Source organism: Podarcis filfolensis (assembly GCF_964270895.1).
Source record: "Podarcis filfolensis genome assembly, chromosome: 7".
NCBI lineage: Eukaryota > Metazoa > Chordata > Lepidosauria > Squamata > Lacertidae > Podarcis > Podarcis filfolensis.
Genome location: NC_139603.1, coordinates 89,557,652 through 89,698,801, shown reverse-complemented (window position 1 = coordinate 89,698,801; position 141,150 = coordinate 89,557,652). Strand labels below are relative to the sequence as shown.

The 141,150-nt window shown below is 48.9% G+C and overlaps 4 protein-coding genes across 9 annotated transcripts in view; 2 read left to right on the top strand and 2 right to left on the bottom strand.

Moving 5' to 3' along the window:
• Window positions 1–52,030, top strand: part of SLC39A4 (solute carrier family 39 member 4) — a 67,749-nt gene extending 15,719 nt beyond the window's left edge. Inside the window, exons 1-12 of one of the 2 annotated variants that reach the window (XM_083622009.1) lie at window positions 11,994–12,970; window positions 24,183–24,467; window positions 27,401–27,605; window positions 31,221–31,546; window positions 33,998–34,169; window positions 34,765–34,937; window positions 36,360–36,527; window positions 37,914–38,018; window positions 42,403–42,460; window positions 47,055–47,207; window positions 48,629–48,816; window positions 50,337–52,030. In XM_083622009.1, coding sequence (XP_083478135.1) covers window positions 12,566–12,970; window positions 24,183–24,467; window positions 27,401–27,605; window positions 31,221–31,546; window positions 33,998–34,169; window positions 34,765–34,937; window positions 36,360–36,527; window positions 37,914–38,018; window positions 42,403–42,460; window positions 47,055–47,207; window positions 48,629–48,816; window positions 50,337–50,465 — 2,367 coding nt within the window. In that variant the 5' untranslated portion in view covers window positions 11,994–12,565 and the 3' untranslated portion in view covers window positions 50,466–52,030. Of the gene's footprint in view, window positions 1–11,993; window positions 12,971–24,182; window positions 24,468–27,400; window positions 27,606–31,220; window positions 31,547–33,997; window positions 34,170–34,764; window positions 34,938–36,359; window positions 36,528–37,913; window positions 38,019–42,402; window positions 42,461–47,054; window positions 47,208–48,628; window positions 48,817–50,336 lie in introns of those variants that run through there. The other variant, XM_083622010.1, reaches the window with a different exon arrangement.
• Window positions 52,031–62,392: 10,362 nt separating this feature from the next.
• Window positions 62,393–102,202, top strand: CPSF1 (cleavage and polyadenylation specific factor 1). 3 transcript variants are annotated; one of them, XM_083621830.1, is made up of 38 exons: window positions 62,393–62,491; window positions 65,623–65,779; window positions 67,315–67,342; window positions 68,919–69,052; window positions 69,905–69,985; window positions 71,345–71,496; window positions 72,148–72,294; window positions 73,160–73,299; window positions 74,128–74,238; window positions 75,820–75,913; window positions 76,995–77,082; window positions 77,331–77,456; window positions 78,521–78,572; window positions 79,196–79,290; window positions 80,169–80,243; window positions 80,500–80,580; window positions 82,793–82,888; window positions 83,027–83,137; window positions 84,278–84,419; window positions 84,670–84,848; window positions 86,594–86,730; window positions 88,325–88,499; window positions 88,597–88,803; window positions 90,832–90,921; window positions 91,056–91,199; window positions 91,396–91,548; window positions 91,718–91,834; window positions 91,969–92,059; window positions 93,161–93,245; window positions 94,362–94,503; window positions 96,023–96,175; window positions 97,011–97,187; window positions 97,300–97,366; window positions 97,726–97,773; window positions 98,128–98,283; window positions 99,071–99,200; window positions 100,168–100,306; window positions 101,984–102,202. In XM_083621830.1, the coding sequence occupies exons 2-38, from the start codon at window positions 65,636–65,638 to the stop codon at window positions 102,029–102,031; spliced, it is 4,335 nt and encodes a 1,444-aa protein (XP_083477956.1). In that variant the 5' UTR covers window positions 62,393–62,491; window positions 65,623–65,635; the 3' UTR covers window positions 102,032–102,202. The 3 variants fall into 3 exon arrangements, with proteins under 3 accessions (XP_083477956.1, XP_083477957.1, XP_083477958.1); XM_083621831.1 differs by having other exon boundaries at window positions 62,414–62,507; XM_083621832.1 differs by having other exon boundaries at window positions 62,442–62,491; window positions 65,484–65,779.
• Window positions 102,203–103,057: 855 nt separating this feature from the next.
• On the bottom strand, window positions 103,058–126,315 carry ADCK5 (aarF domain containing kinase 5). The gene is made up of 15 exons (XM_083622084.1): window positions 126,006–126,315; window positions 118,376–118,479; window positions 117,861–118,010; window positions 116,778–116,853; window positions 115,713–115,913; window positions 115,365–115,505; window positions 114,295–114,408; window positions 112,996–113,127; window positions 111,288–111,371; window positions 109,850–109,931; window positions 108,160–108,238; window positions 107,357–107,448; window positions 105,308–105,566; window positions 104,278–104,394; window positions 103,058–103,510 (listed from the first exon to the last, which is right to left on the bottom strand). The coding sequence occupies exons 1-15, from the start codon at window positions 126,021–126,023 to the stop codon at window positions 103,396–103,398; spliced, it is 1,764 nt and encodes a 587-aa protein (XP_083478210.1). The 5' UTR covers window positions 126,024–126,315; the 3' UTR covers window positions 103,058–103,395.
• A 3,011-nt stretch (window positions 126,316–129,326) lies between these two features.
• On the bottom strand, window positions 129,327–140,562 carry MFSD3 (major facilitator superfamily domain containing 3). 3 transcript variants are annotated; one of them, XR_014549948.1, is made up of 7 exons: window positions 140,416–140,562; window positions 134,768–135,467; window positions 133,310–133,457; window positions 132,627–132,733; window positions 131,304–131,413; window positions 130,711–130,815; window positions 129,735–129,875 (listed from the first exon to the last, which is right to left on the bottom strand). XR_014549948.1 is itself a non-coding variant. In XM_083622181.1 (6 exons), exons 2-6 carry the CDS (start codon window positions 135,444–135,446, stop codon window positions 129,711–129,713), a joined length of 1,209 nt encoding a protein of 402 aa, XP_083478307.1. In that variant the 5' UTR covers window positions 135,447–135,467; window positions 140,416–140,562; the 3' UTR covers window positions 129,327–129,710. The 3 variants fall into 3 exon arrangements, 2 of the variants coding, with proteins under 2 accessions (XP_083478307.1, XP_083478308.1); XM_083622181.1 differs by lacking the exon at window positions 130,711–130,815 and having other exon boundaries at window positions 129,327–129,875; XM_083622182.1 differs by lacking the exons at window positions 129,735–129,875; window positions 130,711–130,815 and adding an exon at window positions 130,817–130,929.
• Between the last annotated feature and the right edge of the window lie 588 nt (window positions 140,563–141,150).

Below are 141,150 nucleotides of genomic sequence, written 5' to 3'. Positions count from 1 at the left end.
GGAAATTTTGGAGCAAGAAGGAGATAGACTGAAATTGCAGAGTTTTGAGAAATTAAAAAACAAAGTCCGAGACTGGTTACATTATTTTCAGATAAGGGAGGCATACAATTTGGACAGGAAAATTGGCTTCCAGGTGGAAAAATCTAAATTAGAAACAGAAGTGCTAGAACCTAAAACTAAAATCATGTCAAAAATGTATAACTTGCTGCTGAAATGGAATACACAGGATGAAACGGTTAAGTCAGCTATGATTAAATGGGCACAAGATCTTGGACATAACATTATGTTTGCTGATTGGGAACAGTTATGGACCACAGGTATGAAATTCACGGCATGTAATGCCTTAAGAGAGAATATTATGAAAATGATATACAGGTGGTACATAACCCCAGTCAAGCTCGCAAAAATATATCACTTGCCCGATAATAAATGCTGGAAATGTAAGGAAGTGGAAGGTACATTTTTTCACCTATGGTGGACGTGCCCAAAGATCAAGGCCTTTTGGGAAATGATTTATAATGAAATGAAGAAGATATTTAAGTATACTTTCCTGAAAAAAACAGAGGCTTTTCTCGTGGGTATAGTCGGCCATTTGGTGCCAAAGAAGGACAGAATCTTTTTTATGTATGCTACAACGGCAGCAAGAATACTTATAGCAAAGCACTGGAAGACTCAAGATTTACCCACTCTGGAAGAATGGCAGATGAAGTTGATTGACTGTATGGGACTAGCAGAAATGACCGGCAGAATCCGCGACCAGGGAGAAAAGTCAGCAGAAGAAGATTGGAAGAAATTTAAGGAATATCTACAGAAATATTATAAAATTAATGAACTTTGAAAAGATGTTGGTTCGAACTTTGGTGGTTTCCAGCTGTTATGATAAAGATAAGGGGGATTATAATGGTTTTTGTTACTAAATCTAAAAAAGTTGAGTGGAAAAGAAGGCGATATTTTAAAAGGAATGTTAAGAGATTAGGATTTGCTGAATTAACAAATTGAACTAGAGAACAAGAAGGGGAGGTATGAGGAAGTCAAAGAAACATGTGACTGAAAACTGTTATTGAAACTGAATTGTTTTTAATTTTTTTTTCTTTTTCTTTTTCTTTTTGTCTTTATATAAAATTGGAAAATTCAATAAATATTCATTAAAAAAAAAAACAGAATCCTGTTCTCACAGTGGCCAACCAGAATCTGTGAGACACCAACAAACAGGATTTGAATACAAGAGCCCTCTCCCTTTCTGTGGCTTCCAGGACCTGGGATTCAGAAGCCTTGCTGCCTCCAGCCATGAAGGCAAAGCATTGTCATCCTGGCTAGTAGCCATCAATAGCCTCATAGAATCTTAGAGCTGGAAGGGACCCAAACAGGCATCCCCAAACTCGGCCTTCAGATGTTTTGGGACTACGATTCCCATCATCCCTAGCTAACAGGACCAGTGGTCAAGGATGATGGGAATTGTAGTCCCAAAACACCTGGAGGGCTAAGTTTGCAGGTGCCTGATATAGTCCAACCCCCTGCGATGCAGGAATCTCAGTGAAAGCATTCCTGACAGATGGCCATCCAACCTCTGCTTAAAAACCTCTGAGGAACGAGAGGGAGACTGTTCCACTGTTAACAGCTCTTACTGTTTGTGAAATTGTCCAACCCTCTTTTAAAGCCATTCAAATTGGTGGCCATCGCTGCTTCCTGTGGGAGGGAGTTCCACAGGTTAACGAGGCGCCGTGTAGTTTAACTGTCCCCAATCTTCCCAGCATTCAAATTCATTGGATGCCCATGAGTTCTTGTGTTATGAGAGAGGAAGGAAAATTTTTCTCTATCCACTTTTCTCTATTAAAGTCATCCCAAGTTGACGGCTATCACTGCTTCCTTTGGCAGTGAGTTCCACAGTTTAACTATGCATTGCGCAAAAAATTACATTTCCCCGCCTCCCGTCCCGAATCTTCCAGCATTCAGTTTCGTTGCGTGTCCATAGTGTTATGAAAGAGGCAGAAAGACTTTAGGCAGGCTCTCTCTGCCCTCGAGAACCCAGCGGTGCCCAGATTTTGCCGTCTGTTCACTCACCATACAGACACACAGGTACACATCCTGTTCTTCCTCCTCTGGGTCCGTATGGCCTGAGGCATCCCAGCTATGAGGAAGCTGGCGGGAGTGAAGTCGCTGGGGAACCCCCCACCCAGGATGACGCAATCCCAGGGGCCCTTCCTATGTTGAAAGAGCTCAGGTTCCTTTCCATGAATGGGAGCAGAGAAGCAAGTGAAAAGAAAGTGGGCAAATATTGAAGTTAACTTAAAAGGTGCGTGACGAAGGTAGGGGGGAAAGGAGGAGGAGAGGCATGGCAGCAGCAGCAGAACACTTTGCTCTGGGTGGGGAAATTAGTCCCCCACCCCACCCAGAGCAGAAGTGAGAGAAAGAGGTTTTAACATGCAGCTTAAAAATAACAATAATACTGGTTTTATTTAGATTTTAAATTGGGCGGGGGTCAATGAGTTTTTGGTTTCGGAACTCTCGCAATAATTCTAATATATCCTTTTGAGGAAATGGGTTAGTATCTCTCATGACTTACATCCTCCCTTCCTCTAAGGAAGTTGGTGTCCACACTTCTCCTTTCCAATCCTCACAACAACCCTGTGAGGTCAGTTGGGCTGAGAGGCAGTGATTCGATCACAAGAGAGGTTATTTCAAGAAAATTAACTACGAACCCCAAAATCTGAGATCCTCTCTAAACCCAGTCCAAAGTTTTGCAGGTGGGGTTTTTGTTTTGTTTTGTTTTGTTTGCAGCATTTTGCTGCGAAAACCCTGTGTTTTGCAGCACCCCACAAAACTGATCAATTGATACATCAAATGTGGGGTTCGTACTTAACGTTAACTATGAAATTTGGGGTCCCCTCCAAACCAGTGCCAAACAGTTGCAGTTGTTTTGTACTGTTTTTCTGTTAAAACTCCACATTCCGCAGCGTCCTGCAAACTGAGCAATTGTTGCTCAAACCTACGGTCATAGCTATTGCCCCAAAACCCAGCGCTGTCCACTCCAAACTGGTGCCAAAGTCTGGCAACCGTTTCCAGCGACTGGCATTCAGAAACATATACAACCTCTGACTCTGGTGGCAGAGCATAGGGGGCTAATGGCCATCAATAGACCTCTCCTCTGTGTTGTTACGGAAAAATCTAAGTGTGAGGCTGCTCAGTCACCCAGCTGGTCGGGCAGAGCCCACGGGTCCCGGCGGAATAAAGGAAGGAGTCCAGCTACCAACCGGAGCAAATAGCTGTAGACCCAAGTTTGTTGCGCAACAGGTTCAAAGAGGAATTTTGAACCCTGAGGATGGGGTGACAAAGACTTTTAAAACTTTCCCACTGTATCCCATGTTATGTACTGAGTTGAATAGGATCCAAACTGCAGCAGTCTGATTGGTCCTAGAACAATAGGATCCAGAATGCAGCAGTCTGATTGGTCCTAGAACAATGCAACAGTATGATTGGTTGGCAGGAACCACCCAATCATTCTCCAGATAGAAGCGAATCCACAACCTGATTGGCTTACAGTAGAATTCCGGAATTAGCCAATCATGTGCAGCCCATTGTGTAAATAATGTATATAAAGCAGATACTTTGAGGGGACTTTCATTCATTCCTCCCCACCACTATGAGCTGAATAAAGAACATGAAATCACTTTGCGACTCTGAGTATATTTCATCCCAGAATACAGTTCGTACAGCATCATTGCTACATCACTGACATGTCACAAAAGAGGAGGGGTAGATAGGGGTTACACTAGTTTCACCTTGGCAAAGATGTTCAGACAAGTCCTTGGTACAAGATTAGCATAAGCAGACATGGCAGGGCAAGACTCAGGTATAAGATGAGCATAGGCAAACACTTCTGAAGTCCCACCACCCAAAGTACAATAGAACTTCCTTTGCATGTCTGGACCCCTTGGCAAGTTTGGTGGTGGGATTAGGCTTTCCTTGGCCAACAATCAGCTCAGCAATTGTCACCTCTGGGAACTTCCTGGAGTCCCTTTCAAGGGGAAAATAGCTTTGGAATGGAGAATGGCAAAGGAGTTCATTTTATACTATAAAATATAAAAAGTTGTTCGGCGGTTGCCGAACAACTCCAGGCACGCCTGGAAGAAGCGGACCATTTGGATCCCTTCCAGTTGGGATTCAGGCCTCATCATGGGACTGAAACTGCCTTGGTCGCACTGGTTGATGATCTCCGGCAGGCTAGGGACAAAGGTGAGAGCTGTTTGCTAGTTCTGCTGGATCTCTCAGCGGCGTTTGATACCATCGACCATAACATCCTTCTGGACCGTCTGGAGGGGCTGGGAGCTGGGGGCACTGTCACACAGTGGTTCCGCTCCTTCCTCCTGGGCCGTGTTCAGAAAGTGGTGGTGGGGGATGAGTGTTCAGACCCCTGGGCTCTCACTTGTGGGGTGCCTCAGGGTTCTGTCCTCTCCCCCATGCTTTTCAACATTTACATGCAGCCGCTGGGAGAGATCATCAGGAGGTTTGGGCTGGGTGTTCATCAGTATGCGGATGATACCCAGCTCTACCTCTCTTTTAAATCAGAACCAGTGAGGGCGGTGAAGGTCCTGTGTGAGTGTCTGGAGGCGGTTGGAGGATGGATGGCGGCTAACAGATTGAGGTTGAATCCTGACAAGACAGAAGTACTGTTTTGGGGGGACAGAAGGCGGGCAGGTGTGGAGGATTCCCTGGTCCTGAATGGGGTAACTGTGCCCCTGAAGGACCAGGTGCGCAGCCTGGGAGTCATTTTGGACTCACAGCTGTCCATGGAGGCACAGGTCAAATCTGTGTCCAGGGCAGCTGTTTACCAGCTCCATCTGGTACGTAGGCTGAGACCCTATCTGCCTGCGGACTGTCTCACCAGAGTGGTGCATGCTCTGGTTATCTCCCGCTTGGACTACTGCAATGCACTCTACGTGGGGCTACCTTTGAAGGTGACTCGGAAACTACAACTAATCCAGAATGCGGCAGCTAGACTGGTGACTGGGGGCGGCCGCCGAGACCATATAACACCGGTCTTGAAAGACCTACATTGGCTCCCAATACGTTTCCGAGCACAATTCAAAGTGTTGGTGCTGACCTTTAAAGCCCTAAACGGCCTCGGTCCAGTATACCTGAAGGAGCGTCTCCACCCCCATCATTCTGCCCGGACGCTGAGGTCCAGCGCCGAGGGCCTTCTGGCGGTTCCCTCATTGCGAGAAGCAAAGCTACAGGGAACCAGGCAGAGGGCCTTCTCGGTAGTGGCGCCCGCCCTGTGGAACGCCCTTCCAGCAGATGTCAAAGCGATAAACAACTACCTGACATTCAGAAGACATCTTAAGGCAGCCCTGTTCAGGGAAGTTTTTAATGTGTGATATTTTACTGTATTTTTGGTTTCTATGGAAGCCGCCCAGAGTGGCTGGGGAGGCCCAGCCAGATGGGCGGGGTATAAATAATAAATTATTATTATTATTATTATTATTATTATTAAAGCTAGGTAACTTCCCTGAGCTGTCAATTTGAAAGGATGTTGTTGTTGTTGTTTAGTCATTTAGTTGTGTCCAACTCTTCGTGACCCCATGGACCAGAGCACGCCTGGCACTCCTGTCTTCCACTGCCTCCCGCAGTTTGGTCAAGCTCATGCTGGTAGCTTCAAGCACACTATCCCACCATCTCGTCCTCTGCTGTCCCCTTCTCCTTGTGCCCTCCATCTTTCCCAACATCAGGGTCTTTTCCAGGGAGTCTTCTCTTCTCATGAGGTGGCCAAAGTCTTGCAGCCTCAGCTTCAGGATCTGTCCTTCCAGTGAGCACTCAGGGCTGATTTCCTTCAGAATGGACAGGTTGGATCTTCTTGCAGTCCATGGGACTCTCAAGAGTCTCCTCCAGCACATAATTCAAAAGCATCAATTCTTCAGCCTACTTTATGGTCCAGCTCTCACTTCCATACATCACTACTGGGAAAACCATAGCTTTAACTAAGGTGATGTCTCTGCTTCTTAAGATGCTGTCTAGGTTTGTCATTGCTTTTCTCCCAAGAAGCAGGCGTCTTTTAATTTTGTGACAGCTGTCACCGTCTGCAGTGATCATGGAGCCCAAGAAAGTAAAATCTCTTCCTCTTCTATTTGCCAGGAGGTGATGGCCCAGTGGCCATGGCATAATATTTGTAACATTTAACTTTAAAGATGTGTCGCCACCCCCGTAATTTCTGTAACAGTGTCCAATCCCCTTTTAAAGCCATCAAGGCTGGTCTGAAAGCCATCTCTTCTGCCCATGCTCAGAGGGTCTGAAGATTTGTCCCATGACTAACTCCCCTTGCTGTAGTCAGAGCAGGGAGGCTGGGACGACAATTCTCCTTCCACCTGGGGCTTAAGGCCTTGCTTGGTTAGCCCTTAGCACAGCTGAGCCCCTAGGAGTGGGCTAATCCTGGAGCAAGCGGGACTTGTTGCTCCAAGTGAGCCTCCGGTTATTAACTTTAAGGGTGTGGAGCCAGGATTGCAGTCACCAAACCAGAATGGATTGTCTATCTCTGTTTGCTGTTTGTCTTGGCCACATCGCTCTGCTCATTAAGCATCACAAACCTAAACCGCAGAGGAAAAGAAGACATTCTTTGTACACAGCAAGATTGTCAGGGAGGATTTCTGTGAGATCAGTGCATAGCGGCAAAGTTCCAGGGTTATAATTTGCTTCAAAACAATAATTAAAAACCAACAACCTTGCAGGTTCTTCTGTAAGTTTGAAGGTGTGCAGGGGAGCAGCAAAAACTACAGAGATCCTATGGCTCCTTAAATACTCGCAGATTTATAATGGTGTAATCTGCTTTCATGGTGGTTTCTTGTTTTGCACCTGATGAAAGAGCTTCTACAGTAATCCCCCAAAGCTTTTGCCGGATCTGCACGTATTTAATGTTCCATTACCCTGTTTTGTTGTGCTGGTAAGTTAGGAGCTATTTATAACCTGAGCAGTTACACAGCACTTTCAGAACATTCTCATGCTGGAGAGATAATGTGATGTAGTGGTTAGAGCATCAGACTAGGTCCTGGGAGACCAGGGTTCGAATCTCCAGTAAGCGATGAAGCTTTCCTGGGTGACCTTGGGCCAGTCATCACCTCTTAGTTCTAGCCTACTTTGCAGGGTTGTTGTGAGGATAAAATGGAGGACAAGAGAAATGGGCTGCAGGGGGTTGGAATGGATGACCCTTTGGGTCCCTTCTATCTCTCTGATTTAATGAATGCTGCCATGAGTCCCTTGGCTGAAAGGTGGAATATAAATGAAGTCAGTGTACTTGCCAAATCCTCACGTTTTAGAATCATAGAACTGTAAGTTGGAAGGGACCATGACGAGTGAAATATATTCGGAGTCGAGAGTGGATTTCATGCTCTTTATTCAGCTCATAGTGGTGAGGAGGAATGGAAGTTCCTCCAAAATGTCTGCTTTATATACATTATTTACACAATGGGCCCCACGTGCTTGGCTAATTCTGGGATTCTCCTGTAGGCCAAACAGGTTGCAGATTCACTTCCAACTGGAGCTGGTTTGGGTGGCTCCTGTGGACCAATCAGACTGCTGCATTCTGGGTTCTATTGTTCTAGGACCAATCAGACTGCTGCATTCTGGACCCTATTGTTTGAGGACCAATCACACTGCTGCAGTCTGGACCCTATTGTTCTAGGACCAATCAGGCTGCTGCATTCTGGACCCTACTGTTCTAGGACCAATCACACTGCTGCCTTTTGGATCCTATTCAACTCAGTACATAACAACGAGGGTCATTTATTCCAACCCCCTGCAAAGCAGGAATCTTTTGCTCGACGTGGGGCTCAAACCCACAACCCTGAGATGAGATCAAGGATCTCATGCTCTACCAACTGAGCTATCCGGTAAACACAGAAAGCTGGGATGTGTGCAGAGGAGGGCAACCAGGATGATAAAAGGTCTGCAATTGGAAACCAAGCCTTATGACAGGCATCCCCAACCTTTGGCCCTCCAGGTTTTTGGACTACAATTCCCATCATCCCTGACCACTGGTCCTGTTAGCTAAGGATCATGGGAGTTGTAGGCCATAAGGCAGGAGGTTGGGTGTGCCTGCCTTATGAGGAATGGTTGAAGGAGCTGGGTATGTTTAGCCTGGAAAAGAAGAGATTGAGAGGAGATAGGAGAGCCAAATATCTCAAAGGCTGCTGCATGGAGCAAGCTTGTTTTCCCTTGCTCTGGAGGTTAGGACTCGAACCAGTGGCTTCAAGTTACAGGAAAGGAGATAACTTTCTGACTGTAGGAGCTGTTTGACGGTGGAATGGACACCCTGCAAAGGTGATGGACTCTCCTTCCTTGGAGGTTTTTAAGCAGAGGTTGGGCGGCCATCTGTCATGGCCGCTTTAGCTGAGATCCCTGCATTGCAGGGGGTTCGACTAGATGACCCTTGGGGTCCCTTCCAACTCTACGATTCTGTGATTCTAAATGAATGAATAAACAAGCTCAGTCACATTTACAAGAAAGCTGAGACAATAATAGAACTGTAGGGTTGGGAGGGACTGAGAAATCTCAGAAGCATGACTTAGGCCATCCAGCAAGTTCCTGGAAGAAGTGAAACCTGAACTCGTGTCTTCCTAGTCTGCTCAACCGCTACACCATGCTGACTCATTCAGTTCTTGGCTTTGAAAAGATTTTAGCTTCAAGCCTTTCTCAAACAAGAAAATAGACGTTGAAACATAAACAGAAAGCGCAGGTGCATGGGAAACATTTTCTCTCTCTCAAGGGACACCGAGTCGCAGGGGGTGGAGTGGAACCAGTAACACAATTGCTACAGGTGATTCACTATACAGTGGTACCTCAGGTTAAGTACTTAATTCGTTCCAGAGGTCTGTACTTAACCTGAAACTGTTCTTAACCTGAAGCAGCACTTTAGCTAATGGGGCCTCCTGCTGCCGCCGTGCCGCCAGAGCCCGATTTCTGTTCTCATCCTGAAGCAAAGTTCTTAGCCTGAAGCACTATTTCTGGGTTAGCAGAGTCTGTAACCTGAAGCGTATGTAACCCGAGGTGCCACTGTGTGTGTGTGTGTGTGTGTGTGTGTGTGTGTGTGTGTACACACACACACACACACACACACACACACATACAGTAATGCCCAGGAAGATTTTGCAGAATTGTTGAATTTCCCTGAAGTTCTGCATACTCAAGTTCTGATCCATTGACTCACAATACTCCATAGAGTTGGAAGGGACCAGCAAGGGGTATCTTGTCCAACCACCCCCCCGCCCGCTGCAATGAAGGAAGCGCCGCTAAAGAACCCCGGACAGATGGCCGCCCAGCCTCTGTTTAAAAATCTCCAAGGAAGGAGAGTCCACCATCTTCTAACAGAGCCAGCTGCAATGTCTGACAGCCCTTGCCGTTGGAAAGTTCTTCCTGATATACGTAGTCGGAATCTCCTTCCTTGTCATTTGAATCCATTGGAACAACTTTCTGCCATCCTCCATGTGTCAGTCCCGGGCCCTAAGGAAGTCAGATTATCCTCCCCCAGGGCCAGGGCCTTCTCAGTGATGGCTCCAACCTGGTGGAATGCTCTGTCCCATGAGACCAGGGCCCTGCAGGATTTAACTCCCTTCCACAGGGCCTGTAAGACAGAGCTATTCCGCCTGGCTTTCAATTTGAACTTAGTCTGATCTTTTATTCCCCTTCCTTCCCTCCCTCTCCCCTTTTTATGAAGATTACCCGCTCTGGGATCCGACAGCTAATTCTCCCCTGGCCTCCACACTGGCCCAAGTAGCACTAATTTAGCCAGCTAGCTCTGGTGATCATCTAATGTTTATTGGATGGATTTTCCTCCTAAATTGATTTTTTAATTCTGAATTTATTGTTATTCACGTTTTATACTGTATTTTATGCTGTTTTTGTTGCATCAATTAAGTGTTTTAAATTTGTTGTTAGCCGCCCTGAGTCCGGTTTTCTGAACCAGGAAGGGCAGGATATAAATAAAATTTTATTTTTATTATTATTATTATAGCCCTTCAAATATTTGAACATGTCTATCATACCACCTTCTTGAAGACTTCTGCTGCACTCAGAAGCTTGCCACGTTTTGTTGACTTTCTGGCGCGCCCTAATGAAGCTTTTACTTTTTGAGATTCCCCTCCCCAGCCCTGCAAACCAGCTCAGCCACTCTTGCTTTTTAAGAAAAAAATGCTATAATTATCCCTATTCAGTGCTACCACTTGCGCAATGGATCAGAACAATAGGGTCTTTTTTATGTATAAAAGAAATCACACTACCTGTGCTAACTGGCTTTCCAATGCCAGGATGTCTGCGTAACCAACAACTAATGTTTTGTGTATTGCCCCTGTTGCTTACGCAACTAACTCTATCTCTGCTCTTATCTGCTTTTCATTCCCTCTCACCTGCCTGCTGGCAATGCCCTCTTCCCAAAGTGAGTATATCTGAAAATCAGGATAACACTTCACGCATCAGTCCAGGAAAGCTGACGCGTGAGTCTTTAAGGTGACACAAAAGTCTGTGTTGATATCCCTGGAGAGGGAGGCAGGTGAAGACACACACCTGTGATTTCTACCAGGTAAATCCCTGGGCCAGTCGCTGCCTCTCAGGCTAGCCTCCCTCACAGGGTTGTTGTGAGAAGCAGGAGAACAACGTAAAGTCCACGACAATCCTGTAAAGCGACTGGCCTGAGGTCACCCAGTGAACTTCATGTTCAAGTGGGAATTCGAACCCCGGTCTCTCCGGGGTCCTAGTCCAGCACTCTAACCACTAGGCAGCACTGATTCTCTCACACCCTATGCATTGCTTCTGTGCTGCCTGTCTGGATACTTCAGCCAGAGGGGCATGCCCCTGGGTGGCCAAGGAATGTGCTGTTTATGCTCCTGAAAGTCAAGGAAATTGGCCCTCGACATTCCTGGGTCCTCTTTAGGACCGTAAAACGGGTGTGGCGAAAGAGCAAGGAGATGCGTCAGCATGGCTGAGTTTCATTCCCAGCATCTGGAAAGAGGGTTGTGGCCTCTAGGGGTTAGAGCAAGCTAGGCGGAGCAGGAATGCCGGGCGCTCAGTCCCCGAGGGCTTGGAGGAAGAACAAAGCTGGAATGATGGGAGAGGCAGAGGCAGATTGGCAGGTGCATAACTGTTCCTCGTAATGTCATAACCAGACATAATTTCTTATTTCTAAAGCACCAGCTGTTTGGCTGCTTTTAATAGTGTGTTCCCAACGCAGGAGAGGGAGCCCAAGGGCACCTGTGGAATCCTGCTGGGTGCCCACTTCTTCAGAGACATCCTTTGCTCCTAGTTTAGGCACTGTCTCCTGTTCAGTGCCTTGAGGCAGGGAACCAGGCAGAGGGCCTTCTCGGTGGTGGCACCCGCCCTGTGGAACGCCCTCCCATCAGATGTCAAAGAGAAAAATAACTACCAAACTTTTAGAAGACATCTGAAAGCAGCCCTGTTTAGGGAAGCTTTTAATGTTTAATAGGTTATTGTATTTTAGTGTTTTGTTGGAAGCCGCCCAGAGTGGCTGGGGAAACCCAGACAGATGGGCAGGGTATAAATAATAAATTATTATTATTATTATTATTGTTGTTGTTGTTGTTGTTATTTCCTGAACAATGTCTCAATCTCTCCCTTTTTGGCAGCCCCTGCAGATGAGAAACCTACACCGCCTAAAATGTTGTGTTTGAGGTTTAAACAATTACCCTTTTAAAATTTCCCGTGTGACATTGCCCCCTTTCGTATTGGAAAAAAATCTGGCACTTTAAGCCAGTACACTCTGAGCACGTGCAAAGCGCTCCCCACCCCGATTGTGTGTGTGTGTTTTTAAAGGAAATAAAGGCAAACTAACTCAGTTCATGTGCTGAGTGTCCTCTTCTGGCAAGGATCTTTCCCCTCTCTCTTAACCCAACAAACAACAGTTTTGTGATGCCTTAAAGGCTCTCTGGTTGTGGCATAAGCCTTTGTGGGCTCACGAAAGCTGATACTGTAATGAATCTGTCAGTCCTTAAGGTGCCACAAAACTCTGTTTTCAATATGTGCTGTGGAATACTAATCCTCCGGAAAGCTTTTAATGCAGTTTACAGAAAGCCCAACAAAAACACACATCCACACACAAACCAAACGCTCACACCCCCAAAAAAGAAAAGAAAAAAATCACACACTTTAGATGTCCCTCTGTGCTGGAACCCAGCCAGGAGCCTTTCAAACTGTTTGACACACACACAAAATGACTCATTCTGGGCTGAAAGGGGATCTTCTGAGCGCCAGTTGTGAAAAGACCCACCGAACGCCTTCGCTCCCTCCTTCCTCATCCTCACGCTTGTGGCCTGGATGAGGTAACAGCGGAGGATCCCTTCCACCCCAAAGGGGGACGTTGGATGGGTGAGCTCATGAGGACGGTTGGGCAAGAAGCTGGAGCCTGAAGCTGGCTCATTTCCTCCCTGGCTGGAGCCTTGGCTGCTTGCCTCTTTTCCTGGTGACCCAGAAGCTCGGATTAGCCAGGGTCTGCCGCCTCTGCCTCTCTGCTTGCCAAGACCTGCCCCTCTATCAAGGTGAGGGATCTGCGTAGCTGGACAGGTTCTGTGGAATGGTTAACCTGAGGCAATCTCACCCTGAGCCAATCATCGCAAGCGGCAGAGCGGGGCAGCCGAGAGTCTACAGCACCTGGGCACCTGCCCCAAAGCCTGTCTTGGAGAAGCAGCCAGCCAGCAGCAGGCACACCTGCCAGTCTCCAGAAGATAGCCTTGCCAACCCAGCCATGCCACCTCTCCCCTGGACAGCCTCCGTCGTCGCCGTCGTCCTCCTGCTCTGTCTCCCAGGGATGGCGATGCCAGGGCCCGGCCCGGAGGATGCCAGCCTGGACCCAGCCCTGCTGGAGCTGCGGACACTCCTGGCGTCGGGCGAGGAAGGCGTTCTGCCCCAGGGCACCCTGGAGTCCCTGTTAAATATTGCGGTGGGTCGTGTGCAGTGCCCGGCAGTGCCGTGTGAAAAGGTAAAGAGGATGGTGGCAGGTGTGCAGTCTTCTCCCGCTTGCCTGGGTCAAACTCCAGCCGGGGTTCAAAGGTCCGAAGGATGAGGCAGGCGCCCTGGATGGGATGCTGCTGGCTTCGCTCGCTTTGGGTGCAGAATGGGAGGAGGGGTGTGTTGGGAAAAGGAGGCAACCAGGGAGAAATCCCGTTCCTATTAGCCATCTGGAAAATCCCTTTCTCTCTCCTGCTATCTGTCTCTGGGAAAACCACAGGAGCTTTGACTGGTCTTTGCGGGGTGCTGGGTTCAGTCTTACGGTTGTGATTGATTGATTGATTGATTGATTGACATCTAAAGGCAGCCCTGTTTAGGGAAGCTTTTAATGTTTAATAGGTTATTGTATTTTAGTGTTTTGTTGGAAGCCGCCCAGAGTTGCTGGGGGGACCCAGCCAGATGGGCGGGGTATAAATTATTATTATTATTAATATTATTATTATTATTGATATCCCACCTTTTATCCCAGAAGCTCAAAACATTGCATAGGGCTCCCTTCCCCTTCTCAACAGCCCTGCGAGGTAGCCAGGGCCAGATTTAGGTTTGATGAGGCCCTCAGCTCCTGAAGGTAATGGGGCCCTTTCTATGTCCAGCTGTCCTTTGTCAATAACAAACTCTTGCTGTTTTTTGTGTTGAATATATGTTATATGGTAATTTATGGACCTGATAGGTATCTAAAGCCATTTGCACATCACAAATAGCAGCCTACACAACACAAAACACTGTTGCTGTATGTAGGTTTTATTTTTATTTTATTTTTATCTTACATTTTGGAAATGTACGTCCAGTTTTGTTCCTTCTTTAAATTTTTGGGGGCCCCAAGAGAGTGGGGCCCTAAGCTATAGCTTGTTTAGCTTATACGTAAATCCGGCACTGGAGGTAGTTTAGGCTGAGAGAGGCAGCGACTGGCCTCCAAGGCCACCATAATGAGCTCCCTTGCTCAGTGGGGATTCGAACCCTGGTCTCTCCCACATTTTAACCCCCTGCACCACACTGGGACACTTCCCAGTTGCAAGTTTTTCCAGTTGTCTTTCCCTTCTGCCTCTGAACTGTGTTGTGGGGGGCATGCATTTTGCCAGGAATGGCGAGACATGTAAAATGCCCGTGCGTGGACTTTTAAGGCGCCGCAGCAACACCTAGCATGTTATTTCACCTGCTGGCGAGACTCACTTTGAACCACTTAATAACATGTTGCAGGACAATGGAGGTTTTTTCCCCCAGCTGTATCATGGATCTAGAGAGCCAAAGAAAACTTTCAGCTTTAAAACCGGTGGAAAACAGGCTGATATGAACAGACATGGCTGCCAGCAGATCCACACCGTATATTAAAGCGCACATGACTTGCCCTCCCCCTCCAAGAATCCTGGAAACTATAGTTTTCTGCTACAGTTCCCAACACCCCAGTTCTCAGGGTACTTGGGGGGAAGCCATTCCCTTGAAATGTGTGCCCTTTTAGGGGAAAAAATGATGTGAATCTGCCCACAGCATGTAGGGGATGAGGGCTGGCGACAGGAAGGGCATAGAATCCTAGAACTGGATGGGGTCCACCAGAGGCCATCTAGTCCAACCCCCTGCAATGAGGTCGTTTGACGCGGGGCCCATTCTTGCCTGTAAACTGTTGGCAGGTATGGAGTTGCCCTCCTACATCCCTGAGGAAGGAGAAGGAATCCCTTCAACTCTTCTCTGTGGGCTCCATGCAATGCAAAGCCATAGAACATGTCTTAAAAAGAGGGTAAAGGTGTAGTTATTTTCAACGTCTGCTTTCGTAAAGTTATGTGTAAAGTGAGGGTGGGAGCATGAATCCATGGGGCTCTCTAATAAAAGCATAATCACAGGGTAGTACTCAGTCCAGATGAATTGGGGCCAGAATCTGATTTTGGAGAAAGCTGGTCTAACAGAACAGCTGACAGCCCAAGCACAGGAATGCTCTTAAATGAATGAAAGGGTTTTTTCCAAAAAAGAAGAAGTAAGAAATTGCAAACGGTATCAGCTGAAGGAGCAAGAACTCGGAGCAAGAGGTTGTAGAATTTTAGACTTAGAAGGGACCACGAGGGTCATCTATTCCAACCCCCTGCAATGCAGGAAAACGATGGGGCAGATGAGGAAATTTCAGCAAAGGATGCAAAGCCCAGCTGCCCGTGCCCAGACGCCTCCCCTCGGCAGCTGGTCAACTGAAGGACGTGCCTCACATTCCTGAAACAGTTTGCTAGGCAATATTTGTAAGAATTCTCAATGGTCCTCCAGCCTCACCTGGAATCCAGTCAGTTATTAACAGACTTCCAGACCATAGGCTGGCCCCATTCCTCCCAGTAGATTAGGAAATTGGTTGTCTGCTAGAGTTTCAGGCAGTGACTCTTCCAGCCCTGTTGGAAGATGCCATCGGGGTTGAACCCTCAGGCCTCCTGCCCCTTAGTCATAACCCTTCCTGGATGAATCCCAGTTCTCCTGCCCTGGCACCGGATCATAGGTTTAGACAAAAAACAAGGTATTTTTAAAAAACAGATGTTTTGTTATCCGTGCTCACCCATTTTGCACAGTGTCTCTGGGGAAAGCACCAAGCAAAGAACGAAATGTGAAAAAGTTAAGAGCTCGCCGGGGCAACAGGAACTGTCTCCTGGCTGGACCAAAGAATCTAGCCCAAAGTATCCTCATCATCATGGAATTGCAGAGTTGCAGAGCTGGAAGGGACTTCCTGCGATCATCTAGTCCAACCCCGCTGCGATGCAGGAATTGCAGTTAAAGAATCCATGACAGATGGCCATCCAGCTTCTGCTGGAAAACCTCCAAGGAAGGATACAGCTCACTGCCTTAATCAAACACCTTCTTTTAATACTAAAATGCATTGGGTAACGATTGCAGTCGTAATCTCTTGGTTAACAGGATCTCGGCTGCAGCTACGGTTGCCAAAGTTTTCACTTCCACTGCTTCTGTGGGCTTTAAGAGTTTCACGTCAGGCTGAAGTGCTGCAGAGCATTTTCTGCACTGCATTTCCCCGCAGAGTTCAAACATCATCTGCTACATTTCTGCCTGTACTGCAGCTATTAGCTCAAGAGACAAGGGCCCTGTCAGAATAACGGTTGGCAACCTCCGCTGGGGCAAGGTTCGGCCGCAAAGCTAATGGCCATGAGTTGGAAGAAGGGGAAGAGGCTACATCACAGAGTGAAGCAAAGTGGGGGGCCCTTCCCCAAGGGCTGTGGGCAGCAAAGAGTTAATAGCCAATATGCAGATGGCCTACAGAAGTTGGAGATTTCACAGGATCAAAGGACTGTGCAGGTCCTTTTATCAGGACAGATAAAGGCCTTCTTGATGTGGCACGGAGTTAAACTGTGGAACTCCCTGCCACAGTGATGGCCACCAACTTGAATGGCTTTAAAAGAAGACTGGAGGAGGAGAGGGCTATTGAGGACTACTAGCCAGAATGGCTGTGCTCTACTTGCACAGCTGGTGTCAGCAATGCTTACAAATGCCTGTTGCTGGAAACTGCAGGAACAGAGAGGGCTCTTGTGTTCGAATCCTGAATCTGGGTTTCCCACAGACATCTGGTTGGCCACTGTGAGTGTGATGGCTTGGGACTCGGGCTCAGACTCGAAGCCAGAGGAGTCTCAGTCCGCACTGGACCCTTTGCCTCAGGCGGCAGCTGAACCTAGTCTGGGGCCTGATCCTGAAGAGTCCCAATCTGCACAGGTTCCCCTGCAACAACACCAGCTGGGCCGAGTCAGGGGCCTGAGCCTGCCCTGGCTCCAGATGCAGGGATGACCTCGTTGCCTCCAGCTGGGCCATCACTTACAGCTGCTCCACTACCGGTTGGGTCAGGGGAGGCTGACGCGGCCCCTGGGTCTAGTAACCCACTGACGTCTCCCGAGCTGCAGAGACTGAGGTCTGAGAGAAGGAGAGACCTGAGTATTCACGGGAGGCGTGCTCGCCTTCGGCCGAAACAGGGAGGTGAGTCGCCGAGGGATCAGGACTGGCCCCGACAAAGATAAAAGGCTGTCGGACTCTGCCCCAGGTTGCGGGAGCAACATTGCTGTTTGCTAGAACCTGCCTGTGATCCTGTGCCTGACCTTGCCTGCTTTCCTGCCTTGGCTCTGTCGGACTGACTCCTCGCAGAACCCTTGGATTCGGGACCAGACCTGGACCGCGTTACTCTGGCTACCCGCAGGCCCAGCACAATGGATGAGTTTTCATCTGATCCAGCAGTCAGGCTCTCCCGAGCTCCTTCCGTCTTTGAAGCTTTCACCCTGTGATGTGGTCAGTGCAAAGCACTTCTGTTTCTTTTTCTGCTGGAGCCACTTTGCTGCATCATGTTCAACCTGCAAAAAAGGCTTGGTGGTTGTGTTTCACCTCAGACACCACCGCAGCCAGCAGAGTGGAGAAGTTGAGCTTCACCTTTTTTTGGCATGAACCAGCCTGCCCCTTGCCCAACCTGGCACCTTCCAGATGTTTAGCGCTACAACTCTCATTACCGACAGCCAGAACATGATGGAAGCAATAGTCCGAAACATCTGAGAGGCTGTTTAGCTTCTTAGAGATTCTTGCAGAGGAGCTGACCCTGGGAAGGTTAAAAAGGTAAAGAAGAAGAGTTTGGATTTGATATCCCGCTTTATCACTACCCTACGGAGTCTCAAAGTGGCTAACAATCTCCTTTCCCTTCCTCCCCCCCAACAAACACTCTGTGAGGTGAGTGGGGCTGAGAGACTTCAGAGAAGTGTGACTAGCCCAAGGTCACCCAGCAGCTCCATGCGGAGGAGCGGAGACGCAAACCCGGATCCCCAGATTACGACTCTACTGCTCTTAACCACTACATCACACTAAAGGTAAAAGGACCCCTGACCATTAGGTCCAGTTGTGGCCAACTCTGGGGTTGCAGCGCTCATCTTGCTTTATTGGCCGAGGGAGCCGGCGTCCAGCTTCCGGGTCATGTGGCCAGCATGACTAAGCCGCTTCTGGCGAAACAGAGCAGCGCACGGAAACGCCATTTACCTTCCTGCCAGAGCGGTACCTATTTATCTACTTGCACTGGCGTGCTCTTGAACTGCTAGGTTGGCAGGAGCAGGGACCGAGTAACGGGAGCTCACCCCGTCGTGGGGATTCGAACCGCTGACCTTCTGATCAGCAAACCCTAGGCTCTGTGGTTTAACCCACAGCATCACTCGCGTCCCTCTGGGAAGGTTAAGCCTAGAGAAAAGTAGGGACTAGGAAAGCATGGATTTCCTTCAGGTTCTCTTCCCAGATATCTCTGGAACTTACGGTAAATTAGACTTTGGGCCCAGCTACTATCCTCGTCAAGCATGTCTCTGATCATGCACAAAGTCCATTTCCTTGAATGGCCACAGATTGTTCCTATCCATGAGTTGAAGTAAACGGCATTAGCCCATCGAAAGTGACAGCTTCGAAGCAGAAAGGAGACCTGAGACCGTTTCTTCTTAAGAAACCAACCATGATTGCATTGCTTGACCTCAGAATGGCCAAGTCCGAACCCCCAGGACCCAGATTTCCACAGAGCCAGCCTTTGAAAACAGCGAAGCGGAGATAATATCATAGAATTGTAGAGTTGGGACCCTCCGGGGTCATCTAGCCCAACCCGCTGCAATGCAGGGATCTCAACTAAAGCATCCATGATAGATGACTGTCCAACCTTCAATGGAGGTGAGTCCACCACCTTCTGGTGGACTCCATAGCATTCTACTATTGAACAACTCTTACCATCAGAAAGCTCTTCCTAATGCTTAGTTGTAATCTCATTTTTTGCCTTTTGAATCTGTTGGTTCGGATCCTGCCCTCAAAGAGAACAAGCTTGCTCCATCTCTCATGTGGCAGACCTTCAGATATTTGGTGATGGCTATTGTATCCCCTCAGGATTCTTTGGGGGGACAGGACTTTTGTTGGGTTGGGTAGTTAGTTGAGTATTCCTATTGTTTTACTTGATCTGGGGGGGCTGCCTCTCCCTGCCCCCCCCTTGGCTACACTTACGGCTTGCACATAACTTCTGTTTGCATCCTGCCCTCAATGACCAGCTCTGTCTTCTTCCCACTTCTGTTCCCACCCTAAGCCTCCATTCACCAGAAATTCTTCACCTGTTAGAAGGAAATGCAAAAACCCGTGTGGCCCCCTCAGGTAAACCCCAGAGGCTGTGTGAAAATGCCTTTATGATGATGATTAGTTTAGGAACAGGATCACGGAGGAGGCAGCTGTTTAGGGTGGTGCCCATTTTTTAAATGCATTTATTTTGCATCTCCTGCGCATCAAAAGGATTCAAATGCCCTGGCCCTTCCTTTCCCTTTTGATCTGTTCCTTTGCAAAAGAAGGATGAAAGGGCCTCAGCTGTTTGGGTTGTATTAGTTACCCTCCAGGAGGCTCAGCTGGAGCCAGAGCCCAGCAGCCTTCTTTTGCAAAGAAGGCACCCTCCACAAATCCAGAGGGGAGTCCCTAAGGCGCTTGGATGGTGCCTTGAATGCCTCCTTCTGCCAACTCTTGCACCCAAGCTGGTCTCAAATGTCTTGTTCTGCTTTCCTTTGGATCAGCAAGGCTGGGGGGTGGGTTGTCTTGTCAACTAGGCAGCCCAGGGCTTCCAGACACACTGCCCAGGCTTAGATGCCAGGGAGGTCACTTCAGTGCTGTTAATGCAGTGGTTTGACTTCACCCTCGGAGGCACACTCCATTGTCTCTCAAGACAGACAGGTGCCAGCAACAACCCCACCTTTGGGCACAAGACAGAAGTACTGTTTTTGGGGGACAGGGGGCGGGCAGGTGTGGAGGACTCCCTGGTCCTGAATTGGGCAACTGTGCCCCTGAAGGACCAGGTGCACAGCCTGGGAGTCATTTTGGACTCACAGCTGTCCGTGTAGGAGCAGGTCAATTCTGTGTCCAGGGCAACTGTCTACCAGCTCCATCTGGTATGCAGGATGAGACTCTACCTGCCCGTGGACTGTTTCGCCAGAGTGGTGCATGCTCTAGTTCTCTCCTGCTTGGACTACTGCAATGTGCTCTATGTGGGGCTACCTTTGAAGGTGACTCGGAAACTACAACTAATCCAGAGTGCGGCAGCTAGACTGGTGACTGGGAGCGGCCGTCTTGAAAGACCTACATTGGCTCCCAGGACGTTTCCAAGCACAATTCAAAGTGTTGGTGCTGACCTTTAAAGCCCTAAATGGCCTCTAAGGCCCAGTATACCTGAAGGAGCGTCTCCACCCCCATCGTTCTGCCCGGACACTGAGGTCCAGCTCTGAGGGCCTTCTGGCGGTTCCCTCCCTGCGAGAAGCAAAGCTACAGGGAACCACGCAGAGGGCCTTCTCAGTGGTGGCACCCGCCCTGTGGAACGCCCTCCCACCAGATGTCAAAGAGAAAAACTACCAGACATTTAGAAGACATCTGAAGGCAGGGAAGTTTTTAATGTGTGACATTTGAATATATTTTTGATCTTTGTTGGAAGCCACCGAGAGCAGCTGGGGAAACCCAGCCAGATGGGCGGGGTACAAATAATAAATTGTTGTTACAATATCCTCCCCCTTCCCATTTCACCCTGACAACAACCCTGTGAAACACATTAAGTCCTACGCTCTAATCACTCTGCCACGCTGTCTCTATCCTGTCCCTCCTCATCAAATGGACTAAATGGGCAGCTGGCCTGATCCTGCAGGCTCTTCTCCTCTGTCACCAGTGGCTCAGCTAGCCGCTCCTACATCCGGAGCGGCACGGCGGTGCAATCCGCCCAGGGGGGTTGTCACCCCCCTCTGGGATGGCACCTGGGGCGGACCGTCTCCACTGCACCCCCCCCCCTTCCTACGCCCCTGTCTGTCACCTCCGCATCTTATTTCCAGATGCAGACATACTGCTAGGATGGACCATGCTAACCTCTAGACATCCCTCCCAGCAGATCCATATTTTTTTTGCAGATTCTCTTTTAATTCATATTCTGCTGGGCGCAGGCTGTGGGGAGACTCACTGAAGAACTATGTGTCCCTGTTTGCTTGACTAACATCAGCAGAACCTGCAGGATGAGGCCACTGGGCCATCTAGTACAACATCCTGTTCTCCCAGGGGCCAAGCAGATGCTTGTGGGACACCAGTAAGCAGGATCCGAGCACAAGAGCAACTCTCCTTTCCCATGGCTTCTAGCAACTGGCATTCGGAAGCACGGCTGCCTCCAGCTAGTAGCCATAGATAGCTCTTCTCTCCTGTGAATTTGTCTACCCCTCTTTTTAAGCCCTCCCAAGTTGTCAACCATCGCTGCCTCCTGTGGCAGAGAGTTCCACAGTTCAACCCCGCACTGTGCAAAGAGGTATTTTTTCCTGCTGCCTCGTATTTCACAGTGCAGAGGAGACATGCCGGCACCCAGACGTAAGCTGAACGTGTGCCAGGTTGCGAGAGACACAGAGAGAATGACTCTTTGTACTCTCTGCCAGCGTCACGCTCGGGAGTACACAGGCGAGAATGTCAGGCTCCAGGTGTGATCATGCACACCTTCCCCTGGGGTGCCACCCACTTTGGCACAAATCGAGGCACGCTTGCCTTAGGGAGGAAGGCATTCCATTCCTGGAACAATAGAGCTATAGCAGTTTCGGCCGGCGCAGCGATACTGCAGCGAGGCGGGTAGCAGAAAACCTGCACAGGTCGAATTTATTTGGAACATAGCTACATTCCACCTCTTTCAAGAATAAATCCTCAATGGGTAATAATCAAAAGCAACAAGATCCCCCTAGGGCAGGCATCCCCAACCTTCGGCCCTCCAGATGTTTTGGACTACAATTCCCATCATCCCTGCCCACTGGTCCTGTTAGCTAGGGATCATGGGAGTTGTAGGCCAAAACATCTGGAGGGCCGAAGGTTGGGGATGCCTGCCTTAGGATTGCCATCTGACCAGGTTTGGCCTGCTCCTATGCCATTCACGGCCAGCTGACCTGTAGAAATTAGCAAGCAACCTCTTTGCCGTGTCAAGAGTGACAGAATTCCTGCATTCCTGCACTCACCTGACTTATTCAATCAGGAAAAAAATGGATCCCGTTCGCAACCAGAGGTACCACTGTACTCTGATTCCTGGACCGTTCGCAGGCCAGATTTAGAAGGCGATTGGGCCGGATCCGGCCCCCGGGCCTTAGTTTGCCTACCCATGGTCTGGACTAAGGATTCTGAGCTGCTGTGTTCTGATTCGATATGTCCAATCGCAGAACATTTCAGGATTTGGGCCTCTGCCATTGGCCCTTGAATTCTGAGTCGTGATTCGCAGCTTGAAAGTTTAGATAGCCAATCACATTGGGAGTGGGAGTGGCTCAGGCTTTCAGAAATGTATATAAGGAGTTGCTTTTCCCCTGTTTCCCAGTTATGTAGTTCAATAAAGGTTCTTGCTGTTATCGCTGTGCCTTGCCTCGTGGGAACCTACCTACACTTCACTGGCATTTGGGATCAGAGTTTTCTGGGTCTGGATTTTTCTTGTCCTGAATTAAAAAGAGGCAAGGGGGTGCCTCTGCCTCTAATAATAATAATCATAATAATATGATTAGACCTACATTGACCTACACTGGCTCCCAGTACGTTTCCGAGCACAATTCAAAGTGTTGGTGCTGACCTTTAAAGCCCTAAACGGCCTCGGTCCTGTATACCTGAAGGAGCGTCTCCATCCCCATCATTCAGCCCGGACACTGAGGTCCAGCGCCGAGGGCCTTCTGGCAGTTCCCTCATTGCGAGAAGTGAGGCTACAGGGAACCAGGCAGAGGGCCTTCCCGGTGGTGGCACCCGTCTCCTGCCAGATGTCAAGGAGCTTTGCAATCTTCCAATATACCTGAAGGAGCGTCTCCACCCCCATCGTTCTGCCCGGACACTGAGGTCCAGCGCCGAGGGTCTTCTGGCAGTTCCCTCATTGCGAGAAGCAAAGCTACAGGGAACCAGGCAGATGGCCTTCTCGGTGGTGGCGCCCGCCCTGTGGAACACCCTCCCATCAGATGTCAAAGAGATAAACAACTACCTGACATTCAGAAGACATCTTAAGGCAGCCCTGTTCAGGGAAGTTTTTAATGTATGACATATTAGTGTATTTTTGGTCTTTGTGGAAGCCACCCCGAGTGGCTGGGGAAACCCAGCCAGATGGGCGGGGTACAAATAAATTATTATTATTATTATTATTATTATTATTATTATTATTATTATTTATACCCCACCCATCTGGCTGGGTTTCATGTCATCTTGCCCCAACCAGACCTGATAGAATAGCTTCAAATAACTGGCAACTTCCTAAATTACCTGTCAGGCTTTGCAAACAGCTCAGCAATCCTTTATCAGCACCAGGGCAAAAGCCAAGGACTCCATGGTTTGTCTCAGCCCTTGCTATCCAGACCCATCTAGTTGCAGGCTGAGCGGCCTGGTCAGAGCTGGGTTCAAATCCCACGTGAGTCATTCACCTCTTATCTGGTGCTGATAACACCCGAGAAGTTCACTTTTATTAATCTTCTGTCCCCTGCATCTCAGAGGCCCTGATCCAGCTGATAGCTGCAGGAAACAGAACGCTAGGTGCAATGGATCTTTGGCCTGATCCAGCCTTCCCCAACCAGGTGCCCTCCAGAAGTTTCAGAGGAGCCACAAAGCTTCGAGGCCGCTTTACTTTCAAAAAGTTCTTTTATTTTCATGTCAGCGTGTGCAAGCTTCGGAGCTACACAGCACTCTGCGTCAGATGTCGTTTATTTATTATTGTGTCCACCCATCAACAGAATCATTTAGGCAGCTTGCAAAGGAAAAACAAACAAACACCCTAGGGTTTATTTTTAAAAAACACAATAATGAAAACCAAATCTCCAAATGAATCCGAACTTCAATGTCTAAAATTCCTGGTAGAGGATAAGGATCCTGAGGTCACGTTAAGGGTAGCCAAATTCTGTGCGATTGCCATAAAACGTAGGGAACAAGCTATGCTATCATCATGATTAAGGTTTTAAATGATAATTTTAGGTTATATGTTAGTGACTAAGTTTTAATTTATATATTTTTAACTGTTGCTATACCTGTATTGTCCCTGTTATACCTAATTGCAAATTCAAATGTATCCCTATCGTGTTTTATGATTTCCTTGATATTGTATGTGGGCTGGAACTGGTCTGTGACCAAAATAATAATAATTCAAATAATGAAAACCATAAAAATCTGTGCAAAAATAACAAACTGTCCCCCTCCTCTCTCTCTCTGTTTCCCCCTTCCAGTGTCTCTCTGCTTCGGATATTTTTACACTCACAAAGGGAAAAACTCCCAGGGATGCCAACCTCACATCCTCGGAGCTGTTGCCGTTCTCCGCTGGCCTGGTCTACTACCTCACTGACCCCACGACAGCTTGCCGGTCCGTGGCGGACGGAGACTGGGTGGCCAAGGTCCGCACTTTGCAGAGCGAATTCTTAGAGGGGAATCCTCCCGTTGGGCCTGATCGAGAGAAGGTGGCCGAGCTGATGGGGGCCGTTCAGAGAAACATCCAGGAGAATGAAAGAAATGAGGTAATAATAATAATAATAATAATAATAATTTTTTATTTCTACCCCGCCCTTCCCGGTTAAAAAACCGGGATCAGGGTGGCTAACAACAAATTTAAAACACTTAATTGCATAAGCAGCATAAAATACAGTATAAAAACATGAATAACAATAAAATTCAAAAATCAATTTAGGGGAAATAAGCATTAGATAATCCCCAGGGCTAGCTGCCTGAATTGGTCCTACTTGGGCCAGTGAGGAGACCAGGGGAGAATTAGCTGTGGGGTCTCAGAGAGGGAAATCTTCATAAAAGGGGAGGCAAGGGACATAAAAGATCAGGCTGAATTCAAATTAAAGGCCAAGCGGAATAGCTCTGTCTTACAGGCCCGACGGAAGGAGGTTAAATCCTTCAGGGCCCTGGTCTCATGGGAGAAGAGCATTCCACCAGGTCGGAGCCATCGCTGAGAAGGCCATGGCCCTGGGGGAGGATAGTCTGGCTTCCTTAGGCCCCGGGACGTCTAAACTATGGTTATTCATGGACCTTAAGGTCCTCTGCGGGGCAGACCAGTAGAGGCGGTCCCGTAAATACGAGGGCCCTAAGAGAGGTAACACCTGGGAAAGGATCTTCTGGCAGAATCTACTCCCATCCCAATTCTGGATTAAGAACATAAGGAGGAGCCTACTGGATTATTACGAAATTAAAAGACGCCTGCTCCTTGGGAGAAAGGCGATGGCAAACCTATACAGCATCTTAAAAAGCAGAGACATCACCTTGCCAACAAAGGTCCGTATAGTTAAAGCTGTGGTTTTCCCAGTAGTGATGTATAGAAGTGAGAGCTGGACCATAAAGAAGGCTGATCGCCGAAGAATGGATGCTTTTGAATTCTGGTGCTGGAGGAGACTCTTGAGAGTCCCATGGACTGCAAGAAGATCCAACCTCTCCATTCGGAAGGAAATCAGGCCTGAGTGCTCACTGGAAGGACAGATCCTGAAGCTGAGGCTCCAAGACCTTGGCCACCTCATGAGAAGAGAAGACTCCCTGGAAAAGACCCTGATGTTGGGAAAGATGGAGGGTGCAAGGAGAAGGGGACGATGGAGGACGAGATGGTGGGACAGTGTTCTTGAAGCTCCCAGCATGAGTTTGACCAAACTGCGGGAGGCAGTGGAAGACAGGAGGGCCTGGCGTGCTCTGGTCCAGGGGGTCACGAAGAGGCGGACACGACTAAACAACAACAACAACAAAAACATAATAGGGGGGAAATAGAGGGGGGAGGAAAGGGGGGGAATTTAAAATACAGGTCAAAATGCAATTTAAAATGCAGCCTCTTTTTAAAGTAGCTGAAAAATCCAACATCAGCGTGTCCAGCCCAGCCTCCTGTTCTCACAGTGGCCAACCAGATCACCCGATGGGAAACCAGCAAGCAGAATTCGAACACTAGGGCAACTCTCCCCTCCTGGGGTTTCCAGAAACTGGGATTCAGGAGCATTGCTGCCTCTCAACTGTGGAGCCATTGATAGCCCTCCTCCTCCATGAATTTGTCTGACCCTCTTTTAAAACCATCTAGATTGGTGGACATCCCTGCCTACTGTGGCAGGGAGTTCCACAGGTTAACGGTGCAGTGGGACAAAGGCCTTCCTTTCGTCTGCCCTGAATCGGACAATATTCCATTTCATGGGGTGTCCGTGAGTTCTAGGGTTGTGATACAGAGCAAAACATTTCTCTGTACACTGTAAAATTTTAATAAGTTTATCATTAATGTGTAGCTTAATGTACAGACCAGTCTTCCCCACGTTGTTGAGTTTCAGGTGTTTTGGATTACAACTCTCACCTGGCCAGGTCAAATGTTTTTGAGAGATGCTGCCAAGACGAATTTCCTGATAAATGGTGATGCCCGTTAAAGTAAAACCGTAATTAAAATGATAGCATTCCCTTTGCCCTGCCATTACCTCCTTGCCTCCTGTGCTTGTGAGAGCTGCACGGTGGCATGGAAATTAGACAGCGAAAGCTTTTCCTGTCTTTTCCTGATGGGGTAAAGTTTTACCTGTTGGATATCTGTCTGTCACACTATAATTAAGGAGGAGAGAGCTGGCAACTCTAATCTTCTCCACTGTTAATCATCTGGTCTTTGATAGCAAGGAAGAGGAGGAAGACTGAACTTGATAAAGTTCTGGTAAAGGCAAAGGTAAAGGGACCCCTGACCATTAGGTCCAGTCGTGGCCGACTCTGGGGTTGCGGCGCTCATCTCGCTTTATTGGCCGAGGGAGCCAGCGTACAGCTTCCGGGTCATGTGGCCAGCATGACTAAGCCGCTTCTGGCGAACCAGAGCAGCACACGGAAATGCCGTTTACCTTCCCGCCGGAGCGGTACCTATTTATCTACTTGCACTTTGACGTGCTTTCGAACTGCTAGGTTGGCAGGAGCAGGGACCGAGCAACAGGAGCTCACCCCGTCACGGGGATTCGAATCGCCGACATTCTGATCGGCAAGTCCTAGGCTCTGTGGTTTAACCCACAGCGCCACCCGCGTCCCTTAAAGTTCTAGGTGGGAGCAGTTAAAAACTATTTAAATATGACAAGGCCAACTTTCTAGTCCTCATTGCTAAGACAGAAAAGCCTCAAGACACACAGGCTTTTCTTATTGCTCCCGTTGCTAAATTCCCACACTTCCGTTCCCTTTTCACGTCCTCTGCTTCTCCACTGCCACCCGCTGTTATTCCTCTGTCTCGCCATTAAATTAAGTACATCTCTAGACATTCTGCAGCCATGGCTGTCAGGGTGGCTTACAAAATAAAGCACAAATAAGTAGCTGCGATTCCTGCGTTGCAGCGGGTTGGACTAGATGCCCCCTGGGGGTCCCTTGCAGCTCTAAAATTCTAGGATCCTGTGAAATAAATTGCTTGGCTGAGCAGCCTCAGAGGCTCAGCCTGTCGCCTGACCTGCTCTCCTCTCCTTCCCAGCCCTGCGCAGGAGTGGACCAGATCCTGGAGAGCAGTGCACGGATCTCCAATCGAGTAGCCTCGGAGCCAGCTGGGCGGGTGCTGGCAGCCGTTGCCTACCATGCCCTGGCGGGGGGCTGCTTCCATGCCCTCCCCCCCGAGCACTACTTTGTGGAGTACATCTTTGGGCTCTACGGCAACAAGACCCACAACCTCACCTTGGCAGGTAATTTCATCCCACTGGTTTTTTTGTTTGTTTTTGAATTTGATAGTGTTTATTATACAAACCATTAGAAGTAAATTTAGGTAAAGGTAAAGGGACCCCTGACCATTAGGTCCAGTCGTGGATGACTCTGGGGTTGCGGCGCTCATCTCGCTTTACTGGCCGAGGGAGCCGGTGTACAGCTTCCGGGTCATGTGGCCAGCAGGACTAAGCCGCTTCTGGCGAACCAGAGCAGCGCACGGAAACGCCGTTTACCTTCCCGACAGAGCGGTACCTATTTATCTACTTGCACTTTGACGTGCTTTCGAACTGCTAGGTTGGCAGGAGCAGGGACCGAGCACCGGGAGCTCACCCCGTCGCGGGGATTCGAACCGCCGACCTTCTGATCGGCAAGCCCTAGGCTCTGTGGTTTAACCCACAGCACCACCCGCGTCCCTTTTAGTAAATTTACACAGTAAATTTACACAGCTATTGTTATGTACTGAGTTGAATAGGATCCAAACTGCAGCAGTCTGATTGGTCCTAGAACAATAGGATTCAGAATGCAGCAGTCTGATTGGTCCTAGAACAATGCAGCAGTATGATTGGTTGGCAGGAACCACCCAATCATGCTCCAGATAGAAGTGAATCCACAACCTGATTGGCTTACAGTAGAATTCCGGAATTAGCCAATCATGTGCAGCCCATTGTGTAAATAATGTATATAAAGCAGATGCTTTGAGGGGACTTTCATTCATTCCTCCTCACCACTATGAGCTGAATAAAGAGCATGAAATCACTTTGCGACTCTGAGTATATTTCAGCTATTAAGTATAGAAGGTGGCATCAAGTCTTGGCACTGCCAAACTGTGTAACACAGTTTAAGTTAGTAGAGTAAGGCATGATTCCATTTCAAGGCATGCAGGAAAGGGGTTTATTGCATTCCATATTTTTTCCTTCAGCTCTTCCGCTTTTCTAATATATGCTTTCATTGCATCTTCTCTGCACATTCCTTTCAAGGAATTCCAGGCGTCCCACTTGCCCTTGCCTTTGAAATCAAGCATCCCAGGATGGTCTGCATTTACATCTCCAGCTGTGGCCTGCTTGTAGCAGCTGTAGATATCCAGCATTTCTTGATCTGTTGGTTGAGTCTTCAGCTTCTTGACTTCTTCTGCAGCTTTTTCAAACTCTGTGCCATGGTTGCAGAAGCGCGCAGCGACCTCATTTCATCCCACTGTTGGGGAATGGGGTGCTGGGTGAGGAAGGCAGCGGGCAAGGGTTTGGGCAGGGAGGGGAGTCTATTCAGTCCTGAGACAGGCAGAAGGTTTGCTCCGACACTTTCCTGCTCCTGTGTCTGTTGAGGATGAGCCATCTGCCTTAACACAGAGTCACAGAATTTGTGAGTCAGAAGGGACCCTGAGGCCATCTAGTCCAACCCCCCTGTGTTGGGACATTTCACCAGCACTGGGTTGGGGTTGAGAAGGACGTGTGTGTCTGTGTCTCTCTGTGTGTTGATGGAGATGAGTTTTCTCCCCCCCCCCTTTTTGGAATATTTTTATTAAGAATTTCAACATAACAATTTATCAAAAACACATAATCCTCACCCCCCCCCATTTTCCCCTCCCCCCAAAAGAAAAAAAAAACCCTCCTACCCACCCCACCCCCAGACTTCCCTCAACTCCTCTCTCTGGTTTTTCAGCACATGTTATTCTGCATATTATAAAATTGTAAAGATCCTTAATTTGATGGAGGTGAGTTCTAAGGTGTGGCCTCGCCTCTGCCCTGGACTCCAGGTATGGCCCTGGGCAAATCCAGCTCAACCTCCCTCCTCACTTGCTGGGTGGCAGGTCCTGTTTCTGGGTGGGGGGCTTTGTTCCCAGGTGCAGATTAATCCTTGAAGTGCAGATGGCTCTAGTCTAAAGCATGGGTAGGCAAACTAAGGCCCGGGGAGCCGGATCCGGCCCAATTGCCTTCTCAATATGGCCCGCAGACGGTCCGGGAATCAGCGTGTTTTTACATGAGTAGAATGTGCCCTTTTATTTAAAATGCATCTCTGGGTTATTTGTGGGGCATAGGAATTCGTTCATTTTTATTTCCCCCCCAAAATATAGTCCGGCCCCCCACAAGGTCTGAGAAACAGTGGACCAGCCCCCTGCTGAAAAAGTTTGCTCCTGGAGTCCTTGGAAAAGGGGGGGGCAGGGAAAGGGGGAGGATGACATGAGCTCTGCCACCTGCACCTATCACTCTGAGCTCTTGGGGGAAGGGGCTATCTAGGGGCAGATCCTCTGGGCCCCCTGCAGAGGAATCATAGAACAGTAGAGTTGGAAGGGACCCCCAAGAGACATCTAGTCCAACCCCCTGAAATGCAGGAATCTCAGCTAAAGCCTCTATGACAGATGGTTGTCCAAGCTCTGTTCCAAAATCCTCCAACAAAGGGAGTCCAGCACCTTCTGAGGGAGTCCATTCTGCCAGAAAGGGCTTCCTAAAGTTTAGCTAGAATTGCCTTTCTTGTCATTTGAATCCATTAGTTAGAATCTCATTCCTTGCCCCTTTAAGCCCTTGGTTAGAGTCCTTTGGTTAGTGGCCATCACATCAGCGAGTTTCATGAGTTAGTTATATAATACTGTAATAATAATAAATAAATAAATAATAACATTTTATTTATATCCCGCCCTCCCCAGCTGAAGCAGGGCTCAGAGCGGCTAACAACAATAAAAGTAACACAGCATTCTAAAATCAATTCATTCTAAAATCAGTTCAAAATCAAATTAATGGCAACCATTGGGCTAGAGTTCTGTGAGGATTACCGAAGGAGGGGGTCAGACTGCCCTGGCCAAAGGCCTGGTGGAACAGCTCCATCTCGCAGACCCTGCGGAAAGATGTCAGGTCCCGCATGGCCCTAGTCTCTTGTGACAGAGCGTTCCACCAGATCGGGGCCACGGCCGAAAAAGCCCTGGTTCTGGTTGGGGCCAGCCTAAATTCCCTGTGGCCCGGGACCTCCAAGATGTTTTTGTTTGAAGACCGCAAGGTTCTCCGTGAGACATACCAGGAGAGGCGGTCCCGTAGGTACGAGGGTCCTAGGCCGTATAGGGCTTTAAAGGTTAAAACCTTCACCTTGAACCTGATCCTGTACTCCACCGGGAGCCAGTGCAGCTGGTATAGCACTGGGTGAATGTGATCCCGCAGTGAGGACCCCGTAAGGAGTCTCGCCGCGGCATTCTGCACCCGCTGGAGTTTCTGGGTCAGTCTCAAGGGCAGCCCCACGTAGAGTGAGTTACAATCCATCTTTGGAAATACACCCGGGTGTGGCGTAGCTACAAAACGCAACAGACAAATGTCAAAAGCTCAGCTGGGGACTCTGTGAGAGTGCTATTGAGAAATTTACAGTGCAGTCTCTCTAATCCCTGAATCCTGTTGAATTCAATCGGCCTTATTCCCAGGTAAGCGGGGCTTAGGATCGCAGCTGAAGACTATGAACCTGAAAGTCCTTGGCGGCTGGTGCTGCTGCTGCCACCAGCTCCGTAAGTCTTTGATAGAGAGCGTGCAAAGAGCTCAAGGATTTGGGTTGGTGGTAAATCCACCTGGCAGAGATCCTGAGGGCATCTGGTGAGATCAGGGCCTCTTCTGTGTTTGCAACAGGCTTGACCAGACTGATGGAGCAGCTCGAAGTGGGTCCTGAGGCGTCCCACGCAGGACACGACCACGGGGAACCTGGGCACGAGCACCCTCACAACGACCACGCGCTTGGCAGCCACCACGACCACGCACACGAGGGCGCCACGCACGATCACCCTCATGATCATGGTGACCACGAAGGTCACGAGGACCATCACCATGGCAATGACACTGACCACTACCATGGCGATGAAATGGACCACCCTGGAAACCGAACGGAGAAGAACGTGGCCCGGCGAAGGCGGAGTCTGCCTGGAACGGGAGAGCAGGACGCGAACGTCTGGGATACGGTGAGGAGCGTTTTCTGACCCATCACAAACATCTAAAGAGAGAGACCACTGGGTGGTTCAAGGGTAGGATCTGCTCAGGAGTTCCAGCTTGGCCCTGCAACCATGGGCGCCCGGAGCTGTGGGTGCCATGCAGCATGCATGGCCCTGGCAACAAAATTTATGGGTGCCTGGCCCCTTCATGCAGAATTGTGTGGGTGCCCAGGCACCCAGGGAGTTGGCACCTATGGATCTGCCAGATAGCAACCATGATCATGTTGCTCGTTAGTTTCCCATCCCTGGTCCAGGACTCCCTCCTTCTCTTCATGTTCCACAAGGGAAAGGAGAATTTGATGATGATCGTCTGACGTGATGAAAGCTGGCACAAAAAGGCTTTTAAATAAAAACCGAATTAATTTCCACATGGTGTAGAAGAGGAGAGGGATGTTGCCTTGCCCTCCGTGCATCAGGTGATGTTGGGAACAGGTGATTTTCTCATGAAGGGCAGAGCCCAGAGGCAGATGATGAAATTCTTTTCCCACTCCATGTGTTTTGTCAGCGCTTAGACAAGAAACTGAGAACAGGACTCTGATTCTAGCTGTGTTTTTGTCAGGCAGCAGTGTGCATTTGTGTGTCTGTCCATTAGGATTGCCATCTGACCAGAAAACAAAAGGTGGTCTGGCCTGCTCCTATGCCATTCAAGGCCAGTTGACCTGTAGAAATCAGCAAGGGAACTTCTTTGCTGTGTCAAGCGTCACAGAATTCCTGCATTGCAGGGGGCTGGGCTGGATGACCTCTTGGGTCCCTTCCAACCAATTCTATGGTTCTAGAATTGGAAATGTAGGTGGGTCCCACGAGGCAAGACACAGTGATAACAGCAAGAACCTTTATTGAACTACAGTGGTACCTCTGGTTAAGAACTTAATTTATTCTAGAGGTTCATTCTTAACCTGAAACTGTTCTTAACCTGAAGCACCACTTTAGCTAATGGGACCTCCCGCTGCCGCCACCACACGATTTCTGTTCTCATCCTGAAGCAAAGTTCTTCACCTGAGGTATTATTTCTGGGTTAGCGGAGTCTGTAACCTGAAGCGTCTGTAACCTGAAGCGTCTGTAAACCGAGGTACCATTGTACATAACTGGGAAACAGGGGCAAAGCAACTGCTTTTATACATTCCTGAAAGCCTGGGCCACTCCCACTCCCAATGTGATTGGCTATCTAAACGTCCAAGCTGCGAATCACAACTCAGAGTTCAAGGGCCAATGGCAGAGGCCCAAATCCTGAAGTGCACTGTGATTGGACATCATGTATCGAATCAGAACACAGGAGAACACAGAACACAGAACTCAGAATCCTTAGTCCAGACTCAAGCTCAGGCAAACAGACCATGGAACACATAACAGGAATCACCTGGTTCCAATGGCTACAGATCAAATGGATGCGAAAGGCATGGTGATAGGGCCATTAATAATAATAATAATAATAATAATAATAATAATAATAATAATAATTGTATTATTTATACCCTGCCCATCTGGCTGGGTTTCCCCAGCCACTCTGTGCGGCTTCCAACAAAACACTAAAATACAATAACCTATTAAACATTAAAAGCTTCCCTAAAGAGGGCTGCCTTCAGATGTCTTCTAAAAGCTTGGTAGTTATTTTCCTCTTTGACATCTGTGGTTTTTTTTTAAAGATATTTATTGAAATTTTCAAAAAATAAAGAAAAAAAATATAAAAATAAAAATAAAAAACACACATATAATTACATTCCTTTCTTTCAATAACATATTTCCTTGACTTCCCCACACCTCCCCTTCTTGTATTCCAATTCAATTTTTAGTTCAGCAAGTTCTTATCCCCAAATTTTACCTTATTATATTTAAATCCTTTTGATTAACCAATTTTAACATAAACCTCATTCTTTATGCATCAATACTTATTCTTAATATCTTTTTCTAAGATCGGCCCCAATTCCCTTTCACGAGTTCCCCATTTTAATATAAGTAACAAAACAAAAATATGTAAAAACAAAGTATAATTGTACAGCCTTTGGATACCCAAAACCCCACTCCCCACCTTTCCCGGTTTCAAGCTCCAACAAATGTCCATCAGTCTATCTGGTGTCAGCCTGGTGACCTCACATCCGAGGCTCTTAAGTCTCTCTCATTTCCTCTCTGCCGGTTTTTTTGGTAGTCCTTTATATTAAACACCAAATCTCAGAGAAGCTCTGTCTATTTTCCTCTTTGACATCTGGTGGGAGGGCGTTCCACAGGGCGGGTGCCCCTACCAAGAAGGCCCTCTGACTGGTTCCCTGTAACTTGGCTTCTTGCAGCGAGGGAACCGCCAGAAGGCCCTCGGAGCTGGACCTCAGTGTCTGGGTAGAACGAGGCATTTGAAGAACTGGCAACCTTAGTCTCCTTGGGATCTCCTTGTGGCTCACTCATCTGGGGGGGGCATGTCTTTATTTCCAGGTCTGCCTCAGCCCCAGTGACCTGTTTGAGATTTACGGGATCGACGAAGGCGCAGGAATCTCCGGCCCTGATTTCAGCCGCGTGAGCCCAGCGCTGGTGCAGCAACAGCTGAGCAAAGCCTGCTCTGCCCCCCGGAACACCCCTGCTGATGGACGGCTCACCACTGCGCAGAGTGAGTCCACCCACCCTTAAAAAGGAACTGGTCTCTTAAGCCAATTAGAAAACAAATTGCTGAGTCCTGTAGGAACCTGTCCAGTTTAAGGTCTGGGCTTGAGGTCCTAAGGCTGCTTCTGCGTACGACGCCCAGTAGCTGACAGCTGTTGAGAGAGCCATGCCATGGAAGGGGCTAAAAGATATTACACTTCCACATTGGCTCTGCTCTTCTTCCAGCAGCTGGGAATTGCAAGCGGGGAGAGTCTTGGTCTTGCTTGCGCACTTTGGGATGAATAAAAGAAAGCCTTTCTTAACACGATGCATAGTTAAGACTGTGGAACTCCCTCCCACAATGGGCAGGAATGGCCACAACTTGGATAGCCACAAATTCATGGAGGAGTGGGTTCTCGGTGGCTACTATTGTTCTAGGACCAATCAGACTGCTGCATTCTGAATCCTATTGTTCTAGGACCAATCAGACTGCTGCATTTTGGATCCTATTAAACTCAGTACATAACACCAACACTTTGAATTGTGCCCGGAAATGTACGATGTCATCTTCCGAAACATACGTATAACTCTTTCCCCGCCACTCCTCCTTGCCCCTCTTCCAGAATACATCTATGGCTCGCTGGCGACCCTGCTGATCTGCCTGTGTGCCCTCTTTGGCATCGTGGTTCTCCTCTGCACCACCTGCATCAGCGCCTACCAGTACGTGATCCAGCTCTTCGTCAGCCTGGCGGTGGGATCCCTCACCGGGGATGCCATGCTCCATCTCATCCCCACGGTCAGTTCACACGGCGGGTGGGGCCGTTTCCAGTTTGTGCTGAGGCTGTGCTCTCTGGGCAGGTGTGCCTCAAAGTGTGCTGGCAAGAGCATCCATTTGCAGGTGTGCGCAGCTGCACGTGATCCAACCTTTCCCTTAAAAAAAACATTTATTAAGTTTCGATTTTACCACCTTTAAACAAATCCTTCTTATACTCATTACATATCTGCTCAATTGAGATTCGACTTCCCTCCCTCCCGTCTCATGGTTTCCATAATTCATTATTGCCTCATAGTGTAGCGTTCCCAAAGCAAGGAAGGATTGGACTCTGGTGAACAAAATACACACAAGGCTTGACCAGCAAGACTCTGCGAGGGGTGCCAATAATAATTCCTGCACCCCTCGGCCCAGGTCATTTTATTCACAAAAGAACTTTTTACACAGTGTTCGTAAGAACCAATCAGATTTCCTCTGATGAAGCAACCGGCAACTGGTCTGTGTATTTAGAATGCTTATACGTGCCTGTCAGGTGTAGAGAAAGCAAATGCCAGAGGTGGAAAGGCTTGTGAGATTTGATCAGAAATTATTGTCAATGAATCAAACCCAGTCAACGCCATGCTTTTATCGCGGACACAATGGCTTGCTTCACAGTTCATAATTCCTCATAGCAATCCCACCTGACCCCCACCCTCTGGATATTTGCACTCCTACATCATAGCATTTGTACATTATCCCATTTATGTTTCACTCTTTCCATTAACCACAAATTTTTAAACGAATATAAAAAGGTACAAATCCTTAACATTGCAAGTTTTCTTACGACAACCCTGCTAGCGTTGTTAATTGTTTACAATTGTCCTTCAGAGATTGTACAAATTTACTCCAGTCTTTTTGGAAAGTTTGATCGCGATGGTTTCCGATTTTCCCGGCCAGCCTTGCCAATTCTGCATAGTCCATCACCTTCGTCTGCCACTCTTCTAGCGATGGAATTTCTCGTCAGTTCCATTTTGGGGCTAAAAGAGTTCTTGCTGCTGTTGTCGCATACATAAACAGTTTTGTATCTGTCTTCAGGATCTCATTCCCTACTATACCTAACAGAAATGCCTCTGGTTTTTCCACAAATGTACTTTTAAACATTTTCTTTGACTCACTATATATCATTTGCCAGTAAGCTTTTACCTTACTACAAGTCCACCACATGTGATGATAAATCCCTCCTTTCGCAATTCAACCTTTCCCAATCTGGTGCCCTGCACCCGGTGCTATACTACAACTCCCACCAGCCACCATGGCAGCTCTCCTGACAGCATCACATGGTCACAGTGGGTGCTGGTGTGGATGGGAGTTGTAGTCCGGCATGTTTCGAAGGCAGGGATGTGTGGTTTTCAGAAGCTTTTGCCCTGCGCCCCAAATCAATCTGTGCCTCCGCTCTCTTGCCCGCAGTTCCTGGGTCTCCATTCTCATTCCCACGGCGAGGGCCACTCCCACGACCCCCACGGAGCCGAGGGCCACAACGTCCTGTGGAAGCTACTGGCCGTGCTTGGAGGGCTGTACCTCTTCTTCCTCCTCGAAAAGTTCTTCATTCTCCTGGGGCACTCGGACGACGACGAGGTGCGTTGGTCATTTATCGGCTGCTAGTTGTTGGCAGTGGTGGGGAGGAGGAACAGAAAGGGAAAGGGGCGCGCTTTGGCAATCACGGGGAATATGGCACCCTGGGCGAGGCCAAGATCTGGTGCCAGTGTGGTGTAGTGGTTAAGAGCGGTAGTCTCGTAATCTGGGGAACCGGGTTCGAGTCTCCGCTCCTCCACCTGCAGCTGCTGGGTGACCTTGGGCTAGGCACACTTCTCTGAAGTCTCTCAGCCCCACTCACCTCACAGAGTGTTTGTTGTGGGGGAGGAAGGGAAAGGAGAATGTTAGCCGCTTTGAGATTCCTGAAGGGGAGTGAAAGGCGGGATATCGAATCCAAACTCTTCTTCTTCTTCTTCTTCTTCTGCCCACAAATGGCCCTTAATCACAAACCGCCCACAGTGCCCTTAATCATGGGTAGGCAAACCAAGGCCCGGGGGCCGGATGCGGCCCATTCGCCATCTCAATCTGGTCCGTGGACGGTCCAGGAATCAGTATGTTTTTACATGAGTAGAATGTGTGCTTTTATTTAAAATGCATCTCTGGGTTCCTTGTGGGGCCTGCCTGGTGTTTTTACATGAGTAGAATGTGTGCTTTTATTTAAAATGCATCTCTGGGTTATTGCTGGGGCATAGGAATTCGTTCATTTTTATTTTTTTCAAAATATAGTCCGGCCCCCCACAAGGTCTGAGGGACAGTGGACCAGCCCCCTGCTGAAAATGTTTGCTGGCCCCTGAATCCAGGGCCGAAAGGAGCTTTTACTCCGTAACCTGACGCAGAAGTGAGGAGCCACTGGCTTGCATCCATTTTTTGGGTAGCGCGACCATTGCAGCCGCACTGTGCTCCTTGCTGCAGGGGGCACCAGAACATTGCTGTAGAACAGCGTGCAAGAGGTTGGGGGGGCGGATTTTAGCGTCGCACAGGGTGCCGCTGAAATTTGAGAGCCCAGAGTCCGCCACTGCAATATTGACCCAATGTGGCCAGCGAGTCCTTTAAAAAAATAAATTGCTCACCTCTCCGTCAGCTGACATCACCCTGATGGGCAGGTGATGTCAGCTGATGAGCGGGATTCAATCCTGTGGAGAACTGGGGTGCCTACTTGATCCCTGCAGAAAGCAGGATTTAACCTTCTGCTCATCGGCTGATGAGCAGGGATTGAGCTCCTTTTTTAAAAAAATCATTTTTATTAAGTTTTCCATTTTGACAATCCAATCAAATCACATTAAATATTCCAGATTATACATATACATATCAAATAATCCAAATATTCTGCCAAATTGTAAATTAGCAGGGACTGAACTCTTGCAGGGTTGCCTAGCAACTGCACGGGTCCAGTTGGATGCTAGGTTCCCTTGTATCTCTCGCCTCCAGGAGCACAGCACAGGGCACCAGTGCGACCACGGCATGTCCCTGCAGCTCTACCAAGACGAGATGAAGAGGAGGAAGCAGGAGAAAGGTGCTTCTCACGCTGACCTGGTGAGTGGGCTGTCCTGCGTGCCGCCACCTGATATTGGCATCCTGGCTGCTGAGATGCCCTCAGTCTCTCTGGGTTGTTTTACACATTTCTGGGATGAGTCAGAGGCTAAGCAAAGATTACTTGAGATCCTGGAAAAAACCCCCAAGCAAAATAAGAGTCGGCATGGCAGCTGTTATGTACTGAGTTGAATAGGATCCAAATGTAGCAGTCTGATTGGTCCTAGAACAATAGGATTCAGAATGCAGCAGTCTGATTGGTCCTAGAACAATAGGATCCAGAATGCAGCAGTCTGATTGGTCCTAGAACAATAGGATCCAGAATGCAGCAGTCTGATTGGTCCTAGAACAATAGGATCCAGAATGCAGCAGTCTGATTGGTCCTAGAACAATAGGATCCAGAATGCAGCAGTCTGATTGGTCCTAGAACAATAGGGTCCAGAATGCAGCAGTCTGATTGGTCCTAGAACAATAGGATTCAGAATGCAGCAGTCTGATTGGTCCTAGAACAATAGGATTCAGAATGCAGCAGTCTGATTGGTCCTAGAACAATAGGATTCAGAATGCAGCAGTCTGATTGGTCCTAGAACAATAGGATTCAGAATGCAGCAGTCTGATTGGTCCTAGAACAATGGGACCCAGAATACAGCAGTCTGATTGGCCCACAGGAGCCATCCAATCCAGCTCCAGGTAGAAGTGAATCCGCAACCTGATTGGCCTACATAAGAATCCCAGAATTAGCCAATCACATGGGGCCCATTGTGTAAATAATGTATATAAATCAGACATTTTGGGGGAACTTCCATCCCTCACTATTCTGAGCTGAATAAAGAGCATGAAATCCACACTTGACTCCGAGTATATTCCAAACAAAAGTAAGAGTCAGCATGGCAGCTTTGGCCAAGTTGATGCCCTCCAGAGGTTTGGGCAGGGGCTGATGGGAGAGGTAGTGCAAAACTAAGTGCCAGCTTGCTGACACTGCACTGTTGTATAGATGAAGGCTGCTCCTTTAACCTAGGAGACAAATCCTCATGGATACTTAGAATCCTAGAGTTAGAAGGGACCCCGAGGGTCATCTAGTTCAACCTCCTGCAAAACATTAATCTCAGCTAACGCATCCCTGACCAGTGGTCACCAAACCTCTGCTTAAAAACCTCCAAGGTAGGAGAGCCCAACTTCCAAAGGAGTCTGTTCCACTGTCAAACAGCTCTTCCCATCAGAAAGTTCTTCCTGATGAATTTGGCATCTCCTTTCCTGCAACGTGAAGCCGCTGGTTGGAGTCCGTGCCTCTAGAGGTCCATAAATAGGGTCCCGGGCCCTAAGGAAGTCAGATTAGCCTCAACCAGAGCCAGGGCCTTTTCAACACTGGCCCCGACCTGGTGGAACACTCTGTCTCATGAGACCAGGGCCCTGCAGCATCTGATTTCTTTCCGCAGGGCCTGTAAGACAGAGTTGTTCTGCTTGGCCTTTGGCTTGGAATCAACTTGATCCCCTTCCCCTCTTTCCTTTCTCCTCCTGTGATGGAACTCCTATTTGGGGACTTCCCTGGCGTTTTTCTGGCCCACGTAGGACCAGTCTGGATAGCTAGCCTTGGTGAAGATTTGACGTTTTCATCCCCAAAAACGGGTGTAGCTCAAGACCACCACCTGCAGAGACATCATACCTACATCACGGAAGGGCAGTCTACAGCAGAAATCTGAGTGTGTTGTTTATCTTCTGTCTGGCAGGTTACCCGTTAATGCTTACTTGATTGGATACCCTGGGGAGCCTGGCCAGTCCTTTGTAATGATAAATACTTAGTTCCTGAGTCAGGTCACAGGCTCACCCTATTCAAACACAGACATACCCTTAAGACAGAATTTGTGAAGTAAAAGACAATGGGGAGTGTTTTCCAATTTCCTTTGACCTTGCAGAGAAAACATTGGGACTGTTTGGGAATCAAAAATGGTTCCAGGTCGGTCTTCCTGTGCTGATCTATGTACGTGCTTGGTCGGTACACTTATGAACATTGAACATATATCTAAGACCTCAAAATTCCTATCACACCACCCTTTTCCTTTTTTGCTGCTGCATCACACTGTTGACTCACGTTAAGTCTTGATGAGCCAGTGAACTCTGAGATACCCAGAGGTGGGCAAAGAGCTGCTTCTACCCATAGGCTGCATTCCAGGAGCTGTGAGTGATCTCCGGCAAAAAGCAAGAGAAAAAGTCAGCCGCAAAAAATTAATTTCTGCCTTCCTCTTTCGCCCAATTCTGTGCCATGCCTTTATCCAGAACCCAAGCATGATTCACCAGCCCCACCTAATGGTGGAAGGTGGAATAAAGATGTGCAGGAAGAAATATGTGGCTATGTGAAAAATGCCTCACACTGTGCCAGACTATTGATGCATCGAGCCCATTATTGTCTTCTCGGACTGGCAGCAGCTCTCCCAGGTTTTCTGGCAGGGAAGGGTATTTTCCCTATCGCCCGCCACCTGAGATCCTTCTTAACTGGAGAGGTCAGGGATTGAACCAGGGACGTTCAGCATGCAAGGCAGGAGCCTATTCCACTGCTCCACGCTGCCTCCCTGTTGGGTTATGCTCCTGCTGCTTAATTCCCACATTAATTTTTATTTTATTTTTTAAAGTGGGAGGAATCAGCAGTCTGAGTCAGTGGGGCATGCACACACACCCTTCGAAGATTTGAAATTGAAATGAAGTATGAAAACATCGATGCTGAAGACATCGATTCTCTAAAACGTATTTTGCTGCACTGTGCGAAATATGAGCAAGCCAGGGCTGAACTGATATTACCTTTCCCGGGAAAATCAGAGGCTCACTATGTCGGGTTCCTATTGGAAGTCCAGACAAATGCTAGAACATTAGCAGTGGCGAAGTTTTTATCGGTGCTTGCAAGAACCAACGATCCCTATCTTTAAATCTGAACAAAATGCTTGTTTAACCTGGAGGTAGGCTGTCTGAATTGTGCATTTCTTTGTAACGATTTGTTGGGTCTCTGGACTGTAATAAAGATTGATTGAAAAAACAAGCAACAGTGACCCAAAGTCTAAAGCAAAAATGGGTAGTGATTTTGTCCTCTAAAATCAGCTTGAGAGTACGATCGCTGTGTTGTTCTGGTTCCAAAAGAGGAGAGAAGTCTTTCCCCCAAGGTTTGCTTCTTTAATGTATGCTTTAAAAAAAAAACAACCTGGGGGGAAACCACACCAACCTTTTGAAAATGTTATGATTTATTTGGGGAGGCAAGGACGTGGAACTGTGTTACTCATCTTTTAATTTAATTTAAATTTATTATCACAGAATTGGAAGGGACCCCAAGGCTCATCTAGTCCAGCCGCCTCGGGTGCAGAATTTCTCACATTCATATTCCACCTGTCCACCCAAGGAGCTCAAAATGTTGTACATGGTTTCTCCCCTCCCCATTTCCCCCCTCACAACAACTCTGTGAGGTAGGTTGGGATGAGGGACAGCAACTGGATGAGTGGGGCTTTGAACCCTGGTCTCCCAGGTCTATAGTCCAACACTCTAACCATTACACCACAAGCCTCTTCTGTTTTGAGGGAAGCACCTGCTTATTATGTTGAAACCTGGCTGTGCAGAAATGCCTCTTGTCTGGTGCCTGGCAGCCATTGGTAGGGCAGACGGCAGGGAGCCCAACAGCAGGGGGCGCCAGTCAGTTCTGAGCTTCATCCCCAAACTCCTTGCTGAGTTCCAAGGGGGAGCAAAATTGTCTAGATCAGGCTTTGGTTCCTGCACTGCAAGGGGTTGGACTAGATGACCATTGGGATCCAATTCTATGATTCATTGCAGGTGTTTAAGCAGAGGTTGGATGGCCATCTATCAGAGAATATTTAGCTGAGATTCCTGCATTGCAGGGGGTTGGACGCAATGGCCCTTGGGGTCCCTTCCAGCTTTGCAATTCTACGATTCTATGAACTGCCCAGCGCTTTCGTATGTAGGTGACTCTTTAAATTTAATTAATGCTACTACAGTCATACCTCGTGTTGCGTTTGCTTCAGGTTGAGCCTTTTCAGGTTGCGTCCCGCAGCGACCCGGAAGTACCGGAAAGGGTTACTTCTGGGTTTCACCGCTCGCGCATGCGCAGACGCTCAAAATGATGCCATGCACATGCGCAGAAGCGGCGAATCGTGACCCGCACATGCGCAGACGCGCGTTGCGTTCTGCTCAGGTTGCGAATTGGGCTCCGGAACAGATCCCGTTTGCAACCGGAGGTACCACTGTACTAATAAAATGGAGGGCTCAGAAAATGAACAGAAGGCAGGGACTGAGCCTCAGAAAAGCAGGGCCTTTTTTGCGTGGCCCCAAAGTGGAGCACAGGCTGTGCCTGTCTCACATTCTCTTTTTCTACCTGCCTGTTCTTTCTTAATAGGTGACTGCTGAGGAGGCAGATTTCAGCCGGATGCGGAAGAAAGAGACCCTAAGTCGAGGTGAGCCCCACCAATATCCTGTCCAGCAACCAGATGGGATTCTCCTTGACACGTCCAGCATTTATTTTTATTTTGATTATTATTATTATTTATCAAATTTGTATACCGCCCTATATCCGTAAATCTCAGGACGGCTCACAACATAACATCAAGAAGCTGCTTTGATCAAACAATTGTGATTTCTAACATTTCCATGCACCAGGGCAGGTTATAACAACCAGAAATACAATTATAAAAACAGGGAACCGTTGTAATAATGAAACAAAAGACCAGCTCAGAGCAAAACCATGATCACAATCGTTCACTTGTTTGTTTGTTTTAAATCATTTTTATTAAGTTTTCCATTTTAACAATCCAATCACATCACATTAAATATTCCAAATTATACATATACATATCAAATAGTCCAAATATTCTGCCATATTATAATTTTGTTGTTGTTGGGACTTCCCAAGTTCGGATGAGGCTCTGATCATCTCATATCTCTTCTGCTTTTGATAGTCATTTCCTTTAAATCTTCCTGTTATTTTCACAATCGTTCACTTGTATGTCGCCTTTCCCTAGTTAAAACCACACCCAAGGCAGCTTACAGACACAGAAATATTTGCGCGAGTACAAAACTGTAACCAAAGCAGTCCTAAGCGATGTGTCAGAGTGGGCACGGCGAAATCAAACAATCCCCCGCATGTCATAAGAAGATCTAAAAATCAAGGCGCAGGGAATTGATACCAAGAGCAGCAAAACGAACATCTGCAAAGTGGAATCTTGACCCTAAAACGATACCCCACTCCAAGAGTCTGTAGGGTTTATATGAGTTTTCCCTCAGTGAGGTCTCTTGGGGTTCGTATCCTGCGTTTTTTATGAAGCCGGTCTTGAGGGCTGGAAACGCCATCACTCTGCAACTCAAGCAAGTCTCCTTTGTGTCCTAAATTAGTCTCCTCCAACCTGGCGCCTTCCAGATGTTTTAGACTACAACTCCTGTCAGATGCCGTCCAAAACATCTGGAGGGTACCCAGCCTTTTTTTATTGTGTTGTGTTTTTTTTGTTTTTTGTTTATTTATTTAATCATTTTTTTCAACACAAACAGCAACGACAAAAAACACATACAACGAAAACCACAATAACACTGATAACACAATTTAACAATTCAGATTTGAATGCACTGATATACCTATAACTACACCTTTTTAACAGTATTTCCCCACCTCTCTCTCCTCCCCCTACTTCCCACCACTTTCCGCTTAAGTATTCCTTCCAGATTTCTTCATACTTTGTTGTTGTTGTTTAGTCATTTAGTCGTGTCCGACTCTTCGTGACCCCCTGGACCAGAGCACGCCAGGCACTCCTGTCTTCCACTGCCTCCCGCAGTTTGGTCAGACTCATGTTCGTAGCTTCGAGAACACTGTCCAGCCATCTCGTCCTCTGTCGTCCCCTTCTTCTTGTGCCCTCCATCTTTCCCAACATCAGGGTCTTTTCCAGGGAGTCTTCTCTTCTCATGAGGTGGCCAAAGTCTTGGAGCCTCAGTTTCACGATCTGTCCTTCCAGTGAGCACTCAGGGCTGATTTCCCTAAGAATGGAGAGGTTGGATCTTCTTGCCGTCCATGGGACTCTCAAGAGTCTCCTCCAGCACCAGAATTCAAAGCACCAATTCTTCGGTGATCAGCCTTCTTTATGGTCCAGCTCTCACTTCCATACATCACTACTGGGAAAACCATGGCTTTAACTATACGGACCTTCATACTTATCCATTCTTCATACTTATCCATTCTTAATTTGCGTTGATATGCAATTCACTCGTATGTCACTAGTCTGTCCATATTGTCAATCCATGTGCTCAATGGGATCTTTTTGCGGCTCTTCCAATTCATCAAAACAAGTTTTTTGCTTCTAATATGGCACGGTACATCCATTTTTTTTACCCCTTGTAATCTCCCACGTTTCCGGTATATTATTTAGAATTAAATTCAAATCCCCTAAATAACATTTTTTTTTTATTACTCTTGCTATATATATCCTCACCTCGCACCAAAATAATCTTATCATCGGGCAGTTAATCAACATACGTACCAAGTTTGCATTTTTACTTCCACATCTCCAGCAGTTGTCTGCATTTGTTATTTTCAAGCAAGTCTCCTTTGTGTCCTAAATTAGTCTCCCCAACCTGGTGCCTTCCAGATGTTTTGGACTACAGCTCCCGTCAGATGCCATCCAAAACATCTGGAGGGTACCAGGATGAGGAAGGCTGTCCTAGATTGTCAGCCACTTTCTGATGGGGCCCAAACATAGCTGTCAACGTTTCCCTTTTTTTTTTTAGGGAAATTCCCTTATTCCGAATAGGAGTCCTCGCAAGAAAAGAGAAAAGTTGACAGCTATGGGCCCAAATCATATGTCCAAACCCGGGACCTTGGTTCCCCTCGAGCCAAGAAGTTGTCTGAATTGGCGCTCAAAACCTGCCCAGCTTCCCACCTTGATTTAACCCTCCTCCTAATTTCCGATATCTGAGGTTTCCTTCCCGCAAATTCCCTCCTTTCGGAGGGGAAAAAAGAATTCTTCTTAAAACAAAAGAAGCTGGCCGACCCAGGTGGGACTTGAACCCACAATCCCCAGCTCCGGAGGCTGATGCCTTATCCATTAGGCCACTGGGCCACTCCTGCCACTGTTCCCTCTCGTTTTCAGAACAAACGGCGCATTGTGTTATGGGCTGAATCCCCCAGCATGGAGGGAGGGCGGCTTGGGAAGGGTCATTGACAGCTCAAGTAGAATTGCTCTCTGCCTGCTTCCCAGAGGCCGCCTCTGGCACGTGTCGCCTCCAGCAGGGCGCAGGGCTGAAGGCTGCCAGCTGGGAAGGAAAAATGCAAAGGGTTTCAGGGCTTGTGTTTCGCACACACTGCTCTTTGTGCGTCCTGCAGGGGGTGAGGACACATGAAAGGAACCCGCAGGAGGCAGGGAGGGCCACCGACTTGGACGGCTCCAAAAGGGAATTATAATAATAATAAATTAATAATAATATTTTTTTTATTTATACCCCGCCCTTCCTGGTTCAAAAACCGGGCTCAGGGCGGCTAACAACAAATCTAAAACAATTGTAAAAGCAGCATAAGATACAGTACAGTGGTACCTCGGGTTACATACGCTTCAGGTTACAGACTCTGCTAACCCAGAAATAGTACCTCGGGTTAAGTACTTTGCTTCAAGATGAGAACAGAAATCGTGCTCCGGCGGCACGGCGGCAGCAGGAGGCCCCATTAGCTAAAGTGGTGGTTCAGGTTAAAAACAGTTTCAGGTTAAGAACGGACCTCTGGAATGAATTAAGTTCTTAACCCAAGGTACCACTGTAACAATAAAATTCAAAATTCAGAAATCAGTTTAAGGGTAATAAGCATTAGATAATCCCCCAGGGCTAGCTGGCTGAATTAGGCAAATGCGTGGAACATTATGCTTTTGATGGAGCATAGTGGTTTTGTTTGTCAGAGTAATGCTTTTAAATCGCAGCTGCTGGAAACCACAGGAAGGCTCTTGCGCATGAATCCTGCTTCCAGGTTCCCCAGATGGGGCATCTGTTTGGCCGCTGTCAGAACAAGTCTATTACGGAGGTCTGTTGTCACAGCAGAGCCTCCACGCCCAGGGGCAGTCTATCTCTGAGTACCAGATAATGGGGAACAACCATTGGAAAATACTGTTGTGCTCAGGTCCTGCTATGAGGTCAGGTTGTTGGACTAGGTGAGCCATTGTTCTGAGCCAGCAGCAAGGCTCCTATGTTCTTGTAGAACCTCCAAGTGCAGAGACAGTCTATCTGTCTATCTATCTGGGAGGACAGGATGCTGGACTTAGATGGGGCCACTGGCCTGTTCCAATAAGTTCTTCTACTTCCCAGTATATCTGAAGGAGCATCTCCACCCCCATCGTTCTGCCCGGACGCTGAGGTCCAGCGCTGAGGGCCTTCTGGCTGTTCCCTTACTGTGAGAAGTGAGGTTACAGGGAACCAGGCAGAGGGCCTTCTTGGTGGTGGCACCTGCCCTGTGGAACGCCCTCCCACCAGATATTAAGGAAATAAACAACTACCTGACATTCAGAAGACATCTGAAGGCAGCCCTGTTCAGGGAAGTTTTTAATGTGTGACATTTTAATGTATTTTTAATCTTTGTTGGAAGCCGACCAGAGTGGCTGGGGAGGCCCAGCCAGATACAGTGGTATCTCGGGTTACATACGCTTCAGGTTACAAGACTCCGCTAACCCAGAAATAGTGCTTCAGGTTAAGAACTTTGCTTCAGGATAAGAACAGAAATCGGGCTCCGGCGGCGCGGCAGCAGCAAGAGGCCCCATTAGCTAAAGTGGTGCTTCAGGTTAAGAACAGTTTCAGGTTAAGTACGGACCTCCGGAACGAATTAAGTACTTAACCCGAGGTACCACTGTACAAATAATAAATTATTATTTGTACTGGGCTGGGGAGGCCCAGTACAAATTATTATTATTATTATTATCATTATTATTATTATTATTATTATTATTATCATTATTATTATTATTATCATTATTATTATTATTATTATTATTATTTTGAGGTTCTGATGTCTCCCATTTGCTCCTTCCGCAGAGCTGAGGATGCTGCCGTACATGATCACCATTGGAGACGCCATCCACAACTTCGCCGACGGACTGGCCGTTGGCGCCGCCTTCTCCTCTTCTTGGAAGACGGGTCTGGCCACCTCGCTGGCCGTCTTGTGCCATGAACTGCCCCACGAGCTCGGTGAGGAGGGAGGAGGGGCTGGGCATTGCATGACACTGAAGGCAGGGTTGGGGTTTATTTATTTATTGCGGTGGAGGAAGCCAGTGGGCAGACAAAAAGGAAGTCCTGCTCCTTCACACAGCACATCGTTAAACTGTGGAACTCCCCGCCACAGGAGGCGGGGATGGCCGCCAACTTGGATGAATTCTGAATCCCAGTTGCTGGAAACCCCAGGGAGGGGGAGAGGGGTCTTGTGTTCGAATCCTGATCGCTGGTTTCCCGTTGGGGCATGTGGTTGGCCATTGTGAGTTCAGGGTGCTCTGTCTTTCCCATCCTGGCGCCCTCCATATATGTTGTACTATAACTCCCATCAGCCTTAGTGCCTTTGGCTATGCTGGCCTGTGGATCATGGGAACTGCAGCATCTGAGTGGCACCAGAATGGGGAAGGCTGCACCGGGATATGCCGCATGGTGGCAAACCAACGCGGCAATTTTGCTTTTCCGTTCAACGGGGCAAAGGCTCAGAGTGGGCTGCTGCAAGCTCCTGATGAATAAGTAGGAGTTCTTGTTATTAAATAGACCAAGAAAAAAGCACACCAAGAACTCTGGCCAATATAAGTTTCAGTAGTGGGAGTGGTCCCTACACGCAAATCAATAGTCAATTGTAACAAAAACTAATCCATTCTAAAGTATGTATTCTGACAAGGATTACAAACTCAGATAGAGATTACAAACTCAAACAGAGATTAGAAACTCAAACTCATAAGGATATGTATAACACAATAATCCGTTACAGAATTAGAGATAAGAGTTTATGAGTAGAGATAAGTTCATGTTAGTCCATAGTCAGATTCGACGTGAAGGTCTTAGTTTCAATCATTGAGCAGAAGTCAGTTATGGATCAGAAACCAGGACAGGGCCCTGTTTCGATGTATTCACCTTCATCAGCTGGAAGTATCAAACATTACGTGAAAATACATTTAAATTCTACATTATCATAAATTATAAAACAGTCATAAATTATAAATTATTGTGTTATACAATAATTTGTCAGAATACATACTTTTGAATGGATTAGTTTTTGTTACAATTGACTATTGGTTTGCGTGTAGGGACCACTCCCACTACTGAAATTTATATTGGCCAGAGTTCTTGGTGTGCTTTTTTCTTGGCAAGCTCCTGATAAGGCAGTGTTGCCTAGGAGGTAGATCCTGGGCGGCTTCCGAGCAGGGATCTGAAGGCAGGTGCTTCCCCTCCACCCCCAAATGTTATTGACGGGGTGTCTCCTTCGGACTGCGTGATACCTGACCGTCTGCCGGCGCTCCTAGGAGAATCATGGAATTATAGACGTAGGGGGAACCCCGACATCATCTAGTCCAGCCTCCTGCAATGCAGGAATCTCAGCTAACGAATGGCTGACCATCTTCCTCCCGCCTTTGCAGGGGACTTTGCCGCACTGCTCCATGCCGGGCTGAGCGTCAAGTGGGCTTTGCTGCTCAACTTCCTCAGCGCCCTCACAGCCTTCGTGGGCCTCTACATCGCGCTTTCTGTGTCCACGGGAGAAGAGTTTGAGGCCTGGATTTTCACCGTGGCCACTGGCCTCTTCCTCTACGTGGCCCTGTGCGATATGGTAAGTAGGGAGAGTTACACCCCTGGCAGTTGTTCTCCTTTTCTTACCATTCTCCCACCTTATTATTATTATACCACAGAGCCTCTTGGGCTTGCCGATCAGAAGGTCGGCGGTTCGAATCCCCGCAACGGGGTGAGCTCCCATTGTTCGGTCCCTGCTCCTGCCAACCTAGCAGTTTGAAAGCATGCCAAAAAGTGCAACTAGATAAATAGGTACCACTCTGGCAGGAAGATAAACGGCGTTTCCGTGCGCTGCTCTGGTTCGCCAGAAGTGGCTTAGTTATGCTGGCCACATGACCTGGAAGCTGTACGCCAGCTCCCTCGGCCAATAAAGCAAGATGAGCACCGCAACCCCAGAGTCAGCCACGACTGGACCTAATGGTCAGGGGTCCCTTTACCTTTACTAGTTTAGGGAAAACACGTGTAAGTTGGGAAATGAGAAAAGTGTATAAAATTACAAATGGTGTCATATAAGCCAACTCCAGGAGGCCATGGGTGCTTGGGCACCCACAAGAATATAATTTTGGGGTCCCAGTACCCACAAAGTCAATGTCAACATGTCACCTTCCACAGCCAGCCAGTGAGGCACCCCTTTTCCAGGGCTGAGGGAGGCTCAGACACAGAAGCCGAGTCTCTCTGCCTCCGAGTCCAAGCCCCTCCACTGGCTGTGGAGAGGAGGAAGAAGAGGAGCCGCTGCCATCGACTGCCGCAACGCGGACGTGCGCCGTTACACACACGTGCCCGCATGTAGAGCGTGTGCCGTCACACATCCGCATTGTTGCGGCGGGCACCCATGATCCTGAGGGCAAGTCAGCACCCCTGAACGGTGTGGGTAAAGTGGGTGCTAGAACTCATGACTATACAATGATGCGGTATCGTCCCTAAAAACAATTTATTACTTATACCCTACCCATCTGGCTGGGCCTCCCCAGCCACTCTGGGCAGCTTCCAACAGGGCATTAAAAACACAATAAAACATCAAACATTAAAAGCTTCCCTAAACAGGGCTGCCTTTGGATGTCTTCTAAAAGCCAGATAGTTGTTTATTTCCTTGACATGGGTGGGAGGGCATTCCACAGGGCGGGCGCCATCACTGAGAAGGCCCTCTGCCTGGTTTATATCTCACCTTCTCTTCCAAGGAGTGCACAGTATCACTCACAGTTCTCCCTCCCATCTTAATTAATCCCCACAGCAACAGCCCTGTGAGGTAGGTTAGGCTGAGAGGCAGTGCCTGGCCCAGGGAGCTTTGTGATGGCTGAGCATGGATTCAAACCTTGGTCTCCTGGGTCTTAGTATGATGCCCTAACCACTGCACCACACTGTCTCTGATGTACACAAACAATAGATGGCGGGCATGAATTAGTTCTGCGGGCAAATTTTGGAGGAGCGGGACAAGGAAGGGAAGGGATGGGAAAGGGGTGGGTTAAAGAATTAGACTGAAATCGGGGGCACAAGGAGACTGGGGTTGTGGGATCCATTCTGTGGTACTTGCTAATCTCCCCTCTCTGCTCTGGTTCGCAGCTCCCGGCCCTGATGAACGTGAAAGATAAGCGTCCGTGGCTCCTCTTTGCCCTGCAAAACGTGGGACTCCTGGCTGGCTGGGGCATCCTGCTGTTGCTTTCCATCTTTGAGGACAGAATCACACTTTGAGCGCAGCCGGGCACCTCTCGTTTGCCTGCCGGCGTGGCGAGGTCTGGGCTGTCCTTCGCCAGAGACTAGAGAGTGGGCGGACAAAGGCCCGGCTGTCATAATCCTCAAAATCAAAGACTGGGGACTTTCTTTGCCACCCATGCCCACAGCATGGCCTTGAACGATGCCCATGCAACGGCTCCCCTCTCCCTCTTCTCCTATTTATTGCATTTTGACATGCCACCCCAATCGCCGAACGGTGCACTTTTCCAGGGGTTGCAGGCGTGCTTGACCCAGGATCTGGTCTTCCTTTGGAAATGGGGCACAGCAGAGACTGTGGCGTCCTTATGATATATGGTTTATTTACCTGTCTACACAACCTGAGTCTAGATGGTGGGCTGATAGCGGAATTCCAGCTAGGCTTGGTCCCCATCTACAATCTTTACTTGAAACACAATGCCCCCCAAAGTTGGGCAAGGGAATGGTCGTTGGGCCAGTGAAGGGGCCCCTCTGAGTCTCTGGGGCCAGTGCCCCACTGGGCTGACCGTTGGTGTGAATAATAAGGGACAAAATCAGGAGCCAAAAGCTAGTCCTAGCTGGGTAAACCAAGGGGAGGAAAGCTGCTAGTTCAGGGGTGAGAGACCAGGGCTTCGTCCCTGGCGTGTCCTGTTAAAAGCATCTTAGCTGGCGAGGCCACAAAAGGAAGGTGCTTCTCTGCTTGGGACCCTGGAAAGACTAGCATGACTTATATTAAGACAGCCCTCTGGGCGGGACACAACCTGGCTGGGCCTGATGGGAATTGTAGTCCAGAACAGCTGGAGCAGCTCCAGCTTGGCAAAATCAGGTGTAATAATTATGCAGGGATGGATTTAGGGCTATGCTTGTGGGGCACCCGCACTGGGCGCTGAGCCGAGGTGCTGGGCTTTGGGAAGGTTGCATGAGTCTATGACAGTGTCTTAGAGTCCTTCCGCCTCCTTCCAAAAGCCTAGTTAGTGCTTTCCCAGCTTTGGGAAGGAGCTGGAAGGACTCTGGGACTCTGCCAGAGCCCTTGCACCTCCTTTACAAAGTCTGGCGCCTCCTTACCCACCTTTGGGAAGGCAGTGAGAGGGCTGGGGTGTCAAATGTTGGCCTCGCACAGGGTGTTGTCGGGGACCGTGCTGAGGAGGGCTGCACTGAGAAGAAATGGTGGAAGTTCACCCCCCTGCTCCAGACCCTGAATCTTCCCAGGAGCAGGAAGACAGTATAGATTTGGAACCGTGGTTTGTAGAGGGACATAGTTCAGAAGGCAGAAGCTGGGAAATACTGGATCGGGAACAGCTAGGAGAAGAAACACTGAGGGAGAGAGGGTTAACAGATTCACTGTCTCTGGAGAGCATTCCTCCGCTCTCCCCAAGGTCAAGAAGAGCTGAGAAAGTGGCAAAACAGAAAACACACAAAGCACAGAGGTGACAGGCTCAGATTACAAGACATAGCAGTGATGTGGATTAATAAGGACATAAGGGGGTGGGATTCTTAATTGGGAGCACCACTATTTCTAGGAGATGGGTTCTTTGTTCTCTCACTGTGATCATTAAAGTTTCTAACTGATAAGAAGACTCCTTTTCCTTTGTTCTGCTTATCTCCTGCCACGGGGGGGGGGGGGGGAGCCGATTCCCTGAAGCCTGACAGGTGCCATATTACTCAAGTCCACCACTGAATTCTGCAATCGTTCTATGGCTCCATTTCTATCTCACATCTGAGGAGCCGGCCCAACCGTTTGCCCTTGGGGTGAAGGAAAGCATCGTCCCTTTCTTGCCTTCCTTCGAAAACTCATCGGCTGGGTTTTGAAAGAGAGGTGCTGCTGGATCTCAAATTGAGCCGGAAAATGCGCCTTTTGATTGGAAGACCTGCCTCTCCCCCTTCCAATATGTCTGAGGTTGGCCTGTAGATAATTCAGTGGCAAGGACTCCACACATGCACTCTGTGTTAGTTTATTCAGCTCCGGCCCTTGAGCTGATATGGCTCATCTTGCCTTGAGCCCAGCAGAGTTTAATCCCAGTCCGCAAACAAAAGGATAAAGCAGTTATAGTGCTACATTGCTATCTTTATTTCTAAGCTATACCGAGAACACACAAATGTACATCTTGCCTCTGTGAGAGCAGAGAGCAACTCCCAACAAAGAAACGACAGAACAAAGAAACAGGAAACCAGTGAACGTCACATCCAGTCTCCCTTTCCCGTGGGAACCCAACAGTAACTGAACTGTGGAATGAAAACATAGTCTTGTGACTACCAGCTGCAGCTCAGTGAACCAACACTCTGGTCCTTTCCCCTTGCTGCTGCAAATTTGGTGCCTGGAGTCCAGCGAAGAAGCCCAGCCAAACCCTCCCTTTTCTCATTCTCAACATCATCTTCTTTCCAAAGAGTTTTATCTGGGAGCCATGCCGTCTTTCTGCCCCCAGATCCATAAGGTGCTGTCCAGAATCCAGACAAAGGGATCTCTCTGCCCTGACCCTGGGCACTGCAACCATCACGCAGGCTGCGGTAGACAGATGGGTGACTGATGTAGCTCCTTTGTGTGGAATCTACTGTTTCCTGACTTGTCAATGGTAAATAAAAATATGTGGGTTTTAAGCGTTTCTCATTCCTTGCCTTGCAATGCACGTTTGGATCAGGGAAAGAGCTTGCGGCTGCGGAGGGGAGGGTCCCAGTGGAGAAGCCGCCCCTGGGCAGATATTTATGATGGACGCCAAGCTTAGAGGCTAAAACGGGAGACACACAACTCATTTCCAACTGCAAGAGGTGTGTACATGCCATTGTCATCAAATCACAATTTGTTTGTTCCCCTGCCCTTCACCCTAAGGTCCCAGGCCAGGTTACAGCATTAAAACACAATACAGTGGTACCTCTGGTTGCAAACGGGATCCGTTCCGGAGGCCCGTTCACAACATGAAAAGAGTACAACCCGCAGTGGCACATTTGCACATGCGTGGGTTGCGATTCACCGCTTCTCCGCATGTGCATGACATCATTTTGCACAGAAGTGCATGTGTGAGCGGCGAAACCTGGAAGTAACCCTTTCCAGTACTTCCGGGTCGCCGCGGGACGTAACCTGAAAGGACATAACATGAAGCGGACGTAATATGAGGTACGACTGTATTGAAAATAATTTATAACAACTTACAACCATAAAGCGGGTCCTAAATACATACACCTCAAGCCACGGCAATCCCTTCAGCATTCTTCTTTTTTGGCAATCCCTCGTAGCCAAGTAAGATTGTCTTCCATAAACACGGTTTTAACAGTGAGTCCTTAAGTGACTGTGGAGGCCAGTTCTGGATCCCCACATCCTTCCACTGTGGGGACATTGATTTCCAGGTGGGAGTTGATCATGGTGTGGATTTGCCAAGCGTGCCTTCCTCTTAGCATGTTTCTCCCTTGTGTCCTGAGTTTGAGTGTCTTCAAAGCCCATGACACCTTTGGCAAAGGCTGTTCTCCAACTGGAGCGCTCGCAGGCCAGTGTTTCCCAATTGTTGGTGTTTATACTACATTTTTAAAGATTTGCCTTGAGAGAGTCTTTAAATCTCTTTTGTTGACCACCAGCATTACGCTTTCCATTTTTAAGTTTGGAATAGAGCAGTTGCTTTGGAAGACAATAATCCGGCAGCCGCACAACATGAAGTTGATGTTGAAGAATCATTGCTTCAACACTGGTGATCTTTGCTTCTTCCAGTACACTGGCATTAGTTTGCTATTACACAGCACTTACACTTCCCAAGTGATGTGTAATTTTTTTCGGAGACACCGTTGATGGAATCTTTCGAGGAGTTGGAGATGGCGTTTGTAAGTGGTCCATGTTTCACAAGCATACAGTAAGGTTGGCAGTACAATAGCTTTGTAAACAAGCATTTTGGTTTCCCTGCGAATGTCCCGGTCCTCAAACACCTGCACTTCCATCGAGAGAAAGTCGCACTCGCAGAGCTCAGGTGATGCTGGATTTCGGCATCAATGTCGGCCCTTGCAGAAAGATGACTGCCCAGGTAGGAGAAGTGATTGACATTTATCAACGTTACACCATTGAGTTGGATTTGTGGCACTGCAGAGGGGTTGTTTAGTACTTGTTGGTGCAGCACTTTGGTTTTTTGGATGTTGAGAGACAGGCCAAAGATAAAGGACCCCTGGACGGTTAAGTCCAGTCAAACCTGACTGTGGGGTGCAGTGCTCATCTCGCTTCAGGCTGGCATTTGTCCACAGACAGCTTTCTGGGTCATGTGGCCAGCATGACTAAACCGCTTCTGGCATAAAAATGCACCATGATGAGTGCCACAGCGCACAGAAATGCCGTTTACCTTCCAGCTGTGGAAGTACCTATTTATCTACTTGCACTGGTGTGCTTTCGAACTGCTAGGTTGGCAGGAGCTGGGACAGAGCAATGGGATCTCATCCCATCGTGGGGATTCGAACCGCCGACCTTACGATCTGCAAGCTCAAGAGGCTCTGTGGTTTGGACCACAGGGCCACCCGCGTCCCTTCTACTGTAAGTTATACAGTGCCAGGCACACTTCTGTGGGGAGGGAGTTGCACAATTTGGGAGCCACTGCAGCGAAGGCCCTGCTAGGGTTGCCACTTGCCCTGTATGATACAGGATTGTCCCTTATATCCAGTGCTACCTTTGCAGAATAAGAGGTGCCAGAACTCACCACGAGCACCTCCCTCGTTCTCTTAGAATGGCCCTGGCGCCCACCTGAGAGGTGCTGGAACTGAGTTCTGGTGAGTTCTGGCTGCGGGAAAAGCCCTGCTTACACTAGTGGACAAAACTGAGGAAACCTTTTGGAAAAAATGTATTTCTGAGGTTTGATGGCTCATAACACCACTTTAAAAAAAAAACAACCCATAAAATTATTTATCAATGGAAAGATAATTTAATGAAGAATGTAGTGGTGTTATGAGCCATCAAACCTCGGAAATTCATTTTTTCCAAAAGGTTTCCTCAGTTTTGGCCACCAGTGTATATCAGTGTAAAATGCTATGTCCTGTATTGATGAAATAATGTTGTAAACAAAATTTGCCCTTATCCCCTTATGGGGGACACAAGAGCCCTTATAGAGTCCTTTGCAGGTTCTCCATCGGTAGGAGAAAATAACAGAGGCCAACCAGAGAATATTGAGAAGCAAAGCAGCTCATAAGCCTGATCTTTATTGATCTGTTGCAACAGGGTGCCCCCTTCACACGCAGGAGAGAAGAGGACCCAGAACCAAGGTGTGCCTGCCCTTATATAGACATTTTAAATTGCCCACCCTGGAGTCCAAGACCCCAGAAACATCATACCTACACCCCCAGAAACATCATACCTACATCCCAGAAAAGGCGGTCTACAACAGAAATTTGAATGTTGTTGTTTTTCCTGTCTGCCAGGTTATCTGCTAATGCCTTCTCTGATTGCCTTTCCTGGTAGTCTGGCCATTCCTTTGAAATGGTGATTACCCAATTCCTGAGACAATGGGAAGGTTCCCTCGCCCCCTCCCTCCTTGCAGAGAAAACATTTGGTCAGTTTGGGAGTCAAAATGGTTTCAGGAAGGTCTTCCTGTGCTGCTCCAGACATGTGGTTTATATATTTATGTACGTGTTTGCTTGGTACATTTATGAGCATTTATTATATATTGCTGTTGTTGTTGTTTAGTTGTGTCCGCCTCTTCGTGACCCCCTGGACCAGAGCATGCCAGGCACTCCTGTCTTCCACTGCCTCCCGCAGTTTGGTCAAACTCATGCTGGTAGCTTTGAGAACACTGTCCCACCATCTCATCCTCTGCCGTCCCCTTCTCCTTGTGCCCTCCATCTTTCCCAGCATCAGGGTCTTTTCCAGGGAGTCTTCTCTTCTCATGAGGTGGCCAAAGTCTTGGAGCCTCAGCTTCAGGATCTGTCCTTCCAGTGAGCCCTCAGGGCTGATTTCTTTCAGAATGGATCGCTTTGATCTTCTTGCTGTCCATGGGACTCTCAAGAGTCTCCTCCAGCACCAGAATTCAAAAGCATTAATTCTTTATGGTCCAGCTCTCACTTCCATACATCACTACTGGGAAAAGCATAGCTTGAACTATACGGACCTTTGTTGGCAAGGTGATGTCTCTGCTTTTTAAGATGCTGTCTAGGTTTGTCATTGCTTTTCTCCCAAGAAGCAGGCGTCTCTTAATTTCGTGACTGCTGTCACCATCTGCAGTGATCATGGAGCCCAAGAAAGTAAAATCTCATATATATGAGATCTTAAATTTTTATAATAATAATAATGTTATAATAATAATGTAATAATAATAATAATGATGATGATGATGGGTGTTATGTACTGAGTTGAATAGGATCCAAACTGCAGCAGTCTGATTGGTCCTAGAACAATAGGATCCAAAAGGCAGCAGTCTGATTGGTCCTAGAACAATAGGATTCAGAATGCAGCAGTCTGGTTGGTCCAAGAACAATGCAGCAGTATGATTGGTTGGCAGGAACCACCCAATCATGCTCTAGATAGAAGTGAATCCACAACCTGATTGGCTTACAGTAGAATTCCGGAATTAGCCAATCATGTGCAGCCCATTGTGTAAATAATGTATATAAAGCAGATACTTTGAGGGGACTTTCATTCATTCCTCCTCACCACTATGAGCTGAATAAAGAGCATGAAATCACTTTGCGACTCTGAGTATATTTCACTGGCGACGAGGATGGGATCCCGCTGAGCTGACTGCCACACACAGCACCGCAGCACCGCCACCTGCCGCACCGCTGCCTCGCACCGTGTATCCAGGCTTCAGCTCCGGGACCCAAGGAACTCAGAATGGCAACCGACAGCAGCTTCTCGCCATTCAACCCAGCATCTGGAGACTGGGAAGCGTACGCCTCCCGTTTCACCTTCCTCCTAGAAGCCAAAGGGGTCACCGATGAAGAAGACGCCAAGAAGAGGGCAATATTCTTCAGCGTCTGCGGAGAGGAGACGTTTGAAATCGCCCGGGCTCTCCTTGCGCCTGAAGACGTGGCTACGGTTCCATACAAAACAATAATGGAACAGCTGAAGGGGCACTTTTCGCCACAGCCCTCAGTGGTGGCTCGTCGAAATGCCTTCTACGCAAAGCGGCAAGCCCCTGGGGAAACCATAACTGGGTTTGTGACCTCTCTCCGCCAAGCTGCCCGGTTCTGCAACTTCTCAGAGCTGGAGAACATGCTTCGTGATCGCCTCGTCGGTGGCCTGAAGGATGAGAAGCTGCAACGACGCCTCTACGCTAAGAAGGACCTAACGTTCCAGGTCGCTCTGGAGGAGGCCCTGGCAACGGAAGCTGCCGAGAGGTCGACGCAAGAGGCACGGCCGACCCAGCCGTCCCAACCGAGGGTCCACCACAAAGACCTCACCGACGACTCAGGATCTGACAAGGAGGAGGTGCACCAAGTACAGCAGCGCACTCAAGCAGCCCACATACCACAGCTGCCTCGACGAGGAGGAGGGAACTGCGCAAGCTGCGGGGAAAGTCACGAGAGGAGGACCTGCCGTTTCCGCAACGCAGAGTGCAGGCAGTGCAGAAAATTGGGACACATCGCCCGGGTGTGTCGAGCTCGGCCCACCCGACGCCAGGCATCAGATGACCAATCCAAGAGCCCCAGGTCCCGGGGCCCAACACACCAAGGCAACTCGACGGAGCTCACGGACTTCCAGGTATACCAGTTGCCCCACCCCAACGTAGAGAAAATTTATGTAGAGGTACAGATAGAGGGGGCCCCATGCCGCATGGAGCTTGACACGGGTTCAACTCTATCCATAATCTCGGCAAGGACCTTAAGGAAACTGTGTCCTACTGGGGGTCCCAAACTCAGGCCGGCCCCATTCACCCTCCGGGACTTCCAGAAACGTAAGGTCCCCACAATGGGGGTGGGGACCTTCAGGGTGCAATACCGAGGGCGGACACGGCAACTGGACTTGCTTGTGGTCAAGGGCCCCTACATTAGCTTACTGGGATTGGCATGGTTTGGACCACTGGGGCTAGCCGTCACCGGGGTGAACCACACAAGCTTACAAGTGGACGTGGATGCCATATGCAAGGAATTTCCGGGGGTTTTCGATGGGAAATTGGGACAGTATACGGGGCCCCCCATTGCTCTACAGCTTGACCCCACAGTACGACCAGTCAGGCTCAAGGCCCGCCGGGTCCCGTTCGCTCTGAAACCCCGTATAGACGAGGAATTGGACCGACTCGTGGAGCAAGGAGTGCTGGAGCCGGTGCCTAATGCCCCCTGGGAAACCCCAATCGTCACACCCGTCAAGCCTAATGGTTCAGTCCGCATCTGCGCAGACTACAAATGTACCATAAACAAGGCCCTCACGGCCCATGCATACCCAGTGCCAGTGGTCAGCCATGTCCTTGCCACCCTGGCTGGGTCGAAAATTTTTGGCAAGCTGGACTTGGCCCAAGCATATCAACAGCTGCCAGTAGATGAGGCCACAGCAGAGGCACAGACGATTGTGACGCACAGAGGAGCGTTCAGGGTAAAGCGGCTGCAATTCGGTGTCAGCGTGGCACCAGGCATATTCCAGAATCTAATGGATTCTCTCCTTAAAGGGATTCCTGGTGTCACCCCCTTCTTCGATGATGTGTTGATTGCCGGGCCCACACCAGAGGAGTTTGAGGACCGCCTCCGCACCGTTCTGCACCGTTTCCAGACGGCGGGTCTCAAGGTGAAGCGGGAAAAATGTCTACTAGGAGTGCCTCAGGTGGACTTTCTGGGATTTATGGTGGACGCAGAAGGGGTCCACCCGACTGGGGACAAGGTACGGGCCATTTGTGATGCCCCAGCGCCCAAGAACAAGACTGAACTTCAGGCCTTCTTGGGACTATTGAACTTTTACCATTCCTTCCTTCCCCACAAGGCGGCGGTAGCGGAGCCCCTACACAGACTCCTGGACAAGCGGGCCCCTTGGGTGTGGGGCCAGCGCCAGGAGGCCGCATTCCAGGCAGTCAAGGACTTGCTGGTCTCAAACTCGGTCTTGGCACACTTCGACGAGAGGCTGCCAGTGGTGCTAGCATGCGACGCCTCGCCCTATGGCATTGGCGCTGTCCTGGGACACCAACTCCCGGATGGAAGAGAGGTACCGGTGGCATACTTTTCCCAGACACTCAACGCAACCGAGCGGAACTACTCGCAAATCGACAAGGAGGGTCTGGCAATAGTGAAGGGAGTAAAAAAATTCCATGATTTCTTGTACGGGCGGCCCTTCACCGTGGTGACTGACCACAAGCCGTTGCTTGGCTTGTTTGCCCCCGAAAAGCAGACCCCCCAAGTGCTGTCTCCTCGCGTCCTCAGGTGGTCAATTTTCCTTGCCAGCTACCAGTATGCACTGATTCACCGCCCTGGGAAGGCGATGGGCCATGCAGATGCCCTCAGCAGGCTACCACTACCGGAAACAGGCCCTGACCCAGCACCTGCACAAGAGGTTATGAGCCTGGAGCTGCTTCCTGACCGCCCCATTCAGGCACAAGAAGTTGCACACCATTCCAAGAAAGATAGGGTCATCTCCCGGGTCCTGGACTGGGTGTGGAGGGGATGGCCCAGCAGCAGCCCCGGGCCAGAATTCGCCGGCTACACAACCCGCAAACATGAACTGTCGGCCCACAAGGGGTGCCTGTTATGGGGAAGCAGGGTCATTGTTCCCCAGCCCCTCCGCAAAAGGGTCCTCACAGCCCTACACGAGACACACCCAGGGGTAGTAAGAATGAAGGCCCTTGCCAGGAGTTATGTGTGGTGGCCGGGGATCGACGGAGAGATAGAGGCCTGGGTCAAACACTGCCAGGCCTGCCAAGAATCCCGCCCAGATCCCCCAAGGGCCCCAGTCCAGTCCTGGGAGTCCGCCCGAGCACCATGGTCACGCCTGCATGTGGACTTCGCTGGCCCCTTTCAGGGGAAAACATTCTTCATAGTGGTGGACTCCTACACCAAATGGCTGGAAGTCGCACTGGTACCATCCACTTCTACGTCCGCAGCCATCCGGGTACTACGCAGGCTGTTTGCAACCCACGGGCTCCCTGACACTCTCGTCTCAGACAACGGGACTGCATTTACGTCAGGAGAATTCCAAACCTTCACAGCGCAGAACGCCATCCGCCACATCCGTTCGGCGCCATTCCACCCTGCCACCAATGGCCAAGCAGAACGCATGGTGCGGACCACCAAGGACACCCTTCGCCGCATGACGCAAGGGGATTGGGAGTACCGCCTTGCCACATTCCTTCTAGCACAGCACAGCACCCCCAGCTCAACGACTGGCCGGAGCCCCGCTGAACTACTAATGGGTCGGCGCCTTGCAATCAGATTGGACCGCCTTCACCCCGATAGAGCTCAGGATGAGGTAGTGGTGGGGGAAGGCAGGAACCCCCGGACCTTCGAGGCCCAGGACCCAGTGTACGCAAAGAATTTTGGGGCAGGCCCTGCATGGATACCCGCCACAGTCACCAGGGTCACTGGCCCCGTGTCGTACGAGGTGCTAACAGATGGGGGGCAATGCTGGCGCCGCCACTGCGACCAGATACGGCGACGATTCCCGGGAGAAAACCAGGAGGAGGAGGACAGGTCAGGGAACAGTGGGGCAGTGAGGCCCATAGAGCAGCAGGGGCAAGCAGGAGAGGCAGAATCAGTAAATACAGAGGGGACCCGTGAGGCCGAAAGGACACCGGAACCAGAACCACGACTGAGCGAGCCGGTTGCGCCAGACCATACAGCCCCATCACAGCCAGCATCCTTGGAACACGAGCCAGAACCTGAACCCCGGACCAGGGAACACCCCAGGCCGCAACGCACACGTAGGCCGCCGGCGTACCTCGAGGACTATGAATGCGACCTCCCGGGCAGGACTGGAACTTAGAGGGGAGGGGTGTTATGTACTGAGTTGAATAGGATCCAAACTGCAGCAGTCTGATTGGTCCTAGAACAATAGGATCCAAAAGGCAGCAGTCTGATTGGTCCTAGAACAATAGGATTCAGAATGCAGCAGTCTGGTTGGTCCAAGAACAATGCAGCAGTATGATTGGTTGGCAGGAACCACCCAATCATGCTCTAGATAGAAGTGAATCCACAACCTGATTGGCTTACAGTAGAATTCCGGAATTAGCCAATCATGTGCAGCCCATTGTGTAAATAATGTATATAAAGCAGATACTTTGAGGGGACTTTCATTCATTCCTCCTCACCACTATGAGCTGAATAAAGAGCATGAAATCACTTTGCGACTCTGAGTATATTTCAATGGGTGTTATGTAATGAGTTGAATAGGATCCAAACTGCAGCAGTCTGATTGGTCCTAGAACAATGGGATCCAAAAGGCAGCAGTCTGATTGGTCCTAGAACAATAGGATTCAGAATGCAGCAGTCTGATTGGTCCTAGAACAATGCAGCAGTATGATTGGTTGGCAGGAACCACCCAGTCATGCTCCAGATAGAAGTGAATCCACAACCTGATTGGCTTACAGTAGAATTCCGGAATTAGCCAATCATGTGCAGCCCATTGTGTAAATAATGTATATAAAGCAGATACTTTGAGGGGACATTCATTCATTCCTCCTCACCACTATGAGCTGAATAAAGAGCATGAAATCACTTTGCGACTCTGAGTATATTTCAATGATGTTATCATCATCATCATCATCATCATCCCCCTTTATGTATTTACCCCCTTTCTTCTCTGCTTCTGCACTCTCTCTTCTCCCTCTCTCAACTCCCCCCTTTGCTTCTTTCTTTCCCTTTTCCCCCTCCTCTTTCCCCACATCCCACCCAGGACAAGACTTCTTCCTTTTGCCCCCCAAACGCCTCTGCCCGCCTCACAAGTTCAACCCCGCGCGGCACCTCTACCCTTTCCCAGCTCTATCTTTACGTCCCGCTCGACGAGGCCCTTGCCATTGGACTTCCGGCTTGCCGCTCATCCCCCTCCCCGCCAATCAGGAGTCCGGTTCCGCCTCCCGCCCTCGCGGCCGCGCCGAAGGTTCCGGCGGGAGCGGTTTCCTCCCGGACCGGTTATGCCCGCGCACCCCGCCGGCTGAGGGGGAGTTGAGGGCGGGGGAGGTAAGGCCGGGGCCCCGGGATGGCGGGGGGGGGGGGGGAGAAGCTGAGGGGCGAGGCCGCCGGGGAAGGGGGCGGAGGAGGGGAAGGGGAGCCGCTCCGTCCCGGGGAACCGGCCCTCCCAGGAGCCCCGAGGAGGGGGGCCCTTGAGGGCGGCCTTGGGCCCCGGCAGGAGCGGCTCCAGTAAACGGGGCCCCCTCGCCCGACCCCCGTCAGAGCAAGGCCTCAGGGCTCTGCCTTCCCTCCCCCCTCAATATATGTCATATACTATGTATATCAAATATATGCCATATATATATATATATATATATATATATATGATCTCTATATATATATACACACACACACACACACACATATGTGTGTGTGTGTGTGTGTGTGTGTGTGTATATATATATATATATAGTGGTGTATATAGTGGTACCTCGGGTTACATACGCTTCAGGTTACAGACTCCGCTAACCCAGAACTACTACCTCGGGTTAAGAACTTTGCTTCAGGATGAGAACAGAAATCGTGCTCCAGCGGCACAGCAGCAGCGGGAGGCCCCATTAGCTAAAGTGGTGCTTCAGGTTAAGAACAGTTTCAGGTTAAGAACGGACCTCCAGAACGAATTAAGTATTTAACCCGATGTACCACTGTATATCAAATATATGTCATATATATATATATATATATATATACACACACACACACACACACACATATATACAGTATCTATCTGGTATATCATATATATATATGATTTTTAATAATATTTTATTAAATATATATCACATGTTGCTGTTGTTGTTTAGTCGTTTAGTCGTGTCCAACTCTTCGTGACCCCCTGGACCAGAGCACGCCAGGCACTCCTGTCTTCCACTGCCTCCCTCATGCTGGTAGCTTTGAGAATGCTGTCCCACCATCTCGTCCTCCGTCATCCCCTTCTCCTTGTGCCCTCCATCTTTCCCAACATCAGGGTCTTTTCCAGGGAGTCTTCTCTTCTCCTGAGGTGGCCAAAGTCTTGGAGCCTCAGCTTCATGATCTGTCCTTCCAGTGAGCACTCAGGGCTGATTTCGTTTAGAATGGAGAGGTTGGATCTTCTTGCAGTCCATGGGACTCTCAAGAGTCTCCTCCAGCACCAGAATTCAAAAGCATCCATTCTTCAGCGATCAGCCTTCTTTATGGTCCAGCTCTTGCTTCCATACATCACTGTCTATCTATCTATCTATATATGGTATATATATGATTTTAAAAAATATTTTATTAAATATCTATTACATAAAATATAGTGTAAGACAGGAGTGCCTGGCATGCTCTTGTCCATGGGGTCACGAAGAGTCAGACACGACTAAACAAACATATCAAATATATGTCATATATTTCATACACATATCTCTATCGTATATGATTTTTTAAAAATATTTTATTAAATATGTATCATATATATCAAATATATATCATATATATATCTATATATACACGCACACACAGTGTCATACCTCGGGTAGAAGTAGCTTCAGGTTGTGCATTTTCGAGTTGCGCTTCGCGGCGACCCGGAAGTAACGGAGCGTGTTACTTCCGGGTTTCGCCGCATGCGCAGACGCTCGAAATGACGTCACATGCATGTACGGAACTGGCGAATTGTGACCCACAGAGACGTGGGTTGTGTTCGCTTCAGGATGCAAACGGGGCTCTGGAACGGATCCCATTCGCATCCAGAGGTACCACTGTATATGATTTTTACAAAATATTTTATTAAACAACCATTACAACAAAAAACAAACTAATCTTATGTTAGATATTTCTAGACTTAAGATCATTATTACAGTATACATAAATCAAATTGTCAAGAAATCTAGAATAGATGTATATTATATAAAGGAAATAAGAAGAGAGGGGGGGGGGAAGGAAAATGCACAACGATAAAACTGAAAAATTAACATAAGTAAAACTGTCAAACAAAAAGTGTTAATTGATTAATTCAAACCGGTACCAGGGAGAAATCTTGGGTGGATCAAAGATCAGAGTTGCCTGTGTTACCCAAAAATGCTTTCCCCCCCCCATATATTTTATTCTGGTCTCTTCAGAGGATTGGTGGTCTCTCAGGTGTTGTTGGACCCCAGCTCTCATCAGCCCCAGCTATCAGAGACAATGGTTTGGGATGATGGAAGTTGCAGTCCAACACTTGGAGTGCCACAGGTTTCCCATCCCTGCAATACACTGCTGGGCCATGTCTGTGAGGGATTAATTGTGCTAGCCATATTGCTTTAAGCTTATCTGTCAGTTCAGATGCACTACCCGAAAGACAGCTGTCAATCAGGCCCAATGTGGATGCTGGGGTAAGGGAAGTGCCTCCTGGGAGTAGCTAATGTGACCCCCTCCAGTTGTTACTGTACTACAACTCCCACCATCCCTGACCTTTTGCCACGTTGGCTGGGGCTGATGGGAGTTGGAGTCGAGCGGTATATGGAGAGCACCACACTGGCCATCTTGGGCATCCAGTTGAGGTCCGGGACTCTGGGTGCCTTGAAGGACCTTCATCTCCCAACTTCATTTTATTTCATAAAATCCGTACACTGCTTGTGGTGTTGTTGTTTTTAAGAATCCTCAAAGTGGTAAGAGAAAAAAAACAAGAAAATTGCCTTTAAAAACAACTGTTTGAAACATTCAGAAGGTAAAATCAGCAATAAACTAAAAACAGATGAAAACACACACCGGTGTTCTTCTACATGTCTGAGTAGGCTTGTCTGAATTAAAATGTTTTTAGCAAGCACTTTAAAGATTACATGGAAGGCAAATGCCGGACGTCAATTGGCAGGGAGTTCCAAAGTCTATGTGCTACCGCCCTAAAAGATCGGTTTCTTGCAAATGTGGAAGGAGTATTATGTGGCAGCTGTAATAGTGCCAGTTGCTCAGGTTGAAGTAGTTGATTGGGCCCATATGGGGTAAGGTGATCTTGTAGGTAAACTGATCCCAAGTTGTGATCTATTGCAGGTAACGTAGCAGCAGAGTCCCCTCCTTTGGCTCAGCTAGTTGGCAGGTAGGCTGACACCTCTCAGGGCCAGGTCCTGCTGTGGGCTTGTGTCCTGGCCTGCTGGCCGCTTTCCCCACACTGAGCTGTGCCTTTCTGCAGGGAGCCTGCGGAGATGTATGCCGTGTACAAGCAGGCGCACCCTCCCACTGGGCTGGAGTTTTCCATGTACTGTAACTTCTTCTCCAACGCCGAGCGCAACTTGGTGGTGGCAGGGACCTCTCAGCTGTACGTGTACAGGCTCAACCATGACTCTGAGGTACGGTGGACCGCCGGCTTGGGGGTGATGTATGTTGGAGAGATCCAGGAGGAAGGGAACCGTTGCCTTTCACTTTTGTGGTGGGTGTGCATCTCCTGAAAACAACAGGCCGTGGGTTGGGCAACAACAAAAGAGTTCTTTCCCACAATGTAAAATTGTGGAGCACCTGAAACTGACCCTGCCTCAGGCAAGTGGTCTTGACAAATGGGGAGAGGCCTGGCCCGGCAGTGTTGGAGAGCCAGGCTTGAGCAGGATGCAGACCCATGAGGGTTTTTTCACCCCCACCCCCGCCCAGGGACATTAGCTGATTGTCAGGTAGCCATGGTTAGGAGGAAATGGCATTGGAACCCCCCGACAGGCCAAGATTGGCCTGTGGGCCAGAGGTTTCGCACCCCTTGGTTCGGGGCTGAGTTTTACCTCCAGCTTCCCAAGGGCATATGCCCGCAGAATTTCTCCTGTTCAGTGCTGAACTTGGATGAGGCAACTTCCCCTTACTGGCATCCCTGAAAACTGATTTCTACCCCCACCCAACCCAAGCACGGATGTGGCCTCGCAGCTCTTGCTGAACTGCATTAGGATGGAAAGTGCCTGTAAGGAACTGGCCGTCCCTCCCTCCTCGCTTCCAATCTCTCTCACAAACACAGCCTTGTCGTTAAGCACCCACCTCCTCACCTAAAGCAACAAGAAACTACATGCAGGTGAATTCATAGACTTGTGTGTGGGCTGGCAGATGTGCGGAGCGTTCAAACCGTCCTCTGCACCAAGTGTAGAAATGCAGCGGAGACTGCAGGGTGAGCAACGGAGCTCCCCCTCCCCGCCTTTTTTTTACAGGCTATTAACTTTTGTGGGCCAATTTGCAAAGCTACACGAACCCCACATCCTGCCCCTCTGCTCTTCTCGTGCCAGATGGTGGTCCTGGCATGGGTGCCTTTTGTGCAATTGCTTCCAGCGCTCAAGTAGATTCCCTGGAGCTCTTGTTCTTTTGAGCCGGCCTGGAATTAACGTTCCTTTTGCAGAGAAAGAGTGATGGTGGCCCAGAAGGGCAGATTTGCTGACCTGCTCTTTTTTAGAAGATAGAAGGAACTGGCTGTGGCACCCTTTGCAGCAGGGAGGCCTGGAAAACCCTGGACCTGCTCCCTAGGATGGGTGTTTCATCCAGAGCCAAAGAGGCCCAAACGACAGCTGAAATGTTAGAAATGCATAGTGTCAACAGGGGAGTTGGTTTGGAGAGACCTGGCACAGTCTGAGAGCCATGGAATGATTTGGGTTGATGCGGTTATGGGGTACGTTATGGTTCTGGGCTGCATCCTAGGGGTGTGCAGTTCTGGGGGTGGAAGGGAAAGCAATGCACAGGTGATGCCCAGATTTGCCATTCTTTGCTTTCTCTCTGGAGCATTAATGCAGCTTTGAGGAATGCCTTGGCACGCTGCCCCCGAGAGAAGGGAGGCACTGGCCTCCTCAGCCAGACTGCAGCTGGTGCAGTGCGCCTGCATTGATGCTGCAGGACTGACTGTGTTCCTTTGCTTCTCTTCTAGACCTCGACCAAAAATGACAGGATCTCCGGTGAGTGGGGTGTGGGGAGCTGGGGCTGCAGTGTGCAGGCGTTGGGGGCGGGGGGGGGGGAGTCTGGGCAAAGGAGCTGTGGAACCAGAAAGCCTGTATTAAGAGGTTGCTTTGGAAGAAGGCTGCTTGAAGGAAACTGCTTCTGCAGCCCCCATGGGTAGCTCAGCTGGGAGAGCAGCACACGGAGAGTCCAGGGTTCAAATCACCGGGCAGGCATGATTTTATACCAGTTTCGGGGAACCACAGAAGGAGGGGAGAGCACTCTTGTGCTTGAATCTTGCTTGTGGGTTCCCCATAAGGGCATCTCGTTGGCCACTGTGAGAACAGGTTGCTGCGCTAGATGGACTGCTGGCCTGAGCCAGCAGGTTGTTATTATATTCTTATAGTGGGCTCTGATTTTCTTGCCCGGCAGGCTCTCCCTGGTGCTGTTTTGGGGCCGTAAGTGCTTGGTTGCTTCTGGTGCCAATTCTCTGGGCCCCCAAGAACGGTCTCTGCTGAAACGAGGAGCTACTTCTAGGCAGCCCTCCAAGCAGCCATTGATCCGGGACCTTCACACTTCTTAGCAAATGCCTTCCCAGCTCATGGGCCCTAGCTCTTAAGGGTGGAGCACACGGACGTGTCAAGATGATTTTGGTGCAGCAGGTTTGGGAACTATCTCTCCACCTGAGGCCTTGCAAAGAGGCTGCTTCTCAGCGTATGCCAGCCTTACCCAACCTGGTGCCCTCCAGATGTTTTGGAATGCAACAGCCATCAACCCTGACCAAGCTGACTGGGGCTGATGGGAGCTGTAATCCAAAACATCTGCACAGCGCCAGGTTCAGGAAGTCTGGAGTAATTGCTGAGTAAAAAGGTAAAGGTAAAGGGACCTCTGACCATTAGGTCCAGTCGCGGACGACTCTGGGGTTGCGGCGCTCATCTCGCTTTATTGGCCGAGGGAGCCGGCGTACAGCTTCTGGGTCATGCGGCCAGCATGACTAAGCCGCTTCTGGTGAACCAGAGCAGTGCATGGAAACGCCGTTTACCTTCCCGCCGGAGCGGTACCTATTTATCTACTTGCACTTTGATGTGCTTTCGAACTGCTAGGTTGGCAGGAGCAAGGACTGAGCAACGGGGGCTCACCCTGTCGCAGGGATTTGAACCGCAGACGTTCTGATCAGCAAGCCCTAGGCTCTGTGGTTTAACCCACAGCGCCACCCACGTCGACAGATGTCTTATTGTTTTTCATACGTTTGCTGTTTTTTCTGCAGTCAGGGACTGAAAAGAAACAGCACGGCCACCTGGCCACCAGCGTTGAAACACACTGAGGTTGGCTTTCCATGCTAAGCCCATCTTCTCAGTGCTTATGTAGGCAGGTCTAATGTAAAGACTTCTCTCCCCTTCACCTAAAGCAGAACATTTAGGTGGTCCTTTCACTGGTCTTGGTAACGTCTGCGGGCTGAGTTCACCTGGGGGCAGGATACAGGCTGAAAGGTTTTGGAGGCTTCTTTCAGGCACAGAAAAACGGGTTGTGGGAAGGGGCTGTGTGTGCAGCAAGGGCCTCAGAGCCTAATGCGCCTCCGCTTGCTGTCTTGCGCAGAAGGCAAAGGTCACAAGGAGAAACTCGAGCTGGTGGCCGCCTTCTCCTTCTTTGGTAATGTCATGTCCATGGCCAGCGTGCAGCTTGCGGGAGCCAAGCGAGATGCCCTCCTGCTCAGCTTCAAGGATGCCAAGGTAAGGGGTCGGCTTGGGTGGGGGGCCGTGAGATGCAGAGGGCGCAGGAGCCTCAAGGCACCCTGCTTGGGGAGCTGCACATCTTGGAGGTGGTGGAGGGTTTCGATAGGTAGTGGGGTATTATTATAAGTTAGTGGCCCTTGGAGCCTTTCCTAAGGGCCCCTGGCCCCTTGACTTGCAGTTGACTATGGCGCGCCTCCTGGGTGGCAATTTTGTCTGGCATGAGGCTAAACAAAATAGCCCTGGAGTTCTTAGGCTGAAAAGAAGCCAAGTCCCCTTGCAGACAACTGTCCAGACCATCGTCAGGAGAAAATGCCTTTGAAAACCAGTTGCTGGAAGCCACAAGGAGGAGAGAGGTTTCTTGTGCTTGAATCCTGCGTGCTGGTTTCCCACAGCTACTTAGAAGACAATGGAACTCTTAGTATAGCCTTCCACAAGCTGGGACCTCCAGATTTTTAGACTACGGCTCTCATAACCCCCAGCCAGCACCAGTTTAGGGAAGGCTGCCTTGATGCACTGTGTGTCTTGCAGCAGTTAAATGAGTTTGTGTTTTGTGAAACAGGAAGAACTGAAGAGCAACCATGCAAATTGAGGAGTGAGTTGCCTTAAATGGATCACACGGGGTTCTCCTTTAGGCTGGAAAACATGGGCTCGCAGCAGGCAGATCAGAAGTGAATAGGCGCATGAGAAAATGTAGCAAGCTTTATTAGGGGAGGGAGGTAATTAGTTTGATTTATAGCCTGGCCCTCCCACGGGTTCACTGTCGGTCAGGTTGATTATTACAATTTTCTGCTAAAGAGAAAAATGAAACTCTAACAGATTGCCTCTAATTTCCTTTTTCCTGCCTCCTAGCTCTCCGTGGTGGAATATGATCCTGGCACCCACGACCTGAAAACTCTCTCCCTCCATTACTTTGAGGAGCCAGAGCTGAGGGTAGGTATCTAAGGCTTGCGGAACAAAATAAAAAAATTTCTTCTACAAGCACCTTAGAGACCAGCTAAGTTTTTTATTGGTATGAGCTTTTGTGTGCATGCACACTTCTTAAGATAGTATCTGAAGAAGTGTGCATGCACACGAAAGCTCATACCAATAACAAACTTAGTTTGTCTCTAAGGTGTTACTGGAAGAAAACGTTTTCTTTTGTTTCGACTATGGCAGACCAACACAGCTACCTACCTGTTCTCTTCCATAGCCAAGGGACACTGTCAAATCTCTTGCACCCCCTGAGACTCTTAAGGCAGCTGCTGGAGTTCCTGTGTGATGATGATAATTTATTATTTCTGCACTGCCCATCTGGCTGGGTTTCCCTAGCCACTCTGGGCGGCTTCCAACAAAAGATTAAAAATACAGTAAAACATCAGTCATTAAAAACTTCCCTAAACAGGGCTGCCTTCAGATGTCTTCTAAACGTCAGTTAGTTGTTTATCTCTTTGACATCTGAAGGGAGGGCATTCCACTACCGAGAAGGCCCTCTGCCTGGTTCCCTGTAACTTTGCTTCTCCCAGTGAGGGAACTGCCAGAAGGCCCTCAGCGCTGGACCTCAGTGTCCGGGCAGAACGATGGGAGTAGAGCTAATCCTTTGGGTATACTGGGCGGAGGCCGTTTAGGGTTTTAAAGGTCAGCACCAACGCTTGTGCTCGGAAACGTACTGGGAGCCAATGTAGGTCTTTCAGGACCGGTGTTATGTGGTCTTGGCGGCTGCTCCCAGTCACCAGTCTAGCTGCCGCATTCTGGATTAGTTGTAGTTTCCGGGTCACCTTCAAAGGTAGCCCCACGTAGAGCGCATTGCAGTAGTCCAAGCGGGAGATAACTAGAGCATGCACCACTCTGGCGAGACAGTCTGTGGACAGGTAGGGTCTCAGCCTGCGTACTAGGTGGAGCTGGTATCCCTCTGTCTCCCTGCCAATCTCACCTTCATCTCAGTATTCATTCAAAGCAGCAGCTATTGGAAAGGTAAGCAAGTGCCTGAAATAGAGAGCCATTTTGACCTGTTTGCTTTTTCAGTTAGGAGTGGGTAGCCTTTTGCAGCTGTCCTCCCTTGTGGGGAGCCCCTCACTTTTGTATTGCAGCTCTCCATTTGTCAGTGTACACAACCAAGACTTCTCCCTTCCTGAATCCCTTGCAACTCTGTGCTCATGCCACACTCCCTTGTTGCATTTGGGTAAGCTCTGTGGGTTGAGAGGCACCGTGTATTCCAGACCCAAGGGAGCACAGCAGATTAAAGGGAAGGGTCTCCTGCTCCCTCTGTGTCGCCCTGCCCGGTACTCATGGCCTGCTCTGTCTCTCCCCCAGGATGGCTTTGTGCAGAACGTCCACATCCCCAAAGTGCGGGTGGACCCTGATGGGCGCTGTGCGGTGATGCTCATCTATGGCACAAGGCTGGTGGTGCTGCCATTCCGCCGAGAGACCCTGACGGATGAGCATGAAGGCGTCATGGGAGAAGGGTAAGGGCTGCCTTGGGCTCTGCACTGGCCAGAACGACCGGTACTTAACTGAGGTAGCATTTAAAATAGTCAGGGTCTCAGAATGAGAGTCCGTCAAGGCTACGAACAGCGGGACTGTTGTGGCATCCAGTCTGCTTCCACGGTGCCAACCTGCTTCTCCCGTCTACAACAGAGTATCTTGCGCACCGGTGTGCCTGTGTTGAAGGAATCTCAGCCAGGCAGTAAAACTCTCGTACAACAGCTTCTATTCTATGAAGCTTTATCGTACAGCAGCAAACAAACAGTTCAGCCAGGAGAGAGCGAAGACATGATGCTTCTCCTGTCCCAGCCAAAACAGAAAGTAAAAATGTTCACATAACAAAGATGCGAACACACTCGCAGTCGTCATTTCCCCTTGAGCTGTTAACCCTATAAGCTCTGGGTATCCTCACAGGGTGGCATTTAGAGGAGAAAGGGGCTGCAGTGCAGGGCGGGACAGTCAGAAAACTGCAAGTAAGGGCTCAAAGCAAGAGTAATTAGTGCCGCATTGCCAGTTTTTCATCTGTGAAATGGGTACCTTGTGCAGCTCGTGACAGTTTCTCAAGTGTGCCCCTTGGGAACCCTGGGGTGTGTTTGGCCCCTGTGAACTCTTGGCGATATCTCTTGTTGCAGCCAGAAGTCAAGTTTTCTGCCCAGCTACATCATTGACGTGCGGGAGCTAGACGAGAAGCTGCTCAACATCATTGACATGCAGTTCCTGTATGGCTACTATGAGCCCACCCTACTCATCCTCTTTGAGCCCAACCAGACCTGGCCTGGGTATGTCTTGCCTTCCTCCTCCCTCTCTGTTGTTAGCTTTGCCCCAGAACAAGTGCTGGCCAGCTAGCCCCCCGTCACAAGAAAATGGAACTAGCACTGCAGCTCAGTGGTGGAGCATCTTTTTTGCATGCAGAAGGTCTCCCGCCTGAAATTCTGGAGAGCTGCTGCCAATCCGTGTAGACACTACAGTATAACTTGGTACCGGTATGTGGCAGCTTCCTGTGCTCCTCTGTGTCTGCCTCGAAAAGCTAAACTCAGTCTGCAGATAGCCAAGGGAGAGCTGTGGGTCTCAGTACGGATGAATCCCACTGTTGTGTTAGGAAATGAGCTCTGTGGCTGAAGGGAGTCTGGTGCCCTTTGCCAGACGTGGTATGTCAATTCTGGGACAAAACCTGGGGCTTTTGCTTCCACTTCTGTCCCCTTCAACGTTGTTCCCTCCCAAGCACCATCTGACACTTCATTCTCTTTTTTACATATACATTTTTATTGGTTTCTTTAAACGTATCATTTCCAACAATCATATAACATAACTTCTTACCTTATACAATGTTTTAGACTTCCATCAACACCTCTGATGATTTTTTGTTCTTTATCACTTATTCTGCATTTCTTAATTTCTCTATTACTCTTAATTATCACTAACTAGTAATTCTCCTCATAGTCTTTCTTGCAATATTTCAAATAGTCCTCCTTACAAAACTTCTTGCTGACGCTTCATTCTCTTGGAACCTGATGCTGCCAATGCCCGTTCCTCTCCCCGTACCGCTGTCCCCAGTTTAGGCTCACCTTGACTGCACCTGCCCCACTTGCCTAGGCTGTGGACAGCGATGTCAAGTAGCAGAGCTCTTTCCTTGTCACTCTTCAGGCGGGTGGCTGTGCGCCAGGACACCTGCAGCATTGTGGCCATCTCCTTGAACATCATGCAGAAGGTCCACCCGGTCATCTGGTCTCTCAGCAACCTGCCCTTTGACTGCACCCAGGCCCTGGCGGTACCCAAACCCATTGGTGAGAGGAACGGTTTCTTCCTGTTGTGTGGAGAGGGAGAGGTGGCGCAGGCGCTTGTGCGTGGGGAGAACAAGGTGGCTAGAAGCTGTGAAGATCTTGGGGGAGGGAGGGAGGGTGTTTCATTTTGAGTGGAAATCCCAAATTGTGGCAAAGGTGATTAGACAGTGCGGGGAGGCCCATAACGCACGTAAGCTCTCAAGTTCAGTTGCCAGTAAAGGTAAAAGTAAAGGGACCCCTGACCATTAGGTCCATTCGTGGCCGACTCTGGGGTTGCGGTGCTCATCTCGCTTTATTGGCCGAGGGAGCTGGCGTACAGCTTCCGGGTCATGTGGCCAGCATGACTAAGCCGCTTCTGGCGAACCAGAGCAGCGCACGGAAACACCGTTTACCTTCCCGCCGGAGCGGTACCTATTGATCTACTTGCACTTTGACGTGCTTTCAAACTGCTAGGTTGGCAGGAGCAGGGACCGAGCAACGGGAGCTCACCCCGTCGCGGGGATTCGAACCGCCGACCTTCTGATCGGCAAACCCTAGGCTCTGTGGTTTAACCCACAGCGCCATCCACGTCCCAGTATCTCCCCTTAAAAAGAGATCTTTGGAAAAGGCACGCACCTGAGACCCTTGAACAGCCTCTGCCAGTCAGAGTAGGTGATAATGCGCTAGATGGTCTAGCATATTTTTCAGATAGAGTGCGTGTTCTGGACAGCAGCCTCCCTTACTCAGAGGACAGTGTAGACAAGCTCACTTTCCACCAGCTTGAACCCTGCGGCTCAAGAGTGACAACTCCGTCTTGGCCTAACTCTCCTCTCCCCTTCCTTCCTCCTCTAGGCGGAGTTGTGATCTTTGCGGTGAACTCATTGCTGTACCTGAACCAGAGCGTGCCGCCTTACGGCGTGTCCCTCAACAGCCTCACCAACGGCACCACCGTCTTCCCGCTAAGTAGGCCTCTCTGCTTTCCTTCCCTTCTATCAAAAAGAAGGTCTAAAGCGCTTCATATTTTAAAGATCCCTCAACAGTGCACAATATGAAAACAACACACCTTAAAACAAAAATGCAACCTAAAATCAATAAAACAACACAAAAGCGTATAAACAGATACAAAAACAAGTACAACAGAGATGCATGAAATTCGTAGTCAAAGATCAGGGTCCAGTTTCATGAGCCAGAAAAAGTCTGGGCAAAAAGATTTGCCTTTATAAGACATCTAAAGCAACTGATGGCTGCTGCTCTGCATATGGCAAAGGGAAGGGATTTTCAGTGTCGGGCAACAGCAGAAAAGGCCTGTTTTGGGATCACTGCCCTACAAAATTCTGCAGGGTTGTGTGCTGCAAGTAGAATTTCCCCCAGATGATCTTACTGATCTTTACAGGAGCAGGTGATCTTTCACAAAGGTCATCTGGTCCCAAGTTGTTCAGGGCTCTATATAACAGCAAGACCTTGAACTTGGCCTGGGAGCTGATCAGCAGCCAGTGCGCTCGCTCAACACAGGTGTAAATATGTGTGCCTCCACCTGCCCCACTCTGCAACCTGGCCACTCCCCCCCCCCCACTTTTTGAAATATGGCAACCCAAGGTTACCAACACATGAATCACAGTGGCTAAGCTATTCCTGTCCAGGAAAGTGTGCTGTTGGTGTACCTACCTAAATTTGATAATAGGTGCTCCTTGCCACAGAGGTTATTGGATGTTGGCAAGCTGCTGGTGGCCCTGGAGGTGTGGCCACTGTGCTCCTGATCCTTATGGGCTCAAACTGAGCAGCGAGCTCTATATAGGACCCTTTCCCTGCCCTACCAGTTTTCCTTTCCTGTACCCATGAGTGGACAGAAAAGGAGAGCAGCGAACTCCTAACCTCTTGCCCTCAACCAGATGCTGTTCAACAGAGAATACTACCTGTTATGTCACTTCTGGTGCAGGTTTTAAAACATTGCTTTTATTGGAGAGGCAGGGGTTGGGGTAGGAACCACATGGCATCCTTTGCAAACTTTCCAGTGCAACCCTTAATCATTAGGACTAGAGATGTGTACAGTGGTACCTCGGGATGCGAACAGGATCCGTTCCGGAGCCCCGTTCGCATCCTGAATAGAACGTAAGACGCGACGGCGCACCTGCGCGTGCGTGGGTCGCGTTTTGCTGCTTCCGTGCATGACATCATTTTGAGCGTCTGCGCATGCGCGAGTGGCAAAACCCGGAAGTAACGCGCTCCACTACTTCCGGGTTGCCACGGAGCGCAACCCGAAAGCACTCAATCTGAAGCACATTCAACCCGAGGTATGACTGTACTAGCGTGTGTACATGGAAAGCTGACACTTTCAGCTTCTGAAATTCTGCCCCAGTTAGCAGGCTGTGAACTCGCGTTGCAAACCTGGTAAGTGGATAGAACACTTCTAACCCCAAGCAGTACTGCATAAGGGCAACTGCTCAGACCAGGCTACCTTTCCAAAGGGGACAGCAGCAGCGTCCTGAGTCCTGCTCCTGTGTCCTGCTATCTTGGGCTCTGCTGATGCCTTCCTCCTCTTTACAGGGGTCCAAGAGGGAGTGAAAATCACACTGGACTGTGCCCAGGCAGCTTTCATCTCCTACGACAAGATGGTCATCTCGCTGAAAGGAGGGGAGATGTAAGGCTTCGGATTGCTCTCAGGTCACCAGGCACAATGACCTTTGCCAGCTTCCAGCAGGGAGCTGTTCTGTTCAGACCTGGGATGTTTCTGCTTACAGAAAAAAACAGCTCTGCAGCTCTGGTCACTTGGCCAGATGCAGGGAATCTGCTTGCTGCTCCCAGTTCTCTTGGACCGTAAACATCCAGCCCTTTGGAAAGAGATTCCGCTTTTGATGTTGTCATGTGCTGGGAGGCAGCCTGAGCCTGTAGCTAAGTCAGGCTGACCTCTTTCTCCCCAGGTTCTGTTTCTGCCCCACTCAGTGCAGTGAAGTAGGTAAATATTTCATGGCTTAGCAAATAAATTTAAAGCCCAAAGATGAGCCTGACACGGGTGATGGAGAGGCAAGAGCACATATTTCTTCAAAGCACCAGAGAGAGAAAGAAGTGGAAGAGAAAATGTTTGCATCTGCTAGCCGATGTCCTATAAAAGAGATTATTGGACACCTGGCTCCAGTCTTGGGCAGGGCTGAGTTTGCTTTAGTTGAATGCATGTGCTTTAAACTTAACTGTTTGCAGTGTCCCTGGTGGGTGGGAGTCTAGTGGAACTTGGTTGCCTGAACAGCTGCAACTCTAGGCCTTTTGCCGTTTTTCTTGGGCAACTTATTGCAAACCTCTGGAGCTGGACCCCTTCAGACAACCTAGTTTTGCTTGGTTGCCCGTGTGTGGCAGTTGCAAATTTCAGTTAATATAGAGGAGAAAAGTAGTCTAGACCCACCTAGGGAGAGTATGGTAGGGCAGCTAAAACAAACAGAAAATCGGCAGTGGGAGAAGGAGTCCAGTGTGTGGTTGGTCTTTCGGCCGTTACCTTGGATTGTCTCCCTCTCATAGAATTTTATAGTTGGAAGGGACCTAAAGACTCTTCTAGTCCACCCCCCTATGCTTTGTGTTCAGTGAGAGAGGGGCCAATATCCTGGGGTTGAGCCTCCCCAGGCCACGACGTGTTTGACAGGGCTCCTTGCAAGCTTTCTTGCTCAGACACTGTTTGCCCTCTAGCAATGGGATCCCTTCACCTGCCTCCCTTCCTCCCTCCCTTTCCCTAGCTACGTGCTGACCCTCATCACCGACGGCATGCGGAGCGTCCGATCCTTCCACTTTGACAAGGCGGCAGCCAGTGTCCTCACCACATGCGTAAGCTCCATTAGGCCGGGCACTGGCAGAGTCAGGGGGGCAGGGTTGGGGGGGGGGGAGGTTGAGGCAAAAGCCAGTTGCCTATATGAGATCAATGTGATTGCTGAGCCCAGTCGGTGGTGCCCCTGCCCTGTTTTGCCTCTGGGCGCCCCCTGCTCCCTTGTGATGCCTCTTTGCCCGCTTCTCCCACGAGGCCTTGTCTGACACTCTATCTCCCCACCCTGTCCCTTCTGCCTCTCGGATCTCAGATGATCACCATGGACCCCGGCTACCTCTTCTTGGGCTCACGTCTCGGGAACTCCCTCCTCCTCAAATACACAGAGAAGCTGCAGGAGACCCCCATGAGCGTTGCCAAGGACCCCGCAGAGAAGCCGGTGAGTTCACCTGGGACCTGGCCTGCCCCGTTTACTTAAAGAGCAGTGTTGCATTAGACGCTCCCCCCACCTCCCATAATAATAATAATAATTTATTATTTATACCCCGCCCATCTGGGACGTGGGTGGCGCTGTGGGTTAAACCACAGAGCCTAGGGCTTGCTGATCAGAAGGTCGGCGGTTCGAATCCCCGCGACGGGGTGAGCCTGCTCCTGCCAACCTAGCAGTTCAAACGCATGTCAAAGTGCAAGTAGATAAATAGGTACCTCTCCGGCAGGAAGGTAAATGGTGTTTCCATGCACTGCTCTGGTTCGCCAGAAGTGGCTTAGTCATGCTGGCCACATGACCCAGAAGCTGTACACCGGCTCCCTCGGCCAATAAAGCAAGATGAGCGCCGCAACCCCAGAGTCGGTCACGACTGGACCTAATTGTCAGGGGTCCCTTTACCTTTACCTATTTATACCCCGCCCATCTGGCTGAGTTTCCCCAGCCACTCTGGGTGGCTTCCAGTTGAATGTTAAAAACAACACAGCATTAAATATTAAAAACCTCCCTAAACAGGGCTGCCTTCAGATGTCTCTTAAAGATAAGATAGCTGCTTATTTTCTTCACATCTGAAGGGAGGGCGTTCCACAGGGCGGGTGCCACTACCGAGAAGGCCCTCTGTCTGGTTCCCTGTAACCTCACTTCTAGCAATGAGGGAACCGCCAGAAGGCCCTCGGCGCTGGATCTCAGTGTCTGCGCTGAACGATGGGGGTGGAGACGCTCCTTCAGGTATACAGGACCGAGGCCATTGCAGGACAAACCCCAGACAGCCTTCCTGTCCAGTGTTGCTTGAATCTGCCCCAGCCACAGAGTGTGTTTTTTGGGGGGAGGCATAGGGAAGGGGGAGCCCAGTACCTGAGTGGGTGTTGGTTGGAGGGAGAGCAAAGCAGCTGATACACTGACTGCCGTGAATGAATGGAGGTTTCAGCTGGAAACTCTTCACCTGTTGGCTTCCAAGGGAAGTCGGACTTGGTGAGTCCCCTGCCTTTTATCATCATGCAACTTCCTTCCGCCTGCAGGAGGAGCCTCCCGTCAAGAAGAAACGCGTGGAGCAGACTGCAAACTGGACGGGTAGGTGGCTCTGCCCCAGAACCAGCGAGAGGGGATGCTGGGGGATCCGGTACAAATTACCGACTCCTGGTGTTCTGGGGAGTGGGTCATAAAAGGGGGGGAAGTGTTGGGATACTGCCGGGGAGACGGGGGCATTTGGCAGGCCCCCAGCTGGCTCCAGCCACCGGCCGGCAGCCGGGCGATCTCCAGTACAGCATCAACCAGCGACGCGAACCTCAGATACGTTTAGAGACTCAGCATGCTCTTATCAGCAGAGTGAATAAGTCTACACAACGGAAGTGGCGGACAGAGACATGTGTAAGCGTTATTTACAGGCATTTATTCAGCATAGTTCAGGAACAAAGGAAAAACATGTCTGCTTCTCTTCGTCTCCAGCAAACAGCAGGATAGCAAAAGCAATATACAAACGGAAGTTCCCAGCAAGCCTGTGCTGGAAGTAAACAGGCATGTGACACACAACAGTCATGCCTGCTCCTTTTAAGGTGGAACGGAACTATATCCTAAATGGAAGTACCTAGGAAGAGCTGTTGAGTGGAGTGTGCAAGAGAAGGAAAGCTATGAAGAGGAGGCACAGATCTAATCCCAAGGCTTCTCCTACCCACATCCTAATGTGTCCTCTGCAGGGGGAAAGTCAGCTCCTCAGGACGAGGTGGACGAGATCGAGGTGTACGGCAGCGAAGCCCAGTCTGGGACCCAACTTGCCACCTATTCTTTCGAGGTACCATTTACATGTAGCTTCTGAGGACAAAATACAAACCTGCTTATGGCAGGCATGCTCTCTCTCTTCCTGGAGTGATGGAAGAAGGGCAGGAGAGTTGGGAAACTCAGTGCTAAAGACTCAGCTCCTTTTCCTCACTGCGGGATCACATTCACCCAGTGCTATACCAGCTGCACTGGCTCCCAGTGGAGTACAGGATCAGGTTCAAGGTGCTGGTTTTGACCTTTAAAGCCCTATACGGCCTAGGACCCTCGTACCTACGGGACCGCATCTCCTGGTATGTCCCATGGAGTACCATAGGGTCTTCCATCAAAAACATCTTGGAGGTCCCGGGCCACAGGGAGGTTAGGCTGGCCTCAACCAGAGCCAGGGCTTTTTCGGCCGTGGCCCCGATCTGGTGGAACGCCATGTCACAAGAGACTAGGGCCCTGCAGGACTTGACATCTTTCCGCAGGGCCTGCAAGACAGAGCTGTTCCACCAGGCCTTTGGCCAAGGCACAGCCTGACCCCCTCCTTCTGTAATCCTCACAGAACTCTAGCCCAATGGTTGCCACTAATTTGATTTGAACTGATTTTAGAATGCATTGATTTTAGAATGCTGTATTATTTTATTGTTGTTAGCTGCTCTGAGCCCGGCTTCGGCTGGGGAGGGTGGGATATAAATAAAAAATTATTATTATTATTATTATTATTATTATTATTATTATTCCCTTCCCTATGCTAGACCATTCTTTTGTGCTGGCAATGTATCAAAGCACACCTGGAATCAGAAATTCTTTGTAGTCTCCCATCCTTGCTCCTCTACCCAGAGCTATTCCTTGAGCAGTAGGTAACCCGTGGGCCTTTTCTGTTTCTCTCTCCTCCCCCAACACTGACAGGTGTGCGACAGTATCCTGAACATCGGTCCCTGTGCCAATGCCGCCATGGGGGAGCCGGCTTTCCTTTCTGAAGAGGTGGGCACTCGGCTGGTTCCTTCTCTGAGCTCTGGGTGTAGGGACGGTCAGGGTCCGGTGCCTGAAGAAAGAACCCTACGAGGGGTGGGGAAACTTGCTAGGTTTGGCCCTTCTGCCCTTCCAAGGGGTTCTAATGGCACAGAGGAGCTTGCAAAGGGTTCCTGGAGGAAATCAAGGACACTTGCTGTGAAGTTGCTGTGAGTGAGTTAGCTCACCACTCTCAATCACCTAACACTGTCTGTCTGTCTGTCTTCAGTTCCAGAACAGCCTTGAGCCCGACCTTGAAATCGTAGTGTGCTCAGGATACGGCAAGAACGGCGCCCTCTCGGTTCTTCAGGTGAGTGAGCAGAACTGCTGGGGTGGGAAGCGCAGGGATTGCACTGTGCGAAGGCCTGCGTCGGTGAGGAGAGTCTGGCGCAGGTCAGGTACCAGTGCTACAGCAGCAGCGGCTTGCCCTAGGCTTACCAGGGCTGCCCCAGAGATCAATGGAGCAGCCTATAAACACCTAGGAACAAGTAGGTGGGTGGGGCTAACACACAGGAGGATGAAATCAAGCCTGATGAGGAACGGTTGAAGGAGCTGGGTATGTTTAGCCTGGAAAAGAGGAGACTGATAGGAGATATGAGAGCCATTGTCAGATATCTTAAGGGCTGTCATGTGGAAGATGGAGAAGGCTTGTTTTCTCCTGCTCTGGAGGGCAATGGCTTCAAGGTACGAGAAAAGAGATTCCGACTAAACATCAGGAAGAACTTTCTGACAGTTCAGCTTCTGAGTCCCTTTGTGGTCTTCTCCAGACTTTGGCCTGCTACTGTGCCCAGCTGTGTTCCAGCTTTGAACAACCATTTCGGCATTTACCCCTCTGTCTTGCAGTTGTTCAGAGGGCTCTTCAAGTCTTCCAGTGCCTGACTTCTCAGCTTCCTTCGTATCATATTTTCTAGCTTGGCTCATATTCAATATTTCCACTTCCACTTCCAATCTTTTAGCCAATCAAGACCTGCTATTTCACACCAGGCCTATTTTTCCTCACGGATCTCCCTTCCACGCAGTGAGACAAACAGGCCCTTTGAGGTGCATACTTGGTTTACCTGCCCAGAAATTGTACAACTGCTGGGGACCCCGCCTTGAGTGCCAGAACCCTAATTTCAGGGGGGCGCGACTGGTGCGGTCACATTGGGTGCCGTGCTGCAAGGGGCACCACAACAATGCTGTAGAACATAGCTAAAGAGATGGGGAACGTTGAATTTTAACATTGCACTGGGCACCACTGAAACTTGGGAGCCCAAAGTCTGCCACTGCCTAATTTCATACACACACACACACACACATTTTTATTAATTTTTTAACTTATTAATTCCAAGAATCATACAATATTTTTGGACTTCCGTCAATGCCTCTGATGATTTTCCGTTATTTGTCACTTATTATGCATTTCTTAATTTCATATTACCTTTAATATCCTTAACTAATAATTCTCCTCATTGTCTTTCTTGCAATATTTCAAATAATTCACCATACAAAACTTCTTGCAAACCTACTAGCATGATCACAATTACTTTTCAAATAGTCCGTAAATTTACTCCAGTCTTCTGAGAATCTCTGGTCCCGCAAGTTTCGAATCCTTACTGTTAGTTTATCTAATTCTGCATAGTCCATCAGTTTCATCCTCCATTCTTCTTTTGTCGGTAGTTCTTCTTGCTTCCATTTTTGTGCCAATAAAATTCTTGCTGCCGTCATTGCATATAAAAACAACTTACAGTCCTTTCTGTTTATATCATCTCCTACAGTGCCAAGTAAAAAATGCTTCTGGCTTCTTAATAAATGTATATTTCAACATCTTTTTCATCTCATTATATATCATTTCCCAGAAGTTTTTCACTTTTTTACATTCCCACCACAAGTGATAAAATGTTCCTTCTTTTTCTTTACATTCCCAACATTTATTAACAACTTTATACATTTTAGCTAATTTCACAGGCGTAATATACCACCTATACAACATTTTCATCACATTTTCTTTTAAGGCATTGCATGCAATAAATTTTAATCCTTTCCACAGTTTTTCCCAATCTTTTAACTGTGTATTATACACAAAGTCTTTGGCCCAATGTATCATAACTGACTTTACCTCTTCATCTTTCAAATGCCATTCAAGCAGCAATTTATACATTTTAGACAAAGTTTTACATTTATTACTCAATATCTCCATTTCAAATTTTGATTTCTTTTCATCAAATCCTTTTTCCTTTAATTCCTGTTTAAACATTTCATTGACTTGGCGGTAGTGCAGCCAATCATTCACATATTCTTTAACTTCTTCATAGGGTTTCATTTTCCATTTACTCCCTTCCTTTTGTATTAATTTTCCATATGTAACCCAATTCTTGCTCATATTTATCTTTTTCACACTCATTGCTTCTAATGGAGATAACCACTGTGGTGTTTTACGTTCTAATAGGTTTTTATACCTATCCCATATTTCAAATAGAGATCTTCGCAATGTATGGTTTCCAAGCCACTGCCTAATTTCTTCCTTCCTTCCTTCTCAACAGAAAAGCATCCGCCCTCAAGTGGTGACGACCTTTGAACTCCCAGGCTGCTATGACATGTGGACGGTGATCTCGCCCCAGAAGACGGAAGAGGCAGCGGTGCGTATGGCCTCTACTTCCCAGGGGCTTTGAGCCACTTTCTTTGGAGGAGGAGGCTTTCCTTCCAGCCTCTCTCCCACAAAGGCAGAGGCTCTGTGCACTGTGACAGCATCCCTGGCCACCCTCTTCTCCTGACAGGAGGAAGATGCCCAGGGAGAAAGTGCAGAGAAGGAGCCGGCCCCACCAGAGCCTGCTGACGACGGGAAGCGGCACGGATTCCTCATTCTGAGCCGGGAAGACTCCACCATGGTGAGTGCTGGCATTTTCCGTTGGGCATGGGCCCGGGTGCCCTCTGGAGCTTGGCTGAGTGTGCTTCAGTGACTAAGGGGAAGGCAACTGGCAGCTGAAAGGGGCTGTTTTGAGGGAGATCAGCCGAGTGGGCAGTGTCAAAGAGGTTGGGGGGTGTACAGATCTGCCAATGGCTGGCAGCATGAGAAGAAGAAGAGTTTGGATTTGGTATCCCGCTTTATCACTACCCGAAGGAGTCTCAAAGCGGCTAACATTCTCCTTTCCCTTCCTCCCCCACAACAAACACTCTGTGAGGTAAGTGGAGCTGAGAGACGTCAGATAAGTGTGACTGGCCCAAGGTCACCCAGCAGCTGCATGTGGAGGAGCGGAGACTCGAACCCGGTTCCCCAGATTACGAGTCTACCGCTCTTAACCACTACACCACTGGCTCCCTTTGAGAAGAAAGCTGGAACTTGCTCTGCCCCCTTCACTCTAGCTCCAAAGGATCCATCTCCTCAGAGTATTGTGGAAGAACGATGTCAATCAACGTTTGGTGGTCTCCTTCTACCGGTCCACAATAGAAAGTGTCCTTTCATACTGCATCACGGTGTGGGACGCTGGTTTGACATCAACTGATAGGAAGTGCCTACAGATGGTGGTGAATACAGCACAAGATATTATGGGCTGTCCTGTGAATCCGCTGGATGAAATAGCGGAAGAAGGTTGCCTCAGGAGAGTGAGGGAAATTCTCAGGGATGATTCACACCCTGGCCGGCACTTTCTTGATCTCCTGCCCTCGGGCAGAAGATACAGAAGCATGATTAGTCGCACCAACAGGGTAAAGAACAGCTTCTATCCTGGGCTGTTAGGCTGCTGAATGAAAAGATAACAACAGGGCAGCTGACTTTCAGGTTTGATGGGTGTGCGTCAGTAAACGAGGAGAATTAAGGCTAAGAGAGCTGAGTGGGGGGTGCTTGTGTGATCTCACTGTATACAAGTTGTACAAGTAACAATAAAGTATTTCATATTAATTATGGGGTGGCATGACTCCACACACACCTTCCTTTTTCCAGGGGCAATCCCTGTATGATCTTCCTCTTGGGAATATTCCCTTAAGGGGAACATGGGTGTGACTGTTTCTTCTTTGCCTCCCCCCCTCAGATCCTACAGACGGGCCAGGAAATCATGGAGCTGGACACCAGTGGCTTTGCCACCCAGGGGCCCACGGTCTATGCCGGCAACATTGGCGAGAACCGCTACATCGTCCAGGTGTCTCCCCTGGGAATCCGCCTGCTGGAAGGGGGTGAGTACAGGTGGAGCTCTCAAGCTTGGTTTTAAAGGCTTGGTTCCTGGAAGAAGCCCTTGGCCTAGAAACTGAATCACTAGATAAGGGAAACAGTGGAGGTTGGTGAGAGAGACTTGAGCAAACATACTTTTGAAAGCACCACGGATTCTGGGACGGTTGGTGTCCAGGGTGGGGGCCATTAGAGGGCGGCCTGAGCTCCCGGCAGGGGTTGGTCTGCCTTTCAGCTGCCTGTCTCTCTGCCTCACAGTGAACCAGCTGCACTTCATCCCAGTGGATCTCGGCTCGCCCATCATACACTGTGCCGTGGCCGACCCCTACGTGGTGATCATGAGCTCCGAGGGGCAGGTCACTATGTTTGTGCTGAAGAGTGACACCTACGGGGGCCGGACACACCGGCTCACCTTGCAGAAGCCGCAGCTGCATCATGTGAGTACGAGCTGTAAATAAATAAATAAATAAATTTTATTTATACCCCGCCCTCCCCAGCCAAGACTGGCCTCAGGGCGGCTAACACCCGATATAAAACAAATTGATTGAAATACAACTTAAAAACAATATTAAAATACAACATTAAAATGCAGCCTCATTTCAGTAGAAACTCAAATCAAAAACTTTTTGGGGGATGAAAATGTCAAGTCTTCACCAAGTCTAACTATCCAGACTGAACCTATGTGGGCCAGAAAAAGCCAGGGAAATCCCCAAATAGGAGTTCCATCACAGGAGGAGAAAGGAAAAAAGAAAAAGGGGGAGGGAATCCAATTGACTCCAAGCCAAAGGCCAGGTGGAACAACTCTGTCTTACAGGCCCTGCGGAAAGAAACCAGATCCTGCAGGGCCCTGGTCTCATGAGACAGAGCATTCCACCAGGCCGGAGCCACTGTTAAAAAGCCCCTGGCTCTGGTTGAGGCTAATCTGACTTCCTTAGGGTCCGGGACCTCTAGGGTGTTGCTCTTTATGGACCTTAAGGTCCTCCGTAAGCATAGAATCATACAATAGAATTGGAAGGGAGCTTGAGGGTCATCTAGTCCAACCCCCTGCGATGCAGGAATCTTTCCCACAGCCGTCCCTAGATGGGCTTGAACCACCAACCTTCTGGTTCACAGCCAGACACACTGACCCATTGCACCAGGAGGGGGCCACAATCCCTTAGAACAGCATTGTGATGATCCCAGACTCAACCCTGTGCTCTGCAAACATTAGCTGCTTGTTATACAGAAGGCTTCGCAGTCACATCTCATCACAGAAACTCAAAATCCTGTGTCTGGTTCCTCAGCTCAACCACAGAGCATTTTTTTTACTCACAGAAGGCCCATGGTTCAGTTTGTGGCATCTCTAATCTGCTTTGTTTTACAAGGAAAGGATCCTAACCTTCCTCCACCAGGGCCAGGGCCTTCTCAGTGATGGCTCCGACCTGGTGGAATGCTCTGTCCCATGAGACCAGGGTCCTGCAGGATTTAACTTCCTTCCTCAGGGCCTGTAAGACAGAGCTATTCCGCCTGGCTTTCAATTTGAACCTGACCTGATCTTTTATTCCCCTTCCTTCCCTCCCCCTCCACTTTTTATGAAGATTACCCGCTCTGGGATCCCACAGCTAATTCTCCCCTGGTCTCCTCGCTGGCCCAAGTAGGACTAATTTAGCCAGCTAGCCCTGGTGATCATCTAATGTTTATTGGATGGATTTCCCCCCTAAATTGATTTTTGAATTCTGAATTTATTGTTATTCATGATTTATACTGTATTTTATGCTGTTCTTTATTGTATCAATTGTCTTAAATTTGTTGTTAGCCACCCTGAGCCCGGTTTTTTGAACTGGGAAGGGCGGGGTATAAATATTTTATTATAATTATTATAACCCGTATGGTTAACTTGCAGAGATACATTTGAAAACACAGAGCAGTGCCTGGCACGGTGAGGCTCTGTGCAGGGGCTTTTATCACCCCTTCTTGGCTAGCAGTAGCAGAAGACATTGTGCAAAAAAAATTCACGTTTGCTCAGTTTGCATAGCTTATTAGTGAGGTCTCCAAAAGTGGATCTTCTAACAAAGAATGTGCACAGTCTGCTTTCAGCCGAGGTTCTTGGCATAACCAGATTCTGAGTCTGCTTCCACGCTGCTCAGTTAAGAGCAGGTCATCCTGTGTCTTGCTCTGAGGCAAGCTGTTGTCACCCCTCCAGCAATCGAAGGTGATTGCGCTGTGTGTATACCGGGATGTCAGCGGCATGTTCACCACTGAGAGCCATCCATCCAGCTCCCGGGACGAGCTTTCCTTGAGGACTCAGTCAGAATCTGAGGCTCCCATCCAGGATATCAGGTGGGTCTTGAGGCATGGCGAAGAACTCTGGGAAGGGCTAGGGATTTAGCCATTTTGTGTTGGAGTTTGGGTTGTAAAATACGGGTTGTGAGATGGTTGTTTTGGGTTTTTAAGGCTTTTCTGCGTAGGAGGTACATTGGATGTGTAAAAGTACAAAGGGGTAGTTTGCTTAACTAGTTTTGCATGGAAGGGCCAAAAGTTCGTCTTAGGAACCCAGCAATTAGGAAATAGAAACTTAATCAGTACTCCGCTGTTCCGATTGCTTAAAAGGTTGAAAGGGGGAGTGAAAATGTTGTATATAAGTCATGCTAGAAGATAAATTAGGCTGCAGTCCTAATCATACCCAGTATTGGGCGTAGGCTGGGCCACTTCATCCAGGTTAAAGGACTGTCGGGTAGAGACAGCGAGAGGAAAATAAAGATATCCACTTGGTCACGGCGATTCACTTAACACAGGGGTTCTCAAACTTGTAGTACCAGTGGGTAAGTATGATGAGAGTCGTAGTCCAACAGCAGCTGGAGACCCAAGTTTGAGAAATACCGACTTAACAGGAAGTAGGGATTGGATTGGCTGGTTTGCTTGCCTTACTCACCTCTCATGGTGCAAGCTACAGCCTGCACTATCACACCTGTTCTTTCAGGTAATTGGGGCAGGTGTGCTCAGTGAGGAGATGGGAGGATTCAAAGTAGCGTATTTTTCACTCCATAAGACGCACCTGACCATAAGACGCACCTACTTTTTAGAGGAGGAAAACAAGAAAAAAATATTCTGAACGAAACAGTGGATGTATGATTTTTGTGGTTCATTTTTGTGGCCACAGATATGATATGTGATTTGACAGTGAGTTTGGGGTAGCCCAATGCAAAAATCCTGAGAATCCAGGTGCATCCGTGCTTTGTAACCACATTTTTGTGCCATTGCGGCCCCACGAAACAGTGGATGTGTGATTTTTTGGGTGCAGGCTATAGCCATGGACATGCTATGTGATCTGATGGAGAATTTGGGGTGACCCAATGCAAAAATCCTGAGGATTCATGTGCTTTTACCTCCCCCCCCTCCCAGGCAGCCTCCTTTATCACTAGTGTCTCTTATCTCCCTCCTGATCGCTTGCAGATCAGCTGCTCAGTCGCTTCGTTTCAATACCCCCTTCCCTCTTTCTAAAAAAAAAAAAAAAGCATGATCTGCTTTTCACCCCTGGGCAACTTGGCTCCAGGGACCACTCATTCATTCCATAAGATGCACAGACATTTCCCCTTAGTTTTTAGGAGGAAAAAAGTGTGTCTTATGGAGTGAAAAATACGGTACCTTGTGTAGATCCTGAGTAAAGAATCAGATACCTACTTGTGAGGACAGCAGCAGGAGAAATTCTCAGCCGGCCCTCAGTTTCTTTGGCTCTCAGTGTTGTTCAACCCTGTAGTGATGCTCCATCTGGGACTTCATTTAAGCTTTGGGCCCATGTGCTGCCTACAGAAGTTTTGAGACCTGCACTGTAATCTTGCTGTGAGTGGGCCCGTTCTTGGATCAGGCTTTGCAACAGCTGCCCAGGTGTCTTGAGCGTAACTGCCTTCCTCCTCCTCTCTTCTCCCATGTACAGCAACACAATAGACGATGAGGAAGAAATGCTGTACGGTGAATCCGGCACCTTGTTTAGCCCCACCAAGGAGGAGCCGCGCCGCTGCAGCCTGCCCTTGGCCGACAGGGATCCTCACCAGTACAAGGCAGAGCCCACTCACTGGTGTGTGCTGGTCCGGGAGAACGGTGCCATGGAGGTGAGGCCATGCAGTGCCCGGGGCAGCGGGAGTGAGCCAGTCTCAGCCGGGTCCCTCTTGGCCCCTGCTACTTTCTCCCTCTTTCTCTCTCGTGTAGATCTACCAGCTGCCTGAATGGCGCCTGGTCTTCCTGGTGAAGAATTTCCCCATGGGGCAGAGGGTGCTGGTGGACAGTTCCTTCGGGCAGCCTGCCAGCCAGGGCGAGGCCAAGAAGGAGGAGGTGGTCCGTCAGACCGAGATGCCGCTGGTCAAGGAGGTGCTGCTGGTGGCCCTGGGAAATCGGCAGAGCCGGCCGTACCTGCTGGTGAGCTCCGAGGGTGGGTGGGGGGGTCCTCTGTGCGCAGAGTTATCTGTGTCTCCCGTCTGCTTGGATCTGAAGCACGTAGACATTTTGATACACATGCAAAGCAGCCAAGCAGGAAACCCAGTAAATCAGGTACAGATACTCCAGACACCAGCCCTTCTGCAAGTTTGGCCCCTGGCTTCAAGTGATGGTGATATTGGGGCAAATGGTTTCTGCGCAATAAGTACCGTATTTTTCGCTCCATAAGATGCACCTGAGCATAAGATGCAACTAGTTTTTAGGGGAGGAAAATAAGAAAGCAACACAAAGCCTCCTGAGCAAAGAGGGAGCGCTCCTCTCTCTTCGCTCAGGAGGCTTTGCGGGGCTATCCCTGAAGCCAGGACAACAAGCGGGATCAGTGCGCACCGAGAGAGCGTTGCTCTTGGGGGCTTTTGCGGGAGGTGGGGGGAAGGGATAGAGCCACGCACTCTGTCCCTTCCCCCACCTCCCGCAAAAGCCAGGGATAGCCGCGTGAAGCTTCCGCAGGGCAGCAGGAGGCTTTGCATGGCTAAGCCAGAAGCTAAAACAGCTCCCTCTCGCTGTTCTGGCTTCTGGGATAGCCGTGCAGCCTGCATTCGCTCCATAAGACGCACACACATTTCACCTTGCTTTTTAGGAGTTGAAAAGTGCGTCTTATAGAGCGAAAAATACGGTAGGTGCAATTGCTTTTTGTCTGGTGCAGGAAGAGGGAGGGAGAGAGCCAATTTCTTGGGAATGCCTGGGCTCTTCCGTGATCATGTTACAAGGTGTGTTTCTGATCCCCACCCCTTGAGTGCTCAACACACATGTGGCTATCTCTCACTTGGCATGTTGAGGGATAACAGGATCGATGCCCACGTTCTCCACCAGCAATCATACTCGGGGAAACCATAAGCCAATGGCCTTCTGGATGTGGCTGGACTACAACTCACATCATCTTTGACCACGCTGGCAGCTGAGGTTTGTGGGAGCTGGAGTCGAGCAACACCTGGAGAGCTCCCGAGACCCTTTGCCCTAAGCTGTCATTCACTCGCTGCGTCTGCTCCCTCCCTGCTCTTAATGATCTTGTGGGAGGAACTGAGGGAGACATCCACTGATGCACCACCCTCCCCACCACACCTGGGGCTCAGGGCTTTCATACTGAGGAGGACCAATCAGCATCCCTGCAGGGTTGAGCGTCTAATTCATAGTGCTTACCTTGCCCTGTCCTGGAAGCTGCTTGGTCGGTTGAGACTCACATTACTGGTGCCTGAGCCTACAGTGGGGATAATTCCAGAGAAGCGGACACGGAGCAATGGATCCAAACTACAAGAAAGAAGATTCCACCTAAACATTAGGAAGAACTTCCTGACAGTAAGAGCTGTTCGACAGTGGAATTTGCTGCCAAGGAGTGTGGTGGAGTCTCCTTCTTTGGAGGTCTTTAAGCAGAGGCTTGACAACCATATGTCAGGAGTGCTCTGATGGTGTTTCCTGCTCTGCAGGGGGTTGGACTCGATGGCCCTTGTGGTCTCTTCCAACTCTATGATTCTATGATTCTAATTGGAAGTGCTGGTTTAAACCTTTAAAGCCCGAACTGGTGTCTGAGATGCTGTTGCCTAAAGGACTGCCTTTGTCGGTGTGAGGTTATCCAGCGTTCAGCATCGTCATCTCAGGCTCAGCTCTGGTCTCCCTGTAGTGGGGCCTTCTCTGCAACAGCACCTTGATTGTGGCATTCCCTCCCTGGGGGGAAATAGCAAGAGTGTGTGCTGTCTGGCTTTTACAAATTATTTTCCCTAAGGGGAGAGTTAATACCATGGGACAGCTGCTGTAATCAAGGTCTGTGGATGAAGGATCCAGGAGCTTAGAGGACCATGAGGGCTACAAGGCGGGGTCATGGCAAGGCCTTGGCGCTATGGTTCTTTTTGCCCCAGCAATGAGCTGTGTCCCCATGGCCTGAGAGTGCTCAATCTGTTGATGCAGTGAGCCAAGGGACAGGCTGAAGCTCACTTTATTTCTCCACCCTGTTGACAGGTCCACGTGGACCAAGAGCTGCTCATCTACGAAGCTTTTAACCACGGCTCTCAGCTGGGCCAGACCAACCTCAAAGTGCGGTTCAAGAAGGTAAGAGCCACTCTGCCTTCTCCCCAGGCCACTGGACCGCTGCAGTCTCCCTTGCAGGCTTCCCTCTGCACTCGAAGGGAAGGCTTCCCCACTGACCTCCTCCTGCCCTTTGACGCCCTTTCCCTTCCAATCAGGTTCCCCATAACATTAACTTCCGGGAGAAGAAGCCCAGGCCGTCGAAGAAGAAGCCGGACGGCGTGGGTGGAGAGGAATTGGGGGCTGCCAGGGGGCGGGTTGCCCGGTTCCGCTACTTTGAGGATATCTATGGATACTCGGGGGTGAGTCTCGCGGAGGAGTCTTCCTTGGGAGATTCTCAGGAGAAGCCTTTCTCTTTGGGGAGTTGGGCAAGGACGCTCTCTTCCTGAGGCTTTGTGGAACCTCTGCCTGCCAGAGCAGCCACTACTGGCCTGGCGCAGGAGAAGACTGTGCTCATGATCAGCCCCAGGTCCTGATTGTGTTTGCATTTCTTCCCAGGTGTTCATTTGTGGCCCCTCCCCACACTGGCTGCTGGTAACGTCTCGGGGGGCCCTACGCCTTCACCCCATGACCATAGACGGGCCCATTGAGTCCTTTGCCCCCTTCCACAACGTCAACTGCCCCAAGGGCTTCCTCTACTTCAACCGGCAGGTAGGCCTGGCCTGGCGACAGAAGCTTGGATGGGATGCCTGCCTTATTTCTTTCATTTGCCTTCTGCCTGCTACATTTGAGGCAGCTCACTCTGCACCTGAGCTGCTGCTGCCGAGAGAAGATGTATCCACAGGTGAGAACAAGGCCTTGTCTGTGTCCTCTGCTACAGGGGGAGCTGCGCATCAGCGTCTTGCCTGCCTACCTTTCCTACGACGCACCGTGGCCCGTCCGGAAGATCCCACTGCGCTGCACTGCACATTACGTATCCTACCACGTGGAGTCCAAGGTAGGGCTGTGTGGAGCGGGACCTTCAGCAGAGCCTTATCGGTGGTGGGGAAGTGGAGTCCTCCACTGTCACAACAAGGCCTTCTGCTCAACTCACGCCCCCAAATGCCTTAATGAGTTTGCTCCCTCCGGCAGGTCTACGCGGTGGCCACCAGCATCAACAACCATTGCACCAGGATCCCCCGCATGACGGGCGAGGAGAAGGAATTTGAGACCATCGAGCGAGGTGGGTGGCTCGCAGCTGTTGGAAAATGCCGTCTCTCTCTGCGGAGGAGAGGTCTTTGACTTGAAGAGTCAGCCCCTTGTGCTGGGCAGGTCTTGAGGTTGGGTTGTGAGATAGAGGGAGATGGGCTTTGGATCCTCTCTCCCCCACTGGAAAAGGCCACCCAACCCCTTGGTTTGCCCTCCAGAACAAGGCAATCTGACTTGTTCCATCTAGCTCACTCTTGCTTTCTCTGGTTGGTGGTCGCTCTCCAGGGTCTCAAGGTGGGGAAATAATAATAATAATAATAATAATAATAATAATAATAATAATAATAATAAAAAATTATTATTAATAATAATAATAATAATAATAATAATAATAATAAATTAATAATAATAGTAATAAATTAATAATAATAATAAATTAATAATAATAATAGTAATAAATTAAATTAATAATAATAATAATAAATTAATAATAATACTAATAATAATAATAATTAATAATAATAATAATAATAATAATAATAATAATAATAATAATATATTTATACCCCGCCCATCTGTCTGGGTTTCCCCAGCCACTATGGGCGGCTTCCAACCAAATATTAAAATACAGTAATGCATCAAACATTAAAAGCTTCCCTAAACAGGGCTGCCTTCAGATGTCTTCTAAAAGTCTGGTAGTTGTTGTTCTTTTTGACATCTGGTGGGAAGGCGTTCCACAGGGCGGGTGCCACCACCGAGAAGGCCCTCTGCCCTGTAGCTTTGCTTCTCACGGTGAGGGAACCACCAGAGCCCTTGGCGCTGGACCTCAGTGTCCGGGCAGAATGATGGGGGTGGAGACTCTCCTTCAGATATACTGGACCGAGGCAGTTTAGGGCTTTAAAGGTCAGCACCAACACTTTGAATTGTGCTTGGAAACATACTGGTCTTCCACATCCCCTGGTGCCTGATACTTAACCCAGAGATGCTGGAGGCTTGGGCAGCCAAAGCAGGTGTGAGCTCTCCTAGATGAGCCATGGCCCCTTGTGCCCCCCTCCTGCCCAGCTGGGTCTGATGGTGATGCCAGCTGCATACCTATTTATCCCTCTCTCTCTCTCTCTCTGATCCCCACCTCCAGATGATCGCTACATGCACCCGCTGCAGGAGGCCTTTTCCATCCAGCTGATCTCTCCGGTCAGCTGGGAGACGATTCCAAACACCAGGTGAGGAGGGTGCTCAGCCCTTGGGCTTGTGGCGGCAGAAGCCCAAGAAAGCTCCTTCCCAGGCAGCGGCAGGTGGGGAAGATCTGGTGCCTGGTTGGGTTCCAGGTGTGGAATATCAGGAGAGCCTGGTGGCTGCTGCTGCATCAAAGCAAAGGACCACCTGGTCCAGCATCCATTTGCCTTCAAGGGCCATTCAGATGCGTCCTGGAAGCAGAACTGGAAAGATTTAGTTCAGTGGTCCCCAAGGTTTTTGGGCCACTACCCACTTAGTTCCCCAGTCCTCCCTACCCTACAAAAAGCATTATTCAGAACAGCAGCTAGCATAACCCACTAAGGAAGAGAAAAACACAGTAGCCCCAGCTAAGGGTGCTTCATTCAGTCTTGGGGAAGGGGAAGAGGCTGCCTTCTCTTGGTGCAGAGACTGCACTCACTCTCCGTGGGGCTGCCCTTGAGACTGACCCAGAAACTCCAGCGGGTGCAGAATGCTGTGGCGAGACTCCTTACGGGGTCCCCGCTGCAAGATCACATTCACCCGGTGCTGTACCAGCTGCACTGGCTCCCAGTGGAGTACAGGATCAGGCTCAAGGTGCTGGTTTTAACCTTTAAAGGCCTATACCTGCAGGACTGCCTCTCCTGGTATGTCCCACGGAGGACCTTGCGATCTTCAAATAAAAACATCTTGGAGGTCCCAGGCCACAGGGAGGTTAGGCTGGCCTCAACCAGAGCCAGGGCTTTTTCGGCCGTGGCCCCGATCTGGTGGAACGCCATGTCACAAGAGACTAGGGCCCTGTGGGACTTGACATCTTTCCGCAGAGCCTGCAAGACGGAGCTGTTCCACCAGGCCTTTGGCCAAGGCACAGTCTGACCCCCTCCTTCGGTAATCCTCATAGAACTCTAGCCCAATGGTTGCCATTAATTTGATTTGAATTGATTTTGAAATGAATTGATTTTAGAATGTTGTGATACTTTTATTGTTGTTATCCGCTCTGAGCCCGGCTTCAGCTGGGGAGGGCGGGTTATAAATAAAAATTATTATTATTATTATTATTGGGGCACCCAGAAGGCAGCTTGGCCTGGCTCCCCCTCCAACCTCTCCTGCCTCTTTTCGATCTGCAGGATCGACCTGGAGGAGTGGGAGCACGTGACCTGCATGAAGACCGTGTCTCTCAAGAGCGAGGAGACCGTCTCGGGCCTGAAGGGCTACATCGCCGTGGGGACTTGCCTCATGCAGGGCGAGGAGGTGACCTGCAGGGGCCGGGTGAGTCAGACAACGCTGGGCGCTTGAACAAGAGGCAACACAGCTGGGGGCTTCTTCTGCAGTTCCACCCATCCTTCTCCCACAGTTCCTGCCTGCTGCCTTCACAGGCCCAGTCCTTGGAGGAGGAGGAGTTTGGATTTGATATCCCGCTTTATCACTCCCCTTCAGGAGTCTCAAAGCGGCTAACATTCTCCTTTCCCTTCCTCCCCCACAACAAACACTCTGTGAGGTGAGTGGGGCTGAGAGACTTCAGAGAAGTGTGATTGGCCCAAGGTCACCCAGCAGCTGCAGGTGGAAGAGCGGAGACCCGAACCCGGGTCCCCAGATTACGAGACTACCGCTCTTAACCACTACACCACACTGGCTCCCAGATTTCCCCAGTTTGGACACGTTGGACTCATTCATCCATCTGGCGAACTGCGTGTTTTGCTGGCAGCCTCTCCCAATTTGGGATGAGTGGCGGCATCAGGATCCAAGGAACACAATTGCAGAATTGTAGAGTCGGAAGGGACCCTGAGGGTCATCTAGTCCAACCCCCTGCAATGCAGGAATCTCAGCTAAAGTATCCATGACAGATGGACACCCAAACTCTGCTTAAAAACCTCTGAGGAAGGAGAGTCCACAACCTCCCGAGGGAGACGGTTACATTATCAGACAGCTCTTACCATCAGAAAGTTCTTCCTGGTGTTTAGTCAGAATCTTTCTTGTAACTTGAATCCATTGGTTCAAGTCTTACCCTCCAGAGCAGGAGAAAACAAGGTTGCTCCCTCCTGCATGTGACAGCCCTTTAGATATTTGAAGATGGCTCTCATATCCCCTCACTCCTCTTTTCCAGGTTAAATATACCCAGGTCCTTCAACCGTTCCTCATACGGCTTTGCTTCTAGAGCCTTGATCATCCTAGTTGCCCTCCTATGCACACGTTCCAGGTGGTCAATATACTTGTTAAATTGTGGTGCCCAGAACACGGGACTCCAGGTGGGGTCTGACCAAGGCAGAATAGAGCAGGGCTATGACTTCCCTTCATCTGTTGATGCAGCTTAGAATAGCATTAGCCTTTTTGCTGCATCACACAGACTTATGAACTGGGGCTAGAAAACTCTGTTTGTACCTCCAGGGTTTTTCATTGTGCTCTGAAGAGGGTCTTGTATGTGTTCTGGGTTCTACAGCGGATGCATGGAGAAGTGAGGCAAAGACCTGAAGGCTCAAAAACAGAATAGTCGTGAATAGGCAAAGTTCTGCTCTGTGCCAGCTAATTGAAAAAGTAAATTATAGTAATAATCCACTCACTCAGTGTGCCGCCATGTGACGCTGGAATCATTTACCTGCTGCGATGGCACCTTATACTGATGAACACAGTTACATTTTTGCAGTTCTCATTTAGTATTTTGTTTATTGCAAGAAGTCCCTGGTTTCCCAGCTTGCAACAGAGGAAGGGGATGTTTCTAGTTTAGCAATGCAAAGCCAAGCTGCCCTGGTTATGTAGGATGACTCTCCCTTCCTTGCTCCCCTGCCCTCAGATCTTGATCATGGACATCATCGAAGTGGTTCCAGAGCCTGGGCAGCCCCTCACCAAGAACAAATTCAAGGTGTTGTACGAGAAGGAGCAGAAGGGGCCTGTTACTGCTCTCTGCCACTGCAACGGCTACCTGGTGTCGGCCATTGGCCAGAAGGTGAGCAGGGCCTAGAAGAGGTGGGCGGAATGCCGCTCTCGGGGGCTTATTCAGTGTAGAATGTGGATTCGTTGCTCCTAAACACTCCGCAGCCATCCTTGGGGTGAAAGCTTCTGTCACCCTTTCAGTGTAGGTTATTCTGACTTATGTAGGCGGTTATGAGTATGCCGTCAGGGAGCTGCAATTATTCCTGTTGAGTTAATTCATAATATTGTGTGTGTGTTTGTGTGCATGATGTTGGCCCGTGAAGTTGGGAAGTTACGGAAGGTAGTTTGAGCGCCTCAAGTTGAAACAGGATAGTAACCCCCAGGCTGCAAGGAGATGGTTCTGCGACGTGGACTCTTTATAGAATGTAGACTTGGGGGTGTCTGGAAAGGAGACCTCTTCTTCTATTACTGCTTTTATGTAAAAGCTTTCTGTACCACGTTTCAGAGAGTTTTCCAGGGTGTGCTTTGCAGAATGAAGATAAAGTGCAAATCAAAAGGGGTGGTTAGAATGCAGACGTGCCTTGCAGGGCTGGCAAGGTGAGCTTTCTGTGGTTTAGAGAAGGAATTGCTGAAAACCAGAACTTGAGGCATCAGCAACATGGTACAACAGAAAGATGGGGAGAAGAACCAACCCAGACCTTGTGATCATCATCTGTGTTGTTGTCTGCTACTGTGTTGTGCATTTTTGAGTTTTTATATTGCAAACGGCCCTGTGATCCTTGGATGAAGGGCGGTATAGAAATTAAGTAAGCAAATAAATGGGAAGTGAGAGATGAGGTGGGGAGAAGGGCTTTCCTGTCCCCTTGCCCCCTGCCTGGGCTGAGCCCTGGTCTCTCTCCCTGCTGCAGATCTTCCTATGGAGCTTGAAGGACAATGACCTGACGGGCATGGCCTTCATCGACACGCAGCTCTATATCCACCAGATGATCAGCGTCAAGAACTTCATCCTGGCAGCTGACCTCATGAAGAGCATCTCGCTGCTGCGCTACCAGGAGGAGAGCAAGACTCTCTCCCTCGTCAGCAGGGTATGGGGCGTGGACCCTTTCCTAGAGGGTTGGCAGGGGGGCGGGCAGGGCAGAATGGGCCTGTTTGAGCCCTGCCCCACCTGGCTGACTTCTCCCTCTCTCTTGCCTCCAGGACGCCAAACCCCTGGAAGTTTACAGTGTGGACTTCATGGTGGACAACGCTCAGCTGGGATTTCTTGGTGAGCAGCCTGAGCGTGGCATTGGGGGAGCCCCTTCAGGAGGGTTCATTCCAGCAGCCTTGGCTCTGTCCCAGGATGCTGGTGTTGGGGGCTGGGGAAGACTCAGACCCATGTCCAGGCTTTACAAGGTGGTGGCCCACCTGTGTTTTGAACAACACAAACCCTTTTCCCTGGATTTGGCACAAGCCAAAATACAGAATTATAGAATTGGAAGGGTTTGTTTAGTCCAGTTCTCTGCAATGCAGGAATCACAGCCAAAATGACCATCCAATCTCTGTTTAAAAGCCCCCAAGCAAGGGACAGCTATGTTTCTGGCACCGTCAGGCTACGTCATTGATCTCTTTTACTCTATTTTGCAGTGTCTGACAGGGACCGGAACCTCCTTGTTTACATGTATCTGCCGGAAGGTGAGATCAAAGTTTGTCTTTTGTTCTGGGGAGATTGGATCTGTCCCTCTTCCTGTTTCCCATCACTCAGCTGACTCCTAGTCTCAGGGAACAAGAATCTTGGGGCTTCCTGTTGGCAAGGAGTGCTGGGGCTTTTGGAAAGAGATGTTTGGGCCGGGTGGGCTGTCTCTGGATCTCCGGCTCAAGCCCCTACGTTGTCCCACATACCACATGGCCTCTGAGCCGCCTTCAACAGTCTGGTGCCCTCCAGACACCCCTCGGCTGGGGCTGATGGGAGTTGTAGTTCAGCAGCACCCAGAGGCGAAGGATCATTGTCTCCCTCCCTCCCTCCCACCTCTTTGCTTTTCTCTCCAGCAAAGGAAAGCTTTGGGGGGATGCGCCTCCTCCGCAGGGCCGATTTCCACGTGGGAGCCCACGTCAACGCCTTCTGGAGGACCCCGTGCCGCGGGGCCATGGAGGGGCCCACCAAGAAATCCATTGCGTGGGAGAACAAGCACATCACCTGGTTTGGTAAGGGGGCCTCTGAAGGAGACACCCGGGGAGTCATCTTGGCCAGAGTCGAAGGGAACTGAGCCTGCAGCCTCTTTGCGTTTCAGGTTTAGAATTTCAAATTCTAAGATGTTAAAATCTGGGAAGATTTTGTTGTAAAATCCAGAATTCTATTTTTGAGTGTTGGCAACTGAATATAAAGAAGGAAAGGACTTTACATTTGTGTGAAGACAGTTCAATTTTATGCCTTGGGAATGAGTTCGAAATTACCTACCCTTGTGACATTTTGAGTTTCCCATTCAAGAGCTTGCTGACACATTTGCACTTAATGCCAAGCCATGGTTTCTTCAGCAAGGCACAAGTCATCTCACAGACAAACAAAGCAGCCATGGGTTGTTTCTCCACAGCTTGGTTTCCTCCCCCAGCTGTTCGCTCCATGTTCCTCTGTAGCTCAGCAAGCAGCTGGGCTGGGCTGGGCTTGGCTGTCCGAACGATGGTTGAAGCAAAAGCAAGGCTGTGGGCTTCAGAAATAATACCAACCAGTAGTTAAAATAAGCCAAGGTTGAGAAGCCAGAGACGGTCAATCATGGCCTCACATGGTGGTTTGTTGCCGGAACAGAAACTATGGTTAAGTCTCCTGGGCTGGGGTGTTCTAACAAACCACGGTTTGGCATTACGTGCAAACCATGGTGTACTTATGTGAGAGGGGAAATCCAGGTGGCTAAACGTGTCCATGCTCTCTGAGCCAAAGGCACCCGCTTGAGCCTTAACTCTGAAGGGGGGGTGTGGTGTTTCTTCCCCCCTCCAGCCACGCTTGACGGAGGGATTGGGCTGCTGCTGCCCATGCAAGAGAAGACCTACCGGCGCCTGCTGATGCTGCAGAACGCCCTGACCACGATGCTGCCCCACCATGCCGGCCTCAACCCGCGTGCCTTCAGGTAGCTTGTTCCCGGGGTCCTGCCTCTTCAAGTCCCTCTACCCCTGCTTGACCCCCTCTGTGTGCTCCTTGGGGAGCAGCGCTGTTGGAGGGGAGGAAAGAGCCACCCACAGTCTCATTTATGTGCCTATGTTTGGTGGGAGGGGAGCCTGGCTCTGCAGTCCCCTTCTGCACATATTGCTGTCTGCAGAGCGCCATGGGCCACTCTGGCATCTGCGCCTTCCACACCATTTCCTGCAAGCAGAATCTGCCCGTGGGAGGGCTGGTGGGATATAGGCCTCGCAGGGAGAGCGTGAGACTGTTTCAGAGCCAATGGGTGACTTGGCTGGGGAGCAGAAGACCTTGTCTGTCCACATGTGGGATAAGCAGGCTGGCTGCCAAGTTCACCCCTGGGTTATGGGTCACACATAAGATCAGATTAGCAGACATCTAAAGGCAGCCCTGTTTAGGGAAGTTTTTTAATATTTATTGCTGTATTGTTTTTAACACTCGATTGGAAGCCGCCCAGAGTGGCTGGGGAAACTCAGCCAGATGGGCGGGGTAGAAATAATAAATAATTTATTATTATTATTAGTATTATTATTAGTAGTAGTATTAGTTAAAGGCAGGAGTCGGCAAGGTTTACCTCACCTGGGCTGGTTCACTTCAACAGAGATCCTTCCGTGGGCTGGATTGCGCACGCACCCGCAATTTCTGGCGTCTGCACAGATGTGATTTCCGGCACCATGGAAGCAAGTCCCCGCACTGCGCCAGTTTAGTGCAGCGCACAGGGACTTGCCGAGCAGGCGGCTCGATTTGGGGGCAGCTCGTGGGCCGGTTAAATGACCCCCATGGGCCTTAGGTTGCCGACCCCTGGTTAAAGGATTACAAACCCCATCACCATTCCTGCTGCCTGCCAGAGCTGGAGTGCTTGAATGAGGCAGGGACCCCAGCACTCCTCTCACGACGTTCCTCCTGCCCCTCCTTAGGATGCTGCACATGGACCGGCGCATCTTGCAGAACGCCGTGCGCAACGTCTTGGACGGGGAGCTGCTCAACCGCTACCTTTACCTGAGCACCATGGAGCGCAGCGAGCTGGCCAAGAAAATCGGCACCACACCGGACATTGTGAGTGGGGTGGGGGCGAAGAGCCAGGAAGGCAAGGGTCACCTCCTCTGGCAGGGGCTGCTTCCGGCTCCAGAGCAGACGAGGTGCGCATTGTGTGCCTGCTGCGCTGTGAGAAAGCCAGCCTCTGTCTCAAGGGATTTTCTGCGGCGTTCCTTGCAAAACAGCTTGGGTGGCAGCTCAACCCAAGCGGCCTTGAGAGCAGCCTTTGCAGGAAATAAGGGAGGGAATCCTTTAGTTTTTATCAGGAGCATAAATCACTTGTGCTGAGCTGGATTTGTAGCTGTTATTATTGTACTGCTTGGGCTTCTTCCACCCCCAGGTGGCTCTTGTGGCCTGTCAGGGTTGGCTAAGGCAGTGGTTCCCAATTAGCTAATGACAGAGGACCCCCTCTTTTGCCACAGACCCCCTACTTTTGAAAATTTTGATAACTCTCTGCAAAGCCAGATAGCAGCAGGGTGGGGGCTCTGTGAAACTGCTGTACTGCGCAGTTTCCACTCCCCTCGGTTGAGCAGTTAACGGAGCCCCCAGCTTGCTGCTGGCTTGTCTGAGCCGGTGATGGGGGGGGCTCCGTTAAAGTGCTCCTCCCCCCAGCTGTAGGGAGCCCCAATGCTTCTCCTGCTCATATGCAAACCAGAGAAGCATTGGGCTCCTTCAGCTGGGGTGCAGGCTGCCTTCTGAGGCATTGGAGCTGTTCAGCTGGGGAATGGGAAGGCCTCTTCCACACACACCCCGCCAACTGAGCAGTTCTGTGAAGGATCAATACTCCTCGGCTCGCCCTTTAGCCTGAGAGGCATCCGGATCCGCTCCCCGTGTAGGGCTGGGCCATGTATCTTGGAAGAAGCAGCCGAGACAAATTCCAGTCATTGTGATATATCACCATATACTAGTATTTAGCTGCTGATAGATCACAATGTTGAAAACAAAGAATCGCCCAGCTCTAACGCTAAACTAAATAATCAGAGGGCGAGCTGTTGTGCTAATCCTAGTGGCAATTTGCTTACCTATTTCCCCTGTTGGACTTCCAAGATGAACCATGAACCCCCAAACTCATCAGGCAAGATTCACTGAAAACCCAATTCCAAGCAGTGGGAGACTCATCAAAACCTGATAGTTGTTGAAAGCAATTAGAAGTTCTTTTCAGTTAAAAAGTAGGGAACAAGGGGAAGGGATCCCTTAAATAATAATAATAATAATAATAATAATAATAATAATAATAATAATAATAATGTGAACCTGCCCCGTGGAGCAACCTATTTGCATTCTCTCTCTCTCTCTCTCTCTCTCTCTCTCTCTCTCTCTCTCTCTCTCTCTCTCTCTCTCCTCCCTTCCAAGAGCCCTAAGAAACTGTGTCAGAAGTTTGTGCCCAATCCCAGCTCACTTGCCATCCAGCAACTATTTTCCAGTTTTTCCCCTTCCAGCAAGCAAGCACTAGTCACGAGCAGAGGCTGGGTGATCCATGGATCACTATTGTGGCTTTCACTGTGCAATTAACAAGATAAGTGAGTCCCTGGCAAGGGATGGTGCCCCAGACCCCCATGGGCCCCTAATTGGGAACCCCTGGGCTAAGGGATCTGTGCCATAACAGAAGACCGCCTTTCAAGGGGAAGTTCCTTGCAAGGGAGAAATTTCCCTCCTGGGCAATTCCTAATGACCCTCTTTCCCCCCTTCTGTCTACAGATCCTGGAAGATTTGCTGGAGATCGATCGCGTCACAGCTCATTTCTAAGGATTCCCTTTCCCCGCAACTGCACCCCTCGATTTGGCTGCAGGGGGCGGCCCAGCCTCCCTGTCTGCCCCCCCATTGGAACCCCAATGTTTGTAATGTCTTCCTGACTGGGCTACAGGACTCTTTATCAGTTATGTGTTTTTATAAAACTGGCAAGGATTTGTAAAGAAATTGTGAACTTGCAGTGATTGGGCTACCAGTTTGTGGAGCTGCATGGGCAAGATCTTGTGTCATGCGTGGGTGGCGGGGGTTGTAGTACAGAGAGGCTGGCTGCCACTCATTGCTGCTGTTGAGGAAGCAGGTGAATGACACGGCTTCATATGTTTGAGACCGCCTGCCAGGGTTTAGTGGTTCCAAGAGAAGAAGTGTTTGGATTTGATATCCCGCTTTATCACTACCTGAAGGAGTCTCAGAGCGGCTAACATTCTCCTTTCCCTTCCTCCCCCACAACAAACACTCTGTGAGGTGAGTGGGGCTGAGAGACTTCAGAGAAGTGTGACTGGCCCAAGGTCACCCAGCAGCTGCATGTGGAGGAGCGGGGAAGCGAACCCGGTTCACCAGATTACGAGTCCACCGCTCTTAACCACTACACCACACCACCAGAAACCTGTCCCAGGATTGCCTTTCCCACAGTGTTCACAGAGTCGTAGAACAGCAATGCAGGGGTCACATCTAAAGCACCCCTGGCAGGCAGCCATCCAACCTGTGTGAAAAACCTCCAGCGAAGGAGAATCCACCTTCTGCAGCAGCCTGCTCCTCTGCTGAACAGCTCTCACCATCAGAAAGTTCTACCTACAAGATTCTGTTGGGTGCCAAGCTACGCCCAACCTCTTCACATCCAGAGAAACCCAATTTGCTTTGTCATCAGATGAACTCATCGCACCCGCCTCCCCTGTGGAGCAAGTTGGCCAAAACAGGCCTCCCTCCCTGGTCTCTCTCTCTCTCCCAATCCATTCTAGATTAAATTTCAAGCTACGTGTCGGGAAGCTTCCCCATCAGCGTTTGAGCCAACGGAAGATACCAACAGAGGATAAAAACGGGGCATTTATTATCACAAGCTGTTTGCTGCAAGGAGTTGGGAACGTGGCTCCCGTTCAGCCCTGCTGCTGGCAGAATCTGAGGTGCAGGAAGGCTGCAGCCCACCCTTGCGCTGGTTCTGCCTAACAGATGACTGCAGAGGGTCTGGATCAGGTCCTGCATTTCTCACCGGTAATTTTTTTAATAGAAAAGTGGGAGAGCACCTTGTCCTCCTCTGCAGGCATGAAAAGCACCTGGTGTTGGAGCAAACTGGACAGGCCTTCAGCCATCCTCGGCCCTGGAGGCTGCGATCCAGCCTGCGGCAGAAGGTCGTAGCAGCAGCCGCTCTATGCCTTCAGGAACTCGTAGATCTCCCCCGGCTTCTTCCTGTCCTTCAGGAAGCCAGCAAAAGCCAGGAAGCGCAGGACAGAGGTAGTGAGCTTTATGGCGGTGACCTGGAACCTGGTTTGGTTTTTTTTAGGGTGGTGGTGGAAAGAGAGACAAAAAGATGTCAGCCAGTAACTGAGCCAGAAATTTGAAATACCACAAAACAAATGAAATACCGTGAAAATCCCTGAAACTTTATGTTATGAAAATAAAATACAAACCTCGTTTCACTTAACTATTCAGTTTCCTCAGAAGGAAAGAGAAAAATCATAAACCTTAAATGACCAAAATTCAAAAAAAGGGGGTAGAACTCCAAAAATTCTGCAGTATTATAATCCCAGCTCAACCTAGGTGAAGGAATGAGCATTAATAAAGGATTGAGGACTATTCTGAGGAAACTGAATAGTTCAGTGAAACGAGGTTTGTAGCTGGCATCCCGTTAAGACTTTGTTCAATTTTAGGTTTTTCTAATTTTTTCCTTAAACTTTTTGATTTTTATTATTTAGTTTATTTTCATAAGATAATATTTCTAGTCAATTACTTCTCGTTTCAGGGATTTTCACGGTACTTCATTTGTTTTGTGCAATTTCTCAGTTCTGTGACTTTTTTCTACAGAGTTTTGAAATTCAGCAGCCGTCATGAAAGCAGATGATGCTCGACTGTGACTCCTATAATCTCCGGGCAGCACAACAGGGCTGGCTGTAAGTCTTGGTCCAACAGCTGGAGAGCAACAGTTTGCATAAGGGACAGGGTTGGTTATTTAAATTGACTGGAGGTAGGCGTCGTTTGCCAGGGCTCCCAGCCCAATATCTGGGGGGCACACAAACACACACACCCCGTACCTGAGCGAAAACTCAAACACGAAAGTGTTCCAGGCCGCACGGATCCAGCGAACGAAGAAGATGTTGTTGATCCCTCCAGATCTTTGGCTAATCATGTGACTCCAGCATCTCACCGCACTTTAAAAGAGACAGAAAGACACCAGAGTCTGAATCCTGGTGGTGTTTGGAGAGGGCGTTGCAGGGAGCAAGAATCACGCAGGGCATAAATTATTGTATTGAATACTGTAACTCGCTGTACGCGGGGCTGCCCTTGAGAAACTCCAGCGGGTGCAAAATGCTGCAGCGAGGCTCCTCACGGGGTCCTCGCCGCAGGATCACATTCACCCTGTGCTATACCAGCTGCACTGGCTCCCAGTGGAGTACAGGATCAGGTTTAAGGTGCTGGTTTTAACCCTTAAAGCCCTATACGGCCTAGGACCCTCGTACCTACGGGACCGCCTCTCCTGGTATGTCCCATGGAGGACTTTACGGTCTTCAAACAAAGACATCTTGGAGGTCCCAGGCCACAGGGAGGTTAGGTTGGCCTTAACCAGAGCCAGGGCTTTTTCGGCCGTGGCCCCGATCTGGTGGAACGCTCTGTCACAAGAGACTAGGGCCCTGCAGGACTTGACATCTTTCCGCAGGGCCTGCAAGACAGAGCTGTTCCACCAGGCCTTTGGCCAAGGCACAGCCTGACCCCCTCCTTTGGTAATCCTCACAGAACTCTAGCCCAATGGTTGCCATTAATTTGACTCTGAATTGATTTTAGAATATTGATTTTAGAATGCTGTGTTACTTCTATTGCTGTTAGCCGCTCTGGGCCCGGCTTCGGCTGGGGAGGGTGGGATATAAATAAATTATTATTAGTATTATTAAAGGCATAAGAGGTGGCTGCTGGATCAGACCAGGGGGGGCCCATCTAGTCCAGCCTCCTGCTCTCACAGTGGCTGAACTAGATGCCCATTCTGGGAAACCAAGCAGGATTAGAGCACAAGAGGATTCTCTCCTAGTGGTTTCCAGCCACTGGCTCCAAGGCGTCCCACCCCCTCACCTGTGGGCCATGATGTAGTATCGGTCCACGGGGGTCCCCAAGGCCACGTTGATGCCCCGGACGGTGTTGATGTTGCGGAAGACGAGCAGCATGGAGCGGGGCAGGTCCTTCAGCACCTGCATGATGCGGTCGAAGCGGTTCTTGGCCATGTCCTGCATGTAGGCCGTCTCCTCGCGAGTCAGCACGTTGGACAGCACCAGCTGAGCCATGTTGATTGGCCGCTGCAGCAGCATCTCGCAGAACAGGAAGTAATCCTGGGCTGGGGGAGGGGAGGGGAGGAGCTTAGGTGCCAAGGGTCACGCCCACGTGGAGCACAGGGCGACGGTGCAAAGGCAGGAGAAACCGTAGAGGCAGAAAGGGACTCCCAAGGGCCATCTGGTCTAACCCCCTGGAAAGCGGGAAGTGGCGCAGTCAGATCTCGCCTCTGCCAGGAACGGAGGCCGGCAGCTTCAGGAAAGCCAGCCCATCTGCATCCCAGGGATCATAATAATGTTAAGGAGAGAAGCGAGCCTAAAGCTGGCCTCTCCAAAACAATTATTCACATTTTATTCAGGGGTTCCGTTCCAAGTACAGTCATACCTCGGGTTACAGCCGCTTCAGGTTGTGTTTTTTTTGGGTTGCGGACCGCCGAAACCCGGAAGTACCGGAATGGGTTATTTCTGGGTTTCGGCAGTCGCACATGCGCAGAAGTGCAATATCGCACTTTGCGCATGCGCAGAAGCGCCGAATCGCAACCCGCATGGATCACGTTCGCAACCCGAGCGTCAACTGTATACACAAAAAGGTGTATTCTTCTAGGAGCAAACTCCATGGCGTAACCCTGTGCTGGGTGAAGGACCACATTCTTCCAATGTTCAGATTTGCTGGATAACCCCCTTTGGGGTTCTGTTATGAGGGAGGGAGGAAAACCCACATCCGCTTTCTCATTTCCAAATTAGCTAGGAATGGGGAGAAAATGCACAAAGAACCTGTTGTCCTTACCCTCCATGGGAGCTGCGTGCAGAGCAGGTGTCAACCAGCTCCATCTGGTACGCAGGATGAGACCCTCCCTGCCCGCAGACTGTCTCGCCAGAGTGGTGCATGCTCTGGTTATCTCCCACTTGGACTACTGCAATGTGCTCTACGTGGGTCTACCTTTGAAGGTGACCCGGAAACTACAACTAATCCAGAATGCGGCAGCCAGACTGGGGACTGGGAGCGACCACCGAGACCACATAACACCAGTCTTGAAACACCCACACTGGCTCCCAGTACGTTTCCGAGCACAATTCAAAGTGTTGGTGCTGACCTTTAAAGCCCTAAATGGTCTTGGTCCAGTATACCTGAAGGAGCGTCTCCACCCCCATCATTCTGCCCAGACACTGAGGTCCAGCTCCGAGGGCCTTGTGGCGGTTCCCTCATTGCGAGAAGCAAAGCTACAGGGAACCAGTCAGAGGGCCTTCTCGGTGGTGGCGCCACCCTGTGGAACGCCCTCCCACTAGATGTCAAAGAGAAAAATAACTACCAAACTTTTAGAAGACATCTGAAGGCAGCCCTGTATTAGGAAGTTTTAATGTGTGATATTTTACTATGTTTTATATATGCTGTTAGCCGCCCAGAGTGGCTGGAGAAACCCAGCCAGATGGGTGGGGTATAAAGAATAAAATAATACAGTGGTACCTCGGTTTACGAACTTAATCCATTCCAGAAGTCTGTTCTTAAACCAAAGCTATTCTTAAATTGAGGCACGCTTTCCCTAATGAGGCCTCCCGCTGCTGGTACCCTTCCGCCGTTTGGATTCCGTTCGTAGAACGAGATAAAGTTCGCTAACCAGAACACTACTTCTGGTTTTGCGGAGTTCGTAAACCGAATAGTTCGTAAACAGGGCTGTTCTTAAACCAAGGTACCACTGTAAATAATAATAATCAGCACCTCCCATTCAAAGAAACACAAAATCCATGGGGAGCATGACCCTCAGCCAGCGTGTGTGTAAAAGGGGAAAGATTCTACCTGCTGACTGAGAGACCCTTAAGGCTGCCCCCCCCCAGCAGCTCTCAGCTGCCCCCTCACCTTTCACACCCAGCTGCTTGGAGTACATCTGCATGCCGGCATCATCGTGCAAGATGATCGCATGCCACAGTTTGCACAGCGCTTCCCGTTCGCTGGAAGAGACAGAGAGAGAAAAAAATCACAAGAGCTTCCTTGCCAGGGAGCCAACACCGGGAAGGCCTTTTGGGGAAACAGACTAACACTGGCTCAAGATGGGACACCTGCTACCAATGGAGATATATCGTCAGAAGAACTGGTCTCGTCTATGAGCTCGGCAGCTCAAACGGTCAATTGCAAAACAACCCCAAATCCTATACAATACATCTTTATTGTCATTGTCCCATACAGAACAACGAAATTGAAAAATCTACATAAGACATTCAAAACCCAACAAGCCTGCTATCCCAGCCTGGTTAGCCCCCTAAAAACTCCGATACCCCATTTTTAAATACAATATACTCCAATACAGACCCCTTACAATGCGTTTAAAACCAAAATCGCATTTGGGTAGAAACTGTGTCTCAGGCAGCTAGTCCTAGTCTTTATACTGGATGTTGACACCGCTCACTCTGGGATATAACGATAACGGAGAAAATCACGCACAATTTGAGGTTTTGACAAAACACTAGAACCTAACTCCCACCTGCTGTTATAAACCGCTCTCTCTGTTTTTATATACGTTGTAAAATGGAATAAAAACATATTTAGCTCCCCAAAAGGGGGGGGGGAGGCGACAAACACCACATCCAAGTGGGATGCTATTGTACCAGCCCGATACCCCCACCACCCGCCCTGAAATTACTCGGGGCCTCGTGCTGACTTACTTCTCGTGAAGGATCTCGTACAAGCCGTGATCAAGGAGGATGAGTTGCACCTTTCCGTCAGGTCCCTTCTGTACCAGCACTGAGAGATGAGGGGAAGGAGGGAGGCAGGGGGTGAAGAAGCGTCTCGCCTCAGTTATAAATAAATAAATTTTTTTTTATTTATACCCCGCCCTTCCCGGTTCAGAAAACCGGGCTCAGGGCAGCTAACAACAAATTAATCGATGCAACAAAAAACAGCATAAAATACAGTATAAAATGTGAATAACAATAAATTCAGAATTAAAAAATCAATTTAGGGGGAAAATTCATCCAATAAACATTACATGATCCCCAGGGCTAGCTGGCTAAATTAGTCCTATTTGGGCCAGCAAGGAGACCAGGGGAGAATTAGCTGTGGGATCCTAGAGCGGGTAATTTTCATAAAAAGGGGAGGGGGAGGGAAGGAAGGTTATGGACCATGTTCTCCAGGAAACAAGGGAGGGGGGGGCACGGAAAGGGCCCCAGCAACTAGGTCTGGCCAGCTTCCCAGTTTCGGTTATTTCCCACCAGCCCCAGGTAAGCCTGCACAAGCTTCTTAGACAAGGTCAGAGCACCAGACGTTCTTCCCCCCACCCCACCCCCCAGAATGTCCCCTCAGCTTCTTCTAGCAGCCCACACCAGAACCCCCATCTCACCCTGACCCCACACTCTGTGTCCATGTATCTCATCTCATCCTTTGGCCCGACAGCCACTACAAGCAGTCGGAGACATTAAAACAGAGCAACAGGAAGCCCGGTGCATCCATTTACTTAAGACCATGACCCCTATGGGTCTGAATAGCTATCAGGATTATACATAATTTATTTAAGATCTAGGGGTTCTCATCTACCCCTTTAAGCGCATATAAAAGGCTCACTTCCAAATTGAAAATGCACAGAAAAGCTCAAGATACACGTTGATCTACCCACACTTAGGTAAGGAATCATATGATTATATGCTGCCTTAAGAGTTTTTAATTTGATTCAACACATATTATTAATATTCATTGTTTTCAGTTGTTATCTCTGAGAAACGTAGAAAATAACAGGATATATTTATACAAATTCTTGAAACGACACCTTAAAAATTAGGCAAGGAAGCAAATGTTGTATAATACTGTTTTGTAATTTATGACTGTTTTATAATTTATGATAATTTAGAATTTAAAGGTATTTTCACGTAATGTTTGATACTTCCAGCTGATGAAGGTGAATACATCGAAACAGGGCCCTGTCCTGGTTTCTGATCCATAATTGACTTCTGACTTCTGCTCAATGATTGAAACTAAGACCTTCACGTCAAATCTGACTACGGGCTAACATGAACTTATCTCTACTCATAAACTCTTATCTCTAATTCTGTAATGAATTATTGTTATACATATCCTTATGAGCTTGAGTTTGTAATCCCCGAGTTTGTAATCTTTATTTGAGTTTGTAATCCTTGTCAGAATACATACTTTTGAATGGATTATTTTTTGTTACAATTGACTATTGATTTGTGAGTAGGGACCACCCCCACTTTTGAAATTTATATTGGCCAGAGTTCTTGGTGTGCTTTTTTCTTGGTATATTAAATAACAATAACTCCAACTTATTTAACATTAGCTCCGCAATTCAGCCCACATGCCCCAACTAAGCCTGGCCTCTTCCCTGGCTGCAGCCCTCTGTACCGTTTCCTGGGTGGGGATCGGCATGGATGAATCCGGTCAGGAAGATCTGCTCCGCAAACGCCTGGACTAACTTTTGTGCAGCCTGAAAGACAACACAGGAGGGCAGGGTGATGAGGAAGCCCGGGTCTCTGCGTCAGCACAGGAAACCCCTCTCCACCCCCACCCCCAAAATTAAGAGGCACCCCCCACCTCAACTTACCTGGGGGGGGTGCTAAGAGGAAAGGGGGGCAATGGAGGCGCAAAAGCCTTTCAGACTTTAGAAAGCTAGTGTTGCTGCATCAAGTTCATCAGTTCTGTTGAATTAACGAAACGAAATGGTTTTAACTGGCTTCTGAACGTGCAGTTTGCTGTTCAGAACCTTATTGTGCTTTCACCTTCCTTGCTGGGTTGTGCACACTGCTATTCTGAACAATGCTTCCGATAGCGTGGGAAACAAAGGGGATAAGTTATGGAACCAAGGGGGGCAGCAGCGGTCCCCAAAAGTTTGGGAAGCACAGATTTGAATGCAAGAGAGATTTAAACAGGTGAGGAGGAATCATCGCTCAGGGACGGGGCCCATTAGTCTGCATGCAGACGTTCCAAGGTGGAATCCCTGTCACCTTCAGTTGAAAGGAGCCAGTGATGGCATGTAATATCCTTTTGGAGAGGGAAACTAAGGATGAAGAAGTAAAATCGGTAATGATTTGCAGAAACAAAGAAAGTCTATAGACTTGATGGCAGGATTTAAATAAGCATTCACATCATTAGTATTAGAAAATGTGTTGGGGAAGACCCAGGGGGCTGTAGCTGCCCATCAAGAGGAGACAAGAGCCCAGAATTCTAGGATTTGGAGGAGCATAGCATATAGTTTAGACCTGGAACTTCTGCATGCAGAGAAAAGGGTGATGAAAAGGACATAATCCTGTTGGATCAGACCAGTGGCCAATCTAGTTCAGCATTCTGTTGTCACAGCGGCCAACTGGGAAACCAGGGAGCAGGATTCCAGCAACTGGGATTCAGAAGCACTGCTGGAGGCCAGTAGACTTCAATAGCCCTTTCCTCCACTTTGAATTTGTCCAGTCCTCTTTTAAAGCCATCCAGGTTGGTGGCCATCCCTGCCTCCTGTGGAAAGGAGTTCCACAGTTGAGCTAGGCGATGAGTGAAGAAGGGATTTCTCTTATCTGCCCTGAAGCTTGCAAGATCCGCCACAGGGATGCCCACACTGGCCTAAATGGATGTCCAGCCTGAGCCAGCAGGAAGGCTGCTTCCGATTTCCGCATGAAATACGTACAAATACACCCCACCGCTCCCTCCGAGGCCAGGAAGCGAAGATGCTGCTGCCTCTGGGGTGGAGCGTGAAGGAGGCAAGCTGTTCAAGCCAGCGTGGGACGGAGCCTCTGCTGTTGCCCACCCTTTCCCTCCGTCCTGCCCGCCTGGCGCTGCCCCTCCACCCACTTACGTCCTTGGCATGCAGGCCTCGCCTCTTGATGCCCTCCATGTCGTTGACTTTGCAGCCGTCGTAGAAATCAGCTGTCAGGACCCTCTTGGGACAGAGAGAGAGAAAGGAAAGAGGACGTCAATTGTAGCCAGAGAGCAGCACGCACAGCCCTGTTTTGCTTTCCAACCTGAGTCATGGACTGCTGAGGCCCCGAGAGGGAGAGAGATCTGACATTATTGTTATTTTTTATTATTACTATTATTATTATTATTAAATTTTCTGTTTCACAATTTAAAATACTAATTTCACACCCTTAAGATATTGACTTCCTTTCTTCTCTTTCCACAGTTCATTTTACGTATCATAAATCAATACAATCATAAATCATACAAAAACTATACCGTTCAGTATTCCATTATTGCATCCATCAAAACATATTCACCCTGTTGAATTTATCTTAATGCTGCCGGTGTTCTCAGCTGTACACAATTATTTCCCATATTGTCAATAATTGTCCAATCATCTTTAATTTTAGGCCCAAAGACATTAGGGGAACGGAACTCGCTGGTGAACCTTGAGCAAGGGCTTTTCCCATCTGCCTTGCCCCACCTCCCATAAATATGATTTGTGGTGTAATTGTGATGGCTTCCAGTGTTATTATTTATTGCACGTAAGCCACTTTGCAACTCGTGCAAGTGAAAAGCAGCACAGATACAGAATAAATAAATAAAAATTCTATTTCCACAGAAAATGATAATAATAATAATAATATTAATATTTATATGCCGCCCATCTAACTGGGTTGCCAGTCAGAGAATTGGAAGAGTGCTAGCTCAACCTCCCGCAATGCAGGAATCACACGCAAATATGGGGCAGTCCTGCTCAGGTGTTTGTGGGCACACTACCTGGTGTTGAATTGTTTCTTTAAATGTAAAGGTTCATCATTGTTCCACCCGATGTGTATGTCTTTAAGGGGCCAGAGCAAGGGCCAGAGCAAAATAATGAGACCCAGCTTTACAGCTGTGAAACATAGCAGGTGCTGCTGAGTTGTATTGATTAAGCTGTGTCAGCAATTGGGTAGAGTATATAAGGAGCAGCAACTAGCTCTCCCATTACCCTGAGGGATGGGTTGGTGGTTGGGTCATGTTTGTTTGTTAATGTATTTAGTGTAAAAGGAGTTTTTGTTTTTGTTATTAAAGCCTTGTTTAAGTTATTTTTGAGTCCCTTTTTAACGCATGGTCTCCCCAGCAAGCTCTCTGCAGCGCTACCACACTGCAAATAGCCAACACCTGGAACCCCGAGAAGATGTAACGTGGCAATGACCCGAAGCTGGTGTTTTCAACACACACACACACACACAAATGCAGAAAATGTACTTGTCTTAGCTGGGGGGGGAGTGCACAGAGGGCAGGCTTCCCCAAGCTGGTGCCCTCCAGTCAGGCCACAAATCCAGCAGGGCTGCCTGATGCCGATGCAACTTGGAAACCAAAAGTCATGGGGGAAGGGGCACCAGGTTGGGGATGGCGGGGATACTCTTTCAGCTGGCATGGGGGGGGGAGTAAAAATACAGTCCCCCCCAATGATTTCACTCCCTTGGGCTGGAAGTGGCCAAGTTCCTTCCCCAATCTCATTCCTTTCTCTGCTTCCCCACCTCCAGCCATCAATGGCTCTTTTATACACAAACACACAGAGACGCCGCCACATCCTGCCGCCATGCGCAGAGACGCACCTTGCTGCTTCTCTCCCAGTACACCCGAGGAACCACCACAAAGTCAAAGTGCTTCAGCTCCTGGGCGCAGCGCTCCGAATTGCGCGCCTCATTCTCAAAGTCCAGCTCCTGGGCCAGCGTGTCCTTCAGGTCCTGGGGGGCGAGAAGGGGAGCTTTCAAGGGGGGTCAGGAAGCGTTACAGGAGGGGCGTGTTATTGGGTTGTTGTTTTTATTCTGATTATGCTGTGATCTTTTCTGTGAACCGCCTTGAGACCTCCGGGTATAGTTTGAAATACTTTAATGTCACTTGTACAATTTGTATCCAGTGAGATTGCACGAGCACCCCCCACTCAGCTCTCTTAGTCTTAATTCCCCTCGTTTACTGACGCATACCCACCAAACCCAAAAGTCAGCTGCCCTGTTGTTATCTTTTCATTCAGCAGCCTAACAGCCCAGGATAGAAGCTGTTCTTTACCCTGTTGGTGCGACTAATCATGCTTCCATATCTTCTGCCCGAGACAGGAGATTAAGAAAGTGCCGGCCAGGGTGTGAATCATCCCTGAGAATTTTCCGCACTCTCACGTTCTTCCGCTATTTCATCCAGCGGATTCACGGGACAGCCCATAATATCTTGTGCTGTATTCACCACCCTCTGTAGGCACTCCCTATCACCTGTTGTCAAACCAGTGTACCACACCGTGATGCAGTAGGAAAGGACACTTTCTATTGTGGACCGGTAGAAGAAGATCATCAAATGTTGATTGGGCGATATATAAACTCAATAAATAATAATGCTAAAGCCATCCAAGTTGGAGGCCGTCACTACTTAAAAAAATAGGAGGAGCTGACTGGATCAGGCCAATGGGGGCCCCATCTACTCAGGCATCTTGTCCTCACAGGGGCTGACTAGATGCCTGTGGGAAATCCTCAAGCACAACCTGAGAACAACACTATTTCCTATTGTTGTTCCCTGTTATCCGGAATTCAGAGGTACAGTGTCCCTGGGCATGGAGGCTCTGCTATCCCAAGAGACCTCCCTAAGAAGAACCCTGCTGGATCAGGCCCCATCTAGACCGGCATCCTGTCTTCACAGTGGGCAACCAGATGCCCCAAGGGAAAGCTTGCAAGCAGGATTTGGGTGCAAGAACCCTCTCGCAATCCTGTGGCTTCGAGCACCCAGCCTTCAGAAGCCCTGCTGCTCCAGGGAACATTCCTTCCACCCGCCACTTCTTCTAATTCGCCCCCCCCCGTGGCGATCAGTGGGGGAAACAGTAGGGCAACCACCCACCCACCACCCAGCTAAGAGCCCAGCACGGCGACCTTCAAGACCCAGCTGAACCCAAAGCTAGGGTGCATCAGCGCCACGATCTGCAGTAGGAACTCCAGCGTGCGAATGTCTCCGTCAAACCGGTCCCGCAAGTCAATGTACTGGACCTACAAAGGGGCGGAAAGGGAGAGACTGGGAATCTGGGGCGGCAGAACCCCACAGCTGCCCCACAAGGCCTTCCGAGAACACAGTGGTACCTTGGTTCTCAAATGCCTCGGTTCTCAAACACCGAAAACCCGGAAGAGTTCCGGTTTTTGAACATTTTTCGGAAGCTGAATGTTTGATGCAGCTGTTGGCTATCGCTTCCAGGGCACCTGCACCAATCAGAAGCTGTGCCTTGGTTTTCGGACATTTCAGAAGTCAAATGGACTTCCGGAACAGATTAAGTTTGGCGCTTTTGTTTTTGCTATTTATTTTGCGTTTTTGTTTTTGGGGCTTTTTCGGTTAATTTGTTTTTGTGACTGTGTGGAGCCCAGTTCAGCTACTGATTGAACGATTGCGTGACTGTGGAAATGGATAAAAGCCCCCCATCCAAACAATGACTATCATCAGTGCAGGTAAGAAAAAAATAATTTTAACTTTTATCATCTACAATTCTAGCTTGTTTATTTTATAGTACAGTACAGTGGTACCTTGGGTTACAGACGCTTCAGGTTACAGACTCCACTAACCCAGAAATAGTATCTCAGGTTAAGAACTTCGCTTCAGGATGAGAAAAGAAATCACACGGCAGCAGTGGGAGGCCCCAGTAGCTAAAGTGCTGCTTCAGGTTTAGAACAGTTTCAGGTTAAGAACGGACCTCCGGAACGAATTAACCCGAGGTACCCCTGTACATTGATTATTGCTTTCAGATACTAAAATTAATGTTAAATTGCTGTTTTTGGGGTTGTTTTTAAAAGTCTGGAACGGATTATTCCATTTTGCATTACCTTCTATGGGAAAGCGCGCCTTGGGTTTGGAACACTTTGGTTTTGGAACGGACTTCCGGAATGGATTAAGTTTGAGAACCAAGGGACCACTGTAATGGGGGGGAGGGGGGGAGGGGTGCAGCATAGCCACGGACCTTCACGGCCACCGGGGTGCCGTCGTGGAGCTTTGCTCGGTGCACCTGGGCCAAGCTGGCAGCAGCGATCGGCTGGTAGTCAAATTCGAGGAACAGCTGGTCCGCCTTGGCTTTGAAATCCTCCAGGAAGAGCTCGTCCACCTGCAGACAACGACACGTGGGGAAGACGCTTAAGCCGGCTTTGGCCAGCCTTGGCCGCTAGAGAGCTTGCTCATTCTACTTATTTATTTCGCAAGAGTCGTTCGCCGACCGATTGTAAAAAAGCAAAGCAACTGATTGAAGCGGCTGGACGCCAGCTCCCCCCCGGCCGAGCCCACGGTGGGAGGAATGGCAGCAAACTTGCTCTACCTCCTTGTAGCCGCGGGTGAGGGCGCGGTCCTCCAAGGTGCGCAGGGTGTTGATGTACTCCGGGGGCAGGAGGTGGTTGAAGGCGCACAGGCCCTGGCCCAGCTTGATGTAGAGGCCCCCGTTCCGGATGGCGCCGCGGACGATGCTGTCGGCCGCCCGCTGGTGGCATTCCGAGAGGACGGCTTTGTACCCTGGGCTGTTCTGACGACAGGGAAGAGGGGGAAAGGGGTCAGAAACTGGCGGCCCCGAGGGTAGGGCAAGGGGTACGCCTGAAGCCCTCTGGACACGGCGGGTGGACTCCCAATGTCTTGGAAGCCACCTGGGGATCCTTTTGGGCCCGAAGGGGGCATTCAAACCATTAGATATAGCTCGGTTGGTCAGAGTTCTGATAACGCCAAGGTTGCAGGTTCGATCCCCGTGTGGGACAGCTGCATCTTCCTGCATGGCAGGGGGTTGGACTGGATGACCTCTGGGTTCCTTCTGACTCTACAGTTCTGTGATTCTAGGACTCCCTTTGCCACCCCGTTCCCCTACATTAAGCATCCAGCAAGGAAACCCTTGGGGTGATCAATTCAGCTCCCGCTGCCCCACTGAGACCTGACCCTTCTGAGCCTCTCAAGGCTGCTTGATAATAATAATAATAATAATAATAATAATAATAATAATAATAATAATAATAATTTTTTATTTTATTATACTCCGCCCTTCCCGGCCAGAGCTCAGGGCGGCTAACACCAGTAAAATTACAAGAAAAACATAATGGGGGGGACACCCAATTTAAAATACAAGTTAAAATGCAATTTAAAATGTAGCCTCATTTTAAAGTAGCCAATAAATCAAGACCTTAAGGGGAGGGAGACTGAGTCCAAACCAAAGACCAGGCAGAACAGCTCTGACTTGCAGGCCCTGCAGAAAGATGTCAAGTCCTGCAGGGCCCTGGTCTCTTGTGACAGAGCGTTCCACCAAGTCGGGGCCAGTACTGAAAAGGCCCTGGCCCTAGTCGAGAGCTGGCTGGGTTCCTTTGAACAGCTCAGAGCTTCAGAGAGAAGCAGCAGGGAACTGTACCTCGTCCAGGCCCCGCAACGAGATGTGGTGTGTCCACCAGTAATCCAGGGAGATCTGGATTCCCAACTGCAAGGACCTTTGCGAGAGAGGAAAAGGAAAGTTACCATTCTGCACCCGACAGAATTAGTGGGTATTTCTTCTGGTCTGCTGTTAGGCCTTAAACTTGAGCGGGAGAAAGACCTGTCCATGCAAATTCAGGATTCTACATGGGATGGGCTATGGTCATCTGAATCATATTGGGTCAGTCTTGGTTTACGTGAGAGTGTGTTCTATGAAAATCCTATAAGGATGGAACGGGACAACACGGCAACTTGCCCACAGAACTCTTGAAAGGGTTGTGGAAAAACAAGCACTTTTCTCAGCTATGGTGGGACTGCCCACAGGGATTCAAATTCTGGGCAACGGATTGTCGAGAAACGTCCGAAATACTCAAACATCTCACTGCAACTTCGCCGCAGCTCTGTTTTGAATCTATGGGATAATCAGCTGAAAGGGTTCAGCTCTTATGAGATGCTAACGGCTGCCGGAACCTCAATTGCCCCCAAATAGGGGGAAAATTCAGGACTCGTGACTTTCTCTTTTGGTATAGTCATACCTCACGATATGTTTGCTTCATGTTACGTTCTTTCAGATTACGTCCTGCGGCGACCCGGAAGTACCGGAAAGGGTTACTTCCAGGTTTCGCCGCTCGCAAATGTGCGGAAGCACAAAATGACATCACGTGCATGCGTGGAAGCGGTGGATCATAACCCTCGTGTGCGCAGACGCGCCACTGTGGGTTGCGCTCTTTTAATGTTGTGAACGGGCTTCCGGAACGGATCCCGTTCGCAACCAGAGGTACCACTGTAAATATATGTGGACCTCAGCATCAACTGAAAAAAATAACTCAGGACCCCTCACTCTCAGCCAAGTGTCCCTCCCCTGCAAGGTTGTTGTGAGGCTAAAAGGGGAAGGGGAGAACGAGGGACAACCACCTTGAGCTCCTTTGGAGCAAAGAAGGCAGGATGTAAATGCAATCAATCAATAAATTAAAATCCCTCCCTCCCTGGGAAAGGGGAAGGGAAAGAGCGTGTTGTCAGCCACCTGGTAAAGCGCCCCAGTCCCTCGACCAGCAGCCTCATCCTTCGCCGTTCCGGCGTCTCGGCCATCCAGTAGCGGATCCCAGCTGCGAGGGGGAGGCCCACGGACAGCCCCAGGAACGCCTTCTTCAGCAGCCCCCTCTGCCGACGAGAGCTGCAGTGGGGCAGAGGCGTGAGCAGAGACCCACAGCACCACCCCTCAAACACCTGGCCCTCATTCCGCACGGAAACCTCCCCTTCCCCATCCATTGAAAAGCAAAGCACGTTAAACAGCACTGCAGAGTTGGAAGGGACCCCCAGCGATCATCTAGCCCAACCCGCTGGTGGGGGCACCTGCATGGCAGGGGGTTGGACTAGATGGCCCTTGGGGTCCCGGTCAGCTGGACCAATCTGCGATGGCTTTGGCCAACCTGGTGGCCTTCGGGTGTTTGGGACTACCAACATCTGGATTCCTAAACATCCGAAGGATGCCAGGATGGTCAAGGTTGCCCCCCCCCCCCGCTTAAATCCCAGGTATACCTGGATGGCTGGGAATCGGAGCGCTGCCTGCACTGGGGGGCAGAGATCAGCCAAGGGGTCTTCTTGCGCCGTAAGAGCAGCAGGTGAAAGCGACAGATCTGGACCTGAGGAATCGGAGGAGAGAGGGGGGGTTTAGCATGGCTGAGAGCCCCAGGGACGGAAGGCCCACCCTAATAATAATAATAATAAGTTTTATTTATACCCCGCCCTCCCCAGCCAAGACCGGGCTCAGGGCGGCTAACACCAGGTATAAAAACAGTTGATTAAAATACAACTTTAAAACAAGATTAAAATACCGTATTTTTTGCTCCACAAGACGCACCTGACCATAAGACACACCTAGTTTTTAGAGGGGGAATGCAAGAAAAAAGGGATGCATCCCAGGCTCTGGGTTCTGGGATAGCTGCGCAGCCTGTATTCGCTCCATAAGACACACACACACACATTTCCCCTTACTTTTTAGGAGGGAAAAAGTGCATCTTATAGAGCGAAAAATACAGACATTAAAATATTAAAACATTAAAATACAGCCTCATTTCAATGGAAACTCAAATCAAAAACTTTTGGGGGATGAAAACGTCAAGTCTTCACCAAGGCCAACTATCCAGACTGGACCTACGTGGGCCAGAAAAAAACCAGGGAAGTCCCCAAATAGGAGTTCCATCACAGAAGGAGAAAGGAAAGAGGGGGAGGGGATCAAGTTGATTCCAAGCCAAAGGCCAGGCAGAACAACTCTGTCTTACAGGCCCTGCAGAAAGAAATCAGATCTTCAGGGCCCTGGTTTCATGAGACAGAGCGTTCCACCAGGCCGGGGCCAGTGTTGAAAAGGCCCTGGGCTCTGGCTAATCTGATTTCCTTAGGGCCTGGGACCTCTAGGGTGTTGCTATTAGGGACCTTAAGATTCTCCGCGGGGCAGACCGGGAGAGGTGGTCCCGTAGGTACGAGGGTCCTAGGCTGTGAGGGCAGCAAAGGTTTTGGGGCAAATGTGGGTGCAAGCAGCGTCAAACCCAGCTCTCCGAAGCCGAAAGAACAGCCTGTGCTCTTGGATAGAAACTTGTGGGCATGTTGGTTAATTTTTTTTATGCATGCAATGACAGCAGCAAGAATCTTGCACGCTCAAAAATGGAAAGAGGAGGTTTCCACGAAGGAAGAACAGCCCATGGAAAGGATGGATTAAGCAGAACTGGCAAAGCTAACAGCAAAAATCAGAGGTCGAAATGGCAAAGCGTTCTTCGAGGACCGGAAACCTTTTGTAGAATAGCTAAATAAGTTTTTATGTGTTTATATGCCTATCACACTTTTAAACTTAAAATCCATTGTTGTTGTAGGCCAACCTGACTGGAGGAATCCGCGACCAGAAAGAAGAGGAGACACAAGAGGATTGGAAGAATTTTAATGAATATTTGGCTAAATATTGTAACATAAGATAGAGAGAAATTTCTTGGAAGTAATAATTAGGCTTAGGGGTAGAATAAGAATATGTTGTTAATAAATATTAAGGATTAGAATATTAATAAAACAGAAGAAGTTAGTAAATGAAAGAAGTTAATATTATTAGAAATATGAATTTGGAGAACTGCTAAACAGGTCATATAATAAAATTCAGTCAGAGGGGATTCGAGGAAGTCAGTTATCAATGTAATGAAATTAGGATTTGGAAGTAAAAATCCTTTTTTATATGTTTTTTGATTTTGTGTATTGTAATGTTTTTCGTTTTTTTTGTTCCTTTTTTATGTGAGAAATGTGAAAACCAATAAAAAAAATTGAGAAAAAAATAAATTAAATCAAATCCATTGTCGTATATTGTTTTAAATGTTTGTTTTGCTATGGGGATTGCAGTTCCATTTGCGTTTCTCAAGCTGGTCTCTGACCGTAATAAATTTCATGTTCGTGTTCAATATCTAAAGAACTATTATCGTTGCATGAAAACACAAGCAGGATTTGAAACAGCAGCAATATTAAGGCTAATAATTTAGGATATATATGTGGAGTATTGTAAGTTAAAATATGCAGCATCGATAGATAAATATCATGGAGGGGGCGATGGGAAGTCAATGGATAAATTAAACATTGGCGATGATGATATGCGTGAACTTTTGAAAACTAAAAAAACATTTATTTATTTTAAAAGAAAGGAACTTGCTGGCACAGGGGGATATGGAGACAAGAGAGGGGATGGGAAAGACCTTGGCCTCCTGTTCTCATTCCCCGGGATGGAGGCAGCTACCAAGGACAGTGGCCTTTTTATCAGAGAGAACATCTGCAGGACAACAGACCAGGCCAAGGAGAGGGCCAGGCTAGCTTGCAGGCTGCCGCCTTCCTCTCCCATCCGATCTCAAACCATCTGCAAAGCGCCTTTAGAAAGCTGATAAGCAGCAAATACACAGAGCAAAGGTCCCTCTGCGATACACGGACTGGCAACCTGCCCGCTGATGTGCAAAAGGTGTCCAAAGGTTGGGTCCGGCAATCCTTGCAGCACCCTGGAAAGAGAGGCAAACAGAATTGCACCCATTTCGCAGATTGGGAAGACTGAGGCAGAGGGAAGAGAATCTTGCCTAAAGGCACCAAAGGAGTATTCGGAAGAGTTGGGACTTGAGTGGCGCTTTCCAAGCTCACACCAGGTCCCTGAACCACGCCAGGCACAGTTTCCCAAGACCATTCTGGGCCTCCTCAAAACAGCAACCGGCTATTTTATTTTATTTGCGGCATTGATGTGCTTTTCGTCATCAGAATGGTTCTCGGGGTGGCTTACGGAAATTAGGGACAATCCTGGCCCACAGGTTCACCATCTTTAATAATAAATAAAAAAGACACGACACGAAAGGAAAAAAGGAATGGGCAGGAGGAGGAAAACAGCTGGATCAAGCGCAAACACTTACAATCACCGTTCTTAAAAGCTGCAAAGTCAAGGCACAGGCAGAAACCATAGCTATGGAGGATGCTTTGAGGGCAGCCCACAGCACCAGTAGCCAAGCAGCCCTGTGGGGGAGGCCTCTCTCTAAGCCCCCCAAATGGGGGGGGGCAAAGTGAAGCCCACCTCAGAGCCTGTTCTGCCCACCTTCCCATTCTGCCACAAACAGCCCTGCAAGGAGGAATCCTGAGGATTTGCAGCGGAATTTTTACAGTTTTTTTTTTTAAATGCAGTTTCTTAATACTGTACTGGTAAGATACACTTTGGAACTCCTTGCCACTTGATACCAGCCAGGTGCCCTTCATTGTACTCATTTTGGCACCTGCCAAAAACATTCTTGCTTAGAAATGCCTAGCCAGATGATTAGAAAATTGGTGAGAGTTTCAACCTGTTCTTAGTCTACTGTTATTTTAACTTTCTGACAGTTTTAAATTATGGTTGTTAATTTTTCTTAGCCATAATTTTACTGTTTTATCGTTTTATAGCAAACCACTTTGTGGTTTTGTTTTGTTCTTACAATCAAGCGGTATATAAATTTCATGAAATAAGTAAAATGTGAAATAACCTGATTTAGAAGGCTTTGTATTATTGTGCCCAATGATTTATTTATTTTATTTATTAATTTTTTAGATCGCCCTCCATCCAAGGATCACAGGGTGGTTGACAGCATGAACTGGATCACCCAGAAGGCTCTGTCCAATTCTATGACTCAAGGAGGCAGCAGGGGAAAAAGTGAATTCTGCTCTAGGCTGCATCAACAGAAGTCTAGTGTCCAGATCAAGCGAAGCCATAGTCCCACTCTCTTCTGCCTTGGACAGACCACAGCTGCAATACTGTGTCCAGTTCTGGGCCCCACAATTTAAGAAGGATGTTGACAAACTGGAAGGTTTGTAAAGGGGGGTGACCAAGATGATCAATGGTCTGGAAACCAAGCCTGATGAGGAACGGTTGAAGGAGCAGGGTATGTTTAGCCTGGAAAAGAGGAGGCTGAGAGGGAATATGAGAGCCATCTTCAATCATCTGGCAGTTCCCTCACTGCGAGAAGCCAAATTACAGGGAACCAGGCAGAGGGCCTTCTCGGTAGTGGCTCCCTCACTGTGGAACACCCTCCCACCAGATGTCAAGGAAATAAACAACTATCTGACTTTTAGAAGGCATCTGAAGGCAGCCCTGTTTAGGGAAGCTTTTAATGTTTAATAGACTGTTGGAAGCCACCCAGAGTGGCTGGGGAAACCCAGCCAGATGGGTGGGGTAAAGGTAAAGGGACCCCTGACCATTAGGTCCAGTCGTGGCCGACTCTGGGGTTGCGGCGCTCATCTCGCTTTACTGGCCGAGGGAGCCAGCATACAGCTTCCGGGTCATGTGGCCAGCATGACTAAGCCGCTTCTGGCGAACCAGAGCAGCGCACGGAAATGCCGTTTACCTTCCCGCTGGAGCGGTACCTATTTATCTACTTGCACTTTGATGTGCTTTCGAACTGCTAGGTTGGCAGGAGCTGGGACCGAGCAACGGGAGCTCACCCCGTCACGAGGATTCGAACCACCAACCTTCTGATCGGCAAGTCCTAGGTTCTGTGGTTTAACCCACAGCGCCACCCGCGTCCCTTATGGGTGGGGTATAAATTATTATTATTATTATTATTATTATTATTATTATTATTATTATTATTATCTAAAGGGTTGTCACATGTAGGATGCAGCAAGCTTGTTTTCCTTGATTCTGGAGGGTAGAACTCAATAAATGAAAGAGGGTAAGGATTTGCTGATTTGATCATTTAAATGGGAGTACAAGAAGGGGAGGTGTGAGGAAGTCAAAGAAACAAGCAAATGAGTTTTAAATTATGAAAAAGAATTGTTTTTAATTTTTTGTATCTTTTTTGTGTGTGTGTTTATTCTTATGATTTTTCTTGTTTTTTTATTATGTGTTTTTGCATATCTGCTTTTTGTAAAATCTTAATAAATATTTCTTTTAAAAAAAAAATAGAACTCAAACCCATGGCTTCAAGTTCCAAGGAAGGAAATTCCGACTAAACATCAGGAAGAACTGAAAGCAAGAAGTGGAAGATTGTGGATTCTTCTACCATGGCAATGTTAAAGCAGAGGTTGGCTGTCACTGATGCTATAGCTGAGATTCCTGCATTGCAGAGGGTTGGACTAGATGACCCTTGGGTCCCTTCCAGCTCTACTGTTCTATGATTCGATGAGTCAACCTCAGCACATGCCAGCCACGTCCTGGGAAGATCCTAGCAACCCTGCCCTTTGGAGGCCCCACTCCACAGATGCCGGGTGGGGGGCATTCGTCCCCAGAGAATCTTCCCGCTGGGCTGGAAAAAACCAGGTCAAGCCCAAGATTGCAAGATCTCTGGGTGGCCCTTTGTGCCTCCAGCCTCACGCCCACAGTTTGTCCTTGCAGGCAGGAAACCAGCGCGGGGACAAGAGGGGTCTTGACTCTTCCTCACGCTGGGAACATCTCAAGGCTGGAAGAAAGCACAGCTGACAGCCGGCCGGCTGGACTGGACAGAAGCTGAAAGGATCTAGCAGCAGTTGCCAAACCTTTTCAGACCACCCTTGGGTTCCGTTCACTCGTCCCCACTGCCCTCCCCCACTATAATAAGAATAATAATAAATTTTTATTTATACCCCGCCCTTTGGGGTTCAGAAAACCGGGCTCAGGGCAGCTAGCAACAAATTTAAAACACTTCATTGATGCAACAAAAAACAGCATAAAATACAGTATAAAACATGAATAGCAATAAATTCAGAATTCAAAAATCAATTTAGGGGTGAAAACCATCCAATAAACATTAGATGATCACTCTATAGCTATTATCATTTACTACCAGACTTTTAGAAGACATCTGAAGGCAGCCCTGTTTAGGGAAGCTTTTAATGTTTGATGTATTACAGTATTTTAATATTTTTTTTGGAAGCTGCCCAGAGTGGCTGGGGAAGCCCAGCCAGATGGGTGGGGTATAAATAATAAATTATTATTATTATTATTATTACTAAACGTGTACGTTGCTTTATTTTGCCCAGGGCAACCCAAAGTGACTTACAACCAAACAAGCATTGTTCAGAATGGTTGGTGCTAAGAGAATAACACAGCAGAATTCAAAACAGGAAGAATTAATTGCACATTTATAAGTTCAAACTATTTCATTCAACAAAATTGATGAACCTGATTCGGGGATACCGGCTTTTCAAATTTGCACTTCTTGCACACACGCCTCCTCCTGCCACCCCCTCGCCTCTTAGAGCCCCCCAAGGAAAATCCCACTGTCCCAGGTGGCGCCACCACACACTTTGGGAAAACGGCTGATGTGTAGCGCAAGTTTATGGAATGAGTTGCTCAAGAAGCTCTGAACGGGCGCAAAGATCTGAGCGGCAATAAACAGCACGGAGGGAGAACAGTGTGGAACAAAGAGCCTGCTTAGGAAAAAGTAAAAACAATTTTTTTTTTCCTGCCAGTCTTTAAGGTGCTACTGGCAGGAAAAAAAAAATTGTTTTGACTATGGCAGACCAACACGGCTACCTATCTGTAACTAGGAAAAAGTAATTTCACAACATCCGCGAAGTCATTTGCAAGCAAATTCCATACGGGGGAGGAAAAGGAGCATGCCACAAAAACACATGGTTTTCATGCGCCGCACACAGAATGGGCCACCAGATTTCTGCCAATGTTTCCCCAGCCACTCTGGGCAGCTTCCAGCAAAAGAGAGGCTCTATTATTATTAATAATAATAATAAATATTATTTATACCTGACCCATCTGGCTGGGTTTCCCCAGCCACTCTGGGCAGCTGGCAGCAAAGTATTAAAATACAATAATTCATCAAATAGGTTACAAGGGGGGCAGGATCTGATCCTCAGCAGAGATCCAGAGAGCAACGAGATGGGGGGGGGGGGGCACCTAAGAGCCCAGCTCCTTTTTTACTATTGTTATTTTTTTACTTATTTACTATTTAACTGGTTGTTGTTTGTTTTTGCTTATTTACTATTTCACTATCACTATTGTACTCTGTTCTCCTCACTCCCAAACCAATGAGCTGCCCCTCCAGGCTCTGGAGAGATTCTCCTCCCTGCAGGAAAGAATCAGGGCTGCCCCCCCTCCCCACTCCCAGCCCCACACTGGAGTGGGGGGGGGGTGCCCAGAAAGTACCGTAATGTGCATGGCAAAGGGGCACTCCTGCCCTGCTTGCAGCTGGGGGGGGTGTCGGAGGTGCATAAGGGAGGGGAAAGCCCCCACTTGCAAAGAGAGGGGTGGATAAATATGATAAATTCAGTGGGGCAGAAAAATGGGGGGCTACCGTAATGCGCCGCGATGAGCGCACCTGAAAAGGGGGCGCTACCGTAATGCCCCGAAGAGAGACGCGGAAGGGGGGGTCGGGGTGCATAAAGGAGGGAAAAGCCCCACTTGCAAAGAGAGGGGGGGATAAATATGATAAATTCAGTGGGGCAGAAAAAGGCGGCGGGGGGGGTTACCGTAATGCGCCGCGATGAGCGCAGCTGAAAAGGGGGCGCTACCGTAATGCCCCGAAGAGAGACGCGGCAGGGGGATTTACCGTAACTGTGCCCGAAACAGACCTGCGGTGAGGGGGAGCTGCTACCGTAATGCTCCTAAGAGACCCCCGCGAGGAAAAGCTGAGGTAACGACCTTGCTGAGGGAGAGGGCGGGAAAGGGGGGAGCTGAGGGGAAAGGGGGGTCGAGGGTTCTCCTCACCGTCCGCTGCAGCTCCATGGCGCCCCTTTCTTCCTGCCCGCCCGGCGGCCACGCAACCTCCGCCGCCGCCACCGCCGCCTGCTGCTACTACGACCGAAGCCGCCGAGCCTTCGGGCCGCGCTGCCCCCGCCCAGCCGCGCTCCGATTGGCTGCGGCCGGAGAGGGGGGCGGGGCCGCGCCTCGGCGGCCTATGGGGAGGAGGCTCGCGGGAGTGGGCCGATGAAGCTCCGCCCCTGGACGCGGCGTCATGACCTCACGGGAGGGGCGGAGCTTCGGGGGAGCGCTGAGGACTAGCGCCTTGGAAACCAGGGTTGGAGTAAACACAAGTGTACAAGGCGAGGCGGGATAACGTCAGGTGTATTTGGGAAAGGTAGGGTATAAAAGTGGTAATATAAAAATATATTTAGCTGAAGGATTTTAAAATTGAGGAATGGAAAGAAGCAGAAGTATCAAATATTTAAAGAACCAGAAGAGGAGGTTGAGGGAATTCAAGGGAGGGTGTTGGGGGGAGATGTGGATTTGTGAAATTTTCATTGTGTTCAAGAGGATTGTGTTGAATATAAAACTGTAAAACCCAATAAAACTTTTTTTAAAAGAAAAAGAAAACAGCTGGGTTCAAATTATTATTATTATTATTATTAGTGCTTTTTTCTAAAAAGAATGTTTAGGGATATATTTACAGTCATACCTCGAGTTGAATGCGCTTCGGGTTGAGCGCGTTCGAGTTGCGCTCTGCGGCAACCCGGAAGTAGCGGAGTGCGTTACTTCCAGGTTTCACCACTCATGCATGCGCAGATGCTCAAAAGGACGTCACGCACATGCGCGGTAGCGGCGAAATGCGACCCGCAGACGCACCGTCACGTCTTGTTCCGTTTGGGATGCGGAAACTGCAATTAATTCAGAACGTGGCAGCTAGACTGGTGACTGGGAGCGGCCGCTGAGACCACATAACACCGGTCCTGAGAGATCTGCATTGGCTCCCGGTCCGTTTCTGAGCCCAATTCAAAGTGTTGGTGCTGACCTTGAAAGCCCTAAATGGCCTCAAAGGCCCAGTATCCCTGAAGGAGCATCTCCATCCCATCCCCGGACACTGAGGTCCAGCTCCGAGGGCCTTCTGGCAGTTCCCTCCCTGCGAGAAGCAAAGTTACAGGGAACCAGGCAGAGGGCCTTCTCGGTGGTGGCACCCGCCCTGTGGAACACCCTCCCACCAGATGTTAAGGAAATAAACAACTACCTGACATTTAGAAGAAATCTGAAGGCAGCCTTGTTTAGGGAAGTTTTTAATATTTAATGCTGTACTGTTTTTAACATTTGATTGGGAGCCGCCCAGAGTGGCTGGGGAGACTCAGCCAGATTGGCGGGGTATAAATAATAAATAATTATTATTATTATTATTATTATTATTATTATTATTATTATTACAGGTGTTTGGAAACTGACTCCTTTTAATGACAGGGGTGGTGCCATGCTGCTCCCATTGTAATTATCTGTATGGTTTTAATGGAGCGTGTGTGTGTATAAAATGGCTTTTAAATTATCGTTTTTTCCTATATTTTAAGCAGTTCTTGGTTTTATCTGTCAGCCACCTTGAGTCAGGGAAAATGTCAGGTATATAATAATCTTAACAATAATAATACTCACACAAGATTATTAGAAGACATCTGAAGGCAGCCCTGTTCAGGGAAGTTTTTAATGTGTGACATTTTAATGTATTTTTAATCTTTGTTGGAATCTGCCCAGAGTGGCTGGGGAAACCCAGCCAGATGAGCAGGGTACAAATAATAAATTATTATTATTATTATTATTATTATTATTATTATTATTATTATTATGCCTCTTGAGGCAGAGCGGAGCCATTGTGGTTAGTAGCCATCCATAAGCCCTCTCCTCTGTGAATTTGCCCAATCCTCTTTTAAGTCCTCCAGGCTCATCAACTGGATCACCTCTGCCTATATGCTTCTGTTCTTTTATATGCTTAGAAACCATAGAATGGTAGAGTTGGCAGGGAACCATGAGGGTCATCTAGTCCAACCCCCTGCAATGCAGGAATCTTGAACCCACATACCTGAGACTACAAGTCTCGTGCTCTACTAAAGAGCTATGCTTGCCGGCAATGCTATCTTCCACAATGGTTTCCACCTGTGTGGAAGCAGCATAGCCTGCAACTGCCAAGATGCCCTCTAAATCTCTTGCTTAAAAAAATGACGCTACTTTCTTGTCCTCAGGTTCAGAGGCAAATTTTAGGGTCAACCTAATGGTTTTTGTTAGCAGACCAGCAGTTTCATGTATGAGTTCTTAAAAACCTCTAGAGTGGATACCATCTGGACTAGGTGATTTGTCCGCCAGTGAGTGGCCTCTCCTTAAACAGGAGTCGCCCACTCACAGGCCTAATAAGACCTGAAAGGCTTCAGAGGTTGGCAGACCAGGTGGTTCTGAGCAAACCATGCCCACCTTTCTGACTTGACATCCTACATGGCAGTTATGGTAAACTTCCAAGCCATGGCTAAGTGGAAGAAAAGTCGGAAGCAGACTTTAAAGTGTTCCTCCCCCTCCATCGTTCTGCCTGGACACTGAGGTCCAGTGCCGAGGGCCTTCTGGCGGTTCCCTCCCTGTGAGAAGCCAAGTTACAGGGAACCAGGCAGAGGGCCTTCTCGGTGGTGGCACCCGCCCTGTGGAACACCCTCTCACAAGATGTCAAAGAGAAAAACAACTACCAGACTTTTAGAAGACATCTGAAGGCAGCCCTGTTCAGGGAAGCTTTTAATGTTTAATAGACTATTGTATTTTAGTCTTTTGTTGGAAGCCGCCCAGAGTGGCTGGGGAAACCCAGCCAGATGGGTGGGGTATAAATAATAAATAATAATAATAATAATAATTATTCCTGAATCCTCCTTTGCAGCTGTGGCTTGAATTCAAGACAGAAATGCAAAGGGGGGAAAAGATATATTCCTTTGCAGGTGCAACCTGAACTCAAGCCACACCTGCAAATGAAGACCTGGAAGTGTACTTTTGGAGTGCACTCCGGAATCTTTCCTCTGACATTTGAGTCACCTGGCGCTGTTGGTGGCCATCAGGTGATTAACAGGTGGCGAGAGATGCTGTGCCACTCAGAGGTCCAGCTTCTGGGTCTCCCGTTGAGGCATCTGGATGCTGGACTAGGTAAGGTTTGGGCCTGATCCCAATCTCATGATGTCCCTTGGCATTCTCCAGGACTCACTGGGGCTCGCTGCTCCAGGACCCAAGCAGAGCTGGGTTCAAGAAGCCATCTACCTTGCAGCCCAACCCTATGAGCATTTGCTCAGAAGTAAATCCAACTGTGTGTTTTTTATTTTAAAAAAAGTTTATTTATTTGCTCTCACACCCTGCCACAGACAGCGATCATGCCCTCCTTTACTTCTCAGTCACTGACAATAAACACTGAGGCATTAACTGACCTCGGAATTCAGTCTAAACACACTTCTTGTGTGTTTAGCCTGAACGGAGAACCGTGGACGTTCCCTGGCAAATAGAAGGAGTGTTCCTGAGACAATTACTTTGAGAGAGGCCCTTGCCAGCTCTTTCCCCTCACAAAGGGCTGTGAGATCCCTGAGGAATTGTGGCTTACGGGGCTGCGGAGACCTGGAAATTCCCCTTGGCCACCTCTGGCCCACAGTGACCCTGCTTCCTGTCAGGTTCTCCTCTTCCTCCTCCTGGTGGCAGCAGCCATCACCTTCTGGAAGACAGTATGTAGGCAACAGAGGTGCTGGAGAGGGCAAGGAAAACGACAAAGGCGCCGACGAAGCCCAGCCAGTCCACCAGGATGCCTGCCAGGCTGCTGAACACCAGTTTGCCCAGAACTTCCAGCGTGGCCAGCAGGGAGTAGTGAGTGGCCTGCAGAGGAAAGAGAGGCGTCGTAAGGAGAGGAGGGGATCCAGCCCACAGCCCAGAGGCAGCGCACAGAATTGTTCCCCTCCCCATTTATATTTGTAAAGGTAAAGGGACCCCTGACCTTTAGGTCCAGTCGTGGCTGACTCTGGGGTTGTGGCGCTCATCTCGCTTTATTGGCCGAGGGAGCCGGCGTACAGCTTCCGGGTCATGTGGCCAGCATGACTAAGCCGCTTCCGGTGAACCAGAGCAGCGCACGGAAACGCCGTTTACCTTCCCGCCGGAGCGGTACCTATTTATCTACTTGCACTTTGACGTGCTTTCCAACTGCTAGGTTGGCAGGAGCAGGGACCGAGCAACGGGAGCTCACCCCATCACGGGGATTCAAACCGCCAACCTTCTGATCAGCAAGTCCTAGGCTCTGTGGTTTAACCCACAGCGCCACCCGCATCCCATTTATATTTGAAGAGAGCCTAAAGGAGGCATAGGCAAACTAGGCCATCCAGATGTTTTTGGCCTACAACTCCCATGATCCCTAGCTAACAGGACCAGTGGCCAGGGATGATGGGAATTGTAGTCTCAAAACATCTGGATGGCCGGGTTTGCCTATGCCTGGCCTAAAGGCTCATTTCCACACACCCTTCTTGAAGGCACAGCGAGAGAGGAGCAAATGTTATTCCTTTATTCATTTGTTCTCCACCCTTCACCCTAAGGTCCCAGGGCAGGTTACAGCATTAAAACACAATGTAAAAGAAAAAAATTATTTATCCTGGCTCTGGTACCCTTAGCAATCCGAGCAGCCACAGATATCAAGGGAGTGGAAATAAAAGGCAGAACCTACAAATTATTGCTCTTTGCAGATGACCTAATGGTCACAGCACCAGACCCCATAAACACAGCAACCTCCCTAACCAGAGAACTCAACACATTTGCAATGGTGTCGGGCCTACAAGTAAATTTTGCAAAGTCAGAAGCTATGTGCTTCAACACCCCTCCCCAGACCCAAAAATAACTCTCTAATGTCACCAAGATAAAACTTTGCCACACCAAGTTCAGATACCTAGGGGTACAAATAGCCAGAAACCTCAATAAATTAGAAGGTGGTTTAAGACTAGAGATGGAAAGGTGCAAAGCCGTCCCCCCCCCCCCGGAAAATTGAAAACAACTGTTTGATATAGTTTGAATATTCCACATACTCCCCCACCTCATTTTTCTGGGGGGAAATGGCTTTGGGGGGAAACGGAAAAAAGCCTGGTTCCCCCCATTTTTCCAGGGTTTTTTCCAGGCCTTCCCATCTCTAGTTAAGATGTTACTAGTTCATATTAAGTGAATTGGCTTTTTAAGGAACCAAAGCTTTTTAAAGCACCAAAGCAAACCAACACATGTCCTTTGGGCAGTGGGGCGGGGAGCAGAACGTAGAGGCAAGAGTTGTACCTGTATGTTCTCCTGGGCCTTTTGTGCACATTGCATCATTATGCTGAATGTTAAGGTGGTTACCAGGCCAGCGATGAAGTGCTGCAGGAAGATACTCAGCACAGCTGCCACTGGAGACACAGAGAGAGAAAGAGAGAGAGGGAGTGAGGGAGGGAGAGATCTGTTAGTCTAGAAGCAGGGAAAAGTGTCTGGCTGGCTTCCAAAAACCCAAAGAAGGTGTGGGTTAAGGATTCAAGAGCTACAGTCTCTTTACCTGCTGCTGGGCCTGAACTCTTGAGGAACTGGAGAGTTTCCATTGCTTAGCAAAATTTTGACCTTCCTGGTTGCAAGTGTGCATGTGCAAATTTGCAGGCAAGGTCTGCCAATGACTCTATATATATATATATATATATATATATATATATATATATATATATATATATATAAAATTTACCGGTATACCCGCCCTTCCCGGTTCAAAAAACCGGGCTCAGGGCGGCTAACAACAAATTTAATTGTACAACACTTAATTGTAAAAGCAGCATAAAATACAGTATAAAAACACGAATAACAATAAAATTCAAAGTTCAGAAATCAATTTAGGGGAAATCCATCTAATACGCATTAGATAATCACCAGGGCTAGCTGGCTGAATTAGTCCCACTTGGGCCAGCGAAGAGGCCAGGGGAGAATTTGCTGTGGGGTCTCAGAGCAGGTGATCTTCATAGAAGGGGAGGGGGAGGGAAGAGAAGGGGAATAAAAGATCAGGCTGAATTCAAATTAAAAGCCAGGCGGAATAGCTCTGTCTTACAGGCCCTGTGGAAGGATGTTAAATCCTGCAGGGCCCTGGTCTCCTGGGACAGAGCATTCCACCAGGTTGGAGCCATCACTGAAAAGGCCCTGGCCCTGGTGGAGGATAGTCTGGCTTCCTTAGGGCCCGGGACCTCTAAACTATGATTATTCATAGACCTTAAGGTCCTCTGCGGGGCAGACCAGGAGAGGCGGTCCCATAAATCCTTAGCAGAGGGAAGCTTTTGAGCTGTAACCCCTGTTCTGTGCGGCCTTCAGCCACAGTCCAATAATGGACCATTTCTTATCCTCATGCACTAGGAATATTTGTGTGGAAGGATGGGGAGAGAGGCTGCATCTAAGAGCGTTCTCTCTGCACTGCCATTATAAAAGGTCGTCCTCATTTAAGTCCCTCAAATTCTGCAAACACTCAGATTCAGGGTGGGGAGAATAAACCACAGTAAACACATTTGTGACTTTAGAACTCTTGGATGAGATCCGCACAGAGACTGAAGCAGGAGAAACAGCTGCTGTGTTGGGTTGCTTTCAACTCACCTTCAAAGACTGGTTTTTTGTCCTCATAGGCAACCAGCAGGAGTGTTTGGAAGACCAGGCTGAACAAACGGAATATCATCAAGGTCTTCAGCATAGAAAAGGGGTTCCTGGGGAGAATAAGCCACAAAGGAAAGTCATCAGGGATGGCAGAAACACTCAGGGACAGCATAAGAAGAGGTTCATTGCAGGGTGGCAAGGACAGAGGCTGAAGTGAAAAGGCTATGAATCAAATCAGGCTGCCCTGGAGAAAAGATCCAGCCTTCAGCATTCTGGGGTAGATGTTGCAAGCAGGGCAAAAGATGTGCTGTGGAAATGTTAGCTATTTCTAATTGAGTGCAGAGGAAGTCAAAGGATAATAGGTAGCAGGTGGGCGTGATTTCAAAAGCATTTGCAAATGGCCATTCAACCCTCTGAGGATCCATAGTTAGTTTTTTTGTTTTTGTAAAATGCTTCTGGTCCTTGAGGCGGCAAAAGATACGGATTCCTGAGAGCAAATCAGGCATTCCGGGTTCTCTTTTCTCCCCGCTTCTCAGTGTACGGGAGTCTCATAATTCTGCATAAATGGGACAAAGCACGGCAGGAAGAAAGTGCCTGCTGGAAGTGAAAAGTTGGGCAGAGTAGGATGAAAAACCACATGGAGAATCCATAGCATGAAACCCCATTTGAAGGCTGATGGTGCTTACCCCTGTTTTGACATCAGATAGCCTCCAAATGAGGAGCCTATAATGGAGAAGATCATGGCCACAATCCCATTCCAGAAGCCAAGTTCCTGTGGGGAAAAGGAATGGTCCAGTAGGAAGAGGGGAAACATGGATATGGCCCCTTGTTCACCTGCAAGGAGAATCAAGGTTCAGTTTCCAGCAAAGCCTGCCCTGGGCCGGGGAACCTCAGCGGCTGCAAATAACAGGAATAGGAATTATAGTTACTATTACTGGCAGCAACCACTTTGCGCAGGGACTCTATTCCTGGCCCCTGTGTGTGTCGGTGGGGTGAGCATAAGCCTGCCCACCCTGTTCTGCCCCCATTCTGCCCTCTCCCAGGTCCAAAACGACACATGCACTGGTGTTCACACGTCAGTCAGACACATGCAAAATGGTTGCTGCCTGCATGGATGAATACAGTGGTACCTCGGGTTAAGTACTTAATTCGTTCCAGAGGTCCGTTCTTAACCTGAAACTGTTCTTAACCTGAAGCACCACTTTAGCTAATGGGGCCTCCTGCTGCCGCCGCCGTGCCTCCGGAGCACGATTTCTGTTCTCATCCTGAAGCAAAGTTCTTAGCCCGAGGTAATATTTCTGGGTTAGCGGAGTCTGTAACCTGAAGCGTATGTAACCTGAAGCTTATGTAACCCGAGGTACCACTGTATAGCCTTTCAGATAGCTTGGGCTAGAACCATATAGGGCAGAGCTTTCCAAACTTTTCATGTTGCTGACACACTTTTTAGATATGCATCATTTCACGACACAGTAATTCGGTTTTACTAGCAAACTGGAGGTTAAACCCCTTTCCAACTCCAGGAGGAGCGCGGGGAGCGTTCGCGCGACACACCTACACACTGCAGCCGACATGCTAACATGTTGCGACACACCATTTTGAAAGCTCTGATATAGGACTTTACAGGTCACAACCAGCCCTTTGAATTGGGCCTGGAAGCAGGCCAGTAGCCAGCAGAGCTGTTGTAACACGGGCGTCAGACACACAGGCTGTAGAGGTCTAACTGCCAGAGAAACTCTCTCTGTTGTAACTCTGGGGGTGGGTCACAAGATGCAGGCCAACTCAGTTACTTAAAAAGCACATGACGTAAGACAGCCTCCCCATGGCTGATGGGGGTTGCAGTCCGAAACATCTGGAAGTCACTAGGCTGGAGAAACCGGCAGAGCTAAGAAGCTGAAGGTGCTTAAGAGGAGGTGCATTCAAAACTATAGTGTCCTCACCCTCACCCTCACCTCTTACACCTGAAACAGCATCAACTTGGAAGGTCTACATCATGTGGCTTTGCTGAGCTGCACACAATATCCCCATGTTACCCTCTCCCCATTAGCCTGGACCCCTTTCCCAAAGACACACTGTGCATGTCCTAACAGATCAACCATTTGGCTCACCAGCATAATCTGCAGCTGCAAGTCTTTAGAAGGACTCACCCAGCTTATAGAGGAGCACCAAACCAACAGTCCAAAGAGTGTCTGGCACCTTGAGAAGCTCTTGGAGCATGACGCAGGGGTTTAAGGTTCTGAACCTGACCCAACTGTATTGAGGATTGAACCTCACTTTCAGTTTTAGGTTAGCATTCCAGGTGACTCCAATGGCCACAACGTAAAGAAGGGCCAGGCCCACAAAGAGGGTCTGCCAGCCCAGGTGATGGAGGAAAGTCAGCAGGCCCCCTCCTGCCAAGACGGAGCCCAGCTTGTAGGCCACGACCTGGATGGTGTTGCCGTACCCAATCTCACGTTGCGTCAGCAGCTGGATGGCAATCGCGTCCACTGCAATGTCTTGGATGGAGGCGCAGAAGTTCATGAGAAGGAGGACAATGGCCACCGGGAGGAAGTTTGTCTCGGGGGCCATGAGGGAGCAGGCCAGGCAGGCCAGCACGAAGCCATACAGGGTGAGCAGCAGCCACGACCTCTTGGTGAAGTACTGGTCCACCAGGGGTGCCCAGAGCATCTTGAGAATCCAGGGCACATAAAGCACCTTAGACAGGCTGATCTTGGTAAAGGAGAGGCCCAGCGTGCGGAAGTAGATAGGCAGCAGCCCAGACTGGAGCCCATACGGGATGCCTTGGACAAAATACAGCATTGCGAGGACAGCATACTTGGCGTTCATCCTTCAGGAACTGCCATCCACCTGCAGGGAGCACAAGCAAAGATGGGCAGAGCTCAACAGGCTGAGGGATCTGTACCTTCACGTGCATCCAGGAGAAGTGTAGGTATTCAAGGACCAGAGGGAAAAGGAGTTTGCCCATTGGTAGTTGTGGAAAGAACTCAGAGGCTAGACATGTTATACACAAATAATGAAAATGAGACGGCATGGATTTAGCTTTCTCTGCCCAGCATAATATTTTGCAACTTATGGGTGCTGTTAGAGAGACACAGTGATTTTTCAGGTAGATACCTGGTCAATCTAATATTCTAGAAAGCATAATAGGGAAGAGCCTGGGTACTGTGGCATGATTTCACAGAATGGAATTGCCCTGGTAGATGAAAAACGGGACTTGAAAACGTTTATTGTTTTTATTTAAAAATACCTGAAAGTTGCCTTTGGCCAATAACCTCCAGGTTGCTAATGAAACTTACTGAAACATAATAAAGTCACAACAACTTTATACAAATATTTGAGAAAACCCGTAAGATATCTTCTTGTATCTTAGCTTTTTGATTGGCTGCAGAAGCCAACACCCTACCCCACCCTGCTCTCCTGTCATTGGTGGAAAATAAATTACAAAGGGTAATTCAGTTTTATTATTATTGTTTTACTTCTGATATAATTGATTTCATACCCTTTAACATGGTAGGGCTGAAAATTGAGATAACACTGCATTTTAATATTGCTTGTTACGCACTTAAAGACTTTACTACAATCAACTGGTATATAAATTTTGTTAAATGAGTAAAATAAGATTTGAGGTCTTTATTTTACATATTCTTGTTTAGCTTTAAAATGACACAATATGGTACTGGAATCATTTTATTTTACCATGGGCTGTAAGCAGGAAGGACAGAATAGTCCTGATGGTTTTCACGTTGCTAGAAGTTAACCAATGTAACCAATCTTCAATAAAAGCCATTAATCATCTCCTGCCTACCTTCTCTGTTGGACACAACAATGTATTCAAAACACCCACTTTTCCATTGAGATTTTACATGTGCTCAGTCCTTAATGTATATACCGGTAATTTTATCAGCAGTTAGCATTTAATCCTTAGAGTACGCTAATAGAATCTGATCAGAGTTTTACAACAGGATGGAGGTATATAAATTCATGCATGATGTGGAGAAAATGGGTAGAGTTTTTCTCCCTTTCTCAAAATACTAGAAATTGTGGACCTCCAATAAAATTTAATACTGAAAGATTCAGGACAAACAAAAGAAAGCAGTTATTCAAACAGCGCACAGCTAAACTACGGAATTTGTTCCCACGAAAGATAGCGATGACCACCAACTTGGATGGCTATAAAAGAGAATTGGACAAATTCATGGAGAAAACAGCTACCAGCGGCAGCTAGCCACAAGGGCTATGCTCTGCTTTTGCTGCTAAAGGCAGTGTGCCTCTGAATAACAGCTGCTGGAAACCTCAGGAGCAGAGCATGCTCTTGAACTCAGGTCTTGCTTGCAGGCTTCCCATATTGGGCATCTGGTTGGCCACTGTGAGAAGAGGATACTGGATACAGTTGGAGGATGGATGGTGGCTAACAGATTGAGGTTGAATCCTGACAAGACAGAAGTACTGTTTTGGGGGGACAGGAGGCAGGCGGGTGTGGAGGACTCCTTGGTTCTGAATGGGGCAACTGTGCCCCTGAAGGACCAGGTGCGCAGCCTGGGAGTCATTTTGGACTCACAGCTGTCCATGGAGGCGCAGGTCAATTCTGTGTCCAGGGCAGCTGTTTACCAGCTCCATCTGGTACACAGGATGAGACCCTCCATGCCCGAAGACTGTCTCGCCAGAGTGGTGAATGCTCTGGTTATCTCGCGATTGGACTACTGCAATCTACTCTATGTGGGGCTACCTTTGAAGGTGACCCAGAAACTACAACTAATCCAGAATGCGGCAGCTAGACTGATGACTAGGAGTGGCCATCGAGACCATATAACACCGGTCTTGAAAGACCTACATTGGCTCCCAGTACATTTCCGAGCGCAGTTCAAAGTGTTGGTGCTGACCTTTAAAGCCCTAAACGGCCTCAAAGGCCCAGTATACCTGAGGGAGCGTCTCCACCCCCATCGTTCAGCCCGGACACTGAGGTCCAGCGCCGAGGGCCTTCTGGCGGTTCCCTCATTGCGAGAAGCTAAGTTACAGGGAACCAGGCAGAGGGCCTTCTCGGTGGTGGCGCCCGCCCTGTGGAACGCCCTCCCACCAGATGTCAAAGAGAACAACAGCTACCAGACTTTTAGAAGACATCTGAAGGCTTTAGAAGACATCTGAAGCTTTAAATGTTTGATGTATTACAGTATTTTAATATTTTTTTGGAAGCCGCCCAGAGTGGCTGGGGAAGCCAAGCCAGATGGGCGGGGTATAAATAATAAATTATGATGATGATGATGATACATTATATCTTCTTATGCCTGTAACCTAGGAAGCTCCTTTCTAGCAGATCAGAATATTTGTTTGACCAGCCCAGTGGAACTGGCACTGTTGCAGGTTCCACACAACACCCATTCCACATTTCTAAGAACTTGATCTTTTAGTGTGGCGGCACAAACACTTTGGAACTCCCTGCCTATTGACATCAGGAAGGTTCCTTCGCTGTACTCTTTTCGGTGCCTGCTTAAAACATTATTGCTTAATTTTTAAATTTTGTTGGGGGAACCCATACTTCAAGATCCAAAGGGGGATTCAGATCATCTTCTTATTACTGCGTTAATGTCCAAATCAGTCCCAATCAGTCCAAACAAAATTTGGCTTTGTAATTTGGAATTTATGTGATGTGATTTAATTTGATGTGATTGGCCAGTTAATAAAAATTATTTTAAAAAAATAAAACTAAAACATTATTGCTTAGACAAGCCTACCCAGATGTTTAGAAGGTAGATGAAAGTTTTAATTTGTTTTTGGTCTGCTGTCATTTTAGCTCTGTGAAAGTTTTAAATTATTGTTGTTAATTTTTACTTATTGAGAATTTAATTGCTTTACCTTTTTTGTAAACCACTTTGAGGTTAGTCTGTTGTTTTACAATCAAGTGGTGTATAATTTTTTAAAAAAACACATACATACATATATACTGTCCTTTCTAACTGGCAGTGGATGCTCCGGACCCTCTTTTTTAAACTGGGGTTGCCATATTTAGGAACTGTGCCTGCTAAAAACATTCTTGTTTAAGCAAGCTTACCAAGACACTTAGAAATGCTGATATGTTATATAACCCCCCTCTTTTTTCAGGGGGGCTATCAAGGGTAGCCAGCATTATGCCCCCCAAATGATGTTGGACTCCCTGCCATGCTGTAGTCCATCATCATCTGAAGAGCATCCTGTTCGCTCCTTGTGCTTCGATTCCTTTTAAACATCCTTTCAGTCCATGAGAAAGGACTCCCTTAACTATCTGTCACCATCAATTGGTCATCTTTTCTTTGTGTAGGGAGCCAGTGCTGGTGTACTTATTTATTCATATTTATTTCTTAAGTCTCATTTTTAAAAATCTATTATGTGTTCTAATTTTGTATTTTTACGTGGTGAACTGCCCTGTGATCTTTGTGGTATGCAAATTTAATAAACAACAAAAACGAATAATTTTGTTATTTTGACTTTTCGTATCTTTTATGCTGTCGTTGTGGTTTTGTTATTGTTTTCTTATCTGATATATTTCCGCAGGGACTGTAAGACAGAGTTGTTCCGCCTGGCCTTTGGCTTGGAGCCAATTTGATTCCCTCCCCCTCTTTCTTTTTCCTCCTGTGATGAGGCTGCATTTTAATGTTTCAATATTTTAATGTTGTATTTTAATCTTGTTTTTAAGTTGTATTCATTCAACTTGTTTTTATTATTGCCTGTTAGCCGCCCTGAGCCTGGCCTTGGCTGGGGAGGGCGGGGTATAAATAAAATTATTATTATTACAGTGGTACCTCAAGTTAAGTACTTAATTCGTTCCAGAGGTCCATACTTAACCCGAAACTGTTCTTAACCTGAAGCACCACTTTAGCTAACGGGGCCTCCTGCTGCCGCCATGCCGCCGGAGCAAGATTTCTGTTCTCATCCTGAAGCAAAGTTCTTAACCTGAAGCACTGTTTCTGGGTTAGCGGAGTCCGTAACCTGAAGCGTATGTAACCTGAAGCGTATGTAACCCGAGGTACCACTGTATTATTATTATTATTTTAACATTTTTTTCGTAAACCACTTTGAGGCGTTGATGTTTTGACAATCATGCAGGGTATGAATTCAGAATAACTGCATAAGTGCTAGTTACAGATAGGTAGCCGTGTTGGTCTGCCATAGTCAAAACAAAAAAAAAAAAATTCCTTCCCAACTAAGTTAGTTCTTGGTATGAGCTTTCGTGTGCATGCACACTTCTTCAGATACACTGAAACAGAAGTTGCCAGATCCTTCTATATAGTGAGAAGGTGGGGAGGGGTATTACTCAGAAGGGTGGTGGGAATGGGTGATTGGCAGATAGCTGTGATGAGCCTGTTGACGACTCTTAACGACTGCAATAGGTCTTACAGGAAAAAGCAAGGGGTGAGAAGGTGAAAAATGGCTTTGTCATGTATAATGAGATAAGAATCCAATGTCTTTGTTCAGACCAGGTCTCTCCATGGTTTTAAGTTTGGTAATGAGTTGCATAAGTGCTAACGGAGTTGGGGGTTGGGGGCTCTCACAGGCCTGCATTGTGTCACCCCCCTACTCCCAAAAACGAAGCTTCCCCAGCCCCCACAAGAACCCCTGTGGCAGCAGCAGGACTCAGCATCACTGGGTTGCCAGCCTGCCTGGCAGCATCATCAGCATCCCCGAGGCGAGTGGTCCAGCCTCCCCTCCGTTGCCATGGCAACCGCCTCCCCACCGGCCCTCCCTGCCCTTCCGCGCTTCGGCCGCTAGAGGGCGCCGCTGAGCCGCCCCTTCCCTCTCCTTCCCCGCCGCTCGCGGGACCCACATAAAAGTCCAGCCGCTCCGCTCCGCGCTTCCACGGCCAACAGCGAGAGCAGAAACGCCGCCGCCTCCCTCAGAGAAACGGAACAAGGCCCAGACCATGAGCGCAGGTACACTTCCGGTCAAGGAGAGAGGAAAAAAAGGGCAAGCGTCGCTTTCAGACCGGAAACGGCGCTCCGTCGGCGGGGCTTCGCGGCCCTTCTAGGCGGCGCCTCTCGGTAGACTTCGCTCAGCAGGCGCCGCGACGCCATTTCACCCTAAAGGGCACAGTCTCACTGCAAAGGCCGAGACTTCCGGTTGTCGTTCGAAAGGGGCTTTGGCACAAGTGTAGAGTGGCGCCGCTCTGTCCTTTTTACCTCTCTAGCGGTGCAGGATTCAACCCCCAAAGGCGCACCCCTCCTTTGTCTCCCGAGACAGACAGATGTCAACAACAGCGGAGGCTCACTCTGCTTTGGAGAGGCAGAGTTCGACCGAGAACCGGCAGTGTTCATGCGTAATTCATTGAAACTGTGTCCCCTTTGGGTCAGGGGACCATAGAGGTAGAAAACAGCAAGAGGTCATCATCCCGTTTCAGCACTTGACAAGCTGCATACAGCGTTGCCAATAAAGGACACTATAGAGCAGCCTCATAGAGCAGAATTATAACAGAAAGATATGGATGTCTGGTACACCCCAGGTAGTGTGGTTGCTGACCTTGAGCCAGACATCCTGGAGAGTGAAGTCAAATGGGCCTTAGAAA

Excerpts from the sequence above, each read along its gene's own strand:
- CPSF1 (XM_083621830.1), top strand. The coding sequence starts at position 65,636 with ATGTATGCCGTGTACAAGCAGGCGCACCCTCCCACTGGGCTGGAGTTT. Across the intron at positions 69,053-69,904 it reads TCAGCTTCAAGGATGCCAAG|CTCTCCGTGGTGGAATATGA; the intron begins GTAAGGGGTCGG and ends CCTGCCTCCTAG. Across the intron at positions 91,549-91,717 it reads TCCTCTACTTCAACCGGCAG|GGGGAGCTGCGCATCAGCGT; the intron begins GTAGGCCTGGCC and ends CCTCTGCTACAG.
- ADCK5 (XM_083622084.1), bottom strand. Across the intron at positions 111,372-112,995 it reads ACTGGGAGAGAAGCAGCAAG|AGGGTCCTGACAGCTGATTT; the intron begins GTGCGTCTCTGC and ends CTCTGTCCCAAG. Across the intron at positions 104,395-105,307 it reads TACTACATCATGGCCCACAG|TGCGGTGAGATGCTGGAGTC; the intron begins GTGAGGGGGTGG and ends TCTCTTTTAAAG.
- MFSD3 (XM_083622181.1), bottom strand. The coding sequence starts at position 135,446 with ATGAACGCCAAGTATGCTGTCCTCGCAATGCTGTATTTTGTCCAAGGC. Across the intron at positions 133,458-134,767 it reads GGTGCTCCTCTATAAGCTGG|GTGAACAAGGGGCCATATCC; the intron begins GTGAGTCCTTCT and ends TTCTCCTTGCAG. Across the intron at positions 129,876-131,303 it reads AGGCCCAGGAGAACATACAG|GCCACTCACTACTCCCTGCT; the intron begins GTACAACTCTTG and ends TTTCCTCTGCAG.